Source organism: Bufo gargarizans, chromosome 3 (genome assembly GCF_014858855.1).
Source record: "Bufo gargarizans isolate SCDJY-AF-19 chromosome 3, ASM1485885v1, whole genome shotgun sequence".
Taxonomy (NCBI): Eukaryota; Metazoa; Chordata; class Amphibia; order Anura; family Bufonidae; genus Bufo; species Bufo gargarizans.
Genome location: NC_058082.1, coordinates 28805538 through 28938458, shown reverse-complemented (window position 1 = coordinate 28938458; position 132921 = coordinate 28805538). Strand labels below are relative to the sequence as shown.

The 132921-nt window shown below is 45.0% G+C and overlaps 1 protein-coding gene across 1 annotated transcript; it reads left to right on the top strand.

Annotated features, from left to right (window-relative positions):
* Nucleotides 1–60672: 60672 nt before the first annotated feature.
* HEPHL1 (hephaestin like 1) lies at nucleotides 60673–131299 on the top strand. Its single transcript, XM_044285248.1, has 20 exons — nucleotides 60673–60872; nucleotides 88144–88388; nucleotides 89780–89992; nucleotides 91462–91638; nucleotides 93345–93599; nucleotides 99882–100047; nucleotides 100408–100547; nucleotides 102556–102687; nucleotides 103836–104050; nucleotides 107345–107495; nucleotides 109037–109249; nucleotides 110883–111099; nucleotides 112183–112322; nucleotides 113666–113806; nucleotides 115019–115125; nucleotides 120713–120935; nucleotides 123692–123831; nucleotides 127999–128161; nucleotides 130087–130113; nucleotides 130203–131299. The coding sequence occupies exons 1-20, from the start codon at nucleotides 60703–60705 to the stop codon at nucleotides 130403–130405; spliced, it is 3438 nt and encodes a 1145-aa protein (XP_044141183.1). The 5' UTR covers nucleotides 60673–60702; the 3' UTR covers nucleotides 130406–131299.
* Nucleotides 131300–132921: the final 1622 nt, after the last annotated feature.

The window sequence follows — 132921 nt, the reverse complement described above, 5'->3', positions numbered from 1 at the left end:
ACGGTATTCCCCTGAGGGGTTAGGTCATGTGATATTTTTATAGAGCAGGTTATTACGGACGCGACGATACCTAATATGTATACTTTTTTTATTTATGTAAGTTTTACACAATTATTTCATTTTTGAAACAAAAAAAATCTAGTTTTAGTGTCTCCATATTCTGAGAGCCATAGTTTTTTCAGTTTTTGGGTGATTATCTTAGGTAGGGTCTCATTTTTTGTGGGATGAGGTGATGGTTTGATTGGTACTATTTTGGCGTACATACAATTTTTTGGATCACTTTTATTACCTTTTTTGGGAAGTAAGGTGGGCAAAATTTCAATTTCATCATAGTTTTTTATTTTTTATTTTTATGGCATTCACCGTTCGGGTAAAGTTATGTTCTTAATCATAATCAAATGTGTCTGCCTCGCCATAGATTTAAATAGGTTCTACCTCTCTCCAACCCTGGGGGAAGAGGAAGGCGGACCCAATCATTGGCGTGATAAACACCTGTTCAGACACGTATACACCCGTGATACATAAAAACAATAATAAATTGAAAACATACAGTACAGACCAAAAGTTTGGACACACCTTCTCATTCAAAGAGTTTTCTTTATTTTCATGACTATGAAGCTCATCAAGAGAATGCCAAGAGTGTGCAAAGCAGTAATCAAAGCAAAAGGTGGCTACTTTGAAGAACCTAGAATCAGTGGCGTCTCTAGCTTTCAAATTTTGGGGGGGCACACTGGGGGCCAGGACAAAAGTAGGGGGGGCAGCTATAACAACGATACATTTACACAAGTACGCTTAGAAATGCTGCGATACTTTACCCAATACCTAAAACCGCAACAGGGAAGAAAAGTCCAGCTGTCTGTGGATGACACTTTTATAGAGAGGGGGATCTGTGGATGACACTGCTATGGGGGGGGGGGGGATCTGTGGATGCCACATACCGTATATAGCATCTTATGCTATATGTGTCATCCACAGATCCACCCCATGACAATGTCATCCCCATTTCCCCCTCCATAACAGTGTCATCCACAGATCCCCCTCCCTATAACAGTGTCATCCACAGATCCCCCTCCATAACAGTGTCATCCACAGATCTCCCTCCCCGCCGCTCACAGGAGTGTACATTTGACATTTCTAAACTGTAATCCATATCCTGCAGTAACTTTAACTTTAAATCAGGATTAAGCGGCCGCTCATCTCTACTAGTACCTTAACCTTACACCACTCGGCTAGCTTCGGTAACAGGGCCAGGCTACAGCCTACAGGTACAACCTGTTAGTTGTTACCAAGAGAGTGCTGATTTCTGCAGGTCAGAGGATACGGATTACAGTTTAGAAGAAATTTACACTCCTGTGAGCGGTCCAGACCAGTGGCGGATCCAGAGCCTGGTCTCGGGAGGGGCACTTCCAGATTATTTTCTGTCCGCAGCCACAGAACAAGGGTGCTTATAGAACAGACTACACAGTGTAGAGATATACTGTATACTGTGTGGCACAGTGTAGAGGTATACTGTGTGGCACAGTGTAGAGGTATACTGTGTGACACAGTGTAGAGGTATACTGTGTGGCACAGTGTAGAGGTATACTGTGTGGCACAGTGTAGAGGTATACTGTGTGGCACAGTGTAGAGGTATACTGTGTGGCACAGTGTAGAGGTATACTGTGTGGCACAGTGTAGAGGTATACTGTATATTGTGGGGCACAGTGTAGCGGTATACTGTATATTGTGGGGCACAGTGTAGCGGTATACTGTATATTGTGGGGCACAGTGTAGGCTATATGTCTTTAACATAAACATATTTCACATGAACACTTACAGTTACTTGGCTTGGCCCTTGGGGGTCTTGGACGCCACTTCCACACTTTGGCCGGGGGCTCGGTAGAGCTGATGTTGTGTTTTATCCTAATGAGAAAGATTTCATAATAAGGATTTGGAGAAGGGGCAGAGGGATAGCAGAGCAGGGAGAGGCTGGTGCTGCTACTAGGGGGTCATACCATGGGGGAGTAATAAAGCCCACCATTATGCCCCCCAGTAGAAATAATTCTCCTTATAATGTGACAATGCAAAAAATACCCCCTTATGCCCCCAGTTGAGCTAATGTCCCCCATAATGTGCCAGTATAAAATACCCCTATATAGTGCCCCCAGTAAATGCCCCCATAGTGCTCCTCTCCCCCTTCCTCCTAGTGCCCCCCATAATGTACCAGTATAAAATGCCCCAGTAGATGCCCTCAGTGTCCCCCATAATTTGCAAGTATAAATTACCCCTTCTTAGTGCCCCGAAGATGACTCCATAGTACTCCTCTCCCCCTTCCCCATAGTACCCACCATAATGTGTCCCAGTATAAAATGCTACTGTACAGAGCCCCCCATATAAAACACCACTTCTTTGTGTTGCCTCAGTAGATGCCCCTATAGTGCCCACCAATAATGTGCCAGTAATAAGCCCCCATTACGTGCCAGTAATAAGACCCCCATTACGTGCCAGTAATAAGCCCCCCATTACGTGCCAGTAATAAGCCCCCCATTACGTGCCAGTAATAAGCCCCCCATTACGTGCCAGTAATAAGCCCCCATCATGTGCCAGTATTAAGCTCCCCCATCATGTGCCAGTATTAAGCCCCCCCATCATGTGCCAGTATTAAGCCCCCCATTATGTGCCAGTATTAAGCCGCCCCCATCATGTGCCAGTATTAGGTCCCCCCCATCATGTGCCAGTATTAAGCCCCCCATCATGTGCCAGTATTAAGCCCCCATCATGTGCCAGTATTAAGGCCCCCCATCATGTGCCAGTATTAAGGCCCCCCCATCATGTGCCAGTATTAAGGCCCCCCATCATGTGCCAGTATTAAGGCCCCCCCATCATGTGCCAGTATTAAGGCCCCCCATCATGTGCCAGTATTAAGGCCCCCCATCATGTGCCAGTATTAAGGCCCCCCCATCATGTGCCAGCATTAATGCCCCCCCATCATGTGCCAGTATTAAGGCCCCCCCATCATGTGCCAGTATTAAGGCCCCCCCATCATGTGCCAGTATTAAGTCCCCCCATCATGTGCCAGTATTAAGGCCCCCCCATCATGTGCCAGTATTAAGGCCCCCCATCATGTGCCAGTATGAAGCCCCCCATCATGTGCCAGTATTAAGGCCCCCCCATCATGTGCCAGTATTAAGGCCCCATCATGTGCCAGTATTAAGTAAGTCCCCCCATCATGTGCCAGTATTAAAGCCCCCCACCATGTGCCAGTATTAAGGCCCCCCCATCATGTGCCAGTATTAAGTAAGTCCCCCCCATTACGTGCCAGTAATAAGCCCCCCATTACGTGCCAGTAATAAGCCCCCCATCATGTGCCAGTATTAAGACCCCCCATTATGTGCCAGTATTAAGCTGCCCCCATCATGTGCCAGTATTAGGTCCCCCCCATTATGTGCCAGTATTAGGGACCCCCATCATGTGCCAGTATAAAGCCCCCCCATCATGTGCCAGTATTAGGTCCCCCCATCATGTGTCAGTATTAGGTCCCCCCCATCATGTGCCAGTATTAGGTCCCCCCAACATGTGCCAGTATTAAGCCACCCCATCATGTGCCAGTTTTAAGGCCCCCCCATCATGTGCCAGTATTAAGACCCCCCATCATGTGCCAGTATTAAGGCCCCCCATCATGTGCCAGTATTAAGGCCCCCCCATCATGTGCCAGTATGAAGCCCCCCCATCATGTGCCAGTATTAAGGCCCCCCCATCATGTGCCAGTATTAACCACCTCTGGACCGCCTAACGCACATGTGCGTTCCGGAGGTGGCAGGCTGGCGCACAGTCACGCATATATGCGTCATCTCGCGAGACGCGAGATTTCCTGTGAACGCGCGCACACAGGCGCGCGCGCTCACAGGAACGGAAGGTAAGCGAGTGGATCTCCAGCATGCCAGCGGCGATCGTTCGCTGGCAGGCTGGAGATCCGAATTTTTTAACCCCTAACAGGTATATTAGACGCTGTTTTCATAACAGCGTCTAATATACCTCCTACCTGGTCCTCTGGTGGTCCCTTTTGTTAGGATCGACCACCAGAGGACTCAGGTAGGTCAGTACAGTCGCACCAAACACCACACTACACTACACCCCCCCCCCGTCACTTATTAACCCCTTATAAACCCCTGATCACCCATGATCACCCCATATAAACTCCCTGATCACCCCCCTGTCATTGATCACCGCCCTGTCATTGATCACCCCCCTGTCAGGCTCCGTTCAGACGTCCGTATGATTTTTACGGATCCACGGATACATGGATCGGATCCGCAAAACGCATACGGACGTCTAAATGGAGCCTTACAGGGGGGTGATCAATGACAGGCGGGTGATCACCCATATACACTCCCTGATCACCCCCTGTCATTGATCACCCCCCTGTCATTGATCACCCCCCTGTAAGGCTCCATTCAGACGTCCGCATGATTTTTACGGATCCATGGATACATGGATCGGATCCGCAAAACGCATACGGACGTCTAAATGGAGCCTTACAGGGGGGTGATCAACGACAGGCGGGTGATCACCCATATACACTCCCTGATCACCCCCTGTCATTGATCACCCCCCTGTAAGGCTCCATTCAGACGTCCGCATGATTTTTACGGATGCATGGATACATGGATCGGATCCGCAAAACACATGCGGACGTCTGAATGGAGCCTTACAGGGGGTGATCAATGACAGGCGGGTGATCACCCATATACACTCCCTGATCACCCCCCTGTAAGGCTCCATTCAGACGTCCGCATGTGTTTTGTGGATCCGATCCATGTATCCATGGATCCGTAAAAAATCATGCGGATGTCTGAATGGAGCCTTACAGGGGGGGTGATCAGTGACAGGGGGGTGATCACCCTGATCACCCCCTGTCATTGATAACCCCCCTGTAAGGCTCCATTCAGACGTCCGCATGTCTTTTGTGGATCCGATCCATGTATCCATGGATCCGTAAAAAATCATGCAGATGTCTGAATGGAGCCTTACAGGGGGGGTGATCAGTGACAGGGGGGTGATCACCCTGATCACCCCCTGTCATTGATAACCCCCCTGTAAGGCTCCATTCAGACGTCCGCATGTCTTTTGTGGATCCGATCCATGTATCCATGGATCCGTAAAAAATCATGCGGATGTCTGAATGGAGCCTTACAGGGGGGGTGATCAGTGACAGGGGGGTGATCACCCTGATCACCCCCTGTCATTGATAACCCCCCTGTAAGGCTCCATTCAGACGTCCGCATGTCTTTTGTGGATCCGATCCATGTATCCATGGATCCGTAAAAAATCATGCGGATGTCTGAATGGAGCCTTACAGGGGGGTTATCAATGACAGGGGGTGATCAGGGTGATCACCCCCCTGTCACTGATCACCCCCCCTGTAAGGCTCCATTCAGACATCCGCATGATTTTTTACGGATCCATGGATACATGGATCGGATCCACAAAAGACATGCGGATGTCTGAATGGAGCCTTACAGGGGGGTTATCAATGACAGGGGGTGATCAGGGTGATCACCCCCCTGTCACTGATCACCCCCCCTGTAAGGCTCCATTCAGACATCCGCATGATTTTTTACGGATCCATGGATACATGGATCGGATCCACAAAAGACATGCGGATGTCTGAATGGAGCCTTACAGGGGGGTTATCAATGACAGGGGGTGATCAGGGTGATCACCCCCCTGTCACTGATCACCCCCCCTGTAAGGCTCCATTCAGACATCCGCATGATTTTTTACGGATCCATGGATACATGGATCGGATCCACAAAAGACATGCGGACGTCTGAATGGAGCCTTACAGGGGGGTTATCAATGACAGGGGGTGATCAGGGTGATCACCCCCTGTCATTGATAACCCCCCTGTAAGGCTCCATTCAGACATCCGCATGTCTTTTGTGGATCCGATCCATGTATCCATGGATCCGTAAAAATTATACGGACGTCTGAATGGAGCCTTACCAGGGGCGTGATCAATGACAGGGGGGTGATCCGGGAGTCTATATGGGTGATTACCCCCCTGTCATTGATCACCCCCCTGTCATTGATCACCCCCCCTGTCATTGATCACCCCCCCCCCTGTAAGGCTCCATTCAGACATTTTTTTGGGCACAAGTTAGCGGAAATTTTTTGTTTGTTTTTGTTTTTTTTACTAAGTCTCATATTCCACTAACTTGTGTCAAAAAATAAAATCTCCCATGAACTCACCATACCCCTCACGGAATCCAAATGCGTAACATTTTTAGACATTTATATTCCAGACTTCTTCTCACGCTTTAGGGCCCCTAAAAAGCCAGGGCAGTATAAATACCCCACATGTGACCCCATTTCGGAAAGAAGACACCCCAAGGTATTCCGTGAGGGGCATATTGAGTCCATGAAAGATTTAAATTTTTGTCCTAAGTTAGCGGAAAGTGAGACTTTGTGAGAAAAAAACCAAAAAAATCAATTTCCGCTAACTTATGCAAAAAATAAAAAATTCTAGGAACTCGCCAGGCCCCTCATTGAATACCTTGGGGTGTCTTCTTTCCAAAGTGGGGTCACATGTGGGGTATTTATACTGTCCTGGCTTTTTAGGGGCCCGAAAGTGTGAGAAGAAGTCTGGGATCCAAATGTCTAAAAATGCCCTCCTAAAAGGAATTTGGGCCCCTTTGCGCATCTAGGCTGCAAAAAAGTGTCACACATGTGGTATCGCCGTACTCAGGAGAAGTTGGGGAATGTGTTTTGGGGTGTCATTTTACATATACCCATGCTGGGTGAGATAAATATCTTGGTCAAATGCCAACTTTTTATAAAAAAATGGGAAAAGTTGTCTTTTGCCAAGATATTTCTCTCACCCAGCATGGGTATATGTAAAATGACACCCCAAAACACATTCCCCAACTTCTCCTGAGTACGGCGATACCACATGTGTGACACTTTTTTGCAGCCTAGGTGGGCAAAGGGGCACATATTCCAAAGTGCACCTTTCGGATTTCACCGGCCATTTTTTACACATTTTGATTGCAAAGTTCTTCTCACACATTTGGGCCCCTAAATTGCCAGGGCAGTATAACTACGCCACAAGTGACCCCATTTTGGAAAGAAGACACCCCAAGGTATTCGGTGAGGGGCACGGCGAGTTCCTAGAATTTTTTATTTTTTGTCACAAGTTAGCGGAAAATGATGATTTTTTATTTTTTTCCTTACAAAGTCTCATATTCCACTAACTTGCGACAAAAAAAAAAAAATTCTAGGAACTCGCCATGCCCCTCACAGAATACCTTGGGGTGTCTTCTTTCCAAAATGGGGTCACTTGTGGGGTAGTTATACTGCCCTGGCAATTTAGGGGCCCAAATGTGTGAGAAGAACTTTGCAATCAAAATGTGTAAAAAATGACCGGTGAAATCCAAAAGGTGCACTTTGGAATATGTGCCCCTTTGCCCACCTTGGCAGCAAAAAAGTGTCACACATCTGGTATCGCCGTACTCAGGAGAAGTTGGGGAATGTGTTTTGGGGTGTCATTTTACATATACCCATGCTGGGTGAGAAAAATATCTTGGTCAAATGCCAACTTTGTATAAAAAAATGGGAAAAGTTGTCTTTTGCCAAGATATTTCTCTCATCCAGCATGGGTATATGTAAAATGACACCCCAAAACACATTCCCCAACTTCTCCTGAGTACGGCGATACCAGATGTGTCACACTTTTTTGCTGCCAAGGTGGGCAAAGGGGCACATATTCCAAAGTGCACCTTTTGGATTTCACCGGTCATTTTTTACACATTTTGATTGCAAAGTTCTTCTCACACATTTGGGCCCCTAAATTGCCAGGGCAGTATAACTACGCCACAAGTGACCCCATTTTGGAAAGAAGACACCCCAAGGTATTCCGTGAGGGGCATGGCGAGTTCCTAGAATTTTTTATTTTTTGTCGCAAGTTAGTGGAATATGAGACTTTGTAAGGAAAAAAGAGAAAAAAAAATAAATCATCATTTTCCGCTAACTTGTGACAAAAAATAAAAAATTCTAGGAACTCGCCATGCCCCTCACGGAATACCTTGGGGTGTCTTCTTTCCAAAATGGGGTCACTTGTGGCGTAGTTATACTGCCCTGGCAATTTAGGGGCCCAAATGTGTGAGAAGTACCTTGCAATCAAAATGTGTAAAAAATGGCCTGCAAAATCTGAAAGGTGCACTTTGGAATATGTGCCCCTTTGCCCACCTTGGCAGCAAAAAAGTGTGACACATCTGGTATCGCCGTACTCAGGAGAAGTTGGGGAATGTGTTTTGGGGTGTCATTTTACATATACCCATGCTGGATGAGAGAAATATCTTGGCAAAAGACAACTTTTCCCATTTTTTTATACAAAGTTGGCATTTGACCAAGATATTTTTCTCACCCAGCATGGGTATATGTAAAATGACACCCCAAAACACATTCCCCAACTTCTCCTGAGTACGGCGATACAAGTTGTGTGACACTTTTTTGCTGCCAAGGTGGGCAAAGGGGCACATATTCCAAAGTGCACCTTTTGGATTTCACCGATCATTTTTTACACATTTTGATTGCAAAGTTCTTCTCACACATTTGGGCCCCTAAATTGCCAGGGCAGTATAACTACGCCACAAGTGACCCCATTTTGGAAAGAAGACACCCCAAGGTATTCCGTGAGGGGCATGGCGAGTTCCTAGAATTTTTTATTTTTTGTCGCAAGTTAGTGGAATATGAGACTTTGTAAGGAAAAAAGAGAAAAAAAAATAAATCATCATTTTCCGCTAACTTGTGACAAAAAATAAAAAATTCTAGGAACTCGCCATGCCCCTCACGGAATACCTTGGGGTGTCTTCTTTCCAAAATGGGGTCACTTGTGGCGTAGTTATACTGCCCTGGCAATTTAGGGGCCCAAATGTGTGAGAAGTACCTTGCAATCAAAATGTGTAAAAAATGGCCTGCAAAATCTGAAAGGTGCACTTTGGAATATGTGCCCCTTTGCCCACCTTGGCAGCAAAAAAGTGTGACACATCTGGTATCGCCGTACTCAGGAGAAGTTGGGGAATGTGTTTTGGGGTGTCATTTTACATATACCCATGCTGGATGAGAGAAATATCTTGGCAAAAGACAACTTTTCCCATTTTTTTATACAAAGTTGGCATTTGACCAAGATATTTTTCTCACCCAGCATGGGTATATGTAAAATGACACCCCAAAACACATTCCCCAACTTCTCCTGAGTACGGCGATACAAGTTGTGTGACACTTTTTTGCTGCCAAGGTGGGCAAAGGGGCACATATTCCAAAGTGCACCTTTTGGATTTCACCGGTCATTTTTTACACATTTTGATTGCAAAGTTCTTCTCACACATTTGGGCCCCTAAATTGCCAGGGCAGTATAACTACGCCACAAGTGACCCCATTTTGGAAAGAAGACACCCCAAGGTATTCCGTGAGGGGCATGGCGAGTTCCTAGAATTTTTTATTTTTTGTCGCAAGTTAGTGGAATATGAGACTTTGTAAGAAAAAATAAAAAATAAAAAATCATCATCATTTTCCGCTAATTTTTGACAAAAAATAAAAAGTTCTATGAACTCACTATGCCCTTCAGCGAATACCTTAGGGTGTCTACTTTCCGAAATGGGGTCATTTGTGGGGGGTTTCTACTGTCTGGGCATTGTAGAACCTCAGGAATCATGACAGGTGCTCAGAAAGTCAGAGCTGTTTCAAAAAGCGGAAATTCACATTTTTGTACCATAGTTTGTAAATGCTATAACTTTTACCCAAACCATTTTTTTTTTGCCCAAACATTTTTTTTTTATCAAAGACATGTAGAACAATAAATTTGGTGAAAAATTTATATATGGATGTCGTTTTTTTTGCAAAATTTTACAGCTGAAAGTGAAAAATTTCATTTTTTTGCAAAAAAATCGTTACATTTTGATTAATAACAAAAAAAGTAAAAATGTCAGCAGCAACGAAATACCACCAAATGAAAGCTCCATTAGTGAGAAGAAAAGGAGGTAAAATTCATTTGGGTGGTAAGTTGCATGACCGAGCGATAAACGGTGAAAGGAGTGTAGTGCCGAAGTGTAAAAAGTGCTCTGGTCATGAAGGGGGTTTCACCTAGCGGGGCTGAAGTGGGTAAGTAGGCCCCCCCATCATGTGCCAGTATTAAGTAAGCCCCCCCCCATCATGTGCCAGTATTAAGGCCCCCCCTCATGCGCCAGTATTAAGGCCCCCCCATCATGTGCCAGTATTAAGTAAGTCCCCCCCATCATGTGCCAGTATTAAGTAAGTCCCCCCCATCATGTGCCAGTATTAAGTAAGTCCCCCCCATCATGTGCCATTATTAAGTAAGTCTCCCCCCCCCCAGTATCACTATTGTAAAAAAAAACAAAAAACACTTATACTTACCTCAGTGTCAGCGACGCGATGCAGGCCTCTTCTGGCCTGTGTCCCACGCTGTATGGCTCAGGCGGCGCGATGATGTCATCGCGCCGCCTTCGCCGGCCTTTGATAGGCTGCCGGCCTAGTGCCTGCAGCCTATCAGAGCAAGGGGAAGGGACACGCCTCTCCCTCCCCTGCACCGCCGCTGGCACAGGCAGATTACTAAGGAGATGAGCGCAATGAGCGCTCATCTCCCTGTGCCCGGCGGCGGCTCACTTGGGGGGGGAGGGGCGCATTTTAGTTGGGGGGGCACATGGGGGGGCACAGCATGATGTAGGGGGGCCGTGGCCCCCTCTGCCCCCCCCCTGGCGACGCCACTGCCTAGAATATGACATATTTTCAGTTGTTTCACACTTTTTTGTTATGTACAGTACAGACCAAAAGTTTGGACACACCTTCTCATTCAGAGAGTTTTCTTTATTTTCATGACTATGAAAATTGTAGATTCACACTGAAGGCATCAAAACTATGAATTAACACATGTGGAATTATATACATAACAAAAAAGTGTGAAACAACTGAAAATATGTCATATTCTAGGTTCTTCAAAGTAGCCACCTTTTGCTTTGATTACTGCTTTGCACACTCTTGGCATTCTCTTGATGAGCTTCAAGAGGTAGTCACCTGAAATGGTCTTCCAACAGTCTTGAAGGAGTTCCCAGAGATGCTTAGCACTTGTTGGCCCTTTTGCCTTCACTCTGCGGTCCAGCTCACCCCAAACCATCTCGATTGGGTTCAGGTCCGGTGACTGTGGAGGCCAGGTCATCTGGCGCAGCACCCCATCACTCTCCTTCATGGTCAAATAGCCCTTACACAGCCTGGAGGTGTGTTTGGGGTCATTGTCCTGTTGAAAAATAAATGATGGTCCAACTAAACGCAAACCGAATGGAATAGCATGCCGCTGCAAGATGCTGTGGTAGCCATGCTGGTTCAGTTTTCCTTCAATTTTGAATAAATCCCCAACAGTGTCACCAGCAAAGCACCCCCACACCATCACACCTCCTCCTCCATGCTACACGGTGGGAACCAGGCATGTAGAGTCCATCCGTTCACCTTTTCTGTGTCGCACAAAGACACAGTGGTTGGAACCAAAGATCTCAAATTTGGACTCATCAGACCAAAGCACAGATTTCCACTGGTCTAATGTCCATTCCTTGTGTTCTTTAGCCCAAACAAGTCTCTTCTGCTTGTTGCCTGTCCTTAGCAGTGGTTTCCTAGCAGATATTCTACCATGAAGGCTTGATTCACACAGTCTCCTCTTAACAGTTGTTCTACAGATGTGTCTGCTGCTAGAACTCTGTGTGGCATTGACCTGGGGTCTAATCTGAGCTGCTGTTAACCTGCGATTTCTGAGGCTGGTGACCTGAAAGAACTTATCCTCCGCAGCAGAGGTGACTCTTGGTCTTCCTTTCCTGGGGCGGTCCGCATGTGAGCCAGTTTCTTTGTAGCGTTTGATGGTTTTTGTGACTGCACTTGGGGACACTTTCAAAGTTTTCCCAATTTTTTGGACTGACTGACCTTCATTTCTTAAAGTAATGATGGCCACTAGTTTTTCTTTACTTAGCTGCTTTTTTCTTGCCATAATACAAATTCTAACAGTCTATTCAGTAGGACTATCAGCTGTGTATCCACCTGACTTCTCCACAACGCAACTGATGGTCCCAACCCCATTATCCCACTTATTAAACCTGACAGTGCACACCAATGAACTGAATACCATTTCAGGTGACTACCTCTTGAAGCTCATCAAGAGAACGCCAAGAGTGTGCAAAGCAGTAATCAAAGCAAAAAGTGGCTACTTTGAAGAACCTAGAATATGTCATATTTTCAGTTGTTTGACACTTTTTTGTTATGTATATAATTCCACATGTGTTAATTCATAGTTTTGATGCCTTCAGTGTGAATCTACAATTTTCATAGTCATGAAAATAAAGAAAACTCTTTGAATGAGAAGGTGTGTCCAAACTTTTGGTCTGTACTGTACATAAATGGGTATCCGTACTTGTATGACACTAGTCATGTGTGGTATGCGTCTGCAAATTAGCACATTCATGGTTGAACTCGAGTCCGGATATCACTGCGGTCATATTTGCAGGCCAACCACACATCATCCATAAACGCAAGGTATGAACAAGGTCCCAGAAATATATTGAAGTCCAAATTCTTTCCAAAACATTTATTTAGTCTTGAGAAAAGACATCTAAGGGGGGACATGATTAACCTATACAAATATATACAGGGAGTGCAGAATTATTAGGCAAGTTGTATTTTTGAGGATTAATTTTATTATTGAACAACAACCATGTTCTCAAAAAACTCATTAATATCAAAGCTGAATATTTTTGGAAGTAGTTTTTAGTTTGTTTTTAGTTTTAGCTATTTTAGGGGGATATCTGTGTGTGCAGGTGACTATTACTGTGCATAATTATTAGGCAACTTAACAAAAAACAAATATATACCCATTTCAATTATTTATTTTTACCAGTGAAACCAATATAACATCTCAACATTCACAAATATACATTTCTGACATTCAAAAACAAAACAAAAACAAATCAGTGACCAATATAGCCACCTTTCTTTGCAAGGACACTCAAAAGCCTGCCATCCATGGATTCTGTCAGTGTTTTGATCTGTTCACCATAAACATTGCGTGCAGCAGCAACCACAGCCTCCCAGACACTGTTCAGAGAGGTGTACTGTTTTCCCTCCTTGTAAATCTCACATTTGATGATGGACCACAGGTTCTCAATGGGGTTCAGATCAGGTGAACAAGGAGGCCATGTCATTAGATTTTCTTCTTTTATACCCTTTCTTGCCAGCCACGCTGTGGAGTACTTGGACGCGTGTGATGGAGCATTGTCCTGCATGAAAATCATGTTTTTCTTACCTTGCAGACTTCTTCCTGTACCACTGCTTGAAGAAGGTGTCTTCCAGAAACTGGCAGTAGGACTGGGAGTTGAGCTTGACTCCATCCTCAACCCGAAAAGGCCCCACAAGCTCATCTTTGATGATACCAGCCCAAACCAGTACTCCACCTCCACCTTGCTGGCGTCTGAGTCGGACTGGAGCTCTCTGCCCTTTACCAATCCAGCCACGGGCCCATCCATCTGGCCCATCAAGACTCACTCTCATTTCATCAGTCCATAAAACCTTAGAAAAATCAGTCTTGAGATATTTCTTGGCCCAGTCTTGACGTTTCAGCTTGTGTGTCTTGTTCAGTGGTGGTCGTCTTTCAGCCTTTCTTACCTTGGCCATGTCTCTGAGTATTGCACACCTTGTGCTTTTGGGCACTCCAGTGATGTTGCAGCTCTGAAATATGGCCAAACTGGTGGCAAGTGGCATCTTGGCAGCTGCACGCTTGACTTTTCTCAGTTCATGGGCAGTTATTTTGCGCCTTGGTTTTTCCACACGCTTCTTGCGACCCTGTTGACTATTTCGAATGAAACGCTTGATTGTTCGATGATCACGCTTCAGAAGCTTTGCAATTTTAAGAGTGCTGCATCCCTCTGCAAGATATCTCACTATTTTTGACTTTTCTGAGCCTGTCAAGTCCTTCTTTTGACTCATTTTGCCAAAGGAAAGGAAGTTGCCTAATAATTATGCACACCTGATATAGGGTGTTGATGTCATTAGACCACACCCCTTCTCATTACAAAGATGCACATCACCTAATATGCTTAATTGGTAGTAGGCTTTCGAGCCTATACAGCTTGGAGTAAGACAACATGCAGAAAGAGGATGATGTGGTCAAAATACTCATTTGCCTAATAATTCTGCACTCCCTGTAAATGGGCCATACACAAAATACGGTGAAAAACTGTTCCATGTAAAATGCCCTCAAAAGACAAGGGGGCACTGCCTCCGACTGGAGAAGAAAAAGTTCAGTCTCCGGAAGTGTCAAATTTCTTTACTGTAAGATCTGTAAATCGGTGGAATAGACTTCCTCAGGACGTGGTCACAGCAGGGACAGTGGACAGTTTTAAAAAGGGTTTAGATGAATTCTTAAAAGAAAACAATATTAATGCTTATGAAAATGTGTAGAAATCTGAGTCTCACTTCCTTCTGGGATTCGCGTCCCCACCTATCCCTTGGTTGAACTTGATGGACGTACGTCTTTTTTCAACCGTATCAACTATGTAACTATGTAACAGTGACCTCTACCGCAACCAGCCCTTTATTTGTGACCTACCCCGTCTCGTTAACAGTGATTTCCATAATAACTCGCCCCCTTATACGACTTTTCTCTTAGCATCTGATGACAATCGCCCAATCGAATTCCTTTTCTTACGGGGCATTATTGTCTTTAATTGACAGTATATAAAACCCCACAGAATTAGTATACACTTCAGGTCAGTTACATCAGCCTCTACAACAACGTTGGTTAAGCGTCGCAATTGAAATCATATTACCTCACACATAAGCCGTCTTATACTAAGAATGTCCTTCTTTGCCTACAGCAACCAATCAGAGTTCCTATTAATGACCTGTAGCAAAATCGAAGCTGAGCTGTGGTTGGTTGCTATATGCAACCTGATGAATATCCAGGCTAATTGCCACAACAGCCAACAGACAATGGTTCCTGGAGTTTGGCGGTTAGGTTACTAAGCGTATTTTTGGCAAATAACTGGAAAGTGAAAATTTCCACTCAAAACATAGTCTATGACGTTCCCCGAGTCACAGGAGGCCGCTGTGCAAAAGTCAGGCAGGAGTGGTCAAGTTATGCACAACAGTTCAAGCAAATCAGCTATCTGTCACTTGAAGGTGGTAGGGCCCTGCCCATTGGGACTGGCTGAGAGACTAGATGTCGCTGACGTTTCCGCGACAGGTGGCAGATTGGTGAGACTAGCAACACGTGGTTTGATCTGACAGGTTTTCCTAGTGGATCAATAGGTGTCTGTGTTGTTTCTGATAATGGCCGCACCCCTTGCCTCCAGGTGTTGCTAATGTAGTAATTTAACCTTCCTTATTTATAGTTGCTTCTCCCACAATGCAGTGCGGTTTATAGCTTCAGTTGCGGAGTTCCTGGTGCTTCCATAGCCTCTTTGAAGTTAAGTCTTTCCTTTCCCTTTTTGTATTTTGTTTGGGTTCTGTGTGTTGCATTTCCCTATTGTTTGTATTAGGCCTGATGGAGACTCCTGTTCGTCCTTCCTTTTGGAGGAATAGGTGGTCTTGTCCCTGCCATTAGTACCAGGGTCCTATAGAGCTAGATAGGACTCTAGGTATTCCTGCGTATGAACTTACCTACCTCTAGGGTCTGTTCATACTGGTAGTCAATCAGGATTTTGGTTAGGGTTTTACTAGGAGGTGCCCATCTTCCTTCCCTAGTTTTCAGGCCTGATTCCCTGTCCCCCCCTTCCCTCTTATGCTCGTTGTAGTATTTCCTTCCCACATCGAAGCGTGACACTAGAGAGGGACCGGAGGAACTTATCACCTCTGAAGTAATGCGGAGACCAACAGGACTGAGAGAACATTCTGGATAGATTTCGTAGCTGGAGAACTATAAACTAAAAGTAAGTGGTTGACATAATCGTCATGTGGTGGGACATTGTGCAAGTAACCACCACCTCCACAGATACCTGTTCTGCAACGTTAAAAGACTGTTGTGCCTCTCTGCCAAGCAGAGAAGAACATCTACAATATATACAATATATACTATATTACAGTCTCAAATTAATGGAAAATTTACTTCCTGCCTTGAAAAATGTTGATAATATAATAAATCTCAGGATCAATGAGTCATCTCCAGTAATCTAGTAACGTGCAATAGTTTGTATTTCTAGAAGGACAGGCCCCTCTTAAATTCTTTTTAATGCATGAACCATCACCACCTCCATAATCTCACTGCTCTTACAGTAAAGAATCAACAATTCTTTGTTGTTGTACAAAATGTGACCACGGCATCAAATTGCAGAAAAAAATGGAAGAACGCAGGAACAGCTCTACTGAGCGGCGATAGGTGGAGACGTTCCTTTGCTCTAATGACTGGGTCTCTCTGAAGAGACCCAGCATATTAGAGCTGTAGTTTCTATGGAGTCCTGCAGGTGGCAGAGCTTCATAGTATAACAGCAAATGAAGCTTAGATTGTAGTTCTATTGAACTACAGAGTAAAGCCTCGTTCACATTTCCGTTTTTCACTGACGTATGCTGTACGCATTTTCCACGGACAGCACACGTACTCATTGATTTAAATGTGTCTGTTCACATTTCAGTATTTTTTTGCTGACCATGGGTCAGTAAATAAATCACAGGGACATGCACTACTTTGATCCGTGATGCGGACTTAGCACGCCCATTGAAATCTATGGGTCCATGAAAATTACGAACACAACATGGATGGCATCCATGTTGTGCCCGTTTTTCACTGAAGACTGATAGGAGATTCTTTGGAAATTAATTTGCAGCTGAGCAACGTCAGTGAATTACGGATGACACAAGGATGATAAAAACGGACACACGGACCAACCACAGATCCTTCACAGACATCTTTTGTTTTCACATTGTCTCACTAACCCAATAAAATTGAATCAAAAAGTCACACTCCAAAATGGTATCAATATAAACTACAGATTGTCTCCCAAAAAATGAACCCCCACACAGCTCCCCCGAATTAGCTATACAAATGTTATGGGAGGGTCAGAAAAGAAAAACAATTTTTTTTCAAAGTTTTTATTTTTTTCACTACTAAAACACAAGAAAAACTATATAAACTTGGTATTGTTGTAATCGTACTGACCCAGATAATGAAGTGCACAAGTCAGTTATACTGCATAGGGAGTGGCATAGAGACAAAACCCATAAAACTGGAGGAATTGCTATTTTATTTCCAATTCCACCCCATTTGGAATTTTTTTCCCGCTTACCACTACATCATATGCAACATTAGGTGGTGCCATTGGAAAGTACAACTTGACCTGCAAAAAACCACCCCCCATACGGCTATGTGAATGGAAAAATAAAAAGGTTATGGCTTCGGGAAGGCAGGGAGGAAAAATGAAAACGCAAGAAAGAAAAGTCCTCTGGGACTCTAGGGGTTAAACATCTCTAAAAATCAAATGTAGTTCACACAACATAGAAAAATGAGGAGTAAAAAATGAACATTATCAAAACAATAAAATTAAAAAGACAATATAAACCCAACCTCCATTTGAAAGAATCCACACAAGAAACAAATAGAACAAGGGGGGCACCTGGTGGACAAAGATGGGCATAGCAGCGTCCACATCTGCAGCTATATACCCAGTTCAATATCAGCGGACACTAAGACCTGACGATGCACGCAGTCAGGTGCAGGGAGGGCCAGAGGAGCCCAGCAAGCGGGGACTGCAGGAGAGGACACCGGGCATGAGAGCAGCAGCGGAGCGGGAGAGGTCTGATGGGGATCTGAACATCTGATATGGGGCCCTGAGCATCTGATATGGGGGTCTGGGCATCCATATGGGGGCCTGAGCATCTGATATGGGGGTCTGAGCATCTGATATGGGGCCCTGAGCATCTGATATGTGGTCTGAACATCTGATATGGGGGTCTGAGCATCTGATATGGGGGTCTGAGTATCTGATATGGGGGTCTGAGCATCGATATGGGGGCCTGAGCATCTGATATGGGGGACAGAACATCTAATATAGGGGTCTGACCGTCTTAGCATCTCATATGGGGCCCTGAGCATCTGATATGGGGGTCTGAACATCTGATATGGGAGTCTGAACATCTGATATAGGGGTCTGGGGAATTGACATGAGGGTCTGAGGATCTGATAAGGGGGTCTGAGAATCTGATATGAGGTCTGTGGATCTGATATGAGGATCTGATATGGGGGTATGAGAATCTGATATGGGGGTCTAAGGATTTGATATGGGGTTTGAGAATCTGATATGGGGGTCTGAGCTGAGGATCTGATATGAGCTCTGATATGGGGGTCTGATCTGAAAGGAAGGGGCGTATTTTTTGTATTGTCACACATTATAAGGGGGCATTTTTCTACTGGCACACATCGTAAGGAGAATTGTTGCTACTGGGGGACTATGAGTAACATGATTACTGGTATAGGCACTATGGAGGCCTTATTACTTTTGGGGCACAATAGGGACATTATTACTAGAGATGAGCAAATCGAAGCTGAAGAAGTTGAAAAAATTCACACTGAATCTGAATTTCCTCACGCTTTGTGGTAACGAATCGCATTTTTGATGGCTGCTTCACGTGTTAGGACATGGAGCAAAGAACTCTGGGAACGAGGGATCACCCATAATGCCATGCATGCAGCCAGTCATCCCCTGTGTTGTCACAGCCCTATAAATAACTTCAGCCATCTTAGATTCAGACATTTTCCAGTGTGCTTAGTGCAGGGAGAGACATGACAGGTGCTAGGGACAGTGCTTTTTTTGGGGCTAAATGCAAGTTCAGGGAAATATCATTAAAAGTGTAAGGAAACGATAGGGAGGAATTATTCCACACTATAAAAGGAGAACAGGGTCCAATAGGGGAGGTTACAGCCTGGGTAATAGAAGTAATCCTATTACACCTTGCTGCACTGACTGGGGATCCAAATTGCTATTATACAGCTGCTTTTAGGTTTACAATAGAAGATACCTCTGTAATTCCAGGAAACCTTGCTTGTTATTGGGGTGCAAGTGCTGTGTGATACAGCCATTAACAGGGTGTATTACTAGGAAATATTTATACGTCTTATTAGCCATTGTGCGGTGCAGTTATATGTTGTAAAGCCTTTTTTGTGGTGTATTAGTGGGGAAAAAGGGGGTTATTTGCCGTTGTGCGGTGAAGTGATAAAATTACAGCCTTATTTAGGGTGTATTAGTGAAAAAAAAAAAAGTATTATTAGCCGTTCAGTGGTGCAGTTATATGTTCTGAAGCCTTTTTTGTGGTATATTAGTTGGGGGGGGGGGGGAGACCGTTGTGTGGTGAAGTGACAAAATTACAGCTTTTTTTGGGGTGTATTAATTTCCTTTTTATTTATTTATTTGATCTAACAGTATGTCAGACAGAAAAGTGCCAGGCCCTGCATAGGGGAGGGACAGAGTCCTAAATGTTTCTGGCGCAGGCACTTGTCGCAGCAGAGTAAGGGGCCGTGGCAGCAGTGGTCACTTCGAGAGGCCTGAGCTCCCAGTGTCATCTAGCGGTCGTATCTTGACCAGCAACCCAGCGGTGCTTGAATGGTTGACTCGGTCATCCACTTCATCCCAAGTGACATCAGACACCCCCAGCCAAGAGTCGGTGGGTTCGTCAGACACAACCCTTAGTTGGCATGGCCCGGGAGCCTCTGTCCTTTTCTGTTCCCTCAGCCAGACAAGTATTATATGCTGTGGGCTCATCTCCACTATACAGCGAGGACGAGCTACTAGAGGACAGTCAGCAGCTACTGCCCAGCCATGATATGTAGGAGACATCCGCCGCTTCCTCCGGTAGGCTGGCAAGTAGTGATGAGGAAAGTGGCGTGGGAGCTGGTGTTGCGAGAAGTCTGGCTCCTGGCTCAGAGACAGTTGAGGAGGACATCAGTGATGTGCAGACAGTACTCGATGATGATATAGCTGATCACAATTGGGAGCCGGGTGACGAAGGGGCTTCATCATCATCGGGAGAAGAGGGTTGCAGCTTGTGCGTGAGGCAGCGGCGGAGCCAGCAAGTCGGTAGCATGGCCGGGAGTCAGCAGGGTGGCAGCAGTGGGAGGTCAGGAGCCAAACGTGTCCGGGGTAGACCACCCGCTTCGCAGGAGCCTACCTGCCCAGAAAGTAGTGGTGCAGGGGTTCACAGAGGCAGCGGTCATAGCAGTCAATCAGTGCAGAGTGTTGGGGGTAAAATCACCTACCCAGCAGTGTGGCAGTTTTTTGTTAAGCCGCCGGAGGAGGTTAACATGGTCATTTGCCGAATCTGTCGGCAGAAGGTGAAGCGTGGCAACACGGCCCTTCGTCAACATATGCAGCATCAGCATAAAGTGGCCTGGGAGAACTGTGGCTCCGATGTGGTGGTCCATTCTATTGCAGCAACCGCTGCATCACCCAGTGGCACGCACCCGATTTCAGGCAGTCAAGGCTCCACCACCTTAGCCGAAGGGAGCTGTCTGTCCTTCCCATCATCTACCGGTCCTGATGCTCCTGCTCCTCATCCACCTACTTCTCATCACTCATTTCGTCAGCAGTCGATCACCGAAGCGATTGCCAAAAGACAGCAATACGCGTGTGGTCATCCTATGGCGCAGAAGCTGAACGTGCTCCTGGCCCAAGTTGCTGGTGCTGCAGTCACTCTTTTTCCAAGTGGTGCAACTTTCAGAGAAATGATGGCTTGTGCCGACACAAGCCACTATGTCACTGGGCCACTCTGTGGTCTCCTCATGCTGCTGTCACCTCAAGACTATGTCACTGGACCACTCTTTGGTCTCCTCATGCTGCTTACACCTCACCACTATGTCATTGGGCTACTCTTTGGACTCTTTATGCTGCTGCTGCCACCTCCACACTATGTTACCTTGCCAGTATGTGGCCTCCCCATGCTGCTGCCAACTCACAACTCTGTCTCTGAGCCACTCTGTGGTCTTGTCATGCTGCTGCCACCTCCACACTATGTCATTGTGCCACTCTGTGATCTCTTCATACTGCTGCTGCTGTCACCTCCACACTCTGTCACCTTGCACTCTGTGGCCTCCTCATGCTGCTGCTGCCACCTCCACACTATGTCATTGTGCCACTCTGTCGTCTCCTCATACTGCTGCCACTTCACCACTCTGTGGTCTCCTCATGCTGATTCCAAATCACCACTCTGTGGTCTCCTCATGCTGCTGCAACATCACTACTCTGTGGTCTCCTCATGCTGCTCCTACCTCAACACTATGTCACTGGGTCACTCTGTGGTCTCCTCATGCTGCTGCTACCTCAACACTATGTCACTGGGCCACTCTGTGGTCTTCTCATGCTGCTGCCACCTCAACACTATGTCACTGGGCCACTCTGTGGTCTCCTCATGCTGCTTCAACCACACCACTATGTCATTGGGCTACTCTGTGGACTTTTCATGCTGTTACCACCCTCCTTATTCCATGACTGGGCCACTATTTTGCCTTTTTTGCCTGGTTGACATCATCATGTATTTGACCCTTCTTCTGACCTGTCAGAAGGAAAGAAAAATGAGATGCAAAATGGATCCTATATATGTAGCAGCTGTAAGGCCTGTATGGCATGGTCCCTATTTTGCATCGGAATTGGCTTATAATTCGGTAGCCAAAAGCAGGAGTGGGTGCAAAACACAGAAGACATGCAAATAGTCCATTCACAAGTCATCTCTGTTTTGGATCCACTCCTGTTTTCTTTTTGGCTTTAGCAATACTGATGGATTACTGACCAAATGCTGACCGAGTGAAGGCGGATGCTCAACAGACAGGATCTGTTTTTTCGGGGTGATTGTTCTGAATGATCAGAGGAAGGGCAAAATAATCAGTGACGTCAACACAAACTTACTGCTGACACCCTCTCCACTCTGTTGGGGGGGCTCTAAATTGTATAAGCATTTAATAGAAGAGGTTCTGTAGACATCTATGTGGAATCAGCTGACGACGGTGTAAAGGGAGTGCGGGTCTTCTTGGCGCTAATATCGACCTGTAAGGCTGAGTTCATACTTGAGTTATTTGGTCAGTTTTGGCCCCGTGACTGCCCAAATAACTGAAGTGTGCAGTGATTCTAAGAGCGACGCCTGTCATCTGCGTGCCATACTGACTCACAGTATTATTTCACTACCACAGCAGACTCCCTATGTGTGTTACTGCAAGGCACAATGTTCTACACCACTATACAGGCTCTCTGCAGCCAGGAAATAGCTGTTTTTAATGCGATTCGCCACAAACAAATTCGGATCTAATCTTTTCCGAAAATTCGCCGAACCAGCCGAATCGAATTTTTGAGAAATTCGCTCATCTCTAATTATTACTATTGGGGGCAATGTTAACACTGAGTGCATTCTGGCAGATAATTATTTCTATTGCTGGGACTTTGGGGAGCACTAATACTGTGGGGGGCACCCTGGCACATTAGCAGCTTAGCGCAATTATTTTTATTAGTGTCAGAAATACTATTTCCTGGGTGCAATTATTTTTTTTTGTTGTTTATTGTTATTTTATTTATTTATCATCGTTTTGTTGAACTCTGCACAGAGAAGAGATGGCTGAAAGAAGTCATCATGGTGGTCTGGTCTGAATGGAGAAGATGAGGAGAGAGAAAATCTACATCATAGAGGAGATGTCATGGATATAAGAGGTACATATATGGGGCTGTCTTACCCTGTATGTTTTGTAGCGCTGTATGTAATGGTTTCCAAGTATGTCTTTAACAGTAGGGCTGCCGCTAGAGAGAAGGAGTTAGGTTGAGAATTTGGAATGGGGGGGGGCGCTATTTAAATTTTTTGCCTCAAGCAGCAGAAAGGCTAGGTGCACCCCTGCCCTTTGCTACAAAGCACTGAGAGAAGGGAGGGACCAGGCACATTATTTGCACATTGGTCCTCTGCTGTCTGTGTCCGCCCCTGACTATCATACTTACAGCTCTGTGCATGATCTCTACCTGTCAAAGACGGGATTGGATCATGTCCTAGCAGAACCTGATCCAGACCTATTCTAGTCTACAAATATGCAGCTCATGCACTGAGCCTAGGACTGTATTCACATTTTGTGGTAGTGGCAAAACAATTCTGGAAATACTCTTCATATAGCTTCTATGGAAAACACTTCGGGGGTCGTTTACTATCAGATATACACCAGTTTTCTGGCGTATATCTGGTGCAGATTGTGTCGCAAAGGTTATTTGCTCCGTAATCTGCAACTTTTCTAAATAAGTGGGCATGGTGGGGAAGGGCCGGGAGGCCCATCTAATTCATCATTTTCTATGCCTGTTTTAGGTGTAGAAAATGGTCTAAATGTAAGACAGCAAGGAAGATGTCTTACATCTAGACCGACAATGGATGCACAGAAAGGCCGGCGCCTCTTCATAACTTCGGCTTATCCACCACCATCGCACGTGGTTATTAAGACCGGTGTCTAAAACACCAGTCTTAATAAATGACCCTTATTGTGATTATTATATGTAGGTTTATGGACTGGACTTTTATGGGGGACATTTATCAAAAAAGATTCCACCTTTCATTTTGCAATGAAGCTTTGAAAACATGAAAGGTGGAATCTGATTGGCTGCTATGGGGAACTAAGCCAGTATTCCTTCACACCAGTTTAGATAAATCTCCCCCATTGTCTTTCTGCCGCTAGATTGCAACCTACTTGGCATGCTGAGCTTTAAAAGTGGTAATTATATGATCTTGGAAGCACACACACTAAGGATTTACACAACTGAACAGATTAAGATATTAGTTTACACTGGGTTCTCTGGAAAACATCTCAAGTACAAGGAATTTCACACTGACCTGTGGGCCTGAAATTCTAGAATGACTGCAGTACTGCCAGTGGCCAGCAGGTGGCACACAACTTCTGCATTCATTGAAATTTCTGGTCATTTTCTCTCTCATGCAGTGTCCGACTGCGGTTTCTAGGGCCACCAATAAAAATCATTCTAGGGGCCCACTGTAAAACGACATGCATATACTACCTGCCCACACTACCCAGTTTTTTATATGGACATAGGAAATGTACTGTATAGCATCTTAGTCAGTCAATCTATATGTCAGTCTACTGTGCTATGTGTTAAGCAAGGGGTAGGGCACTAGGGGCCCATCTTGCTCAGGGGCCCACCAGAGGATTAACCTGTTCCCTTGTGGACCACTCCAAGCCTGCTCTCATGTCAAATGCAAGGAGATCTCTCCTAAGGGCTCATGCATGCGGCCGTTGCGCAGCCGTGGCCGTATTGCGGCCCGCATACAGCAGGTTCGTAATATACGGGCACCGGCCATATGCACCCCGTGTGCACCCCGCATTATTACGGATGCGGACCCATTCACTCAGCTATATGCTATATGGGGCCCTAAGAAGTAAGAAGAAAAGAAGTAGACAATGACCCTCCACCTTGTACCCAATAAGAAATTTTTTCCATGGGTGGACATTCTTTTATTTATGGAAGATTATAAAAATTTATGTAAGGACATAGGGAAGTGGCAGAACATGTACTCTTGGTGCCTAAGGGTACCAGGAACCGACTCTGAGCCCCAGTGTGCCAATATACCACTGGCTCCCACTTAGCATGTGCCATTAATTATAATACTGAAGTCTACGTGTGTGGCACAAGAAGCTTTGGACACCGTCAGGCACCAGGGCCCAGGTGCAACCTCTAGCACTGCACCAAGGGCTGCCATCAGGAATTTCAGAGCCCCATACAGCCAAGTTTTGTGGGCTCCCCACAAGCACACACCTAATGGTCCACCCTGCACATGCCCAAACCCTAACTTCCCTGCACATACCTACCTTAAGCATGCTGCATGGTCACACAGGGTAATATAGCACCACATACTTCTTAAATCCAGTGATGTCTCCTCTGATGTAGACGTTCTGTTTTCTCACCTTCTCCACTTGGCCCAGACCACCATGAAGACTTCTTACAGCCATGTCTTATCTCTTATCAGAGATTGCCATCCACATCTTAGATTCCTCGCTTTTCTATGATCCTCCCCACTTTGTCAACACAAACTCCCTATCCTGATGCCCCGACAGTGTCATCCTGGTGTCTCCCCAACACTGTGGTCCCCATTGCCCCCAAATACTATACTGCATAAAAAATAGTGCCACCAGTAGTAATAATACCCACTATAGTGACCCCTAAAATTACCCCAGTTATAAAAATGCCTATGTAGTGCACTCCACCGATACTACTGCCCCCTGTTGTGCCCCCAGTTATAATAGTGCACCCAGTATTTCCCTACAATGCTCCCATTATTAGACAAGTACCCACAGTGCACACAGTAATGTCCTATAGTGTCCCAGTAATGGACATGTATCCATAGTGTTCCCTATGGTCCCCAAGAGGCCAGGTAAAAAAAAAAAATACTAATTATAATGTAATACTCACCTGGGTCTTGCTCCCTATGGCCTGAGAGGCCTGTGTCCCGGCGCAGTTGACGTCATTGTGGCCCCTGTGTCTTAGCAGAGGGGTTGGCTATGATGTCATCTCACTTCCTGAGACCCAACATATGTAGCTGGTCCCTACTTCTGGCTGGGGCCTGGCAATGACTGATCCCCCCCAAGCTTAGGTTTCCCATCAAGCCCCTTCATGAGAGTACCCCCAGTACTGCCCTGATGGAAGCCCTGTCTGCACCCCTTTAAGCTACGTCCCTGCCATCGCCAGTGTATATAGAAGCAAGACTAGGGCAGCAGGCTGAACCTTTCCCCCGGGGGAAGGGAATCCGAGCTATGACAGCCACTTGGACTACTTCCTCCTTCATCGTCCTTGTACTCTCTCCAAGCTCTGGACACTCAGCTGCTTGTGAATGAAAGATGAGGTCACTCCACTAATGTATCCAGAGTCATCCCGTCTGGAAATTCCCACATGTTCCCCAGATTTGCACAGACAGAGCTACAAGGGTCTACAAGAGCCAAGGAAAACCTTGCCGGGGGTACACATGGCTACACGTCCGGTAATCCTGCATGGAAAGCTGGGGCTCCACAGTGCAGGGGCTTTCCTGTTGGGTATTAAAGCTGTAATCAACAGTTCTGCAACTTTCTGATATACTTTGCCCTTCAGTTTCTCACCATTTTCAATATATCTGCTTGCCTTCAGGGATTGTGAACATTCATGTTTACATGCAGAGGCTGAAAACCTGTACAGAGCTAATACTACTCACAGCTGAGGGTTTGCTACAGTTATATCCAAGGCCGGGAAGAGGTAATCTGTGACATTACTTTCTAATAAAGAGATTAAAACACATTTAAAAGAAGCACTGAAGGCCATATCCAGTGATTTACAGGTGACGTCTCTACGGATTTCAGTGTTCAGCCCCCTCTGCCACAAGAAGAGTAAGAAGGCAAAAGCATTACTATAGGGCACATGGGGAACTGTTACCGATTCTGCAAATAAGCCGCCAAAGTTTATTTTTTATTTTTTCATCATTCTCTTTTTATTTTATTTATCAACACAAAAAGCATATAAGTGCATATACACAAGATCTTCAGAAAAGTCAGGACCAGTGCAACTGGTCAAATAAATCAATACATCGTGATTCACAAATATGACCTATAGCAACATCTGGGATCTGGGTCAGCCGACCTAACTTATCACGCATTGTGAATCTTACGATTACTGATACAGTCTTGATTCCAAGATCTAAGCATATCAAACAGCAACAAAAAGGAAAAAGAGTCGGACATGTTCACGTCTTGATCTAACCTGACATAAGCATAAATCAAGATACTACTGAATGTTACATCTAACTTCGCACATTAAACTCCTGTTCTGATACCAGCAGAATGTTGTGATAGGAAAAGGCAGTTTGTCCTATCACTTGCCGGTTCCCAAGATTCTAGCAAACCATTAAACCATAGTTTCTAGTCAGATCTCTCTGTTTATCAGAGTGAGTGCCTTTCCCCTGTTGTTCTCCGATATGTGTCAACCATGGCTACCAAGTGTTTAGGAATCCTTGTCTTTTATGAGTCTCCCAACTCGCCAACTCCTCCATTCTACACAGGTGATTCATTTTCTCGTACCACATGGATGCGCTTGGCGGGTCAGAAGATCTCCACAGCACTGGAATGAGTAGCTTGGCTGCCTGTGGAGGAAGAACCGAACCACATAGTAGGGAATTACACAGCTTAGTGAAGTATGGGATCAATGTGTCTGCAAATTTTTTATAATATACTATAGGGAGACCATCCGGTCCTGGGCTTTTCCCAGATGGAATACTATGGAGAACTTTAGAAACTTCATCTTCTGTAAACGGTTTTAGTAGATCTGTTTTATCCTCGGCAGATAAGGTAGGTATAGTAATGGATTTTAAAAAATCATTAATACGGGATTGCAGGTGAAGATTCTCATGTGTTCCAGTCTCACCCTCCTCCTCCAGGTTATATAGGGAGGTGTAGAACCTACAGAATTCCCTTGCAATTGCTGGGGTAGCGGTTAATCCAAGCCCTTCCTTAGATTTAATTACCGGGATAAAGGATTTATTTCTCTAAGACTTCAACAGGTTCGACATTAATTTGGAACCTTTGTCCCCATGTGAATAATACTTAAAACGCAATGTCTGAAGTATTTTAGCCGATTTAACATTCAGTTTATCCTTTAGCTGAGCTCTAAGGGATTTTAACTGATTCAGTACCTCGGCAGTCTGGGCTGCTTTATGTATTTTTTCTAAGGTGGAAATTTGCAAGAGCAGGGAATCTATAATCTGGGTCCTTTGTCGTTTGACTTTGGTTCCTAAGCTGATAAATTCTCCTCTTACTACCGCCTTGTGGGCTTCCCACAAAATCGGGCTCGTAATCTGGGGGGACTCATTCAGACTAAAGTAATCTAAAAGCACCTTGTTAACATGCTCCCTATGTGCAGTCTCCTCTAACAGAGTGGTGTTCAGCCTCCAAGTGTCACGGCTGGAGGTGGGGGAAACCCCCAGCCGTGCGGTGCCAGGAGATGGTAGGGTTACCACTTGGCCAAACAACACAGAATTAGGGAGCAGGTCACCTCCTGTTGCGTCCCTAACTCTGACCCTGTCTCCTACCTGCAAGGGCCGACCTTGATGGTAGGAGGGCCCATACTCAGGAACCTCGGATCCCTGCTGACCCTCCGCAGATCCCTGACCTAGGAGCTGGGTGAGACGACCTACTCCTCCTTGGCACGGAGGAGCAGGAGTCTCAATGGCCAAGCAACAAGGGGAAACAGAAAACACCTTATGGCAGTGACAGGCAAATGCAATCAACACAACACTCACCTGCCACAGAACAACACAACCAGGAACCCATGTGCAGGTGCTGTTTGTTCAGGACACCAACAATGACAGCACACACAGACATCACACAGGGACCCGGACCATAAGCTGCAATGATACAGAAACCCCACACACACCTAGATAACACCGTGTAACAAAGATTTATGACCAGAAGGGAGGCCCCCACTGGTAGATGGTAATATACAGGCGGCTGCTCCAGCTATGCCTGGCTGAGAGCAACCTACTGAGCCAAGCCAGAGACAGAGGCTTTTAGGCCTGAGTGGCCACACCCACCGGTCAGAACACACCCAGTGACATCACACACACTGGGAAGGGAGTTAACCCTTCCTACACCACAGAAGAGAAGGGAAAACACCAACTTAAAGGGAAATAGCACACACACTCACTCACCTGTTACCGCTGGCAACGGCATGCGTGGCAGCCGTGTCCTGAAGAACAACCAGCAGGCCGAGACCCTGCCACCACATGCACACAACACCAGACGTTGCCGCGGACAACCGCAGGTGAAGGGAGGTGTCCAAGTGCATACAACCAACACAACCTCGTGCACAACAAACACACAAAGGGAGTGCACATAAAACACGTTGCCAAGGGCAACCGCACGCATGCCTGTTATCCGCGGCAACCGCACCTGAGGCAAACCACTAAGTGCCCTCAGCTGCGGTTGACACAACACCAAAACCGCGGGTAACTGCATGCGGCTCCCAAGGAGTCACGACCATGACCAAGGGTCGTGACACCAAGACCAGGACTTCCCAGGGATATCTCTGATTTGTAACTTCATGCTCACAGGGGCATGATCCGAAATTGTGATAGACCCTATGGAAGTATTCAAAACCGCAGATATAGCGCTGTTAGAACGGAACACATAATCTAGGTCGCTGGTAGGTGCCATGGACTTTGGAGAAAAAGGTAAAGTTCTTAACCTCCGGGTGACATAATCTCCATACATCAGATAGTCCCACGTCTGCCAGAGCCACTTGAAGTCTACGTTTTTGTTTCTCTGATAGATGGGGTGTGATCCAATGCGCATGATCCAATGCGAGATTAAAATCACCTCCTAATGTTAAGATTCCTTCAGCAAAAAGTTTCAAGGAATCAAGCATCTGAAGGAGCCATTTAATCTGTCCCTTATTCGGGGGCGTAAATAGCGGCTAAGGTGAGCAGTGAATTTTGGATTTTCCCTTTAATAAACAAAAACCTTCCATTGGGGTCTATCAATTTCGCTTTTACCTGAAGTGGGAGGTTTTTACTCAGGCCAATGGAGACACCTCTTGATGCTGAGGAGTGGGTGGCGTGGTGCCATTCTGGGAAATGCTTACTAGTCATACTGGGAACATGGTTATGTCTGTAATGTGTCTCTTGTAAATACACTATATCTGGATTTTCTTTCCTAAGCGTATGATAAACCTGACTACGTTTCTGTGGTATATTCATTCCATTCACATTAAGCGAGAAAAGTGTGATGTGCGCCATGTCATTGTATCATAGTGAATGTCTGGGGTTGTTCACATGTGAACACCGGCAACCCTGAAATCTAAACAGTATAAGGCACTCTTATAGTAAGGAGGAGATAACATATCTCACTGGAACTAGAGACAGCATTGAGGAAAGCTGAACCTGAACACAGTAACCTCAGGGTTCAATAACTCAGTCCCCTGCCAGCGGCTTCTTCTTTGGTTGCTTCTGCTTGGACATAGCTTGCCATGGTGTCGAAGCGGTAAGCTTGGGTAGCCTCTCTATGTTGGCAGAAGGAAGCCATGATGGGATATCCAGCGGGGAGGTCTCAAGTGCCTCCCAAATCTTGGGAAGTTCATCTGGATGGCGGATGACTATCTGTCGGCCGTTGATTGTGGTATTAAGACCAAATGGGAAAAGCCACTTCATGGGGAGCCTCCTCTCCCTCAATTCAGCTGTAAGGGGCTTCAGCGCTTTGCGTTTAGCTACAGTGCTAGCAGCCAAGTCCTGAAACAATAGCATTTTGTTCCCTTCAAAGAGGACTTCTTCCCGTTCTCTTGCCGCTTTGAGTACCGCAGCTGTGTCGAGGTAATTTAAGAGGGCGCATATTGTATCCATAGGCGGGTCACTTACAGCAGGCTTCGGCCTGAGCGCTCTGTGCGCTCTTTCAATGGTGATGTTATCGGCTCGCTCTGCTTCCACAAGTATTGCGAACATCTGCCTTACACTGTCTGTCAGTGCCTCCGCTGCTACAGATTCGGGGATGCCACATTTTTCCTTCTTCCTCTATTCTCCTGGTCTTCCAGGTGAAGATAAACGCTGTCTACTTGGGAACTGAGAGATCTTATTTGGGTTTGAAGTCCCTTACTGTGCTGTACCACCACTGTCTGAAAGTCCTCCAGCGCCTCCACCCTTTGCCCCACGTGCGTTACCTCAATTTTAATGGCTGCCAATTCCGTCAGCACCGGAGACAAGGCTTGTTCCAGAGACTGGTTTAGGGAATGTTGCAGAAATGCTCTGGTAATCGGTGCAGGATCGGCATCATCAGGCAGGTCTGAAGGAGCGCAGGAGCTGGCATCATCCGACTCGATATCCAGGGCAGGAGGTTGCAGGGCTGTCATTGCGACCTCTTGCGCCGCTCTACTCCCTCAGAGACTTTAGGCCTAGGAACCTTAAAGGGGTATTCCCATCTTAGACAATGGGGGCATATGGCTAGGATATGCCCCCATTGTCTGATAGGTGCAGGTCCGACCGCTGGGACCCGCACCTATATCGAGAACGGAGCGGGGAGCACTGTGGTTGGAGGACCCCAGATTTACCGGGGTCCGTCCACCACCAAGCGCTAATCCCCACTTCTCCCATAGAAGTAAATAGGAGTGTGCCGGCATGACCGGCCGACGCTCCCATTCATTTCTATGGGGCAGACAGCAATAGCCGAGTCAGCACTCGGCTATTTTCGGCGGCCCTATAGAAATAAATGGAGGGCGGCTGCGCATGCGCAGTGCGCCCTACTTCACTTTCTGGCCTCCGTACTCAATATAGGTGCGGGTCCCGGCGGCGGGACCCACACCTATAAGACAATGGGGGCATATCCTAGCGATATGCCCCCATTATCTGAGGTGAGAAAACCCCTTTAAGCCTGTGAGGTTGAACGGCCGCAAATGCAGCCATGATTGTGCCCCCTCTTATTAGTATTGAGGTGACACCCAAGACGCCTACCCTCTCCTACCTGTCATTCTGGCCCTGGTTGTATCTAGTCTAGATACAGTTGCAAGAAAAAGTATGTGAACCCTTTGGAATGATATGGATTTCTGCACAAATTGGTTAAAAAATGTGATCTGATCTTCATCTAAAGCTACTTTCACACCTGCGTTTAGGTGCGGATCCGTCTTGTATCTGCACAGATGGATCAGCACCGATAATGCAAACGCTTGTATCTGTTCAGAACGGATCCGTTTGCATTACCATGAACAAAAAAAAAAATATATATATATTTTTTAAATTTTTTTGTTTTTTGTTCATGATAATGCAAACTGATCCGTTTTGACTTATACTGAGCATTTGGAGCGGATCCTTATCCATTCAGAATGCATTGGGGCTAAACTGATCAGTTTTGGGCTGCTTATGAGAGCCCTGAACTTGGGAATTCATTTTTCCTTTGATAGCAATCCGTCCAGGCCCTGACGCAGCAAAGCAGCCCCAAACCATGATGCCCCTACCACCATACTTCACAGTTGGGATGAGGTTTTGATGTTGGTGTGCTGGGCCTCTTTTTCTCCACACATAGTGTTTTGTGTTTCTTCCAAACAACTCAACTTTGGTTTCATCTGTCCACAGAATATTTTGCCAGTAATGCTGTGGAACATCCAGGTGCTCTTGTGCAAACTGTAAACGTGCAGCAATGTTTTTTTTTAGACAGCAGTGGCTTCCTCTGTGGTATCCTCCAATGAAATCCATTCTTGTTTAGTGTTTTACGTATCATAGATTCGCTAACAGGATGTTAGCATATGCCAGAGACTTTTGTAAGTCTTTAGCTGACACTCTAGGATTCTTCTTCACCTCATTGAGCAGTCTGCGCTGTGCTCTTGCAGTCATCTTTACAGGACGGCCACTCCTAGGGAGAGTAGCAGCAGTGCTGAACTTTCTCCATTTATAGACAATTTGTCTTACCGTGGACTTTTGGAGATACTTTTATAACCATTTCCAGCTTTATGCAAGTCAACAATTCTTAATCGTAGGTCTTCTGAGAGCTCTTTTGTGCGAGGCATCATTCACATCAGGCAATGCTTCTTGTGAAAAGCAAACCCAGAACTGGTGTGTGTTTCTTATAGGGCAGGGCAGCTGTAACCAACACCTCCAATCTCATCTCATTGATTGGACTCCAGTTGCCTGACTCCTCACTCCAATGAGCTCTTGGAGATGTAATTAGTCTAGGGGTTCACATACTTTTCCCACCTGCACTGTGAATGTTTACATGGTGTGTTCAATAAAAACATGGTAACATTAAATTATTTGTGTGTTATTAGTTTAAGCAGACTGTGATTGTCTATTGTTGTGACTTAGATGAAGATCAGATCACATTTTATGACCAATTTGTGCAGAAATCCATATCATTCCAAAGGGTTCACATACTTTTTCTTGCAACTGTATGTAAAGAAATTAGAGATGTAAAGAAATCAGAAGAAAACCTTTCTCATGTCCTGGTAGCTACAATGTATCATTACTGGGGACGTTGGGTTCACACCACTATAACATCAGTAATATGCCCATAGATTTTAAAGGGGTTTTCCGGTAATAATTACATTTTATCTAATGACTGCAGCCTGCTTCCCCAAACAGAATATTCATACTTATCTGGCCCCTGGTGCTCCAGTTCTCCCCACTGCCTCCACTGTTGGACAGCACGGAGGACCAGATTGGCGGGTAGCAGGAAAGTAGGAATTTTCTATTTGGGGAAGCAGGCTCCGGGCATTAGATAAAATTTCATTATTACTGGAAAACCCCTTTAAGGGTATGACCACACGGTGCAGTTGTGAGCCGTTCATGGCCCGGGTGTGCGGCAGTAAGGTACCGCACGGCCAATTAGGTCACAGCTGCCTCTTAATTAACAAATGAAGTCCGCACTGTATAATCAGTCTGCGTTGTTAATGGTCAGCACCATCAATACTGTCCGGCCATTAACAATGCAGACCGGCCATACAGTGGGATCTAATTAGTGAAATAAGAGACAGCTGTGGCCTAATTGGCCGTGTGGGAGGATCATGCAGACAAGAATTAAGAAAGGTAGTGGCCAGGTAAGAAAAGCTTAAGGGCTCTTCTACATGAGCAGGTATGTCCCTTGCGGGAATCAGGCTCCATGTGAGAGAGGGATCGTGCTTTCTGGACTTAGGAAGCACATGGCAGTATCAGGACTGATAATGCAATGTGCCTCTGCTTGACCTTTCTGTAACGGAATCATACTGACATAAAGCGGTCAGTATGATTCCGTTACAGAAAGGTCAAGCAAAGGCACATTGCATTATCAGTCATGTGTGCACGACCCCTCTCTCACACGGAGCGCGATTCCTGCAAGGGACATGCTCATGTGAAAGAGCCCTAAGATGTGCAGAATGTGCAGAATGGAACCCGCTGGTTTACCAATCAGAACATACACTACATGTTGGTGTATACAATATGGCCTTTTTTTTATTGCAATCAATGGCAAACATGGGCAACTGTACAGACACTGGATCCAGCCTAGACAACATGGACTCCTGACTGATACATTGCAGCAAACTACCAGGGAGATTTCTATAGCTGCTGCTGATGGGTTTAGCTTTATGCAAAATTACAATATGCCATAAAAAGAGAAACTCTCTTCCTAGACAGGGGTGGACTGGCCATAGTGGGCTGATGCTCAAGGGGGGGAACTGCCTGAGTCCTCCTTGCGGGTACGTGACGATCTCATGCCCTCATCATTGGGCCCTCCCAATTTCAACTGTATGGCCGTCTTCAGGACAATGACACAGTTGAATACTGCAGTGGGAGCGACAGTATTTTGTGCCACACTGTAGCACTTGGTTCTGCTGGGGCAGTATTTTGCACTGCACTACAGTATTGAACACCCCGCCTACTTGTGTTGCTCCGCCTTCTGTCCATTTGGACACACCTACAACATTAGGCCATTTTTAGTTGTTTTTTTTCCCAGTTCGCCTTTGGACAGTTTATTTAGAACATTTAAAGAGTAACTAAACTTTTGTATGATTTTTTTGTGAACATGTCCCTAATGCCCTAATAATAGTTTTTGTGATATTATTTATTAATGTATTTTGTATTTTTATTCAACCTTTTCCTGCCTAAAGCGCACCTTTCACCGTGCGCTTAAAATTCACTTTTCTGTACGCCTCTGACACCTCAGCGGTGTACGGAGTACGGACTGTACATTTTATCAATGGGGCCGCAGCGCAGGGAGTACGGGGAGGAGCGCACATTGCTGCTCCTGCCCATGCCCCCATGAGGATTACCAACTCCTGGCATAGCACATGGGTACCTTGTAACCATGTGCTATGCCAGGATTAGCTGAGCAGAGCAGCTCCTGCTTCTGCCTGCTCCGCTAAGCTAAGAGCTGACATGCAGGCCTCATAGCTTAGCGGAGCAGGCAGAGGCAGGAGCCCGCTCCGCCTCAGGGTCCCCATGTGCTATGCCAGGAGTTAGTAATCGTCCAGGGAGCGCGGGCAGGAGCAGCAATATGAGAAGTCAGAGGTGTACAGAGAAGTGAATTTTAAGTGCACAGGGAAAGGTGCGCTTTATGGTGGAAAAAGTGGAATAAAAATACAAAATACAATAATAAACTATATTACAAAAACTGTTATTAGGGCATTAGGGACACGTTCACAAAAAATCATACAAAAGTTTAGTTACTCTTTAAAGGCGAGCCCAATCCAAAAAAGGTCAGTAACCTATAAGTCCTTAACGTGTCGTCTTCTGTCAAATTGTTAAAAATTCAAACCAGCCTTCAGTGAAAAATCTCTTAGGGCTCATTCACACGACCGTGGTTTTGGTCCGCATCCGAGCCCTATTTTTAACTTAAATGGGGCCGCAAAAGATGCAGACAGCACTCCGTGTGCTGTCCGCATCCGTTGCTCCGTTCCGTGGCCCTGCAAAAAAAAATATAGCATGTCCTATTCTTGTCCGTTTTGCGGACAAGAATAGGCATTTCAATAATGGGCCTCCTGTTCAGTTCCGCAAATTGCGGAAGGCACACTGGCGGGATCCACAATTTGTGGACTGCAAAACACGGCACAGTCGTGTGAACAAGCCCTTAACTGGTGACAACCAATATCTCACTGCGTCCACATCCTGCTTTCCTAGGCTTCTGCCTAGATATGTAGGGCATATGCAGAGTCCTAGTGTACCTGTCCTGGACCCCCAGTAGCTCCACCTAGACCCTCTACCACATGTCACAGTGTGGACGGCTCTGTGGGCAGCTTCCCTATCTTTGAACTATAATATAGAAATATCTGATGTTTTGAACCCGACTCCTTTATGCTCTTTGTTTCTATTGCTGGAGGGGGAGGTGTGAAGGTACATGACCCTTGTATTGTGTGATTCATGCCGTGCTAACGTGGATTGTACAGCATCGATTCCATCTGCAGAAGAAATATCAGAAACTGCAGATAGAAGCAGAACATGAACACCTACCCCTCTTAGTTTTGTGGTATTTATGCAGCTTCCCCGCTCATCCCCAACCCCCACCCCCTGGGTGTACATACTGTAGAGGTGATGGGATTCCATAGTAATGTTACATCCAGGTGCCACATCCTCCCTAAATACTAACCCCTCTTTATTCCTACAGTTCTGTTCACTCCTAGGAGTCAGCACCGACAATATCGTGATACCAGACCCGGTGTCAGTTCTTGGGTCTTGTATAAGTTTGGTGGTTCTAGCATACATACCATTATTTAAATATCGGTACTCAAAAACAGGTACATTCAGAACGCTTTCGCGCTTGGCAGATTTTATTGCAGAAGTTTTCTGCAACTGAAAATCATCTCCATTCACTTAATGGGGTTTATAGAAATCCATGTGCTTGCTGCGAGATAACCGCATTCAGCCGAATGGAACAGATTTTCAGGTGCAGAAATGTTTGCAAAAAAATCTGCCACATGTGAAGGAAGCTTTAAGCTCTGTCCTCCGAATGCCCCAAAAAACAAGCACTTTAGGGAGTAAATTTTAATAAACTTTGCCTCTTTCCAGACAAATTTGCAAGATTGTCCCAACAAAATCAGGTTTATGAGATGAATGGTCTGGTAAAATGTCTAAACAGCCCATATATGGCACTCGGACTGCAGAGGTGCAGGTGGAGATGGACAATTCCCTATGAGCAGTCAAACAAAATCCCAGCACCTGCTTTCTTCTTTCAGTTACATGGAGATGGCTGCAGCAGAAAGTACACCCCCCCCCCCCCCCCCCCGCCGCCGCCCCCCCCCCCCCCTCCCAAGCTGCCAGGCTGAAGATACACAACAACTAAAGTAAGGGATATTTGGCTTGTGGGTGAAATTTCAGGATGGACCTAAAATGCACTCTTACCTTTACAGGTGAACTCAATGTGACCTTCTCTAAACTTTTGATTGCACATTTCCAACTGTCCAATGGTTCAGTACTTTTTGCACAACTTGCTGTTCTCTAACAAGGAGCTTAACAGCAAAATTCACAACAGGTGTTTGATCCATGAATTGCCCTAAAAACTGGTTCAATTAGAATTGGTATCTAAGCAGTCCTCCTCATCATGCTGTTCACATTTTGACATCATGAGACCAAGATGACACCTAACAATTGATCAACAGTACTTCGCCATTGCAAGGCTTCAAGCAAGATGTTCTCAGACAGAAGTGGCCACTGAGCTTAGAGTGTCACAGAGTGTCGTCAGCAGGTTGTGACAGAGATACAAAGAGACTGGGAGAGTCACATAAAGGCATAGAAGTGGACAGGGCCGGACTGGCCCACCGGGATACCGGGAAATTTCCCGGTAGGCCGCCGGCCCTGGGGCCGCTTTAAGATGTGTCTGCACCTTTTCGGCGGCCGGCAGGCCGAATCTGAAAGCTCTGTAGTGGTGGCCGGTGGGTGGAGCTGAGCAGGCCGGCAGCCGGCCTCCGTGGGAGCGGCACTGCTCCCTCCGACCACCTGGTGTCACTGTGAGCAGCAGCCCGTGATCCTCCTGGCTGGCTGTCCTGTGTGTGGCTGCCCCTCTCTGACTTCCTGCAAGTGGCCTCACCTCCAGATTCAATATGCCGGGCCCAGGCCGCAGACCGGAAGCAGAGCCCGAGCCCTGTGCCGTCATGACCGATGCAAACAGCCCTGAGAGGACTTGAGGAGCCGCAAATACTGGGGGTAAGAAGGGGCCAGGCTGTGCCTACATGTGACTGTGCAGGCTGTCAGGGTTATGTAGTGTATATGCAGTGTCCCAGGGGGTCAGTAGTGTATGCTGGGCTTTGTAGTGCAGATTTACCCACTAACCTGGGATCCACTGTCGTCTTCAATTCTGGTCAGATACCGGAACAGGCGGGTATTTAATGTTCATGACGCCAGTGTCAATTAAACGGTGACACGCCGTGTATGATATTGTAGAAGAATGAAGCAAGCACAGGATAGCCAACAAAAACTGGAACTTTACTGAATATCAGTTATAATCAAACATGGACGCAGTTGGAAGCGCAGTTCCATGAAAGACAGTTGGTTTCAATTTGAATACAGGTGGTTCTTGGAATTACAGAATGGCCGGTCTTAGCAATGTTTTTTACAGAGTGTTAATTACAGGAGATGCAGTACAGGCGGCTTGCACACTATTCCTGACTGGTCCTGAAACATGTGACTTATCCTCCAAGGTCCAATGCCCTATAGCTGGCGTACCCTTGAAGCTGTCTTTATCTAGTACCTCCTCTGTTATCTTGAGTACCTCTTGCTTTATCTGATCGGCCTCTGTAGTATTCTGTGTCCCGGCTGGCTGCTTGCTTATGATGTTTCAGCTAAACGGATGATGACTCAGGAGGGGAACCTTTTCCTTGGATCCGGAACCCGGTTACAGGGCCTTTACCACCCTCTCCTAGTCGGCAGGCTTCAGGCCTGCGCTCCTCTCACAGGCCCATAGCCTGGCCTTGACTCAGACACAGGATCATCTCTGACCTCTGCTCCCACTGTCTGTCCCTACTACTACTTCCTGACTGGGCCTTATATAACCTAGGGTTCCCTAGCTCCCTCTAGTGACTCAGAGCTGGAATGACACCCTAGCCGGCCTGCACATGCACATTTCACAGTAACAGGAAGTACATAGCATTACAGTTAACAAGATGTTTCATACCAACCTCCCCATAAATACAGGGGGAACGACAGTACCCAAGTGACCCTTCTGTAGTGACGGGGTATTACTCTCCCGTACACTACATATATTATTTACATACAGTCCTATAAATTTTAAGACTGTATGTACACTAATATACACTACATAACCCTGACAGCCTGCACAGTCACATGTGGGCACATCCCTGGCATCCAATATACCGTATTTTTCACCGTATAAGACGCACTTTTATCCCCCCAAAAGTGGGGGGAAAATAGCAGTGCGTCTTATACGGCGAATGCAGCTTATTTTGCGATTTGCGAATTTTCGTGCGGATTTCCGCGCAAATTTTTGCGCGATTTTTTGCGCAAATTTTCTGTGCGAATTTTTTGCGCAATTTTTTTGCGGAGTACTTACAACTACAAACGCTCGCCGAGAGGAGGGAGGAGGCAGGCTGGGAGGACGGGCGCTGGCAGTGTGTGAGTCATACGTCACGCGCCTGCGCCGCCCACTTTATGAATGAAGCAGGCGGCGTGGGCGCATGACGTATGACTCACGCTGCCAGCACCTGTCCTCCCGGCCTGCCTCCTGCCTCCTCCCTCCTCTCGGCGAGCGCTTGTAGTTGTAAGTACTCCGCTCATTATGCGATTATGCACATAACTATTTACTATTAGACATACGATTATACAGTGAGCGGGGCCCGTGTAGTAGAATAGTCACTGCACGGGCCCCGCTGTCATTATAAAGCCAGATGCCGGCCCCCAGCCCTGTATTGAGGGTCATTCACTGCAGGGACACTTATGGAGGGGATCTGTGGATGACACATAGCATAAGATGCTATATATGTGTCATCCACAGATCCCCCCCATAACTGTCATACACAGAGACCCCAATAAGAGCCACCCACAGATCCCCCATAAGTGTCACCCACAGATCCCCCATAAGTGTCACCCACAGATCCCCCATAAGTGTCACCCACAGATCCCCCATAAGTGTCACCCACAGATCCCCCATAACAGTGCGTCACCCACAGATCCCCCATGTGCGTCACCCACAGATCCCCCATCACAGTGCGTCACCCACAGATCCCCCATGTGCGTCACCCACAGATCCCCCATAACAGTGCGTCACCCACAGATCCCCCCATAACAGTGCGTCAGCCACAGATCCCCAGTAATAGTGCCATCCACAGACCACAATTAGTTCAAAACCCACCAAAAGCACACCTTTTGGTTCAAAATATTTTTTTTCTTATTTTCCTCCTCAAAAACCTAGGTGCGTCTTATACGGCGAAAAATATGGTATATCACAGAGAGCTATACTGTGCAGTATAGCTTATAATGCACAGTATAGCTCTCTGTGATATGTATTGGATGCCAGGGCTGTGCCCACATGTGACTGTGCAGGCTGCCAGGGTTATGTAGTGTATACTATTAGTTTACATACAGTCTCCAGTTTACAGTAATCTCCAGGAGTGGCATCGGCTGGGCAGATCCGCTTCTAGGATGTGGGCTCCATGGGCACTCTGTACCCTCACATGCTTCTTTATGCATCACAGCAAGGAGATTGGGGCAGTTGACTGTAGGGCTCTGGCTGGAGGTAGCACTTTGTGAAAGGTTGTCACACAGGTTGTCAGGGGCTGGGAGTGGAGAACATCTTGGTGTGTAACCTGGTGTCACTGTGCTGTACAAAGGACCTGCTGGGCATGGTGCCTCCACAGAGGGCAGGGAATCAGATTGACTGAGGAGGGCTTGTACTTTGGAGAAGAATATGTGGCTTCATGTGACAGAGCAGAGGAATCGCACAGAAGAGTGTGTGGATGAGGATACGTCGTGTCTCCAGGAGATCTGCCCCTGACATCTCCAAGTGACAGACACTGCTGGACCCCCTGGCACCCTGCACACATTATAAATGCACAGTATAGCTTTCCCTGATATGTATTGGATGCCAGGGCCATGCCCACATGTGGCGAGTGGCGGTGCATTATACACAGCAGCACGGTGTCCGGTACTCACAAAGACGTGGTAGACAAATGCCCAGCCCCGGGGTCTCTCCAGCACGTTGCACAGGTAGTTATGCAGCCTCCGATACTTCACGTTCCTCCGGCAGCTCTGGCTGCTGTTGTACGACAGCGGCTTCCCCAATAAGCTCATGCGAGCTCCCTGCTTCCCCCGGCGGCTCTCCTGCAAGCCCCCTCCTGGTCCCACACCGCTGCCTCTGCCAGTGTCACCGGTGCCCAGGAGAAGCAGCCCATCCCCTCTACTGGAGTTCAACAGCACCCTGTTGCCCCGACTCCACATCTTTCGTGCCGTAGTAACGGTCCCTACCCCTGCCTTTACCTCCAGAGCTGCTTTTTATCCAGAGCCCAGAGCCTCCCACATCACCTCCACTATGGTTGCGGGACATGGCATCACCGGCGTGGGCACAGAGGGCTCTGGGTGCATGCACAGAGCAGACCTGGGGACAGGGTGGCAGCGCTTCCTGGCTTCAGACTGTCAGATCTGATCACAAGTTGGCACCAGCCATACATACAGGAAGGCTCTGTGTGCAGGGTGCCAGGGGGGTCCAGCAGTGTCTGTCACTTGGAGATGTCAGGGGCAGAGCTCCTGGAGACACGACGTATCCTCATCCACACACTCTTCTGTGCGATTCCTCTGCTCTGTCACATGAAGCCACATATTCTTCTCCAAAGTACAAGCCCTCCTCAGTCAATCTGATTCCCTGCCCTCTGTGGAGGCACCATGCCCAGCAGATCCTTTGTACAGCACAGTGACACCAGGTTACACACCAAGATGTTCTCCACTCCCAGCCCCTGACAACCTGTGTGACAACCTTTCACAAAGTGCTACCTCCAGCCAGAGCCCTGCTGTCAACTGCCCCAATCTCCTTGCTGTGATGCATAAAGAAGCATGTGAGGGTACAGAGTGCCCATGGAGCCCACATCCTAGAAGCGGATCTGCCCAGCCGATGCCACTCCTGGAGAGTCCCTTGCTGCTCTCTGTACAGGAGGGGACAGTGATCACACAGCTCTCTGCATCCAGCAGGCTGCTCAGCCTCCACACAGGCAGCTCCCAGCAGTCTACTGTGCCTTCCTACATAGAAGCCTGGAGGTCACTTCCAGGCAGCTGAAACTCCATGCATGATGGTCAGAGTGGCTGTGAGAAGCTTGGAGCCCACCACCTCCAGGCAGCTGCACTTCAACAACTTTTCCAGGAGAATCCAGCAACTCTGTGACAGCAGGAAGGGGGTGCCAGTCACTCACTTGTCCCTGTGCAGCCTGCAGCTCCAGTCCTTCTCCTGGTGCTGCTGCTGACATACATTCAAGGGGGACAGAAGAGGAAGGGGGTGAAGAAGAGGAGGACAGAGGGGGAAGGCCAGGTACTTACAGGAGGACTATATCTGAGTATAAATTAAAGGGGTTGTTCGGGTTCAGAGCTGAACCCGGACATCCCTCCATTTTCACCCAGGCAGGCCTTCTGACTTGAGCATCGGAGCAGTTCATGCTCCGATGCTCTCCTTTGCCCTGCGCTAAATCGCGCAGGGCAAAGGCATTTTTTGAAGATCTGGTGACGTGCCGGGGCTCTCCATGGGGCTGCCAGGAACCCCGGTGACGTCAACGGCACTGATGGCTGGGATTTAGCGCTGCCCTAGCCAGTAAAACGGTAATATGAACAATGGGGTTCTACAAAAGAGCTATTGTGGGGCAAAGTTCATATTCGTGTTTACACACTTGTTTTAAAATGAATGCTTTCCCCTTTTATAAACAAGTAAATAATGACGCAACGCTGTGGGGCTGGTGTGCAACTTTTTCCAGGGCTGGTTTTTATCCCCAGTCCGGCCCTGGAAGTGGACGTCCTTTGGACACATCCCACACTTCATTGTGAAAAATGCCTTGCGGAACCGGATAATGAATGCCAAACAACTCCAGGCACATTTAAGGGAGGTGAGAGGCATCTAAGTGTCAGACCATTCGAAATCGTTTACATCAGCGTGGTCTGTGTGCTAGATAACCTGCAAGGGTACCTTCATCCTTCTTTATGGATGACAATGCGCTAGCTCATCGAGGTGGCATCATTAGGGAACGGCTGCTGGAGACTGGGGGACCCCAAATGGAGTGGCCTGCACTTTCTCAAGACCTGAATGCCATTGAAAACCTTTGGGATCAGCTGAGTCGCTCGTAACTCTGTACTTCAGAACCTCAATGACCTGAGGGCCGTCCTTCAAGAAGAGTGAAATACCATACCTCAGCAGACAATAAGTCGACTTGTGAACAGCAAGAGACGTTGTTGTCAAGCTGTAATTGATGCTCAAGGCCACATGACAAGCTATTGAGACAGTGACATTTTGTGGTGGTATATCCAGCACTGGTGTTGGCTTTTGTTTCAATAAATTGTTTGAGTTAAGGAAATTACCATTGCTGCTTCTACTTAAATGCCCTACTTTTATAATATAGCACTGGAGCGGGAAGATTTAGCGTTTTTCATAAATTTCCCTCGAAAGTCAAATATCCCAAACTTTTTGTTTGAGTAGTGTAAATCTAGCAGAGTAATCGGACCAATGGATGGGAAGATCTCTGGATCCATATGAGGTACAGGGCTGGTTCTAGCTTTACTAGAAAGGTATTGTCATGCTCTGTATGATGTCTGATTTTCATTTTCTACATAAATCATGGCATAACCCCTTCAGATCCAGTTTCAGATCCATAGAGGCCAGTATGGGGCGGCCAGAGGTGGGGGTGGAGGGTATCTCAGATTTCTTGTGGACCTTTGGTAGTGTACAAAATACAGGTGTTGTTTTGATTCATTGACCAGGAATTTACAAATTTCTGGTCTAGCGCCTGCAGCCTCTCATATCCGGATACCACGCCATACGTTCTGGATGCATACCCTCCAGACCCTAGAGCGAAAAAGAGCTAGGATACATTCAAATGTCCAATAAAATGGATGCACTGTCAGTGTTCTCATTGCCATTTTGCATCCGTGTGTGCATCCATTTTCTGTCCGTCTATCTGTTTTTAAGGTCCGGGTGCACTTCCGGCTAAGCCCACTTGAATGAGAGCTAAGCAGCAGTACCCGGGCACATCTATAAACAGTGCGTCCATCTCCGTACACTGTATGGTTTCTGGCACCACAGCAGCCAAGACACCGCTTCGATGGAGGTGTCAGGTGTCAGACCTTCACTAATCTGATATTGATGACAAATCCAGAGGAGACGTCATTAGTATCTGTAGCCCAGAGAAAAACCCCATTAGTGTATGTTATTTACCATGGCTGATCTCATCAGAAACCGCGACAGGACTGTGTCACTTAAAATGTTCCCTCGTACTGTGATGTGAGGACGGGCCGAAACGCATCCTAAGGGTGCATTCACACGACCGTATAAATGGATCCGCATCCGTTCGGCAAATTTTCGGAACAGGTGCGGACCCATTCATTTCAATGGGGCCGCAAAAGATGCCGACAGAACACTGTGTGCTGTCCGCATCCGTTGTTCCATTCCGTGGCTCCGCAAAAAAGATGGCGCGTGTCCTATTCTTGTCCGCAAGCTTAGGCATTCTCTATATAGAGCTGGCCATGTGCGGCCCGCAAATTGCGGAACGCACACGGCCGGTATCCGTGTTTTGCGGATCCTGTGAACTAGGCCTAACACTGTTTGTTAAGTAATGCACGGTCTGGTCTGGGGTCTGCATTTATTTAAGGTGTCCGAGGTGGGTCTTTCTATTTAGGGGGTCCAGTCTGGCTCTGTGTTTAGGGGATCTGATTTGATGCTGATTTATTAAAAATTTGTTGTTCTGCATTTGTTCAGTGGGTCTGGTCTAGGGTCTGGAGTTCTCTTGGGGGTCTGGGTCCAGGGGTTTGGCAGTCTGATCTGGGGTCTGTATGTATTTAGGAGTCTTGGCTCTGCATTTAGAGAGTTTGCTGGTCTATTTATTTAGGGGTCCGGGTGTCTGTATTTGTTTAGGGGGTCTCGTCTTGATTGTGTTCTTGTTAAGAAATCTGCTATGGACTCTGTATTTTTTTAGGAGTCTGGTCTGGGGTGTATTAATTTGGGGGCATGATGAAGAGGGTCATATACAATACTCATAGTTGGAAGAGGTTGAGGGGCATGGCCTGTATAAATGGTCAGGGCATATCAAAATATGTTTATCGCCACTTCTGAGACCCTCTCCCTGATACATTACATGTATGTTACCCAAATTATTTTATATCGAGCACTTTTCTGGTTATAATTGGCTACATTGGTTTTATTTTTTTTATTTTTTTGGGGGAAAGATCAATCTGGTAAAACTCTGCTCGGTCATGTCCTTCTGAAAACCACATCCATAATCACACATCCTCCCCATAGAAGTGTATGCCCCCCCCCCCCCCCTCTACACACACACACACAGATTCCTCTAGTGTTTGTCCAGTTGACAAATAGTTTTCATTGAAAATATTTTATTATTTGGGGTGTAAAGCCCCTTAAACCTGTGTCTCCAGACTGCAAACAAACGGTGCAATCTGATCCTGAGGTCACAAGTGTTTGCTGCCTGCCCTGTAACAATGCAAACACACGTATCTGCATAAGGGCTCATGCACACGTCCGTGTTTTGGGTCCGCATCCGATCCGCATTTTTTGTGGATCGGATGTGGACCCATTCACTTCAATGCAGTTGAAAAAATAGAACATATCCTATTCTTGTCCATTTTACGAACAAGCATAGGACAGTTCTATAAAGGGCAGGACGTTCCCCTTCCGTAAAAATGTGGAACACACACAGCCGGTATCCGTGTTTTGTGGATCCGCAATTTGCAGACTACAAAACAGGCTGTGGTCGTGTGCATGACCCCCATAGCTACTTTCACATCTGCGGTGTGTATTCCGGCAGAGAACGGCCGGAATTCTCCCGATCCAACACTACCTGATGCAAACAGAATGGCCGGGAATGCTATGGTTTGTATCCGGCCGATTCCCCGTTTTCTCTGCCGGATCAGGCGGCCAGATCGTAGTGCGGCAGATGTGAAAGTAACCTTAGGCTAGTTTCAAGCTAGTTCCGTAAAACAGATCCGCAATATAAATGTGTTACATGTTATTATTAGGGCACATGACCACGTTTTTTGTCGCACATCGGATCCGCATTTTTTACCGGTTGAATGCAGACCCATTCACTTCAATGGGGCCGCAAAAGATGTGGACAGTACTCCTTGTGCTGTTCATATCCGCACGTCTGTTCCTTGCCGCCAGCAACATTGTAGAACATGTGCTATTATTGTCCGCATTACGGACAGGGATAGGACTGTTCTGTTAGCGGCCGGCTGTTAAATTCCGCAAAATGCACAGGGCCAGTATTCGAGACAGCCAATGGTCATGTGCATGAGCTCTCATCAGATAAATAGAAAAAAAAACAAAAAACGGATCCTTTGTTTTGAGCGTCCGTTGTTCTCATTTTGCATCCGTTTTTGTCAGTTCCATCTGAGAGCCATTATTTTTGATGGGGAAAAGTACTTCGTGGAGGACCTTTTCTCCCTTCTCAAATAACGAAGACGGGGCTGACAAAAACGGATACAAAATGAGGACAATAAATCCTCAAAATAAAGGATCCATTTTTTTTTTCTCTTCTTCTGATGGATCAGAAAACTAAACGGTGATGTGAACCCGACCTAATACTGATCAGGAATATTGATGGCTTGTCTTCTCGGTATGCTACATTTTTAAAGGGGTTTTCCGGGATTTTGATACTGATGACCTATGCTCTGAATAGTTCATCAGTATCTGATGGGTGGCGGTCCGACACCCCGGATCCCCACCGATCAGCTGTTTGAGAAGGCACCAGCACATTGCATAGTGGCAGTGCTTGGTATCGCAGTCTGCCCCTTTGAAGTGAATGGGGCTGAATGCAATACCAGGCACAGCCACTATACAATGTACAGCGCTGTGCTTGGTAAGCTGCGAGAAGACCGCGGCACTCACAGCTCATTGGCAGGGGTCCCCAATGTTGGACCCCCACCTATCAGATACTGATGACCTATCCTGAGGACCTGAAACATAACCACTGCTTCTTTTGTGAGCATTCAGTCCACTAATATTGTAAAATGCTCCTTTATATGTTTATGAAAATACGTTTTTTGTTGCGCTATGGACGTAGATGCTGTGCTTGATGCGCGGTCGCTCCGCCAATAACGCCAATAATTCTGATCATGAATCTAGTCATGAGCACAACACTGACATATATTATTGGATAAATGGTTTATCATCAAATTAGCCTTTATTACACAAAAAATTCTAGCGTGTAAACCCAAGCATAAAAAGTCTACTAAATGATCCTTGTTTGTGGACAGCCTGGAAGGAAACCCATACAAGCTGCCCCTCCCCCCCACAGTAGATAAACGGTGGATGAATTGTGGTCCATCTAATATTTATGGGGTGTCCCAAATCTCTCCCGATGGCAGATGGAAAGATGTCCTCATGGTAGAGAGTAGGGATGAGCGAACTCGAACTGTATAGTTCGGGTTCGTACCGAATTTTGGGGTGTCCGTGACACGGACCCGAACCCGGACATTTTCGTAAAAGTCCGGGTTCGGGTTCGGTGTTCGTCGCTTTCTTCGCGCTTTTGTGACGCTTTCTTGGCGCTTTTTGAAAGGCTGCAAAGCAGCCAATCAACAAGCGTCATACTACTTGCCCCAAGAGGCCATCACAGCCATGCCTACTATTGGCATGGCTGTGATTGGCCAGAGCACCATGTGACCCAGCCTCTATTTAAGCTGGAGTCACATAGCGCCGCCCGTCACTCTGCTCTGATTAGCGTAGGGAGAGGTTGCGGCTGCGACAGTAGGGCGAGATTAGGCAGATTAACTCCTCCAAAGGACTTGATTAACTGATCGATCTGCAGCTGTGGATCATTGAGCTGCTGATCCTCAATTGCTCACTGTTTTTAGGCTGCACAGACCGTTTGTCAGTCTCATTTTTCTGGGGTGATCGGCGGCCATTTTGTGTCTTGTGGTGCGCCAGCACAAGCTGCGACCAAGTGCATTTAACCCTCAATGGTGTGGTTGTTTTTTGGCTAAAGCCTACATCAGGGTGAAGCTGTCACACCAAGTGCATTTAACCAGCAATAGTCTGTTCATTTTTTGGCCATATACAAAATCAGGGGCAAGCTGCGCCAGTCACCAAGTGCATTTAACCCTCAATGGTGTGGTTGTTTTTTGGCTAAAGCCTACATCAGGGTGAAGCTGTCACACCAAGTGCATTTAACCAGCAATAGTCTGTTCATTTTTTGGCCATATACAAAATCAGGGGCAAGCTGCGCCTGTCACCAAGTGCATTTAACCCTCAATGGTGTGGTTGTTTTTTGGCTAAAGCCTACATCAGGGTGAAGCTGTCACACCAAGTGCATTTAACCAGCAATAGTCTGTTCATTTTTTGGCCATATACAAAATCAGGGGCAAGCTGCGCCTGTCACCAAGTGCATTTAACCCTCAATGGTGTGGTTGTTTTTTGGCTAAAGCCTACATCAGGGTGAAGCTGTCACACCAAGTGCATTTAACCAGCAATAGTCTGTTCATTTTTTGGCCATATCCCAGTCTAATTCTGTCACTAAATCCATACCGGTCACCCAGCGCCTAAATACTAGGCCTCAAATTTATATCCAGCTAAATCTGTCCCTAGTGCTGTAGCTGGGCGAGTTATTTAGTGTCCGTTCAAGCACATTTCTTGTTCTGGGTTGAAATACAATTCCCAATTTAGCAATTTCATAATTTAGTGGTTCCTGCTATATCAGAGCTCTTTGAAATCTATCCCAAAAAGGGTATATAATATTGAAGGTGCACATAGGGTCATTCAGAGTAACTTCACACACACCCGCTACTGTGTATTTCCAAGTCTAATTCTGTCACTAAATCCATACCGGTGACCCAGCGCCTAAATACTAGGCCTCAAATTTAATTCCCTCTAAATCTCTCGTTACCCACCGCTGTACTGTTGTTGCTGGGCAAGATATTTAGTGTCCGTCAAAGCACATTTTTTGTTCTGGGTTGAAGTACAATTCCCAATTTAGCAATTTCATAATTTAGTGGTTTCTGCTATATCAGAGCTATTTGAAATCTATCCCAAAAAGGGTATATAATATTGAAGGTGCACATAGGGTCATTCAGAATAACTTCACACACACCCGCTACTGTGTATTTCCAAGTCTAATTCTGTCACTAAACCCATACCTGTCACCCAGCGCCTAAATACTAGGCCTCAAATTTAAATCCCTCTAAATCTCTCGTTACCGTTGTCCTGTTGTAGCTGGGAAAGTTATTTAGTGCCCGTCAAAGCACATTTTTTGTTCTGGGTTGAAGTACAATTCCCAATTTAGCAATTTCATAATTTAGTGGTTCCTGCTATATCAGAGCTATTTGAAATCTATCCCAAAAAGGGTATATAATATTGAAGGTGCACATAGGGTCATTCAGAATAACTTCACACACACCCGCTACTGTGTATTTCCAAGTCTAATTCTGTCACTAAATCCATACCGGTGACCCAGCGCCTAAATACTAGGCCTCAAATTTAATTCCCTCTAAATCTCTCGTTACCCACCGGTGTACTGTTGTTGCTGGGCAAGATATTTAGTGTCCGTCAAAGCACATTTTTTGTTCTGGGTTGAAGTACAATTCCCAATTTAGCAATTTCATAATTTAGTGGTTTCTGCTATATCAGAGCTATTTGAAATCTATCCCAAAAAGGGTATATAATATTGAAGGTGCACATAGGGTCATTCAGAATAACTTCACACACACCCGCTACTGTGTATTTCCAAGTCTAATTCTGTCACTAAACCCATACCTGTCACCCAGCGCCTAAATACTAGGCCTCAAATTTAAATCCCTCTAAATCTCTCGTTACCGTTGTCCTGTTGTAGCTGGGAAAGTTATTTAGTGCCCGTCAAAGCACATTTTTTGTTCTGGGTTGAAGTACAATTCCCAATTTAGCAATTTCATAATTTAGTGGTTCCTGCTATATCAGAGCTATTTGAAATCTATCCCAAAAAGGGTATATAATATTGAAGGTGCACATAGGGTCATTCAGAATAACTTCACACACACCCGCTACTGTGTATTTCCAAGTCTAATTCTGTCACTAAATCCATACCGGTGACCCAGCGCCTAAATACTAGGCCTCAAATTTAATTCCCTCTAAATCTCTCGTTACCCACCGCTGTACTGTTGTTGCTGGGCAAGATATTTAGTGTCCGTCAAAGCACATTTTTTGTTCTGGGTTGAAGTACAATTCCCAATTTAGCAATTTCATAATTTAGTGGTTTCTGCTATATCAGAGCTATTTGAAATCTATCCCTAAAAGGGTATATAATATTGAAGGTGCACATAGGGTCATTCAGAATAACTTCACACACACCCGCTACTGTGTATTTCCAAGTCTAATTCTGTCACTAAACCCATACCTGTCACCCAGCGCCTAAATACTAGGCCTCAAATTTATATCCAGCTAAATCTGTCCCTAGTGCTGTAGCTGGGCGAGTTATTTAGTGTCCGTTCAAGCACATTTCTTGTTCTGGGTTGAAATACAATTCCCAATTTAGCAATTTCATAATTTAGTGGTTCCTGCTATATCAGAGCTCTTTGAAATCTATCCCAAAAAGGGTATATAATATTGAAGGTGCACATAGGGTCATTCAGAGTAACTTCACACACACCCGCTACTGTGTATTTCCAAGTCTAATTCTGTCACTAAATCCATACCGGTGACCCAGCGCCTAAATACTAGGCCTCAAATTTAATTCCCTCTAAATCTCTCGTTACCCACCGCTGTACTGTTGTTGCTGGGCAAGATATTTAGTGTCCGTCAAAGCACATTTTTTGTTCTGGGTTGAAGTACAATTCCCAATTTAGCAATTTCATAATTTAGTGGTTTCTGCTATATCAGAGCTATTTGAAATCTATCCCAAAAGGGTATATAATATTGAAGGTGCACATAGGGTCATTCAGAATAACTTCACACACACCCGCTACTGTGTATTTCCAAGTCTAATTCTGTCACTAAACCCATACCTGTCACCCAGCGCCTAAATACTAGGCCTCAAATTTAAATCCCTCTAAATCTCTCGTTACCGTTGTCCTGTTGTAGCTGGGAAAGTTATTTAGTGCCCGTCAAAGCACATTTTTTGTTCTGGGTTGAAGTACAATTCCCAATTTAGCAATTTCATAATTTAGTGGTTCCTGCTATATCAGAGCTATTTGAAATCTATCCCAAAAAGGGTATATAATATTGAAGGTGCACATAGGGTCATTCAGAATAACTTCACACACACCCGCTACTGTGTATTTCCAAGTCTAATTCTGTCACTAAATCCATACCGGTGACCCAGCGCCTAAATACTAGGCCTCAAATTTAATTCCCTCTAAATCTCTCGTTACCCACCGGTGTACTGTTGTTGCTGGGCAAGATATTTAGTGTCCGTCAAAGCACATTTTTTGTTCTGGGTTGAAGTACAATTCCCAATTTAGCAATTTCATAATTTAGTGGTTTCTGCTATATCAGAGCTATTTGAAATCTATCCCTAAAAGGGTATATAATATTGAAGGTGCACATAGGGTCATTCAGAATAACTTCACACACACCCGCTACTGTGTATTTCCAAGTCTAATTCTGTCACTAAACCCATACCTGTCACCCAGCGCCTAAATACTAGGCCTCAAATTTAAATCCCTCTAAATCTCTCGTTACCGTTGTCCTGTTGTAGCTGGGAAAGTTATTTAGTGCCCGTCAAAGCACATTTTTTGTTCTGGGTTGAAGTACAATTCCCAATTTAGCAATTTCATAATTTAGTGGTTCCTGCTATATCAGAGCTATTTGAAATCTATCCCAAAAAGGGTATATAATATTGAAGGTGCACATTGGGTCATTCAGAATAACTTCACACACACGCTTCTGTGCATTTCCAAGTCTAATTCTGTCACTAAATCCATACCGGTGACCCAGCGCCTAAATACTAGGCCTCAAATTTAATTCCCTCTAAATCTCTCGTTACCCACCGCTGTACTGTTGTTGCTGGGCAAGATATTTAGTGTCCGTCAAAGCACATTTTTTGTTCTGGGTTGAAGTACAATTCCCAATTTAGCAATTTCATAATTTAGTGGTTCCTGCTATATCAGAGCTATTTGAAATCTATCCCAAAAAGGGTATATAATATTGAAGGTGCACATTGGGTCATTCAGAATAACTTCACACACACGCTTCTGTGCATTTCCAAGTCTAATTCTGTCACTAAATCCATACCGGTGACCCAGCGCCTAAATACTAGGCCTCAAATTTAATTCCCTCTAAATCTCTCGTTACCCACCGCTGTACTGTTGTTGCTGGGCAAGATATTTAGTGTCCGTCAAAGCACATTTTTTGTTCTGGGTTGAAGTACAATTCCCAATTTAGCAATTTCATAATTTAGTGGTTTCTGCTATATCAGAGCTATTTGAAATCTATCCCTAAAAGGGTATATAATATTGAAGGTGCACATAGGGTCATTCAGAATAACTTCACACACACCCGCTACTGTGTATTTCCAAGTCTAATTCTGTCACTAAATCCATACCGGTGACCCAGCGCCTAAATACTAGGCCTCAAATTTAATTCCCTCTAAATCTCTCGTTACCCACCGTTGTACTGTTGTTGCTGGGCAAGATATTTAGTGTCCGTCAAAGCACATTTTTTGTTCTGGGTTGAAGTACAATTCCCAATTTAGCAATTTCATAATTTAGTGGTTTCTGCTATATCAGAGCTATTTGAAATCTATCCCTAAAAGGGTATATAATATTCAAGGTGCACATTGGGTCATTCAGAATAACTTCACACACACGCTTCTGTGCATTTCCAAGTCTAATTCTGTCACTAAATCCATACCGGTCACCCAGCGCCTAAATACTAGGCCTCAAATTTATATCCCGCTGAATTTGAATACAATACATTGGGCCAAATAATATATTTGTTGTTGTGGTGAACCATAACAATGAGAAAAACATCTAGTAAGGGACGCGGACGTGGACATGGTCGTGGTGGTGTTAGTGGACCCTCTGGTGCTGGGAGAGGACGTGGCCGTTCTGCCACATCCACACGTCCTAGTGTACCAACTACCTCAGGTCCCAGTAGCCGCCAGAATTTACAGCGATATATGGTGGGGCCCAATGCCGTTCTAAGGATGGTAAGGCCTGAGCAGGTACAGGCATTAGTCAATTGGGTGGCCGACAGTGGATCCAGCACGTTCACATTATCTCCCACCCAGTCTTCTGCAGAAAGCGCACAGATGGCGCCTGAAAACCAACCCCATCAGTCTGTCACATCACCCCCATGCATACCAGGGAAACTGTCTCAGCCTCAAGTTATGCAGCAGTCTCTTATGCTGTTTGAAGACTCCGCTGGCAGGGTTTCCCAAGGGCATCCACCTAGCCCTTCCCCAGCGGTGAAAGACATAGAATGCACTGACGCACAACCACTTATGTTTCCTGATGATGAGGACATGGGAATACCACCTCAGCATGTCTCTGATGATGACGAAACACAGGTGCCAACTGCTGCGTCTTTCTGCAGTGTGCAGACTGAACAGGAGGTCAGGGATCAAGACTGGGTGGAAGACGATGCAGGGGACGATGAGGTCCTAGACCCCACATGGAATGAAGGTCGTGCCACTGACTTTCACAGTTCGGAGGAAGAGGCAGTGGTGAGACCGAGCCAACAGCGTAGCAAAAGAGGGAGCAGTGGGCAAAAGCAGAACACCCGCCGCCAAGAGACTCCGCCTGCTACTGACCGCCGCCATCTGGGACCGAGCACCCCAAAGGCAGCTTCAAGGAGTTCCCTGGCATGGCACTTCTTCAAACAATGTGCTGACGACAAGACCCGAGTGGTTTGCACGCTGTGCCATCAGAGCCTGAAGCGAGGCATTAACGTTCTGAACCTGAGCACAACCTGCATGACCAGGCACCTGCATGCAAAGCATGAACTGCAGTGGAGTAAACACCTTAAAACCAAGGAAGTCACTCAGGCTCCCCCTGCTACCTCTTCTGCTGCTGCCGCCTCGGCCTATTCTGCTGCTGCCGCCTCGGCCTCTTCCTCCGCCTCTGGAGGAACGTTGGCACCTGCCGCCCAGCAAACAGGGGATGTACCACCAACACCACCACCACCACCTCCGTCACCAAGCGTCTCAACCATGTCACACGCCAGCGTTCAGCTCTCCATCTCACAAACATTTGATAGAAAGCGTAAATTCCCACCTAGCCACCCTCGATCCCTGGCCCTGAATGCCAGCATTTCTAAACTACTGGCCTATGAAATGCTGTCATTTAGGCTGGTGGACACAGACAGCTTCAAACAGCTCATGTCGCTTGCTGTCCCACAGTATGTTGTTCCCAGCCGGCACTACTTCTCCAAGAGAGCCGTGCCTTCCCTGCACAACCAAGTATCCGATAAAATCAAGTGTGCACTGCGCAACGCCATCTGTAGCAAGGTCCACCTAACCACAGATACGTGGACCAGTAAGCACGGCCAGGGACGCTATATCTCCCTAACTGCACACTGGGTAAATGTAGTGGCAGCTGGGCCCCAGGCGGAGAGCTGTTTGGCGCACGTCCTTCCGCCGCCAAGGATCGCAGGGCAACATTCTTTGCCTCCTGTTGCCACCTCCTCCTTCTCGGCTTCCTCCTCCTCTTCTTCCACCTGCTCATCCAGTCAGCCACACACCTTCACCACCAACTTCAGCACAGCCCGGGGTAAACGTCAGCAGGCCATTCTGAAACTCATATGTTTGGGGGACAGGCCCCACACCGCACAGGAGTTGTGGCGGGGTATAGAACAACAGACCGACGAGTGGTTGCTGCCGGTGAGCCTCAAGCCCGGCCTGGTGGTGTGTGATAATGGGCGAAATCTCGTTGCAGCTCTGGGACTAGCCAATTTGACGCACATCCCTTGCTTGGCGCATGTGCTGAATTTGGTGGTGCAGAAGTTCATTCACAACTACCCCGACATGTCAGAGCTGCTGCATAAAGTGCGGGCCGTCTGTTCGCGCTTCCGGCGTTCACATCCTGCTGCTGCTCGCCTGTCTGCGCTACAGCGTAACTTCGGCCTTCCCGCTCACCGCCTCATATGCGACGTGCCCACCAGGTGGAACTCCACCTTGCACATGCTGGACAGACTGTGCGAGCAGCAGCAGGCCATAGTGGAGTTTCAGCTGCAGCACGCACGGGTCAGTCGCACTACAGAACAGCACCACTTCACCACCAATGACTGGGCCTCCATGCGAGACCTGTGTGCCCTGTTGCGCTGTTTCGAGTACTCCACCAACATGGCCAGTGGCGATGACACCGTTATCAGCGTTACAATACCACTTCTATGTCTCCTTGAGAAAACACTTAGGGCGATGATGGAACAGGAGGTGGCCCAGGAGGAGGAGGAGGAGGATGAGGAAGAGGGGTCATTTTTAGCACTTTCAGGCCAGTCTCTTCGAAGTGACTCAGAGGGAGGTTTTTTGCAACAGCAGAGGCCAGGTACAAATGTGGCCAGCCAGGGCCCACTACTGGAGGACGAGGAGGACGAGGATGAGGAGGAGGTGGAGGAGGATGAGGATGAAGCATGGTCACAGCGGGGTGGCACCCAACGCAGCTCGGGTCCATCACTGGTGCGTGGCTGGGGGGAAAGGCAGGACGATGACGATACGCCTCCCACAGAGGACAGCTTGTCCTTACCCCTGGGCAGCCTGGCACACATGAGCGACTACATGCTGCAGTGCCTGCGCAACGACAGCAGAGTTGCCCACATTTTAACCTGTGCGGACTACTGGGTTGCCACCCTGCTGGATCCACGCTACAAAGACAATGTGCCCACCTTACTTCCTGCACTGGAGCGTGATAGGAAGATGCGCGAGTACAAGCGCACGTTGGTAGACGCGCTACTGAGAGCATTCCCAAATGTCACAGGGGAACAAGTGGAAGCCCAAGGCCAAGGCAGAGGAGGAGCAAGAGGTCGCCAAGGCAGCTGTGTCACGGCCAGCTCCTCTGAGGGCAGGGTTAGCATGGCAGAGATGTGGAAAACTTTTGTCAACACGCCACAGCTAACTGCACCACCACCTGATACGCAACGTGTTAGCAGGAGGCAACATTTTACTAACATGGTGGAACAGTACGTGTGCACACCCCTCCACGTACTGACTGATGGTTCGGCCCCATTCAACTTCTGGGTCTCTAAATTGTCCACGTGGCCAGAGCTAGCCTTTTATGCCTTGGAGGTGCTGGCCTGCCCGGCAGCCAGCGTTTTGTCTGAACGTGTATTCAGCACGGCAGGGGGCGTCATTACAGACAAACGCAGCCGCCTGTCTACAGCCAATGTGGACAAGCTGACGTTCATAAAAATGAACCAGGCATGGATCCCACAGGACCTGTCCGTCCCTTGTCCAGATTAGACATTAACTACCTCCCCATAACCATATATTATTGGACTCCAGGGCACTTCCTCATTCAATCCTATTTTTATTTTCATTTTACCATTATATTGCGATGCTACCCAAAGTTGAATGAACCTCTCCTCTGCCTGTGTGCTAGGCCTAAATATATGCCAATGGACTGTTGCAGTGGTGGCTGACATGAAGCCTGATTCTCTGCTATGACATGCAGACTAATTCTCTGCTGACATGAAGCCAGATTGTCTGTTACGGGACCTCTCTCCTCTGCCTGGGTGCTGGGCCTAAATTTATGACAATGGACTGTTGCAGTGGTGGCTGACGTGAAGCCTGATTCTCTGCTATGACATGCAGACTGATTCTCTGCTGTCATGAAGCCAGATTGTCTGTTACGGGACCTTTCTCCTCTACCTGGGTTCTGGGCCTAAATTTATGAAAATTGACTCTTACAGTGGTGGGTGACGTGAAGCCTGATTCTCTGCTATGATATGAAGACTGATTCTCTGCTGACATGAAGCCAGATTGTCTGTTACGGGACCTCTCTCCTCTGCCTGGGTGCTGGGCCTAAATATATGCCAATGGACTGTTGCAGTGGTGGCTGACGTGAAGCCTCATTCTCTGCTATGACATGCAGACTAATTCTCTGCTGACATGAAGACAGATTCTCTGTTACGGGACCTCTCTCCTCTGCCTGGGTGCCGGGGCCTAAATATCTGAGAATGGACTGTTCCAGTGGTGGCTGACGTGAAGCCTCATTCTCTGCTATGACATGCAGACTAATTCTCTGCTGACATGAAGACAGATTCTCTGTTACGGGACCTCCCTCCTCTGCCTGGGTGCTGGGCCTAAATATATGCCAATGGACTGTTGCAGTGGTGGCTGACGTGAAGCCTCATTCTCTGCTATGACATGCAGACTAATTCTCTGCTGACATGAAGACAGATTCTCTGTTACGGGACCTCCCTCCTCTGCCTGGGTGCTGGGCCTAAATATATGCCAATGGACTGTTGCAGTGGTGGCTGACGTGAAGCCTCATTCTCTGCTATGACATGCAGACTGATTCTCTGCTGACATGAAGCCAGATTCTCTGTTACGGGACCTCTCTCCTCTGCCTGTGTGTGTGCTGGGCCTAAATATATGCCAATGGACTGTTGCAGTGGTGGCTGACGTGAAGCCTCATTCTCTGCTATGACATGCAGACTGATTCTCTGCTGACATGAAGCCAGATTCTCTGTTACGGGACCTCTCTCCTCTGCCTGTGTGTGTGCTGGGCCTAAATATATGCCAATGGACTGTTGCAGTGGTGGCTGACGTGAAGCCTCATTCTCTGCTATGACATGCAGACTAATTCTCTGCTGACATGAAGACAGATTCTCTGTTACGGGACCTCCCTCCTCTGCCTGGGTGCTGGGCCTAAATATATGCCAATGGACTGTTGCAGTGGTGGCTGACGTGAAGCCTCATTCTCTGCTATGACATGCAGACTGATTCTCTGCTGACATGAAGCCAGATTCTCTGTTACGGGACCTCTCTCCTCTGCCTGTGTGTGTGCTGGGCCTAAATATATGCCAATGGACTGTTGCAGTGGTGGCTGACGTGAAGCCTCATTCTCTGCTATGACATGCAGACTGATTCTCTGCTGACATGAAGCCAGATTCTCTGTTACGGGACCTCTCTCCTCTGCCTGTGTGTGTGCTGGGCCTAAATATATGCCAATGGACTGTTGCAGTGGTGGCTGACGTGAAGCCTCATTCTCTGCTATGACATGCAGACTAATTCTCTGCTGACATGAAGACAGATTCTCTGTTACGGGACCTCCCTCCTCTGCCTGGGTGCTGGGCCTAAATATATGCCAATGGACTGTTGCAGTGGTGGCTGACGTGAAGCCTCATTCTCTGCTATGACATGCAGACTAATTCTCTGCTGACATGAAGACAGATTCTCTGTTACGGGACCTCTCTCCTCTGCCTGGGTGCCGGGGCCTAAATATCTGAGAATGGACTGTTCCAGTGGTGGGTGACGGGAAGCCAGATTCTCTGCTATGGAACCTCTCTCCAATTGATTTTGGTTAATTTTTATTTATTTAATTTTTATTTTAATTCATTTCCCTATCCACATTTGTTTGCAGGGGATTTACCTACATGTTGCTGCCTTTTGCAGCCCTCTAGCTCTTTCCTGGGCTGTTTTACAGCCTTTTTAGTGCCGAAAAGTTCGGGTCCCCATTGACTTCAATGGGGTTCGGGTTCGGGACGAAGTTCGGATCGGGTTCGGATCCCGAACCCGAACATTTCCGGGATGTTCGGCCGAACTTCTCGAACCCGAACATCCAGGTGTTCGCTCAACTCTAGTAGAGAGCACCAGACGTGTCTGCCAGCAGCTTAGTCCCCTCTCACGAGCTTAGTGTGCGGGTATGCGGGGGTCCGGAGGGATAGCGGATGGGGTAGCTCACTGTCTAGGATGAATGACCTTTGTATAATACAACATATTATAAAAATATAATCAAATGCTATAAATCTGTAGCTATATAGTAAATCACATACTAACAATATAAAATACAGGTGAGAAAACTATCTTAGGTTGCTTTAAAGGGGTTATCCAAAGTCTAAACCATGACCCCCAGTGCCCGGACCCCACTCCCCGACACCCGTGTCGCTCTTGATCCCCACACGGCTCCCACTGCATCTCCCAGTCAATAGCAGGCCACGACGGGGACGAGCCTCCCTAGCAGATGCAACGGATCCAGAGGGATCCACAGGAACGCGGGTGCTGGGGAGCGGGTAAGAGTAACCTATATGAGGGACCCAGGCATTGGGGGGGGGCATGTTTTAGATTTTGGACAGCCCCTTTAACATCTGCATTGGAAGCTCCACTCGGGGCTTCCATCACAGAAATTGTTAAAATAATGGTTTAATGCAGGAGTTAAAATGTTCTATAGAACGGAAACCGAATGGATCCCATTTCCGTCAGTTATGTGCAGAATCGGGCACTTCCGTTATTTTCATTCTTCTGCTCCTATAACGGAGGAGAAGAACCTAAATACCGAACGCTGATGTGAAAGCAGCCTAACATACCTCTCTATTTTCAAGATCTCTGCTGGTTGTCAGTGAATGTTGCCATATCAAACACTATCCACCACACCCCATGCACTCAGAAGCGCTGCAGATATCGGCTGGTCACGGCTCCTGCAGCTTTATATCTGCTCCTCTATTGTGTTAAGACGGCCGGACCGTTGTACAAAACAAGCGCTTTTACCTTTTGTGTCACCCCCGTCTCCTCCTCCTAGATTGTAAGCTCTTGTGAGCAGGGCCCTCACTCCTCTTGTTTTAATATTTGACTTGCCGTGTAACGTATGATTTTGTTTGTACATGAACCTCCCGATTGTAAAGCGCTGCGGTATCTGTAATATATATATATATAAAGATTATTATTATTATTATTAATACTATTATCATTATTTATTTCTATCTCCAGAGACTGAAACTTTCTTACAGCCTAGTCCTGCTTACGGCAAGGACCACCGCTATAGGGAGAGCTTTGGAAGCAGTTGCACCTGGATCCCTTTGCCACTTCTGAAGACCCCAGTGGTATAAATAGCACATGATGACCACGTGGGGGGAGGGGGAGGCACAGTTACAGATTTTGCATTGGAGCCCAGGAGCATCCACCTATTCTTACAGCTGAGAGATTGCTACCATTGTATCCAGTGCATTTTGCCTATACCGATACATTGTTGCAGAGGATTGTTCTCAGCTATGAGATGTGTTAGGTTTGCAGCCTCTGGAGGATGAGCACGAGGATAACCCCCTTCACTAACAGCAAGCAGAGATCTTGAAACTTGCAGAGCTTGATTGCAATGCTCTTACAGATTTTGCATTGGGGCCAGGAGCTTCGAGTTACATCTATTCTTACGGCTGAGAGATTGCCACCATTGTATCCAGTCTAGGTAGGCTACTTTCACACCAGCGTCTTTGCGGGATCCGTCATGGATCAGCGAAAAACGCTTCCGTTACTGATAATACAACCGTCTGCATCCGTTATGAACGGATCCGGCATTGCGGTATTTTTAATGCTGGATCCGGCTCTAATACATTTCAATCTAAATTAATGCCGGCATTCCGGCAACTGATCCGGAATTTCCTCCGTCCAAAACGCCGTTCAGTGACTGAACTGAAGACATCCTGATGCATCCTGAACGGATTTCTCTCCATTCAGAATGCATGGGGATAAAACTGATCAGTTCTTTTCCGGTATTGAGCCCCTAGGACGGAAAAGAAAAACGCTAGTGTGAAAGTACCCTTAGGTTTGCATCCTGTGGATGACAACAAGAATAACCCTCTTTGCTAACAGCAAGCAGAGATCTTGAAGCATAAAGTATATTAGAAAGTCGCAGAACTCGAATATACGATGAATGATAAAATCTTCATCTCTATGGAGATTCCGTAAAGGAGGCGCAGCCCCCTCAGGAGTCTCCATAACGCCATCCGCGCTGCTGGCATGGCGGAGAGGTGTTTGCAGCTGGTGCTGCATTGTGTCTGCGGCTGGTCTTTCTCTAGGCGAGCTATGGCTGGCACGTCTGCACAGTGTGTCCTGCGTCCAGAGCCGGCCTCTGCCTGCCAGGGGAGTGTCCTATGATATTCACAGCCAGCAGGAGCTGGAAGCCTTTCATTCTGGCTGTCCGCTGACAGAGACACAAATGCCTTCTCTGTGCCGCGCGACCATTGAAACTCTGCTGCTCCTCAGCTTATTGTCTGGACTGGGACAATCGCTCACGAGAACCTATTATATCGGCATTGTGGAGGAACCATGGGACTATGCACCGAGCGGCCAAAATCTCATCTCCGGGCTCAATATATCTGATGACCAGTAAGTGGGCTGAGCCATTTTCTTGTGTTTTTGTGTAAATCTGCGTCTTTTCACCCAATACGCATATAATGCAGTCACGCCATGCAGTTCCAAATTCATTCGGGTCACGCAAACTCCCTTTTCTCCACCGCGTCTCCATGGAAATTGCGAGCTACGGCCATCACTTCCATTGTCTTGTAAGGAAGCCACTTGCAAATGAATGGGACTCCATGGGGGAAATGTATCAAAATTGGCTTAGTTGCCCATAGCAACCGATCTGTCATTTGTCACAGCTCCTTTGGATTCATTCTGATTTCCTTTGCACCAGTTTTGATAACTCTCCCCCATTATGTCCGCAGTGCCGGGGGTCGCACCGTACTCCAACTTTTGCTGCGACTTGCCATTTGCCCAGTGACGCAGCCCCCGGCAGGTGATGTACGGCGAGCCCCTCTTCTGCTGATTTCTGCAGGATGAATTATGCAATGTCTGCAGTCACAGGGCCAAGTGGAAATCCCTACTTGCTAACAGCGTTTTCAGCATATTTTATTAGGTCACGGTCTCCGGCAATGTATTAGCAATGAGTTTATTATGATGCTTGAGTTATAGTAGTAGATGAGATTTACTAAGTCATTGACGGCATAATATAAGGGATTTACAACAATTTGTGGTTTTATGCATGACAGACAGGGGGCAATATAGAGCTATTTGAGGTATTGGACCACTGGTTGGGCCCCTTTGGGTGTAGGTATGCAGTTATAGGCTAAACGTCTTAAAGGAACTGTCTGGTTTAAAGGGGTTGTCCACAATTTTTAAAACCAGCATCAGTCTCTGAATACTTTTGTAATGGCATGTCATTAAAAGTTTAGTATAGCCACTGAGTTATTCAATAAAATGTATCTGTATGGCGCCACCTGCTGCCTGTTCATTTTATTCTTTCTCTGTCCACCTTGCTGAGGTGGTGGCACATGCTCAGTGCCATCTTTCCATCTGACCCTCGCCGATCAGCTCAGTGAGCACCATTGACTCTTACCCAGACCAGTGGCGTCATCGTACATCAGTCACGTGGCCTATATGCAGCTCTGCCTCATTCAAGTCAATGGGGCTGAGCTGCAATACCAAGCATAGCCGCTATGCAGTAAGCCGCCAGGAGGCCGCATCACTCACCAGAGCTCCGACGAGCACAGCGGCTCCCTGAAACAACTGATCGGTGGAGGTACCAGGACTCGGATAGGTCATTATTATCATTTCCTGAATAACCTCTTTAAAGGGGTTCTGCAGTTTGTTTAAACTGATGATCTATCCTCTGGATAGATCATCAGCATCTGATCGGCAGGGGTCCGACACCCGGGACCCCCGCCGATCAGCTGTTTGAGAAGGTAGTGGCGCTGGCAGTAGTGCTGCGGCCTTATCACTGTTTACCGCCGGCGCCCAGTGACTTCACGACTAGTATCAACTGGCCTGGGCACAGCTAAGCTCCAACTGGCCTGGGCGCGGCTAAGCTTCGCCCAGGCCAATTGATCCAATTCATGGCGTCACTGGGCGCCGGCGGTAAACAGTGAGAAGGCCGCGGTGCTGCTGGAGCGCCGCTGCTTTCTCAAACAGCTGATCGGCGGGGGTCCCGGGTATCGGACTCCCGCCAATCAGATGCTGATGATCTATCCAGAGGATAGTTTAAACAAACTGCAGAACCCCTTTAAAGGGGTTATCCAACCCCTATAATGCCCCCCAAAATGCCCGGGCACCACATACATTTTATACTTTATACTCCCCAACACCCACACTGCTCCTGATGCCCGCACAGCAGCCACTGCATCTTCCTAAACATCGGCGATGGAGGTAAGTATAACCTGTATTTGGTGCCTGGGCCTTTTGGGGGGCGATATAAGGGTTGGATTACCCCTTTAAGTTTAAATGCTCTATTAGTAAATTTTAAAGTAATGGGGGCGGTGGGTTTCTGTCTTCAGGACCCTTATCTATTAGCTGGAGCAAAGCAGCAACAATGAGCATGTCTCTCTGGAGAACCCAGCATGCTCGCATTATACATAAAGCCCGTTGTCATCAATGGGTACTGGTTAATGCCTCATTTCGCCAATGGTGGCGCTGCAGGGAAACTGAATGCTTGCTGCTGGGCTCCCCTACAGACTACAGCTGATTGGCAGTGCAATACATATGATAAGCTTATCAATGGACGACAAGGGATCGACAATAAAAATGAATTGTTTGGACTAACCCCACCATCAAGCACCTGCATCTCCCAGTCAGCTCTTTGGTATGTAATGCCCCCCCCCCCCCACACACACACAATTTTCTTTATGGTCTAGAGCAGGGATCAGCAACCTTTGGCACTCCAGCTGTGGTGAAACTACAACTCCCAGCATGCAAACGTGCTCGGCTGTTCTAACAATTCCCATAGAAGTGAACAGAGCATTCTGGGGCGTTGTAGTTTCAGAACATCTGGAGTGCCGGAGGTTGTTGGTCCCTGGTCAAGAGAGATATCAAGTTGTAGAGTTCTATGAATTTAGAAGTAGGGATCAATGAATGAAAGTTGCCTGGACCACTTCACCTACTTCTTGATGAGATCACTACACTGACGCTGAGAGAAGAAATAGAGCAGGGAAAATGGATGGAGGAGAAGGTGGACCAGAAGGAGAAACAGCAGGGGGCGCTACCGGGGAGAAAAATTGTATGTACATAAAAAACAAACAATATTATTATTACATGTATATTGCCATAGTACTTCATTTGAAATGCACCCCCCTGAAAAAAAAACAACCTTGATATAAAAAATGCCGGATGGAATACTGCCTGTCCTACTTGCACGTTAGGTTAGACAAAGGCCCAAGTTTTCTGGGGCAGACTGATTGCTAGGGATACATTGCTTGATGACCTCATATAAAATGGCCCAGTTTTTGGAACTACTTAACCTACCAAGGTCCACCAGACAATGTTTCTTTAAAGGCGGTATCCAGGATTGTTGATTGCATAACCACAGGACAGGCTGTAAATATTCCGTTAGTGGGAGTTCAACCTCCTGACTCCCTGCTGATCACCACAAATCCCTTTCATGGTTTACACGGGCATAATCCCATAATATGGTTGCGGCAATGCCTAGTACTGCATCTCAGTACCATTAACTTGACTAGGACTTAGCTGCAGTACCAGGCACAGTCTCTGTTTAGATAAATCACTGCACCTGTGTAATCAATGAAAGGGACTTGAAGCTTGTTGAAACATCTAAACCTCTTCACTGATCAGTGGTGGCCCTGAAGACAAGTCAGGATATGCAGTCAAAAGTTCTGGAGATCCCTTCTAATGGCAGTATTAGACCCTCTTGGGAAATGTATGGAGTAAGGAGGCTGGAACATCATGAATAATGGTTCTGGAAGGATGGTTTGTCTTCTGGTAAAGAATCCTGGTCCTGAAGGCCTTTGGTGTGTTTGTACTTTTTTTTTTCTTGATTGCATCAATGTAAAGTGTAATTTCACTTCAAAGGGCTTAGCCCATGATAAATGTAAAAAATTAGAATCAGGCAACATACATTACATGACAATCTCTGTCTAACAAAGCTAGAACCAGCCCTGTACCTGACATGGATCCAGAGATCTCCACATTCATTGCTCTGCTAGATTTATATCAAGCTGACAGCTCAGGGGGAGTGTCCTTTCTACTACAGCTCTCTCCCTATCACAGCTCAGGGGGAGTGTCCTTTCTACTACAGCTCTCTCCCTATCACAGCTCAGGGGGAGTGTCCTTTCTACTACAGCTCTCTCCCTATCACAGCTCAGGGGGAGTGTCCTTTCTACTACAGCTCTCTCCCTATCACAGCTCAGGTGGAGTGTCCTTTCTACTACAGCTCTCTCCCTATCACAGCTCAGGGGGAGTGTCCTTTCTACTACAGCTCTCTCCCTATCACAGCACAGGGGGAGTGTACTTTCTACTACAGCTCTCTCCCTATCACAGCTCAAGGGACTTGTCCTTTCTTCCCTAGCTCTCTCCTTAAAGGGGTTTGTCCACCTCACACATTGGTGGCATATCTCTAGGATCTCTATCTCTAGAATGGGGCCCTCAAAGTAAACGAGGGCCCTCCATTCAATTCTATGCGAGTGCTGAAAATATCCACAGCTCGGCTATTTCCAGAACTCTCATAGAGGTGAATAGAGAGGTGGCCGTGCTTGCGTGGTTCGCACACCATGCACTAGCTTGGATCTTGTCGGAACTCCCTTAGAAGTGAGTGGAGAGCAGAGCACGCATGCACGTGGCTGTCTTTTCCTTTGGGCTTCCATTCTAGAAATAGGTATGGGTCCCAGAGGTGGGACACACATCTATCTGACATTGGTTTGCATATCCTAGTGATTAACCCCTTTAACTTTCACAGTTCATAACACATCTAGTGGCAGTTGATAGATGAAACTGAGCATGTACAACCCCCTCAGCAAGGTGGACAGAGAAATAAGGAAAAGAACAAATAGCAGGTGGCACTATGCAGATAGAATTTGTTAAATAATTCAATGTATATATTACATTTTTTATTGCATTAAGTTAAAAAGTATTTAGATCCAAAGTAGAATATTTTTCATGGGACAACCCCGTTAAGCTTTTACTTTATATTTATTGAGAATTCCAGGAAATGGTTCTGGTTGTTTACTGTTTAACTTGGTGAGAGTGGCATTCCAGTTATGACAGAAAAGCTGGCACTGAGCACCTATGAGCTAGGACAAAAAATAATTCTCACCCCGGTCATGTTGACTGTACAAAAAGTCCATTTCCTTATTGGCTCCTATATTTGGATGAATGAAGAGTCAGATTACTTAGTCATTAGTGGATTACAATTATCTATTAGGATTAAGAGAGTGTTATTCCCTAGTAGAGTATGGTGAAATCCAGCTGAGCATAATGCCAGAGTAGGCGGCTTATAGACCATAATTCCAAATGATTCCAATGTCGCTTCATATGTGGTTAATGTCACTCATAAAAAGTATTTCTTACTGATATCCAGACCCCAGTATTTTTCATACTGTAAGATGCACCAGACTATAGGACGTACCCAGAAGAAAAAAAATATTTCATACTAACTAGAACTTCACTAGTTTTGGTGGTCTAGGGTAGAAGAAGAAGTTGACATTTTATTCCCTGGTGGTCTAGGGTAAAAGTCATCTATGATATATGAGGGGCGTAAATATAATATTTCCTTGTGGTCTAATGTAAAAAGAGGATTAATATCTGGCGGTCTACTGTATATGAAGGGGTAATATTTAGTTCCCTGGTGGCCTACGGTAAAAGAGGGAATTAAAACCTGATGATCTACTGTTTATGAGTTGGTTAATGTTTTGGTCCCTGGTGGCTTAGGATAAAATAGGAGGTTGATACCTGGTGGTCTTGTTTATATAAAGATCTTAGTTTTTTGTTTCCTAGTGGTCTAGAGTAAAATAGATATCAACCACTTCATGAATCTCACCCTGCTCTCCAGGGAATAGTCTTGTGGTTATACTGTAGTTCCCTGCATCTCAATGAATTCTATCCACAATCCCGTCCTGCAGTCCAATCACACCTGAGGTCCTCACTCTCCCTCACTCAAGGCAAAGCATCCTCCGCACAGTACCTAGTCTGTCTCAGGACCCCTGTAATACTAACCCTTCCACTGCCAAGTCCTTTCAGTCCAACCAATCTCAGGACTCTACCACCAGGCCACATCTTAGACCTGCAGGGCAGCAAGTAGTCTCACCAGTCTGCCACAAGGATCCTCTCTAATTCTATCCATTCTATCTATTCTTCTTCAGGTCTAAGCAAAGCATTGCACACCCCCCAACACTGGTTCCCAAACAGAGGGTCTGTTCCTCTAGCCCCAGTGGACTCCCCAGAGGTAACTATATGGAGTTCTGTTTCACCACCACCAGATGCCATATGAGGCACACTTCACATAGGGCACTTCCCACAACTCTCAGACCATAAATGGTCATCTGTCTGCTCATGATCTACTCCAACCACTGACCTCCACTTAACAATGCAGTTGTATCACTTTCTTCTTCAGGTTTCCCTCTCCCTGCATGGACAACCACAGCACAGTACAGGCTTTCTGTCATACCTCCTGACCTTCAGTTCACCACCTTTTTATTCAAACCTCAGTTCCCCCTTCCCTACCCCAGGGTGAAAAGCCTGTTTTATGGTGAACTGCCCTCTGAAGAAAGGGCCAAAACCCTTTCTTAACGGGTTCTCCTTAGCCCCCTTTTACACTACATGCAAGAACAAGAAGACATGTAGAGGGAGAGAAGTTAGAACCTACTCGGGAAAGTTAAAGTCCTCGTCAGAGAGGATGAACAGTAGTTCTGTGTTGAGGAGGAAGGTCCTGGCATGGTAGAACCTAGATATCTTATTACAACCTGGAGCAAACACTCTGAAAACAGTTTACATACCGGATTTTTATTAACCATATAAAACCATTTCTTATATACTCTATAACACATAAACTGTTTTATGGTCTTATCACTGGAAGTACACATTAAAGCTACAGCCCCCCCCCCCCCCATTACCTAATATATGGTATGTAATGTATGTGAAACAATCCTGTGGCATCTGCTTTGTGTTAACATTCACTTCTCACCGGCTATACATACTACATGTTTCTCGTGAAAGCATCTGGAGCTTTTTCCATGAATGTGAGGTTAATTGACCAGTTTTAGGCTGTGCAAGGCCCCAGGGGGTGAGACTTCAGAAGACTTAACCCTTTAATGAACATTGCAGAGCCTCTTTCCTTTCCTGATTTTGACTGTTCTTGTCCAGCAGTTTTCTTATATGTGTCTGGAAAAGCTGGTTAACAACCAATATGGCCACCATTACTTCCTGTACATAGACTTACGTTGGGAAGCGCTTCTTTCCCCCAGCCTCTTGCAGCACTAAGGTCAAGATAGACCGAAACATCCAATTGTCAAGTCGCCATCTCATATTTTATATCCATCTATCTTGGATTTAATGTCATGTATGCACTATTTGTTTTAATAAATATCATCTTTTTCTGCTATATGACTCCCTCTTATAACTAGGCCTAGAGTGCGTCCCATTTACTATTCAAGTATTATGTCCTGTCGGGTCTGCTCGGCTTTTCGTCAGTGACCAGCGGCATAGTTATAGGGGGTGCAGAGGTAGCAGTTGCTTCCAGGCCCAGGAGCCTGAGGGGCCCAAAGACCCTTGTAAGATCCTGGTATTATAGAAACTGCTTGCTGGTCAAGTTACACCTCTGGCTGGAGGGAAGGGGTTAGGTGAAGAATTTGGCATGGGGGAGCGGGGGGCGCATGGGCGTAACTAGCATATTGGCAGACCATGCGACTGCTATGGGGCCAGGGGCAAGAGGGGGCCCAGTTGGGATCATCCCCTCTTCTACTGGGAGTAAAAACTTGGTCAGGACTCTAATATCTAAAGAAACAACTTTTAGCAAATGAAGCAGTGGAAAAAATGGCCCAAGGGTCATTGAAAGGGGTTTAGGCGGAAACCCTCCTGTCCTGTGTGGGGGGCCTGGTTTTTATGCTTGCTATGGGACCCTTACGTTTATATGTACGCCACTGGTAATTTTTGCCTCAGGCAGCACAAAGGCTATGTGCTTCCCTGAATCCCTGCCCCTGGCCACAAAGCATTGAGGGAAGGGGGGTCCAAGCTGAACTCTTGCACCGGGGCTCATAACCCTTTAGCTACGCCCCTGTCAGTGACTATAATAAGCGTGCATCTTCTGGAAAATCCTGAGCAGTGCCGACAGGAGATGCTGTAGCACAGCACTTTCCTTGCAAACCGCGGCACTCATGCTGGTCAGGTCACGTCCAGCTGGTTCTCAGAGACACGCAACCAATATCAATCCTTAGACAACCCCATTATAGTCATGTCTGATTTTTTTTAGTTTATGTAGCTAAAGGTAATCATTGCACGGCTCGAAATATCTAATGTGTGGAAGATTTACCAGATTTATCAAAATACGGCATTTGTTCCAAGAACCTGGCGCCATAAAATTAGATCTATGCCAGCTATGAGCTGGTGTGGATTTCTGCTATATTTATGGCAGTTTTTGGCGTAAGTTATGGTAAATCTGTCAGGCCCCTCCCAATAAGCCACTTCCCTCTTTTTTAAAGTGATAAGAGCAGCAGAAAACAGTCAAAAGTCCTAATTTTTTGTTTCGCACCAAAATTTGCACCTTTTGTATGCCAGTTTTCTGGTTTATAGTCATTGATAAATTTTCCCGATATGGTATAAATATTAGACAGGATTAGTAAATCTGCCCCTCTGTGTTTCCAGTTTGCTGCTGTGCTTGCTGTCTGATACTGGTCATGTTGAACCGACACAAGTGCAAAGCTTATTACGAGAGCGCTCTGATCTCTACAGCATGTACTGAAATAGATTTAGTACATTCTGAGGATTTCAGGACATAGACAGTTGCAGACTTTTTATTACACAATAATTGTTACACAATAATTTTATCTTATCAGTGCCCCCTTACCGTGGCATCAGCCCCAGCCTTCTGCACAGCCGTTGGCAGTGTCTGTTTACTATGCTAAAAAACTGTTTACAGAATCTGTCACTGATCAGTCCAGACTGCAGAGAGAGCGGCCTTTGTTATCCCCTTGGCTCATGCAACTTATTTCCAGACTGCTGGACGCTCACATCTACGGGGAAGGGAAGTTCTGTTCATGAGAGCTCAGGGAATTTCCCCATTGAAGAAAGTGTGTGACGGTTTCTGCAAAACTTGTCTTCACAATTTCCAATAATCCAAGGGCCTGGTCATGGTCTGCGGAGGCTCGTAGATAAAACAAATGCAGACGAGGAGAAGTGTTACACACAGTCAAAATTATTTACTATACAGGTATTTCTAAAAAAATTGCATATTGTGATAAAGTTCATTATTTTCTGTAATGTACTGATAAACATTAGACTTTCATATATTTTAGATTCATTACACACAACTGAAGTAGTTCAAGCCTTTTATTGTTTTAATATTGATGATTTGGGCATACAGCTCATGAAAACCCAAATTTCCTATCTCTAAAAATTAGCATATTTCATCCGACCAATAAAAGAAAAGTGTTTTTAATACAAAAAAAGTCAACCTTCAAATAATTATGTTCAGTTCTGCACTCAATACTTGGTCGGGAATCCTTTTGCAGAAATGACTGCTTCCATGCGGCGTGGCATGGAGGCAATCAGCCTGTGGCACTGCTGAGGTGTTATGGAGGCCCAGGATGCTTCGATAGCGGCCTTAAGCTCATCCAGAGTGTTGGGTCTTGCGTCTCTCAACTTTCTCTTCCCAATATCCCACAGATTCTCTATGGGGTTCAGGTCAGGAGAGTTGGCAGGCCAATTGAGCACAGTAATACCATGGTCAGTAAACCATTTACCAGTGGTGTTGGCACTGTGAGCAGGTGCCAGGTCGTGCTGAAAAATGACATCTTCATCTCCATAAAGCTTTTCAGCAGATGGAAGCATGAAGTGCTCCAAAATCTCCTGATAGCTAGCTGCATTGACCCTGCCCTTGATAAAACACAGTGGACCAACACCAGCAGCTGACATGGCACCCCAGACCATCACTGACTGTGGGGACTTGACACTGGACTTCAGGCATTTTGGCATTTCCCTCTCCCCAGTCTTCCTCCAGACTCTGGCACCTTGATTTCCGAATGACATGCAACAGTCCAGTGCTGCTTCTCTGTAGCCCAGGTCAGGCGCTTCTGCCGCTGTTTCTGGGGAATGCGGCACCTGTAGCCCATTTCCTGCACACGCCTGTACACGGTGGCTCTGGATGTTTCTACTCCAGACTCAGTCCACTGCTTCCGCAGGTCCCCCAAGGTCTGGAATCGGTCCTTCTCCACAATCTTCCTCAGGGTCCGGTCACCTCTTCTCGTTGTGCAGCGTTTTCTGCCACACTTTTTCCTTCCCACAGACTTCCCACTGAGGTGCCTTGATACAGCACTCTGGGAACAGCCTATTCGTTCAGAAATGTCTTTCTGTGTTTTACCCCCTTGCTTGAGGGTGTCAATGATGGCCTTCTGGACAGCAGTCAGGTCGGCAGTCTTACCCATGATTGCGGTTTGGAGTAATGAACCAGGCTGGGAGTTTTTAAAAGCCTCAGGAATCTTTTGCAGGTGTTTAGAGTTAATTAGTTGATTCAGATGATTAGGTTAATAGCTCGTTTAGAGAACCTTTTCATGATATGCTAATTTTTTTAGATAGGAATTTTGGGCTTTCATGAGCTGTATGCCAAAATCATCAATATTAAAACAATAAAAGGCTTGAACTACTTCCGTTGTGTGTAATGAATCTAAAATATATGAAAGTCTAATGTTTATCAGTACATTACAGAAAATAATGAACTTTATCACAATATGCAAATTTTTTTAGAAGGACCTGTATGTTCCTACCATTTATGTAGGGCAGGGCCCTAATGTAAGACATTTGAATCACACAAGTATTGTATTTGACCCCCTGAATACAGAGATAGGGCCAGACCCCTAAAAAAAATACAGAAAAACACCAGACCCCCAAAACAAATACATATGTAGTTTCCCACTAGGTAGGAGTGGGCACTACACAAGGGTCAATTGGGTAACGTGTTACTTCTGCTCACAAGGGACAGTGATATTGTATTTATCCATGCAATGTAATTTAGGCTCCTTTCACACTAGCGTTCGCTGGTCCGCTCGTGAGCTCCGTTTGAAGGAGCTCACGAGCGGACCCGAACGCTTCCGTCCAGCCCTGATGCAGTCTGAATGGAGCGGATCCGCTCAGACTGCATCAGTCTGGCGGCGTTCAGCCTCCGCTCCGCTCGCCTCCGCACGGACAGGCGGACAGCTGAACGCTGCTTGCAGCGTTCGGGTGTCCGCCTGGCCGTGCGGAGGCGTGCGGATCCGTGCGGATCCGTCCAGACTTACAATGTAAGTCAATGGGGACGGATCCGTTTGAAGATGCCACAATGTGGCTCAATCTTCAAGCGGATCCGTCCCCCATTGACTTTACATTGAAAGTCTGGACGGATCCGTCCGAGGCTACTTTCACACTTAGCTTTTTTTTTGCCATTTTAATGCAGACGGATCCGTTCTGAACGGAGCCTCCGTCTGCATTATTATGAGCGGATCCGTTCAGAACGGATCCGCCCGAACGCTAGTGTGAAAGTAGCCTTACTGTGTGTTTTACATATGTTGGTTCCCCCTGTTAATGCTTATCAGGCCTAGTTGGGTGTAATTAAACATTCCAGACACTAGAGGGAGATAGGGAGCCCCTAGTATAAATGTCCAGGCCCAGACAGGGAGGGGTTAGGTCATAGTCAGGAGTCTGTGGAGACAGAAGTGAGAAGGCACCAGCCCAGGATATGCTGAGGGCCTCCTCCTGACATGCAGCTAGATAGTCCTGGTTTCTATCTGCAGCAGGAGGCTAGAAGGAGTACAGCCTGCCTGGAGACCGAGTGTATTCCAGGGGACTAGAGGAGTCACCTCGTCAGCCTGAAGCTCCTGAGGCTAAGCTTAGCTCAGTTGAGACACCCCAGTAGTAGGAGAGCACCTTCTGGGAGCAACCTGCAGCCACCTTTCCAATTCAGCAGTGAAGACAGCTAGGAAACAAAGGTATTGTAACCTCAAGCAAGTGCCAATACTGGAGGAAGGAATTTATACACCAAGGATTTAAGCCAGCAATTAGGCATCCGGGCCTTGGGATCCAGTCAGCTAGAATAGCTGTGGGGATAGAGCAGCATTGCACTGCAAAGCATTAACTGTTTGCCCTCCAAGTATCTTGCAAGATTGAAACCTGCTGTGAAGTAAACCTGCTGTGCATATGTACTGTAAAGGACTGCATTATACACCACTGCAACTGATTGTAAAAAGTTGGACTGTTGTCGAAAGTAAAGCAACGTTTGGTTTACCAACTGTGTACTCCATTAATCCTCCTGCAAACCGGTGTGCCACCGTTACAGGCACTGGCGTCACGATTCTTAAAGGGACCTTGCCTCAGGCATTCAAAACACCTACAACATCCAGGGCACCTCACATACCATCAGGCCTGGTCCCTATTTACAGAGTGTGCCCCAGAGGAACTAGTGTCTACCTCTCCTTCACTGTTGCATGCCTGCCCAGGGTTCTCCTCAGAAAAGTGAGTAACCCTCGATTGCCCATAACCGTGACCTCACTATCGCTATACCCTGCAGGTCTGGCGTGCTGCACATACACCATAACAAAACCCTAAACAAACATAGACCAAACCATGGAAAATAATATAGAGACAGACCAGACCCCCCAAACAAATGAAGACCCCATAGGAGACACCTAAACAAACAAAGACCAAACCATGGAAACTAATATAGAGACAGACCAGACCCCCAAAACAAATGCAGACCCCATAGGAGACCCCTAAACAAACAAAGACCAAACCTTGGAAAATAATATAGAGACAGACCAGACCCCCAAAACTAATACAGGCATCAAAACAAACCCCTAAACAAACACAGACCAAACCATATCAACTAACAGAGACAAACCAGACCCCCAAAACAAATACAGAACCCATAAAAACCCCTAAACAAACACAGACCAAATCATGTAAATTACAAACCGGATTCCAAAAAAGTTGGGACACTATACAAATCGTGAATAAAAACTGATTGCAATGATGTGGAGGTGCCAACTTCTAATATTTTATTCAGAATAGAACATAAATCACGGAACAAAAGTTTAAACTGAGAAAATGTACCATTTTAAGGGAAAAATATGTTGAATCAGAATTTCATGGTGTCAACAAATCCCCAAAAAGTTGGGACAAGGCCATTTTGACCACTGTGTGGCATCTCCCCTTCTTCTTACAACACTCAACAGACGTCTGGGGACCGAGGAGACCAGTTTCTCAAGTTTAGAAATAGGAATGCTCTCCCATTCTTGTCTAATACAGGCCTCTAACTGTTCAATCGTCTTGGGCCTTCTTTGTTGCACCTTCCTCTTTATGATGCGCCAAATGTTCTCTATAGGTGAAAGATCTGGACTGCAGACTGGCCATTTCAGTACCCGGATCCTTCTCCTACGCAGCCATGATGTTGTGATTGATGCAGAATGTGGTCTGGCATTATCTTGTTGAAAAATGCAGGGTCTTCCCTGAAAGAGATGACGTCTGGATGGGAGCATATGTTGTTCTAGAACCTGAATATATTTTTCTGCATTGATGGTGCCTTTCCAGACATGCAAGCTGCCCATGCCACACGCACTCATGCAACCCCATAACATCAGAGATGCAGGCTTCTGAACTGAGCGTTGATAACAACTTGGGTTGTCCTTGTCCTCTTTGGTCCGGATGACATGGTGTCCCAGATTTCCAAAAAGAACTTTGAATCGTGACTCGTCTGACCACAGAACAGTCTTCCATTTTGCCACACTCCATTTTAAATGATCCCTGGCCCAGTGAAAACGCCTGAGCTTGTGGATCTTGCTTAGAAATGGCTTCTTCTTTGCACTGTAGAGATTCAGCTGGTAACGGCGGATGGCACGGTGGATTGTGTTCACTGACAATGGTTTCTGGAAGTATTCCTGAGCCCATTCTGTGATTTCCTTTACAGTAGCATTCCTGTTTGTGGTGCAGTGTCGTTTAAGGGCCCGGAGATCACGGGCATCCAGTATGGTTTTACGGCCTTGACCCTTACGCACAGAGATTGTTCCAGATTCTCTGAATCTTCGGATGATGTTATGCACAGTTGATGATGATAGATGCAAAGTCTTTGCAATTTTTCGCTGGGTAACACCTTTCTGATATTGCTCCACTATCTTTCTGCGCAACATTGTGGGAATTGGTGATCCTCTACCCATCTTGGCTTCTGAGAGACACTGCCACTCTGAGAAGCTCTTTTTATACCCAATCATGTTGCCAATTGACCTAATTAGTGTTAATTGGTCTTCCAGCTCTTCGTTATGCTCAAATTTACTTTTTCCAGACTCTTATTGCTACTTGTCCCAACTTTTTGGGGATTTGTTGACACCGTGAAAATTTGAATCAACGTATTTTTCCTTTAAAATGATACATTTACTCGGATTAAACGCTTGATCTGTCATCTACGTTCTATTACAAATAAAATATTGACATTTGCCATCTCCACATCATTGCATTCAGTTTTTATTCACAATTTGTTTAGTGTCCCAACTTTTTTGGAATCCGGTTTGTAATATAGAGACAGACCAGACCCCCCCCAAACAAATGCAGACCCCATAGGATACCCCTAAACAAACAAATGCCAAACCATGGAAACTAATATAGAGACAGACCAGACCCCCAAAACTAATACAGACACCAAAACAAACCCCTATGCAAACACAGACCAAACCATGTCAACTAACAAAGACAAACCAGACGCCTAAAACAAAAACAGAACCCATAACAAACCCCTAAACAAACACAGACCAAATCATGTAAACTAATATAGAGACAGACACCAAACTCCCAAATCAAATACAGACACCATACGAGACGCCTAAACAAACACATTCAAAACCATCTAAGCTAACATAGAAAAACCATGTAAACTAATAGAGACAGACCAGACTCTCTAAAAAAATACAGACCCCATAAAAGACCCCTAAACAAATAGAAACCCAATAACAGACATTAAAGGGGTTATCCAAGAATTAAGAAAATGAAAATACTTGAATATTACTTTTTTATAAATATATTCTCAAGCACCTTTCATTAGTTATAATGGCTCATTTTGTCTAGGGAGCAATGATTAGGAGAAATAAAATGGCCGCCATCCTATTAGTACACACAAAACCTGTCCTAATCACACAGCAGGACAAGTTACTTCACAACACTGAGCCAAAGAGCTCCCTCATCCTCCTCTCTGCTTGTCAGGGATTATGATCCTGAATACAGTTGATAAGATCTTCAGCTGAATCTCTGTAGAAATGGAGTTCATCAGAGGAGGTTGGGTGTAATGAGCTGTAGCACTTGTATGCAGTCACCATTACAACAGCCTGTCCTGTCCATCCTCTCTGTACTTCATGTCTTCTCATGAACTCCATTTCTGCAGAGATTCAGCTGAAGATCTTATCAGCTGTATTCAGGATCATAATGTCTGACAAGCAAAGCAGAGAGGAGGATGAGGCAGCTCTTTGGCTCAGTGTTGTAAAGTAACTTGTCCTGCTGCGATTAGGACAGGTTTTGTGTGTACTAATAGGAAGGCGGACATTTTATTTCTCCTGATGATTGCTCTCTAGACAAAACAAGCCATTATAGATAATGAAAGGCATTTGGGAATATATTTCTAATAGTAATATTTAAGTATTTTCAATGTCTTAATTCCCGGAGAACCCCTTTAAACTTAGACCAAACCATGTAAACTAGTCCAGAGACAGACCAGACCCAAAAAATAAATACAGACCCCATAAGAGACCCTTAAACAAATACAGACCGAACCATGTAAACTAACATAAAGACAGACCAGACCCCCTAACCAAATACAGATTTCATAAGAGACCCCTAAACAAATGCAAACCAAACCATGTGAATATAGAGACATACCCTTAATAGGGTTGTGTCACTTCAGAAAATAGCATTTATTATATAGAGAAAGTTAATACAAGGCACTTACTAATGTATTGTGATTGTCCATATTGCATCCTTTGCTGGCTGGATTCATTTCCCATAATATTATACACTGCTTGTTTCCATGGTTACGGCCACCCTGCAATCCAGCAGCGGTGGTTGTCATTGCAAACTATAGGAAAAGGCACTGGACTCTCTGGTGGCCGGGACTGTGGGAGCGCACATAGGCCAGCGTTTGTTCCTATAGTGTGCAAGAACGACCTCCATGGATGGAGATGGTGGTCGTAACCATGGAAATAAGCAGAATATAATGTGAAAAAAGATGAATCCAGCCAGCAAAGGAGGCAATATGGACATTCACAATATATTAGTAAGTGCCTTGTATTAAATTTCTCTACAATTGTGTCTAAACAAATACAGACACAGACTAGAACAAACCCTGAACACAAAAGACACACCATATAATTTGAGCCCCTACCAGTGCCAGACTGGCCATCTGGCAATGCTGGCAAATTCCAGATAGGCCAGTGCCAGTGTGCGCTGCCCACTCCTTGGACATCGCTAGGCCAAAACATCAGGGGCTTGGGCATATGCAACTGTATGCCTGCCCTCAGAACATCAAGGCAGCTGAAAAGTGATGACTCCTGGCCCCGGTGTTCACTCTCATAGGCCACAAACCGCTAGGCCTGAAGCCTAAAAGGCAGAACAGGAGCCTGCAGCTTAGGCCTCTGGCTGGAAGATACTTGTCACCTGCTTCCAAGACTACAATACAGGAGGCAGTATAACTACTGGGGACATTATAACTACTGGGACCTCTACACTTGGAATGGCCTTATTACTACTGGGAGCACTTTAGGGAGCCTTATTACTATTGGGGGCTTTGTAAGATCTGAGAAATTAGAAAATTGTGGAAGATCTGCCTGTCCATGCTAAGTCTGAGCTGTAACTGATGTGTTTAAATTTCCATTGCAGATAAAAACACTGTTCTACTATTAAATCTGCCTTATCGTTGCTTTCACGCTTCAGGGGACCCTTTCTTGCCCCTGACAATCCATCTCCACCAAGGGCCCCCCACTTAACATCAGGCAGAAGAAACCCAGAACCAAGGTTGCCCCAAAGGGAAGGAAAAGTGAACTATTCCCATAGCTGCATGGCACAGGGGGGTGCCAGAGTGTGTAACTACTACCTCTATTATTGCTACAACCACTCCTCTCCCCTCCTCTGGGCTTGCTGTAATAGTGGGCGCCATTATTATTATTGGGCACAATATAGTGGGTACTACTAACAGGGGCAATCTCAGGGATCATTGTCACGGTAGGAGGCACTATGAGTAAGGAGGGCACTCTGGGAGAGAATTATAATTGGTGGAGCTTTTGGGAGCCATAGTAGTATGTGGGGAGCTATCTGTATGGTACTGTTATTTCTTCAGTATAATATTTGGGGGCTTTAGGGAGCTCAGCTGGCACAGTACTGGGGGTAGCAGCACGATAACACTGTTTGGGCCCCTGGAGAATGGGATGATGCAAAAGTGAGGAATCTAAGGTGTCTGTGTGGCAAACCCGGCAGACATGAAACATGGCTGAAAGATGTCATCATGGCGGTCTGCTCCCAATGGAGAAGGTGAGGAAAGAGAACAACTAAATTAGAAGGGACGTCACTGGATACAATTGGCATATATTGTTGTATTCTCCTGTATGTTTGGAAGTGCTCAATGTAATGTGCATCCAGAATTGCCAGTAGCACAGGGACAGGGGAATGCAAATCCCAGATCAGGCACTAAATAATTACAGATCCCAGACCAGACACTAAATAATACAGATCCCAGACCAGATACTAAATAATACAGATCCCAGACCAGACACTAAATAATACAGATCCCAGACCAGACACTAAATAATACAGATCCCAGACCAGATACTAAATAATACAGATCCCAGACCAGACACTAAATAATACAGATCCCAGACCAGACACTAAATAATACAGATCCCAGACCAGACACTACATAATACAGATCCCAGACACTAAATAATACAGATCCCAGACCAGATACTAAATAATACAGATCCCAGACCAGACACTAAATAATACAGATCCCAGACCAGACACTAAATAATACAGATCCTAGACCAGATACTAAATCATACAAATCCCAGATCAGGCACTAAATAATACAGATCCCAGACCAGACACTAAATAATACAGATCCCAGACCAGACACTAAATAATACAGATCCCAGACCAGATACTAAATAATACAGATCCCAGACCAGACACTAAATAATACAGATCCCAGACCAGACACTAAATAATACAGATCCCAGACCAGATACTAAATAATACAGATCCCAGACCAGACACTAAATAATACAGATCCCAGACCAGACACTAAATAATACAGATCCCAGACCAGACACTAAATAATACAGATCCCAGACCAGACACTAAATAATACAGATCCCAGACCAGACACTAAATAATACAGATCCCAGACCAGACACTAAATAATACAGATCCCAGACCAGACACTAAATAATACAGATCCCAGACCAGACACTAAATAATACAGATCCCAGACCAGACACTAAATAATACAGATCCCAGACCAGACACTAAGTAATACAGATCCCAGACCAGACACTAAATAATACAGATCCCAGACCAGATACTAAATAATACAGATCCCAGACCAGATACTAAATAATACAGATCCCAGAGCAGACACTAAATAATACAGATCCCAGAGCAGACACTAAATAATACAGATCCCAGACCAGACACTAAATAATACAGATCCCAGACCAGATACTAAATAATGCAGATCCTAGACCAGATACTAAATCATACAAATCCCAGATCAGGCACTAAATAATACAGATCCCAGACCAGACACTAAATAATACAGATCCCAGACCAGACACTAAATAATACAGATCCCAGACCAGATACTAAATAATGCAGATCCTAGACCAGATACTAAATCATACAAATCCCAGATCAGGCACTAAATAATACAGATCCCAGACCAGACACTAAATAATACAGATCCCAGACCAGACACTAAATAATACAGATCCCAGACCAGATACTAAATAATACAGATCCCAGACCAGACACTAAATAATACAGATCCCAGACCAGACACTAAATAATACAGATCCCAGACCAGATACTAAATAATACAGATCCCAGACCAGACACTAAATAATACAGATCCTAGACCAGACACTAAATAATACAGATCCTAGACCAGATACTAAATAATACAGATCCCAGACCAAACACTAAATAATACAGATCCCAGACCAGACACTAAATAATACAGATCCCAGACCAGATACTAAATAATGCAGATCCCAGACCAGACACTAAATAATACAGATCCCAGACCAGACACTAAATAATACAGATCCCAGACCAGATACTAAATAATACAGATCCCAGACCAGACACTAAATAATACAGATCCCAGACCAGACACTAAATAATACAGATCCCAGACCAGACACTAAATAATACAGATCCCAGACCAGACACTAAATAATACAGATCCCAGACCAGACACTAAATAATACAGATCCTAGACCAGACACTAAATAATACAGATCCCAGACCAGATACTAATTAATACAGATCCCAGACCAGATACTAAATAATACAGATCCCAGACCAGATACTAAATAATACAGATCCCAGACCAGACACTAAATAATACAGATCCCAGACCAGATACTAAATAATACAGATCCCAGACCAGATACTAAATAATACAGATCCCAGACCAGACACTAAATAATACAGATCCCAGACCAGACACTAAATAATACAGATCCTAGACCAGATACTAAATAATACAGATCCCAGACCAGACACTAAATAATACAGATCCCAGACCAGACACTAAATAATACAGATCCCAGACCAGACACTAAATAATACAGATCCCAGACCAGACACTAAATAATACAGATCCCAGACCAGACACTAAATAATACAGATCCCAGACCAGATACTAAATAATACAGATCCCAGACCAGACACTAAATAATACAGATCCCAGACCAGACACTAAATAATACAGATCCCAGACCAGACACTAAATAATACAGATCCCAGACCAGACACTAAATAATACAGATCCCAGACCAGACACTAAATAATACAGATCCCAGACCAGACACTAAATAATACAGATCCCAAACCAGATACTAATTAATACAGATCCTAGACCAGATACTAAATAATACAGATCCCAGACCAGATACTAAATAATACAGATCCCAGACCAGACACTAAATAATACAGATCCCAGACCAGATACTAAATAATACAGATCCCAGACCAGATACTAAATAATACAGATCCCAGACCAGACACTAAATAATACAGATCCCAGACCAGACACTAAATAATACAGATCCTAGACCAGATACTAAATAATACAGATCCCAGACCAGACACTAAATAATACAGATCCCAGACCAGACACTAAATAATACAGATCCCAGACCAGACACTAAATAATACAGATCCCAGACCAGATACTAAATATATTGAAAAAAATGATGAACTCAAACTCTCCAAGTCTCCAAATCTTTATTTAGTCCTTTAAAAATGTACAGAACATGATGAACTAACACGTTTTGGATGAATCTCATGGTTACACTGTATCTCCAGGACATTGTCCACATGTATGTCATGGAGTCCCATGAAGGGGATACGCTCTGTAATGTGCATATGGTCTATTACCATTTATATAATACAATCCTATAAATGCCTAATTTAATGGGGTCTGTCCTGAGGACAGATTTGCTTTGAACAATTCGCTCAGAGCCACAATGAATGTGATCATTTCATATCTTTATGTTTTTAATGGGAAGATATTATGGACATTTCAAGGTGATCTTTAATGTACTTAGCATGAGTGGTGTCAGCTCAGCACAAGCGTGGAGTACTGTGTTACCTTTGATTGCCGTTATTATTATTGATTGTACAGTGTCATCAAGATGCTTGGGAATGTCATGGATCAGAGGTCACCAGAAAATGTTAAGGGAATAAGTGTAGTAAAAGGTGACATTGCCTTTCTTAAAAAAGTTGTCCCGTGAAACATATTCTACATTTTTCAAACAAGCACCTGGATCTGATTACTTTTGTAATTGGGTGTAATTAAAAATTGAGTATAGCCACTGAGTTATTCACTGAAATCTGTATAGCGCCACCTGCTGTTTGCTCTTCCTTCAATTTCTTTGTCCTGCTGACAGAGATGGAAGCACATGCTTAGTTCCATCTTTCAGCTTTCACTAGCGCCAGCAGAAAGGACATGCCCTGCCCTGAGAAAGTGTAAGCCCCCTAAGCTGCCAGCTTGAAATAAATCTGGTAAAACAATTGGAGCAATGAATGGGGAGATCTCTGGATTCATGTGAGGTGCAGGGCTGAATGAGAGTGTCATGTACTATATGATTTTTATTTTTTTACAAGAATCATGGGGTAACCCCTTTAAGAAAGTCTTCAAACATTAGAGGGACCAGGGCTGCACTTGGGGTTGGGGAAGGGGGGTTGTTAACACTTGTAAAGATCTATTTTAAGCCTGCAGCCACTAGGGGGAGCTTGCTGCACTGAGATGAATAAGAGCTGTAGAAATGCCTATGCAGTGAGCTCCCTCTATTGGTGGCTGCACATAGACATATTTTTATTATGTAACTAGCAGAAGGACCCGGCTTCGCGCCGGTATATTTAATCTATTTCATTTAATGTTTGTGTGTCGTTAAAAGATATGGACAGTATCCTCCATAACAGTGACCTCTACAGTACCCCAGCCCTTTGACAGTGAACTCCACAGTCCCCCACCCCTTAACACTGACCCCCCCCCCCCCACAGTGTCCCACCACTTTAAAATAAGACCTCTACAGAAGCCCATCCTCTTAACTTTGACCTTCACAGCAGCCCGGCACTTTAACAGTGAATTTCACAGCACCCCACTCCCTTGACAGTGACCTCCTCAGTGTCTGCCCCTCTAACAGTGACCTACACAGTACCCTGTTGCCTTAACAGTCACCTACACAGCACCCTGCTGCCTTAACAGTGACCACACAGTACCCTGCTGCTTTAACAGTGATTTCCACAACACCCTGCTGCCTTAAAGGGGTTGTCCAAGTTGTAATTATTGATGATCTATCCTCAGGATAGGTCATCAATATCAGATCGGAGGGGTCCGACATCCGGCACGGCCGCCGATCAGCTGTTTGAAGAGAAGGCGTGCGCGGTGTCAGCGCTGCCTCCTCTTCACTGTTTACCTTCTAGCCGTTGCATCTGCAGTGGTGAGCAGGTGTAATTACACTCAAGCCGTCCCATTCATTTCAATAGGAAGGCTTGGGTGTAATTACACCTGCTCACCACTGCAGATGCAACGGCTAGAAGGTAAACAGTGAAGAGGAGGCAGCGCTGACACCGTGCACGCCTTCTCTTCAAACAGCTGATCAGAGGGGGTGCCGGGTGTCGGACCCCCGCCGATCTGATATTGATGACCTATCCTGAGGATAGGTCATCAATAAATATAACTTGGACAACCCCTTTAACAGTGACCTCCACAGCAGTTGCCCCTTTAATAGTGGCCCCTGCCCCCTTAACAGTGACCTCCACAGTGTCTGCCCCCTTAACAGTAACATCCACAGTGAACGCCTCTTTAACAGTGACCTCCACAGTGCCCGCCCCTTTAACAGTGACCTCCACAGCCTCCTGCCCCTTTAATGCTAGAGCTACATGACGACATGTATCACGCAACATTTTGTCTCAACAATTTTTATAATGATAGGCTATGGTGTTGCACTGCGACATGTGACATGCTGCGACTGCGACACCACAGTTGCAAAAAATACATCCAAGATGGATTTTTCTGTGACTGTCGCAGTCGCAGCATGTCACATGTCGCAGTGCAACACCATAGCCTATCATTATAAAAATTGTTGCGCGACATTGGTGCGACATCTATGTGGCGCGACACATGTAGCAGTGTAGTTGTGCCCTATGTGTCGTGTGACACATGTCGTCGTGTAGCCCTAGCCTAAAGCTGACCTACAGCAGTGAATAAAAATGGCTGGGTTGTTATGGAAACCTGGAGTAAAACTGTGTGTATGTGGAGACTAAGGGCCTGCGAGCTTCTATTGGCTGATAAGGGACATGTGACCGTATGTATGGCAGTTGGGATATGAAGAGAAAGACTTGCAGGCTTGTATTGGCTAATGCAGGTCATTTTTGGGAATATCTCAGGAACGTTACGTCCTAGAGAGCGGAGACCCCCACAAGATATATTTCCAGGTAGCAAGGGATGTGTATACCAAGTTTCGTTGAAATCTATGGTTTTTGAGTGATCACAGAACATATATACCGTTGCAATAAAAAGTATGTGGACCCTTTGGAATGATATGGATTTCTGCACAAATTGGTCATAAAATGTGATCTGATCTTCATCTAAGTCACAACAATAGACAATCACAGTCTGCTTAAACTAATAACACACAAAGAATTAAACGTTACCATGTTTTTATTGAACACACCATGTAAACATTCACAGTGCAGGTGGAAAAAGTATGTGAACCCCTAGACTAATGACATCTCCAAGAGCTAATTGGAGTGAGGTGTCACCCAACTGGAATCCAGTCAATGAGATGAGATTGGAGGTGTTGGTTACAGCTGCCCTGCCCTATAAAAAAACACACACCAGTTCTGGGTTTGCTTTTCACAAGAAGCATTGCCTGATGTGAATGATGCCTCGCACAAAAGAGCTCTCAGAAGACCTACGATTAAGAATTGTTGACTTGCATAAAGCTGGAAAGGGTTATAAAAGTATCTCCAAAAGCCTTGCTGTTCATCAGTCCACGGTAAGACAAATTGTCTATAAATGGAGACAGTTCGGCACTGCTGCTACTCTCCCTAGGAGTGGCCGTCCTGTAAAGATGACTGCAAGAGCACAGCGCAGACTGCTCAATGAGGTGAAGAAGAATCCTAGAGTGTCAGCTAAAGACTTACAAAAGTCTCTGGCATATGCTAACATCCCTGTTAGCGAATCTACGATACGTAAAACACTAAGCAAGAATGGATTTCATGGGAGGATACCGCAGAGGAAGCCACTGCTGTCCCAAAAAAAAACATTGCTCCACGTTTGCAGTTTGCACAAGAGCAGCTGGATGTTCCACAGCAGTACTGGCAAAATATTCTGTGGACAGATGAAACCAAAGTTGTGTTGTTTGGAAGAAACACACAACACTGTGTGGAGAAAAAGAGGCACAGCACACCAACATCAAAGCCTCATCCCAACTGTGAAGTATGGTGGTGGGGGCATCATGGTTTGGGGCTGCTTTGCTGCGTCAGGGCCTGGACGGATTGCTATCATCGAAGGAAAAATGAATTCCCAAGTTTATCAAGACATTTTGTAGGAGAACTTAAGGCCATCTGTCCTGATCTCCAGTGAGTCCACGGATATAATCAGGACTATTACTATTTAGAGGGCAGACGCAGCTGATAAATTTTAAAAGTGTGTAGTTTATATTGGTGTATTATTTTAAGGATAAACAAATAAATGTTAAATTTTAAACACCTTTACAACATGTGTCAACCCAGAGACAATTAATGGTCCCAGTGACCAACTGTAAATATTATTCTGTCCTGACCTCAACCCGATTGAGATGCTGTGGCATGACCTCAAGAAAGCGATTCACACCAGACATCCCAAGAACATTGCTGAACTGAAACAGTTCTGTAAAGAGGAATGGTCAAGAATTACTCCTGACCGTTGTGCGCGTCTGATCTGCACCTACAGGAAACGTTTGGTTGAAGTTATTGCTGCCAAAGGAGGTTCAACCAGTTATTAAATCCAAGGGTTCACATACTTTTTCCACCTGCACTGTGAATGTTTACAGGGTGTGTTCAATAAAAACATGGTGACATTTAATTCTTTGTGTGCTATTAGGTTAAGCAGACTGTGATTGTCTATTGTTGTGACTTAGATGAAGATCAGATCACATTTTATGACCAATTTGTGCAGAAATCCATATCATTCCAAAGGGTTCACATACTTTTTCTTGCAACTGTATATACGTCCTTCTTTTAATATATATATATATATATATATATATATATATATATATAGATAGATAGATAGATCAGAAAATAACTGACTTCTATACAGAATTTTGGACCTATTTACTTTGTACATGAGAGCAGTTTTCTGAAGCAAGGCCACCATAAACCCCTTCACCAGCCCAAAAATTATAAGAAGAATCATTTGCTTTAGTTATATTTTTTATAACTTAAAGGGGTTTTCCCATCTGAGACAATGGGGGCATATCACTAGGATATGCCCCTATTGTCTGATAGGTGCTGGTCCCACCTCTGGGACCCGCACCTACACTAGAAACGGAGCAGGGAAAGAGGTGGCCAGAGGACCGGCCACCGCCAAGCACTCTCCCCATAGTGGTGAATGGGAGCACACCGTGCTTGCACGGCCACCATTCCCATTCATTTCTATGGGGCCGACTGAAATAGCCGAGCCAGTGCTTGGCTATTTTCGGCAACCCCATAGAAATGAGGCGGCACAAAACCGTATTCTCATGATCGGTTGCGATCCCGGTGATCTGAACACCCCCAATCAGACACTTATCACCTATCCTGTAGTAGTGTTCATTAAATCCTAAATAGCACCTTATGAAAATGTGATATGTCATATACATAACAAGTCAGGAAATTCCGTATAATTGGGAAATAATTTAAGTTCTGGACAACAATCCACTTGGAAATTCTACTCTCTATAAAAAAGGAGAAAATAAAAGAAATTATTTATTTTCCAGTCAATACTGAAGGAATTATTCTTGGTATGGAATTCGTCTGATTGCTTCCGCCTTGAGCTTCGTTAGGCAAATGCTGAGTCACTATAGAGATACAATTGTACTGTCCCTTTAAAACCTCCCTCTCTATCTTTTTTTCCCACTGTTCAAGGCCTCAGAATAAATTGCTGTCAAACACTAGAGTATTGTACACAGCGCTATTCCTGGAACAGGGTAATCAATGCAGAACAAGAAACAAAAAAAATAGGAAAAACATGACTTTATTTAGCCACACGCCTTCGAGCAGAATTAATGAATTCAACTGAAACAATGGTATTCGCAGGCACAATGAATAGACAGAAGCCTTCGGGATAAAGATTATGGAGATCTGAAGATCTAGGACATTTTAACAACTGTGTACATTTTTGCAACCTTTCTTTTATTTTTTTAATGTATGAAAAATGAAAACCAAAACAATTTAGCAAATATTCTTAATTAAAAAATATCCAGATGTTTTGTGTAGATCTATGTGTCTCCATGGTTACAGACTACACACAAACCCTGTGTTGTCTGATCATGCAGTCATACAGTACTTCTTGACAGCAAACCCCCTTTGCACGCTAAACTACTAAGTATACATAAGGGTAACGTAGAGGACTGGTGGAAGGGAGTAACACAGGACTATAGGATCAGTCCCTGCTCCCATAGTCATATTTTTGAAAATGTCATCTATTTCATTGGCACTGAATGGAAGGTTCAAGAGTCTAAAACATTTGACTTTTGCTAGGAGTTGTAGCCCTTGTAGCTCTTCATTCTAGGAATGAGTAGGGATAGTCCTAGCTCTCTAACATCCCCATCAATGTTATCTTTTGACACAACTTTGTGATATGTTAGTAGGTAAAGGGTCTGGTTTAAGAATCCAGTGCACAAGAAGAAGAAAATTATGGCACTAACCTTCGGATGTAAAAAACTTTCTTTATTCTTCCATTGTTAAAAAATGGGTCAGTGGGACAGACAACATAAAATGCACATGTAAAAGATCGTCAACAGCCGTTTCGCGCTTGTATGCGCTTCCTCTGGCCTCCTAAAGGGTCTGGTTTATTTTTATTTATGTTATTAGGGTATTCTACCGTGGCCCAGCTTTTATTGGTCCATCCCCAGGTCTACGTTAAAGGGGTTGTCCAGCTTTTATTAAGTGTTGGCCCATCCCCAGGAAGGATCATCAACCAGCTGATCACAAGCTCTGATGCTGGACTGTGTAGTGGATCTACAATGACTTCTCATTTTCAAATCCTCAATGGGGCAGATGCTAAATATAGTTATGACGAGGCATACGCCTTGTGATAAATTAGGTTAAGCATCCACAAGTCCGTGGCTGGCATAGATTTCAGCGTTCTTCTACACCAGAAAACTGGCATAAAAGATGATAAATGTGCTGGGGCCGCTGGTGCACCCCCTACCTGCCCTCGTCATCTCCCCGCGGAGAAATGGCACAAGCGCTGTTAAAACAAGTAGCAACTGCGAAAAAAAGTGGCGTATTCTATTGATAAATATGGCACAATATGTTCATTATAATAGGTACAGTGTAATGTGTAATTTTCCCTGTGGTGGCAATGTAGGAAGATGGATTGCTAGTTTCTTCCACAGATTCCAGCCACAGGACACCCTGTTATCTTATCGGCTTATTTTGATCCAACAAAAATGAGATTGCGCAAAGTGGACAACCCCTTTAAACAAAGGAGAACTACCCCATTAACTAGTTATCTGGCCAGTAACTTACTATGTAGTTAGCGCATGCATCATGATCACTACATTTTCTAGTAAATTATTTCAATCATATTCTAAATTATGTGTTTTTTTTAAATTTTATTATGTGTTACAATTTGCCATTTTAAGCTTATTATATTTGTATATATATATGTAATTTTTTTTACCAGACATGCATCAGTATTTCTGGAAACGGGAAAAAACAGAATAGGACGTGTCTACAAGAAGGCCATCTACAAACAGTTTACTGGTGCCCAGTACACTCAGGAGGTCAGTAAACCTGCCTGGCTAGGATTTCTCGGCCCAGTTATCAAGGCAGAGGTTGAAGACACCATCATTGTACACCTGAAGAATTTTGCTTCACGATCATATACTCTACATCCACATGGGGTTTTCTACAAAAAAGATTCAGAAGGTAAATATGTTTGTTTCCCATTGTGCCATTTTAGATTGTTCCACTGTTCCAGTGAAGGTCCTGAGAAATATACAATGATTAAACAAGGACTGGGCCATGTACTGGGGATATTATTGGAAGCACTTGATAATATACATATTTTCCAAAATGTGGTCTGCCGCATTTCTGACCTCTGTACTGTACGTTGATGGCTCCAGAGGTAGAGCAGCCATCCACTGATGGTTCATCTTCTTAAAGTGTAACTGTCATTTTTTATTTTATTTGCTAGTTTATTAGAGCTGGGCATGTATACCTGAGTTAGTCTGTCAATGATTGTCAAAAGATCTGTAATTACCTTATAATAACAGCTTTCATTAATGTCCTCTGTCCCTTTCCACTGCTCCCTTAAAAGACCGTTGCTATGGCTCATCTGTCTCCGGCTAGGAAGACGGAGGGGCGGTCCTTCACACTGCATGCCTGCATTAGGCTTCAGAGTGAGGAGGCGTGTCTCTCAGTAATCCAATCTGATTGGCTGGCAGGGAGCTGCTGGCTACAGCAAGTATGTATGGGAAGTGAGGGAAAGCAGTTTTGGCCTCAGAGAACTGGCAGAGGAGCCATCTTGAGAAGGTCCTCATATCGTAAATGTTTAAACAGCCGTAACTAAGGGAAAAAACTTAAGGAAAACAGTGGTATGTGAAGAAACTAAAGATTGCTTTATGCATAATGCTGCTGCAGCAGTAACATATGCTAAAATGGATTTTTTGATGAAAACATGACGGTTACACTTTAAGACATCTACCTTTGTGTGCTGGTCTGAAAGGCACTCTCCTCTCTCCTGTCCATTCCATTAGCATCTTCCTAAATTGTGAACTTGTGTATGATGCAGGAAATAGAAGAGGATAGCCATGGGGTATACATATGTCCCACCGTGGTATAAATCTCATGCCCAGCAGCCAAATACAGGGGCATGCTTAGCGTTCTAACAAAGCAGAGGGGCTGAGTACTAGGCTGATGGCAAGATGAATGGCAACTATTGAGAATTTGATTTTGGGGTATATATTTCCCCCATGGCGGTTCCCCTCTATTTTCAGAATCATCAAAGAAAGTGATTCCACTATTGCAGTAATAGGAGTATATTTGTATATAACTGCAATAAACTGATATATCAGGAAGCTTTACCTAAAGAAAGTTCCTACTGCCCCAACTTCATATAAATGATCAACATGTGGGGATAGCAATGATGTTTTCTCTTTATGGTAAATTGGTTCATATTATGTACGGTTTGTTGCCTTCTGGATCAGCAAGGATAAACCCATCACTGCTTGCTGATGATTGTATGACTTGTTGGACAGATGTCTTTTAGACCATACTGTGTAATTTTGAATAAATTGGTTATGTATTCCATATTATAGGAGCTCTTTACCCAGATGGAACCAGCAAATCTGACAAACGGGATGACGCAGTTCCTCCTGGTGGACATCACACCTATACTTGGATTGTCAAACAGGAATATGCACCAACCCCTGAAGACCCCAACTGTCTGACCTGGATCTATCACTCCCATATTGATGCTCCTAGAGATATAGCAAGTGGATTGATAGGGGCCCTGCTGACTTGTAAGAAAGGTACATATTATGGAGCCTATACTGTATATGGTGGGAAATGTGTTCTGTCATTACAAGTGAGGCGTTTACTTTCACCGAATGCATAATAGCAGCGCCTCACAGTTTTTACGTCACTCACTGAATGACAGTGGAAGGACCATCTTTGCTTCATCATTGGATATCTTAAGGTGCCCATACACATTAGTCTAAAGTTAAACAAAATGGAAGATTTCTACCGAAACAATTGTTCTAGGTGACCAGTGACAGTTCCTCATCGTCTGTAAAGAAGTTAGTTGTGTTTGAAATTTTTGTCGGGCAAAAGATCTTTCATTAAAATTTTTTCCCGGAAAGGTCTTTCATCTATCGCCCAGTTCCAAGGTGAAGGCCAATCCGGATTATAATGTTTATGTCTCTGTCTCCCGATGATCGTTTGTTCAACTGCAGTCCAATCTTCAACCACTTCTGTCTAATGTACATGGCCACCTTTAAGCCATACACTTCAGATATCAAATGAATACGTATTCTGCAAACAGCTTCTTTATGTCTCCAAAAAACCCCTTACACATGATTACACAGATGTCAGCTGATTGCTGGGGGTTCTAGCAGTGGGAAACTCTCTGATCAGCTTAAAGGGGATGTCCCACAAAAAATATTCTCCAGTTTTTAAACCAGCACCTGGATCTGTAATACTTTTGTAATTCAATGTAATTAAAAATGTAGCATAGCCGCCGAGGTATTCAATAATATGTATCTGTACAGCGCCACCTGCTGTTTGTTTTTTTCTTATTTATTTGTCCGGCTCATAGAGATGGCCGCACATGCTCAGTTTCCTCCTTCAACTGCCTTCTGAGCTGTGATAGGGAGAGAGCTATAGCAGAATGAACACACCTGTTAGCCCAGCGGTCCATGCCGGCGCTGCTGCCCCTACCCGCGGGCGCCGGGCTCTCTTATTCCCTCCTGCTGCCAAGCGCGGGCAACAGGTAGCTTAACTGTTGTGGGCGGGGCGGAGGTCCGGCTGCAGCACGGCAAACATGCTTAGAGGCGGCCGGAATAAAACTACGTTTCGTAGGCAGAGAGAAGGCTGCCGCTAGTGTGAAGGCAGACACCTAAATCATCATTTCTGGGCAGCAGATCATGCGGTGCAAACAGCGATCTGCTGCCCAGAAATAATGAATCTGTAAGAGGACGAGCGATGGCTGTAGCCATCACTCATCCCCATACAGCGGAGGTGATCACTGTATGCATATGCAGCTCTTCACCTCATTATCTGTAAGGAACAGTGATGGCTTGCTTAGTCGGATTGTGTATGTGTTCGCTTATGTGTATAGCGGTGAGCTAAGTGGCTTAGATACGTCAAATGATGGTTATTAAGCTATTGGAGATATCTAACAACTAATATTTATCATCAAATTTTCTGCACATGTTGAGGGATCTGGCTTCATTCAAGAATCCATGAACCTCATTATTATTGCCGTGTCACCATACTCCAGGAACGTTGGACAGTTCGCTGAACCGGGTGGACATTGATAAAGACTTTGTGCTGATGTTCTACGTGGTTGATGAAAATATCAGCTGGTACTTGGAGGAGAATATTCAGCTATACTGCTCCGAGCCCGACACGGTAGATGTGGACAACGAAGACTTTCAGGAGAGCAACCAGATGCACGGTAAGTGTCCCCAAGATGTTACAAAATGTATCAGTGTTTTGTGGCTTTGGGGTTTCATGCATAACAATTAGAAACAACCTTGGGCTGAAGGACCAAGACAAAATTTATATTATTTTTTTTCAGTTTCAAGAACTCATTTTTCATATACAGTACCTTACTACTGGGGCTCATTCAGACGACCGTAGTGTTTTGAAGCCCTCAAATTGCGGATCTGCAAAACACGGATATTGGCTGTGTGCGTTCTGCATTTTGCGGACCGCACATGGCCGGCCCTATGATAGAAAATGCCTATTCTTGTCCGCAATTGCAGACAAGAATAGGACTGGCTCTATCTTTTTTGGGGGGCCGCGGAACAGAACTACGGATGCGGACAGCACACGGTGTGCTGTCCGCATCTTTTGCAGCCCCATTGAAATTAATGGTTCAGCTCCCGTTCCGCAAAAATGCGGCTTGGATGCGGACCCATTCACTTCAATGGGGCAGCAAAAGTGCATCCGTTGTGCCATTCCGTTGCCCTACAAAAAGAAATTGAACATGTCCTATTCTTGTCTGTTTTGTGGACAAGAATAAGTATTTCTAATATGGGCGGCAAAAGTGTTTTGCAGATCCTCAATCTGTGACCGCAAAAGACGGCGTAGTTGTGTGCATGAGGCCTTAGAAGATAATCCTCTGCTCAGGGGAGTGGGTACTCATAGAGCTTCTCTATATTCCCTAATGTTAGATGCTGCTAGAGTGCTTTTGCCTACTTTTTGGCTCTCTCCTGAAGTACCATCCATAGAGCATTGGACCAATAATGTAGACCAGATTTACAGGATAGAAGAGATCTCCCATTGGGAGCAACGTACTAGATCCACCTTTCTCTCGATATGGGCCCCTTGGAAGAGGTTTAGACAGTTCCCCTGACCACCACTATTCTCTCTCTTCAGGTTCTGATTAGTGCCTTATTTACTGCTTTATTGTAAGTTATGTTTATTGATGTTAAGTATGCCTCATTATGTTCTTCATTTGTAACTACCTTTAATACTACATCTTGTGTAATATGTATATGCAACGATGAAGTTTATTCGCATATAAAACGATAGAAATTGTTAAAATAAAAAAAAAGAAGATAATCATCTGGACAAGATCCTCCCATCTTGGCCACAGTGGAGCCTCTTGCTTTGGAGGACCTCTGATCGCTTAAGGGTGCAGTCACATCACCGTTTAGCTTTCCGTTCTTCTGATCTGTCAGAAGAAGACCGAGAAAAAAACCAGGATCCTATAAAAAAAAAAAAAAAAAAAAAAAGGATCCTGTTGCATCAGTTGTCATCCATTTCCGTATTTTAGACAGGAAAAAAAAGTCCTGCATGCAGTACTTTTGTTTCCGTCTAAAAAAAACGAATCTCGGGCTACTTTCACACTAGCGTTTTTGCTGGATCCAGCAGTGTTCAGCAAAAACACTTCCGTTACTGATAATTCAACCATCTGCATCCGTTATGAACAGATCCGGTTGTATTATCTCTAACATCGCCAAGACAGATCCGTCATGAACTCCACTGAAATTCAATGGGGGACGGATCAGTTTTCTATTGTGTAAGATAAAATGGATCCGTCCCCATTGACTTCCATTGTGGGTCATGATGGATCCGTTTTGCTCCGCATCCCAGGAAGGCCAGCAAACCGCAGCGTGCGTAGGGTTTTCATGATGTATGTCTATTTATTTCCAGCTCTTAACGGCTTTCTCTACGGGAACCTTCCGGCTGTGGACATGTGCCTCGGAGAGTCGGTGTCCTGGCACTTGTTTGGAATGGGTAATGAAGTGGATATCCACTCTGCGTTCTTCTATGGTCACACAGTCACCAACCAGGGACACAGAACCGATGTCATCAACCTGTTCCCTGCCACGTTTGTTACAGTGGAAATGACGCCATCAACGCCCGGATCGTGGATGTTGAGCTGTCAAGTGAACGACCACATTCAAGGTAAGCACAAGGCTAACAGGTTCTGCAGGCAAAGTAGTCAGGTGCCTACGGCACCTCTGAAAGTGGTACATGGAAGGAGTAGGAAACGTGCAAGAATCATTTAAGTCGTCGAGTACAAGCGCTAGGCCATGGAGCTGAATGGACATGGGGTGTGCACGTATGAACGCTATGCTACTCCATGTAAATGGGGGAGAATGGGCTCCCGTTCTCATAATCGGCGGGGGCCCCAGCCGTCAGACCCCCAGTGATCGGACACTTATCCCCTATCCTGTGGATAGGTGACAAGTTGTCTTCATGGGACAACCCCTTTAACCTGTCCACATGTTATATGGAGCATTGACTTCAATGAGCCTGAGCTGCAATACCAGACACAACCCAAAGACAGGCGTGGCGCTGTTTCTGGAAGATTTTTTTTTCTATATTGGATAAACCTTTTCTTAATATTGAATTTGCCACATATTTATACAGCCTAGGTGATTTGTCTGAGTTACAAATCGGTAGCCAAAATCTCTGCTGTCCTGATAATTTGCTACAATGTATCAGTGCAGATGAAATACATCAGTCTGAATCCAGAATGTATCACAGGTAGGATTGTTTAGTCCGGATACAACTGTGTCCCCTTCACAGCTGTTAGAAGTACTAGGGCTCATGCACACGGCTGTATGTATTTTGGGGTCCACAAAAACGCATATCTGCAAAAGAAAGTATGACATCTGTGTGACTTTTTTTTGCGGATCCATTGTAACAATGCCTGTCCTTGTCCGCAAAACGGACAATAATAGGACATGTTCTATTTTTTTGCAGAACGGACATACGGATACGGAATGCACATGGAGTAATTTCCGTTTTGTTGCAGACCCATTGAATTGAAGGGTTCCACATATGGGCGGCAAAAATAAACGGAACGGAAATGGACACAAAATACGCCCTTATGGTGCCGATTTTGTTGTAGATTTCCAGTATGAGAATACAGTATCTCTATTCATTTCAATAGAAAACTGATTCTGCGGCGGAAAACGCTGCAGAAAAATTCGCAACAAAATTTGCATGTTTTACACTGCAGAATCAATTTTCCATTGAAAAATCTGCAACACAACATTATTTTTGCTGCAGAATATACATTTCTCAGCAGAACAGAAGGCAGGGATAGATAACTTTCAGACCCATAGGATAACATGCGGTGGCGAGGAATATGCAGTTATACTGACCTGAAAATGTACTTTCTATACTCATAAAGGAATAAATCCTCCTGCTGATAGCGGTGGAGACAGAATGTACTGCAGGTTATTGGCCGATGTACAGCTCTCTTATATAAAATTCAGCATTAATAATGATATTAGCACAAAGTATGAAAGTATGCAGCAAGGACAGCGACTACAGTGTGGATCCAGGGATGAATGAGGCCCAGAGATCTGGGGGTACACAGGGCAGGGCCAGCGACTCCCCAATTCTTAGAACTGTAATAGAAACCAAGAGTCCATCTGTGAGAATGTGTATAATAGGTAATAATTTCATTAGTAGTAGTAATAGTAGTAGTAATCATGGTAATAATAGTAATGGTGGTAGAAGTAGTAATAGTAGTAATGGTGGTAGTAGTAATAACAGTAGTAATGGTAATAATGGTAGTAGTAATAGAAATAGTAACATTGGTAGTAGTAGTAATAGTAGCAGTGGTAGCAACAGTAGTAGTAGAAGTAAAAATAGTAGCAGTAGTAGTAATGGTGGTGGTAGTAGTAATAGTAGTATTAGTGGTAGCAGTAGTATTAGAAATAGTAGTAGTGGTAGTAGTAGTAATGGTAGTAGTAGTATTAGTAAGTAGTAGAAGTAAAAATAGTAGCAATCAATAATAGTAGTATTAGTAGTAGTAGTAGTAATAGTGGTAGTAGTAGTAATGGTAGTAGTAATAGTAATAGTAGTAGAACTAGTAGTAGTAATAGTTGCAATAATAGTATTAGTAATGATAGTAGTAATAATAGTAGTAAAGGCATTATTAATAGTAGTATGAGTAATATTTAGTAGTAGTAGTTAGTGGTAATTTACTGAAGGATTACGTTGAAGCACATCATTTATAGTTCTCAGCATGGAATGGACTGGAAGGTGTCACACTCACAGTTCTTACAGGTGATGCGGCTGCACAGGTAGAGGCCAAGATGTTCCTTATACTGCACTTCTCCAGATGACTTCGACATAAGCATCCAGGCAAGGGGTACAACACTTTCTCTGCAGTGCAACCTCAGGGCAGACCTTAAATGTCAGACTATGCTCTGCACATTTTTTCAACAGCTTCCTTAACTTTACTCTGTGGGATGTGGATATTCTTTTACACAGATGTTCAATCTGTTCCCGTGCATGTTCAGGCCCTGGAAGAAAACTCCTTAAGAAATATGCTGTATAGCCGATAGGTAATCTTTAGACACCTTGGGAAGGGATTTATCAAACTGGTGTAAAATGAAACTGGCTTAGTTCCCCATAGCAACTAATCAGATTCCACCTTTAAATTTTTCACAGCTCTTTTGGAAAATGAAATGTGGAATCTAGTTAGTTGCTATGGGCAACCATGCCAATTCTACTTTACACCAGTTTGATAAATCTCCCCTCCTTATGCCTACAGAGCTTCTACACTGCACCTCTCTCTCTCTCTTCTGGCATGCTTCTCCAGGTAAAGTTCATCCTGGCCTTGCCTTGGCTGGTATGTAGGTCCAGGGGTGGCTTTTGTGTCAGCACTACATTTTGGATCTGCTCTCTCTGCTGTCCGGACGCTAACTTACTATAGGGAAGATAAAAAGCTCCACCTAGTGGTTGATGGGTGCAAATATGGCCTATTAATACATTGTGCATTCATATATACAAGAATGCATTTACTACACAAAACAATACATTTAACGCCTGTTTTGCAGTGTACCAATGTTTTGCTGTGGGACGCTGCATGTCATTCAAACTGGGGATACAGGATTCCCAGTCTTGTTACTGGTGGTGTTATTCCCAACTCACAGGGATGAGTTTAAGTCTTGAGACAACTCCTTTAATGGTGCTGGTCTCCCCATATGGGGCAGAGGGAACGTTTGGGCTCAGACCTTCTGAGACTACAACCTCTGAGCCCCCTATAGTGACGTCCCTCCTGACAGTCTAATGCTTGTAATCAGAGGCAGTGTATGTGTGCCTGGCCCGAGGGTGCAAAGACTGACACGGGGATCCCACCCTCAGGATCTAAATTCTACATAGAGCATTAAAGGAGTGTTCCTCTGAATGTGTCAGTCGGTGCTACTGCATTTCTGTCCTGGCAGGGTGGCACCACGCGGGTGGCTGTATAATGGCGGTGTGTCAGGAGAACATTCCTGCTGCTGACCTTTATATCTGCAGAGTAATCCATAACAGAAATAATAAACTCTTTAGACGTTAACACCATTGATACCATAACCCTCATCATGCTCCATGACACAGCACAAGAGGAACAATGGTCACAGCCCGGAGTCATAAACCAGAGCCAGGCCGGAAAAGTGCTGAATCATCAAAATTGACAGCTGTCTACTTCTCCTTTATCTGCACTAATTGGGTGTAGTAGATGAGGAGGTTAACAGAGACTCATTACTGTAAGCCCGGGATGGTGAATACCTTTGTGTTAATAAATCCAAGTATTATGGCAGTGATACCTTTATAGGCTAACCAGAAAATAACATATTGCAAGTTTTCCGAGCACAAAGGCTCCTTCTTCAGGCAAGATTACCTTGTAACCCCGACAAGCACCTCCAAAATATATAAAAAAGGGATACAGGTTCAAGCTACCTTAGCTGCAACACAATGCGTAGAACTTCAAGTATCAGCACTCTACTTAATGCACAAAGACATAGGTGAAATATACATGAAAATGTAAAATACATTGCTGCTATACTTACTATACAGGTAAAACTCGAAAAATTTGAATATGGTGCAAAAGTCCAATTATTTCAGTAAGGCATCATACACACGACCGTTAATGTGTTCAGTGTCCGTTGTTCCGTTTTCCGTGATTTTCTGCGGACCCATTGACTTTCAATGGGTCAGTTGAAAACTCGGATAATGCACCGTTTGTCATCCGTGTCCGTGATCCGTGTTTCCAGTCCGTCAAAAAAATATGACCTGTCCTATTTTTTTCACGGACATCGGTTCGCGGACCCATTCAAGTCAATGGGTCCGTGAAAAAACACGGAGGCACACAAGATTGTCATCCGCGTCCGCGCATCCGCATCCGTTTTTTTCCTATCATTTGCCAGGCAAACTTGACTTAGATTTTTTTTCACTTTACTTCATGTCTGATGATCCTCCAAAAATCAAGGAAGACACACGGAAACAAAAACGGAAACGGATAACGGAACAACGGAACCCTGTTTTGCGGACCGTGAAAAAATACTGTCGTGTGCATGAGGCCTAATGCAAATTAAAAGGAATTGCAGTAATGCAGCTTAAAATTAGAATTTTGTGAAAAGGTTCAATATTCTAGGCTCAAAGTGTCGCACTCTAGTCAGCTATCTAATCCGTACCCCCTGAGCAAAGGGGACCTCAAAATTGTGACTTTGGGGTTTCATTAGCTGTAAGCCATAATCATCCAAATTATAACAAATAAAGGCTTGAAATATCTCGCTTTGCCTGTAATGAGTCTCATATGTCAGTTTCACCTTTTAAGTTGCATTACTGAAATAAATGAACTTTGCACGCTATTCTAATTTTTCAAGTTTCACCTGTATGAAGAGCAAAAACTCTTTGAGCATATTTTTGATTAAGAACATGTCCTGCCCATCTACCAGCGACAAGGTGGCTTCTAACAGATGGGACCTACTCTATATATATCTAATTATCTATATATTTATTTATGTAATATCTAGTTATCATCTATCTATCTAAGGGTACTTTCACATTTGCTTTGTGAAGATCCGGCAGGAACTGCCTGCCGGATTCGGAAATCTGTGTGCAAACGGATAGCATTTGTAGATAGATCCGCATCCGCAAATGCATTGAAACACCGGATCCGTCTCTCTGGTGTCATCCGGAAAAACGGATCCGGTATTTATTTTATTTAGCATTTTTAAAGGTCTGCGCATGCCGGAACACTTGGTGCTGGATCCGGCATGAATGCATTTCAATGGAAAATAATGCCGCATCCGGCATTCCAGCAAGTGTTCCTAAATTTTGGATGGAGAAAATACCGCAGCATGCTGCAGTATTTTCTCCGGCCAAATACCATAACAGTGACTGAACTGAAGACATCCTGATGCATCCTGAACAGATAAGTCTCCGTTCAAATGCATGGGAATAAAACTGATCAGTTCTTTTCCGGTATTCATCCCCTAGGACAGAACTCAATACCGGAAAAGAATAACGCTAGTGTGAAAGTACCTTAATCTATCTATCTATTTTGTTCAATTAATCCAATATTACACTATTTTCTCATGTCAGATTGTTTTTAGACCACAATGTACCTGTATAGAAGCTCATCTATTTGCAGAGAGCAGCTACAAAGATCGACCCTCATCTTGGAGGACCCTTCGTGCCTGTAAATGACACAGACAGCCCACTGATTTAATGCCCAAATGTGCAATGCTTCATTATCCCTGTGGGGGCGCTGGAGAGGAAAGGAATTCTTGCTGCCCAGCATCTAGGGGTTTAAGCGGGTGGGGGGAGGGGGCAACCTTTAATCTTTTGCTTGTTAACGGACCCTTCTAACATTAAGAGAGTGTCTCACGTTTCTTTAAGAAATAATTCAGACTCATTGTGAAATGGAGATTGAGCAATTGCATATCATTCCTGGAATTTAAGGAGGGGAAGTCTCCCGGGGTGAGCTCGATCACATGCTTAAAATAAAACATACAGCTTTTCTACCAAAATCTTAAATTATGATGTAACATGGAAAGATACAGCCCCTGATACAACTAATCACGGAATTATATGGGCACTATATATTCAGAGAGGGAATGAGGCTTTAGCCTTAAGCATTTTCACGTATCTTATACTGGTTGGAGCTCTGTTTTTTTTCCCGATACAGAGCTCCAAACCTGCATAGACATAAAGTTAAATGATAAACTGCCTGCAGTCACCACTAGAGGGAGCTTAGGAGCTAACTGTATACTGTGTATGCATAGAGCTCAGTCATGAAAAAGTATTCAGCAACTCAGTATTTTGGAATTTAACACTTTATGGGAAGGAGATTTAGATATAATCAGTGGCCGGTAATGTGATTTGACTTGAATGTCTGCCATTTAAAAAAAAAAAAAATGTCTATGCTTAATCAATCCTTATATATTTCTATAGCTGGAATGATGGGGCTTTACAATGTTGGATCCTGCGGACGCCATCCTGCAGTTTTGACATCCGGTTACGTGCGAAAATACTTTATTGCTGCTGAGAAAGTTCTGTGGAATTATGCACCAAGTAATTTTGACACGTTTACACACAAGACTTTAGATGATCCGGACAGGTAAGACTTAAGACTATTTATTTATTTTGAACATTTCAGATTATATCACTTTGCATTGTTAATGTATCATAACGACCATGATAATATTTTGCCTTGAAACAATGCATTTTACTTGTAGTACCTCACTTGACCACATGGTGTGCTGTTCACATTAAACAAAGCACTTGTGTTTATGGACAAAGCGCCATCTGCTGGTAGAAAGAAAATGTGATTTGAGGTCTAATTTCGGTCGTGTATGTTTTTTGCACCTTGCAAGATGACAAAATTATCTTTCATTTTAGCCAATACGACCAGAATACTTGCGTGAAACGATATATCGCACTTCCATGCACATTTATTATACACGTTTGTGTTTTACAGCCATTCTGCAACTTTTTTTGCAAAGGGCGATGATAGGATTGGAGGCTCCTATTGGAAGGTGCATTATACAGAATATACAGATGAATCGTTTAGTAATAAGAAGACGCAGTCTAAAGCAGATGAACATCTTGGAATACTGGGTATGCATTTCTAGATCCTTTAAGATAAACTATCCTACACCATCATTTTTTTTAATTTTTATTAAAAAGGGTCCAAAATTTTCCGAATTCCCTGCATAGGCAGAGAATCAAATAATAAAATTCTGGTTTCTTGCAACACCACTAGGGGGAGCTTATTGCATAGTATTTGTACATAGCCAGTGCGTAATAATAAAACTGCAAGCAGTAGGCTCCTTGGCTCCGTCTAGTGGTGACTGCAGGCAACGCTTCAAACCCTATAAAGATTTGTTATACAATTAAAAGGGTTCTTCAGTTTACGGATACTGATGATGACCTATCCTTGGAATAGGTAATCAATATCAGATCGGTGGGAATCCGACACCCAGCAGCCCACCGATCAGCTATTTTGGGTAGCCACAGAGTGTATGGAACCGATGCAGAAAGTTTCCAGCGTCAATGTACTGTAGCTCAGTTCCCACTCACTTTAGGAGCTGAGCTGCAGTACCCTGGCACGGCCACTAAGCGGTGCACAGAGCTGTCTGTTTCCAGCTCCATATTCTGTACAGTCTCTTAGCAGACCCTGATCAGCTTGACTTGTGTACAATGCCCCCAGTTACAGTGGAAATAATGCAAAATACAAAAAAAAGAAAGTGTCTGTGTCCGCCAGAGGTCTTTCAATGACTTCTTGGGGGACATATTATGGAGCAATAATATACAAAAAAATAAAAATAAAAAAGGATAAAAAAATTTTTAAAAAATAAAATACAAATAAAAGAAAATGTAAAAAGGAAAAAATGCACAATAATAAAAAAAAGGGTCAGTGTCTGCCAGAGGTCTTTCAGTGAACTCTTGGGGGACATATTATCTAGCAATAATATATGAAAAAATAAAAATAAAAAAAGGATAAAGATTAAATAAAAATATAATAAAATACAAATAAAATAAAACATAAAAAGGAAAAAATGCACAATAAAAAAAGTTTGTCTCCCAGTGGTCTTTTAATGAACTGGCAAAAATATATAAAAAATTATGTAAAAATAAGACTACATCTGGAAATCCAGCAGGATGTATCTAGCATAGCCGAATGATGCAGCGCACCACCGAGTCCCCATTGACTATAATAGGACCATGTTTCTGTCATTGTCACGGCTGTAAGTGAGCAACACACAGTGAATAGCGACTGACCGGACCCAAACTAGGGAGGATAAAGGGTGACCCCTGTCAGACCCTAAAAGCTCTCCCTAAGCTGCTATGCACATGTGGTCGATCCACCATATGGTGGATCGAGACATGCCCGCGTACCTTAGGCTGATGACCACTGAAACCCCTACAATACTGGAAGGGGCACGGCCACCGGTGCCCTGCTCAGTATATGGACGGAACCGGGGTCGCCTCGGATCCAGTCAGCAAAGAAACAGAAACACACAATGTCTGGACACTTAACTGAAGGAGTTGCGGCTGCAGTGAAAACAGATCCGAAGTCAGCAGACAATATCCGAAGTACTTGCTTCAGCAGAACACAGATCCAGTGAAAAGATATCACACAGGTGAAGATACTCAAGCGAGAGATACAGCTCAAATGAAAAGTATAATCCGCACCTCTACAAAGGAGGAGGGGTGATTTAAAGGCAGCGAAATCAAACACAGGAGAGACAGCTGGGAGCAAGGAAACAGAAAATAAAGACCTCATCACAGGGGCGGAGAAACAGGGCAGAGGGAACTCCTCCAAGCTCTAGTAGTGACATCATCACAGGGGTGGAGAAACAGAGCTGTGAGAACGTCTCAAAGCTCTGGTAGTGACAGTCATGCTTTGTGGGAGTCATTCCTATGGCTGATTTCCTGTACAGCGCCTTCCCTCGCATATTCCGTATTTGATGGATTTGGGTTCCAAAAACCAGTTGAGAAATGAAGGCTCCAGCTGAAGGTTTGCAGAGGACCACTCGGCATATTCCCTGCTGATTGTAGTTAAAAAATATAACCCGATGACCAACTAGTTTATGTTTTTTTGTAATTTTTTTTTATTTTTTAGGTCCAGTCATCAAAGCGGAAGTGGGTGATACCGTTGTGGTTGTTTTTGCCAATCGGGCGGACAGGAACTATAGCGTGATGCCTCACGGTCTGTCCTTCAGCAAAGATTCGGAGGGAGCACCTTATGTAGATGGTATGTTATCTCAATTGTGTAAAATGTAATATGACATTCACCACCATGAGACCCTATAGAATAATATCTAAAGTACATTTGATGGACATGACCAGAACCCACCGATTTTGGCAGGATCGGCACACCATCTAAGGTGTGTGAAGGTGTCCCAACTGTCCCCAACCTGCAAATTTTTGGAGAAAGAAAAAAATGGATGTGTTAGTTTCCAACATACCTTAGAGGGGTCTGGAAGCAGATTCTACCCCTGTTCCCATGGAGAACACCTACATGCTTGGCCGAGCATGCATGTGTATAGGGGTTGGGAGTGAAAGCTGTTGGCTTTTCCTTTAGTAGTATGCATTTCTACAGATCTCTTGTAGATATTTCCTAGTGGACCCCCTAGTGGACCCCCCTAGTGGTGAGTTATTGTGTCCACTGCAGAACGTAGAGCTTTATGTACGGCACAGGATAGTGGTCACTTGGAAACAAAACTAAATGGTTCCTAAGAAATGACGGGCTGACTCCCTATGAGTATGCTGAGCTTCCTGGGCAGCCCCTAGATCTTTGGGGGAGCTTATGGGATAAGAAAGCGGTGTAACTAGCGTTTCTCTACTGGGAGTTTTTCTTCATAGTGGTTTTTTGGCTGTTACAATGTTCTACAACTTTGTTATCTACTCCGTATTTTATTTACAAACCATTTTTAATACCTCTGTTTGCTGACGGTGAATCGGAACATTCCTGTTTCTGTCCAGAGTCTGAAAACCTGTACAGACCTAATACAGTCTATCAGCTGAATTTACTGCATATGTATCCAGTATAGACAATGCTCTGTGAGCTGAACAGGCTGGACTCCATCTTGATACATCTTTACCTGCACTGATACATTGTAGCAAATTATCAGGACATAGAGAGAGAGGGGTTTGTATTGAGTACACAGAGGACTATATGAACTCCATACAACAGTTTAGACGGGAATAAAAATCTGAAAAAGCAAGCATGTTTCTATTCACTGACAGCCAGCAGAAATATTTAAATTCTTAAGAATTAAAACAAAAAGAAGGTTACACTACAATGACTGGTCTTTATCTACATAAAACCAGATACCCCTACAACAATGAAGTCCTATGATGGTCAACCTATAATTGACCTATTATGTGTTTTTGTGGAAGGGGGCGCTGTGAAAGCCGGAGCTCACGTGGTCCCTGGAGAGACATTCACATACACCTGGAATGTCTTGGAGAAGGATGGACCTACAGATAGTGATCCACACTGCTTGACCTACCTGTACTACTCAGCAGCTGACCCAGTGAAGGACACGAATTCTGGACTGGTGGGTCCACTGGTGGTCTGCAAAAAAGGGTCACTGACGCCTAACAGCACGCAGGTATGGTAACGTTCAGTGCAGTCATAGCAGATGAGTCTTTAGGGAACTTCATGTATGATCCATCTTATTGTCCCAGACTCCCAAGCTTCTTCTCCTGACATATACTGGGACCTGTCACCACAATATAGGTCCTCTAGACCAGTGTTTCCCAAGCAGTGTGCCTCCAGTTGTTGCAAAACTACAACTCCCAGCATGCCCGGACAGCATTTGGCTGTGCGGGCATGCTGGGAGTTGTAGTTTTGTAACAGCTGGAGGCACACTGCTTGGGAAACACTGCTCTAGACCTTAGGTTCCCAACCAGACCAGTGGTAAGAGTACCAGGCCAGTGGATCCATGCCATGTGCTATATCTAGAGGGTCCTCATGCGGTACATTTAGGCCTCTTGCACGCAACCGTATGTCATTTTCTGTATTTTGCGGTCCGCAAAAAATACGGATGACATCCATGTGCATTCTGTTTTTTGCAGAACGGAACATCTGGCCTCTAATGGACAGTACAATCCTTATCCGTTATGCGGACAATAATAGGACATGTTCTATCTTTTAGCAGAACGGAAATACGGAAACGGAATGCACACGGAGTACCTACCTTTTTTTTTTTTTGCGGAACCATTGAAATGAATGGTTCCGCAAACGGAAACCGCAAAAACAGAACGGAAATGGAAATAAAATACGTTTGTGTGCAAGAGGCCTTAACAAGATGCACAGTGTAGGACGGTAGCCTTGAGGAAACCTTTGAGTAGAGGGTTCTTGGCTTAGGACATTGAGAAACACTTCTCTAGTCTTTGCCAGAGGTCACTTATTTTTATTTTATAAATTGCTCTATGGGGCAAGATCTGAGACCCCAAATCATTCCTGCTGTTGATGCAAATGACACTTGAGGAGTCCTCCTCTACTGGCCACATTAAAGGAAACATCGGGTTGTACCCTGTTAGGGAATTCTGAGTTAATTGAGAGGCCCTCTCCATTCAGGACCCTCATTTATTTTCCAGAACAGCTACAGAGAACATCTCTCCAGACACATTACATGGGCAGTCTATTGATATCAGTGGGAAATGTGTAATACCTCATGACCCCTGTGGAGGTGCTGCAGGGAAACTGAACACTTTCTACTGGGGTTTCCCCACAGCTTTCAGCTGATTGCTGAAGGTCCAAGAAGTAGGACACCTTGTGATTAGCTTAACGTTGGTGGACCCTTCTAATAAAAAAGGAAATGTCAAAAGCAGGGAGCCCCATTCAATCTTGAACAAAATATATTACCTAGTGTTGGTTTCATTGAGTTTTTTTGTTTTGTTAGTTCAATATTGATGACCTGTCACCAACATCAGATCAGTGGAGGTCCGACTAACGACGCCCCAGCCGATCAGAGGTGAAGAGGCTCTGTGGTCTCTTTCTAGGCCAGTGACATCCATTGGTCACATGGCCTAGACACAACTCGGTCCCATGCAAGTGAATGGAATTGGGCTGCAATACCAATCATGGCCACTATACAATGTATGGTGCTGTGCTTGATATGTTGTGAGGAGGCTGCAACACTCACTGAAACGCTGCGGCCTCTTCAGCTGATCAGTGAGGGTCCTGGAGTTCGGACCTCCACCGATTGGATATTGATAACCTATCCTGAGTATTGGTCATCAGTACTCCACTCCCGAAAAATCCCTTTAACCTGTTGCAGGTTATTAGAAGGAGGATTTTCTCTCTACAAATTTTCCATTGGGGCATTTGGGCTCTAAGAGATGCCCCCTATACATTAGTAGAAGACTCGTATACTCCCCTTGTTTGTTACTTTGCTCCTAGTTTGACCCAACAGCACAAACCTCCTTCCTGCCCTGACAGTTTGTTACAATGCACCAGGAAAAGTAGATCAGACTGTGTAGCTCACAGACTGGATACAACTGCAGCAAACACTCAGCTGTGAGAAATACCAGGTCTCTGTACAGTTTTCATCCTCTGGATTTAAATGGGAATGTTCTCATTCACTGACATCAAGCAGAGATCTTGAGAACAGGGATACATTGAAACACAAAGGTGGACATTTATCAAAGTAAAAATGTTGCCAAGCGATGTCGCAAATTTTTTGGGAGACTTTTGGTGAAATTTTGCCACTTTTGATGAGCATCGCCACCAGGTGTGCACCTAGCCTTTTTGCTTCCTAAGGCGAAAACTGAAACGGTGACCCCCCCATGCCAATTTTTTAACCTAACCCCTTTGCCACAATTAAATCACTCATTGCCTATGGCCCTTCCGGTGCCCCCCTCTTGTCCCTATCTGGTGCTGCCTCATCGGTGGCGCAGCCCTGTTCGCCACTTTCAAAAGTGGAGTGAAAACTTGGTCGGGATTGCAGGACACTTTTATGACATGGAACTTTTTTGAAAAGTTGCGAAAAAGTCACATCTCCATACCAGGCGACCCCCCAGCATACTTTCACTGGTGAAACCACATCACAATTGCGCCAAGTTTAATAAAACCAAGCTCCATCTTCATGTTTGGTGCCGCTGCGCAAAGCAACGCAAGTCTAAAAGGTAGCCTCAAACATGTCTACAATGATGAATTCACCCATAAGTAGACTAGAAAGATTCAGGACTAGAGATGAGCGAATCGATCCGTCTCCTCAGCAGGAGGCTGTCTCCGCGGTGAAGAAGCGCCCACCACAACAGATTGACAGGGCTGGACAATTTTCTGCGCAGGCGCCGATCCAAAGCCGAGCCTGTGCCCTGGCTCTGATAATCGGAGCAGCGGCGCAGTCAGGAAATAATCAGGACTAGACTAAATGTCCAGCCCTGAGAATATGGCGGCAGGTGGGCGCTTCTTCACCCATGTGGACAGCCCGCCACAGGTGAAGAAGCCCTGCCGATGAGTCACGCATGCGGTGGATGTGTTACTGTATGACTAGTAAGGGCTCAGGCACACGAATGTATTCTCTTTCCGTGTCCAATCAGTTTTTTTTTTTGCGGACCGTATGCGGAACCATTCATTTTCAAAGGGTCCGCAAAATAAACGGAAGTTACTCCGTGTGCATTCCGTTTCCATATGTCCGTTCCGCAAAAAAACAGAACATGTCCTATTATTGTCCGCATTACGGACAAGGATAGTACTGTTCTATTAGGGGCCAGCTGTTCCGTTCTGCAAAATACGTAATGCACACGGACGTCATGCGTATTTTTTGCGGACCGCAAAACATATACGGTCGTGTGAATGAGCCCTAAGCCTGTCATTGGACTGTCACCCAGCTTTCCTACAAGCAGATCATACTCGCACCACGTTGCGTCCTGATCCTGATGTTACGATTTTTCAGGTGGGGACGGAAGAAGATTTCTACCTGCTGTTTACTGTCTTCGATGAAAACTTAAGCTGGTATCTGGAGGAGAACGTTGGTGCGTTTTCTGCGGATCCTTCTGCCATCGATATGGAAGATGAAGATTTTCAGGAATCAAACAAAATGCACGGTAAGGTATACAGTATTATACAATGAGATTATATACCGTTTTTTGCCTTTGCCATCACAACGTGTGACTACCTGACAGAGAATGACAATGAATCCACATCTTTGCACAGATTTGGCCTTTTAAAGGCATGTGGTCCTAAACTTTTGATCAGCTGAAAAACAGCCTGTTTCAGTTTATTCATTGTTTTCATTAAATTGAATGCTCCAAAAATGTTTTGTCTCACTCCCATTTCTTCTTGTTGCATGTTGAAGCTCTACTTGGAACCTTGTTAAGATCCAGCCATGCTAAATAGGATTTTTTTGCCATTTTTCAAGTGGTCCTAAACTTTTGATCAGGACTGTATATAAGATTCATTTTTCCTAAAAATGAACTTTACTGCCACCTGCTGTAAATATTATGTATTGCAACTCGCTTTGCTTTTTCCTTCAACACTGCGGTTATGTATGTGTCTATTTCATGTAATTTATATGGTGTCACAGCACGGTACAGACATCACTCTCGCATTAGTCCCTACCCCAGTGAGTCTCACATTTTATTTAATTTCTCCACATACCAGCGTTCATAAGCAGCCAATTAAAATAGCACTCCCACAAAAATCTTGAATCTCTGACCTGTTATGAAGGTATATAATGTTATTTGTAGTGAAGGTAAAAGGGTTATCCAATCCCCCACCCCCCCAATGCCCGGGCACCTCATATAGATTATATTTACACCGCTCCCTGGCTCCCACATCGCTCCTGATCCCCGCACGGCCGCTGCTGCATCTCTGCGTCACTCGCGATGCTAGGGAGGCTTGTCTACGTTGTGCCCCCCTTCCGCCGTCGCTGGATGTTTTCATCCGTGAGACAGGGAGAAGCAGCGGCAGCTGTGAGGGGATCAGGAGCTATGCGGGTGCCAGGGGAGCGGGGTAAGTATAATCTATATTAGGGGCCTGTGCACTGGGGGAGGGGGGGGGGTCATTATAGGGTTTGGATAACTGCTTTAAATTGTAGTCAAGGTAATGTTCTTACCAGTAACTGTATTTGTGAGTTATAACCTCCCTTCCGATCCTCAGCTGTGTCATGTGACCAACACTCTGATCTCCAACTGACACAGGGCAGGAAGTCAGTTACTTATCTATTCATTCCTATGAGACTGACATTGAGACTCCCATAGGAATACATAGAATCTGACTCCCTGTCCACACATAAGAGGCTGTGTTACTTGGAAAGTCAGAGTTTCGGTCACATGACACAGCTGAGGATCAGAAGGGAGGTTATAATTCAGAAGAAGATTACCTTCACTACAGTTTACATCATGTACCTTTCTAACAGGTAAGAGAATAAAATGTTTGTGGGAGTGCTTCTTTAACGTCCTGAGATTCGTTTTCAATCTCAGGACGTAAGCAATAATGTTTTTTATTCACCGGCAGCAAACAGAGATCTTTAAATGGTACCAAATTATAAAACATCAAGTACAAAAATGTGGTAAACCTTTTTAGATGAGCTCAGAGAAGAGAATCCAGAGGTGTCCATGACCATGCATTTCCTTCTCCTCCACAGCTGTCAATGGCTTCATGTTTGGGAACTTACCAGGTCTCGAAATGTGTCGGGCAGACAACATATCGTGGCATCTTCTAGGCCTGGGCACAGAGATTGACATACATGGGATTTACTTTCAAGGAAATACTCTTAACCTGGGAGGAATGACAAGAGACACCATCAGTCTTTTCCCACACACAACAGTCACTGCGTCCATGCAGCCAGACCGGGCAGGTAAGTGACGTCGTCAGGACAGGAAATATAAAGCAGAGGATAAGCGCTTACATCCTCAGTGAAGGCTCGTCCCTGGAACATGCTGTCAGTGTATGATTGGCGGGGGTCGCAAACGGCCAAGCTGAATTCTGCAGTGGATTTTCCAGGGAATCCAAGCCAAATGTGACAATGCAGTCCGTAACATTGCAGATCTACAGCCTACCCTGAAATCTGCACTGGAAAAATATGACGCATGTGAATGGGATTCATTAAAACGCCTTTGTCTAAAACAAATATCTTTCAGAGAAAATAGGTGACATTAAAATGATGATGTTTCTCTTTTGACCTACAGTAATAGGGAACAAACAAAATATTTACTTTCTCCATGTATGTGATTATTGATAGCCTAAGTCTACACAAAACTGAATATTCCTGTGTGACTGCATTTAAAAGGCTATCTTTCAGATCATCTATCTTGAATGCTGAGCTTATGGATATGCTGTTTTCTATGATTTGATACATATTTTTATGTAAGACTTTTGCCTGAAATTCACAAGAAAATCCTGTGAGTCCTTCTTCTCCCACCCACTAATAAAGCCTGTGAGTCCTGCTTCCCCCACCTTCTTATAGAGAAAGCCTGTGAGTCCTGCTTCTCCCAACCACTTATAGAGAAAGCCTGTGAGTCCTGCTTCTCCCAACCACTTATAGAGAAAGCCTGTGAGTCCTGCTTCTCCCAACCACTTATAGAGAAAGCCTGTGAGTCCTGCTTCCATTGTCTACTTATAGAGAGAGCCTGTGAGTCCTGCTTCTCCCACCTTCTTATAGAGAGAGGCCGTGAGTCCTGCTTCTCCCAACCACTTATAGAGAAAGCCTGTGAGTCCTGCTTCTCCCAACCACTTATAGAGAAAGCCTGTGAGTCCTGCTTCCATTGTCTACTTATAGAGAGAGCCTGTGAGTCCTGCTTCTCCCACCTTCTTATAGAGAGAGGCCGTGAGTCCTGCTTCTCCCAACCACTTATAGAGAAAGCCTGTGAGTCCTACTTCCATTGTCTACTTATAGAGAGAGCTTGTGAGTCCTGACTCTTCCACCTGCTTATAGAGAAAGCCTGTGAGTCCTGCTTCCATTTTCTACTAATAGAGAAAGCCTGTGAGTCCTGCTTCTCCCACCCAATTATATACAGAGAACCTGTGAGACGTGCTCCCCACCTACTTGTAGAGAAAACAGGTTAGTCTTGCTTCTCCCATTCATACATAGAGAAAGCCTGTTAGTCCTTCTTCTCCCACCCACTAATAGGGAAAGCCTGTGAGTCCTGCTTCCCCCACCTTCTTATAAAGAGAGCCTGTGAGTCCTGCTTCCCCCACCTTCTTATAAGAGAGAGCCTGTGAGTCTTGCTTCTTCCACCCTTTTATAGAGAAAGCCTGTGAGACCTGCTCCCCACCTACTTGTAGAGGAAACCGATTAGTCTTGCTTCTCCCATTAATACATAGAGAAAGCCTGTGAGTCCTGCTTCCACTGTCAACTTATAGAGAAAGCCTGTGAGTCCATTTAATTGTTTCCATTTAAGAGTTTCTGGGTAACTTCAAGTGAGAAATTCGCTCTGTAGTAATCAAAATGTTTTAGACATATCCTAAAGGTCCTTGCCCTTATTCTTCAGGAATATTTGAAGTTGGATGTCAGACAATGGATCACTATATTAGTGGAATGAAACACACATATACAGTTCAGGCATGCAACAACTCTATTGCTGATGAGCACCAGTATGGCACTATGAGAACTTACTTTATTGCTGCGGAGGAAGTGGAGTGGGATTATTCCCCAGACAGATCCTGGGAACTTGAGAAACACAACATCACAGAACATGAACATCAGAGGTATGTTATGTATAGAGTACAACCTGGCGCTATCAAGTCAACATCTACTCCTGATAATAGTGGACAGTGTTTCTTCAGAAGGTTTGGCCTTCTACTGGGATCTTTAGGCTTCTCATTTACATGTTCTTGTAATTCTCCATTCATATTGTAGTTGGTCATCCTTTCCTCCATCTTCTTGTTCTTCTGTCCTCTTTGCACCAACTACATTGCTGTCGTCCTTTTTCTCCTTCCATTGTGTCATTTTTGCCCTTTTGTAACTATCTTATTGTTGGTCATCCTCTTCTTAACATCTATGTTGTCACTGGTTGCCCTCTTTTCTCCATCAGTCCATCGATTGTCTTAGGTCTCCCTCTTTTTGCCATCCATCTTGTCAGTGTTTGTTCTTTTCTCTACATCCATCTCGTCATTGGTTTCCTTCTTCTCACCATCCATCATCATTGGTTATCCTCTTATCTCCATCCATATTTTTGTTATTCTCCTCTCTCCCTCCATCTTGTTTTTGATTGTCCTCTTGTCTCTATCCATCTTGTTGCTCGTCATCTTCTTCTCTCCATCCATCTTGTCACTGGTCGCCCCCTCTTCTCACCATCCATCTTGTCACTGATCGCCCTCTTCTCACCATCCATCTTGTCATTGTTTGTTCTCTTCTACTCATCCATCTTGTCGTAGGTCACCATCTTCTCAAAAACGGTCTTGTTGGTTGTCCTTTTCTCTTTTTCCATCTTGTTGTTGGTCTGCTTCTTCTTACCATCCATCATCAGTAGTCATCCTTTCCTCTCCATCCATCTGTTGTTGGTCATCTTCATCCATCTTGTCATTGGTTGCCCTCTTCTCTTCGTCCTTCTTTTTGTTGGTCATCCTCTCTATGCATCCTGTCATTGGTCACCCTCTTCTGATCCACCTTCTCAGTGCTTGTCATCTCTCTATCCATCTTGTTGTTCATTGTCCTCTTCTCATCATACATCTATGTGCTGGAAGAAGTCATGATTGTGTGGTTCAAAAAAAGTTTTATTTTTGGAATTGTTCTATATCTGTATTAATTTAGCAGATGTTGATATTATATCATGTCTTCCTTACTTTCAGCCCAGGACACATATTTGTAAGTTCTGCTGATGATCGCATAGGATCTAAATACAAGAAAGTGGTTTACAGGGAATACACAGATGGATACTTCACTACACCGAAGGAAAGATCAGCAGTAGAGGAGCATCTAGAAATCCTGGGTAAAACCAAACAATATTGTGAAAGCCATGTCTGTTGAAAAGTCCTTAAAGAGGATTTCCTTTAGGGGGCAATATTTAGAATTAGTCATCAGTGGGTCCCAACCTAGGAATAACAACCAATACAATGATCTGGTAATAATAATAATCTACCTCTTATAGACCCCTGAATGTCACATCTGTTTGGTTAGAGACTAACTGTAGAGGATAGTTCACTAAAAAGCTGTTATGTCAGCGGTCTGTGCCCGCTGCTGCCATGCTACTCACCATGCTGCCTGGCATCCTCTGCAAGCTGCTGCCTCCATTGCTCACCTGTGGCCTCTTAAAGGGCCAGTGCATAAGTCTACAAATCCTCCCCCAACCAATAGCAGAGGGTCCTCAGGTATATAAAGCACCTTCTCCGGGCAGAGGGTGTCTGGGCTTAAAATTCCCTATGACCAGCAAGTGTGTTTGGAACACTCTCCGCATTCCCAGAATCATAACTTTTTTATTTTTCCGTTCACGTAGCCTTATGAGGGCTTATTTGTTGTGGGACAAGTTGTACTTTCTAATGGCACCATTTCCGGTTGCATGCAGCGTAGTGGGAAGGGGAAACAATTCCAAATGGGGTGGAATTGGAAAAAGAAAACGCAATTCTGCCATAGTTCTTGACCCACGGCACATGTATGCAATCAACCATGTGAGGGGTGAAATGTATGGGACCAGCCTCATGGCTGATTGCATACATGTGACACAGCAGAAACCCGGCGGCTAATGTATTCACTGCACATGTCAGCCGGCGCCATGTTCAGAGTCCCAGCCAGCGCCAGAAGGGGTTAAAGTGTAACTGGGACTGGGATAGTAAACATTTTTCTAATATACTTTATTTAGGGAAACCATTAATTTATAGTAGAAAACTAGGGCTGAAATGAGAGTTTCTAAGGCACATCCGTCTTCCTAACAGCGCAGGGCTGCACTGACTAGGAAGATAGGGAGACGGGCTGGGAGCTGTCTCTATATATACAGTAAAATGCAGCATATCGCTCTTTTAAGTATAACTGGAGAGCTGCATACAGAGTATTATCTATGTCTGCATAGCGTCTAGCGTTACTACCCGGACTTAGCTAGGCTGGCAGAAGTAAAGCAGAGCTGTCATTAAATCCCCTGCCCTCTTAAGAAAACGAGATGACTCTGCTCATTGTGTCCCAGCCTATACAGCAAAGCTGACAAGTGAGCTACAGGAAATAGGTGATGTCAGCTTACAGTGTGTGTTCAAGTGTGAAAACTGGAATTTTTTTAAGACTACTTTATGTGGATAGTTCTGATAATGATACATTTCTTTTATGAATACTGTTTTGTTGTTATAGGCCCATTCATAAGAGCTGAGGTTGGGGAAAGTATACTTATTGTATTTAAAAACAAAGCCTCGCGGCCGTACTCCATCTATGCGCATGGCGTCCAAGTGGCGAATCTTGATGGTGGAAGCGTGATCCAAAATACTCTACCAGGTGAGTTAAAGGAGAACGTTCAGTCCCCTTCAATTATGTAATAAAAATCAATTGCTTGTACTGCTATGGTACAACCAGTGTAGGAGCATAGTGTCAGACTGTGGTTCCTAGGGGCCACCAGAGGAGATGATTCTGAGGACCCACCTCCCTATACAGTATATACAGAACATGCACACATCCACTTATCATTAGGCCACATGCACACGACAGTGGGGAAAAAACAGCCCTTAAAAATGGACACACTGTCAGTTTTTCATGGCCATTTTTCAACCATGTGTGCATTTATTTTCTGGCCGTCTGTCCGTTTTTAAAGGGAGTCTGTCACCTACCTGACCGGTTTCAAACAGGTGACATTGTTCAGTGGGGCACAAAGACATGACACCGATGTTACCCGTGTTTAGTTTTTCAGATGCTTTAAATCGCCCTAAATTTATCATATGCTAATGAGCTGTCGCAAGTGCCCAGGGGCGGAGAGTTTTCTTAAAGTGCCCAAGTTCCCCCGCCTCACTCGCACCTAACTCCGCCCCTCAGTAAGCTCAGGCCAGCCCTGTGGCTCTGTGACATCATATTTCCCTATAGGCTGTTCGCTCTTCACTGCCGGGCCCGGGCATGTGCACTGTTCTGCCCACTGTGGGCAGAGGGACAGGGATATGGAGTGCGCATGAACCAGTCACTGGTGTGAAATTGGCGCATGCGCACTGTATATCTCTGCGCCTCTGACTATGGCTTTCCACAAATATCTGCTTTTGAGTGGCATCTGCCATGAAAAGGATGCTGATAGTTGGCAGAAAATGGTCTAAATCGGCCTTTTCGGTCATCCAAAAATATAGGGGAAGATTTATGAAACTGGTGTAAAGTAGAACTGGCTTAGTTGCCCATAGCAACCAATCAGATTCCTCCTTTCATTTTTCATGGCTCCTTTGGAAAATGAAAGGTGGAATCTGATTGGCTGCACTGGGCAACTAAGTCATTTCTACTTTACACCAGTTTAATAAATATCCCCCATAGTTTTTTATTTTTTATTCTGGAAACCAAAGGTGGCCTGAAATCACAGACATCAGCAGTGTCCTCTTCTCATATGTAACCATGACACATTCAAAGATCATTGGACTGAATTTCCCCTTTAAGCAATGTATAAGGGCTCCCACTTAGCAAAAATCAGGGCCAAAAAATGACCAATTAGGTTTTAATAATAATTGCATTTTTTTTCAGGAGGGACAAGCACTTATCGGTGGAACGTTCCAGAACGATCGGGACCAGGGAGCAATGATCCGGACTGCCTAACATGGGCTTACTATTCCAAAGAAGACTTTATGAAGGTGACTAGACATTGTGTATATTTTCATATGGCTTTTGATGCTGCTCATTGACGTTTTTATAACCAGGTCCACGTAGGAGACCATTGATGGCTGCTCTCCTGTACTAAAGGCTGGGACTGAAGTAAACTCTGACCCTGGGCATTTTAACCACTTCAACCCCGGTAGCTGAAACCCCCTTAATGACCAGGCCACTTTTTACACTTCTGCACTACACTACTTTCACCGTTTATCGCTCGGTCATGCAACTTACCACCCAAATGAATTTTACCTCCTTTTCTTCTCACTAATAGAGCTATCATTTGGTGGTATTTCATTGCTGCTGACATTTTTACTTTTTTTGTTATTAATCGAAATTTAACGTTTTTTTTGCAAAAAAATGAAATTTTTCACTTTCAGCTGTAAAATTTTGCAAAAAAAACGACATCCATATATACATTTTTCGCTAAATTTATTGTTCTACATGTCTTTGATAAAAAAAAAATGTTTGGGCAAAAAAATAATGGTTTGGGTAAAAGTTATAGCGTTTACAAACTATGGTACAAAAATGTGAATTTCCGCTTTTTGAAGCAGCTCTGACTTTCTGAGCACCTGTCATGTTTCCTGAGGTTCTACAATGCCCAAACAGTAGAAAAACCCCACAAATGACCCCATTTCGGAAAGTAGACACCCTAAGGTATTCGCTGATGGGCATAGTGAGTTCATAGAACTTTTTATTTTTTGTCACAAGTTAGCGGAAAATTATGATATTTTTTTTTTTTTTTTTCTTACAAAGTCTCATATTCCACTAACTTGCGACAAAAAATAAAAAATTCTAGGAACTCGCCATGCCCCTCACGGAATACCTTGGGGTGTCTTCTTTCCAAAATGGGGTCACTTGTGGGGTAGTTATACTGCCCTGGCAATTTAGGGGCCCAAATGTGTGAGAAGTACTTTGCAATCAAAATGTGTAAAAAATGGCCTGCGAAATCCGAAAGATGCACTTTGGAATATGTGCCCCTTTGCCCACCTTGGCTGCAAAAAAGTGTGACACATCTGGTATCGCCGTACTCAGAAGAAGTTGGGGAATGTGTTTTGGGGTGTCATTTTACATATACCCATGCTGGGTGAGAGAAATATCTTGGCAAAAGACAACTTTTCCAATTTTTTTATACAAAGTTGGCATTTGACCAAGATATTTCTCTCACCCAGCATGGGTATATGTAAAATGACACCCCAAAACACATTCCCCAACTTCTCCTGAGTACGGCGATACCAGATGTGTGACACTTTTTTTGCAGCCAAGGTGGGCAAAGGGGCACATATTCCAAAGTGCACCTTTCGGATTTCGCAGGCCATTTTTTACACATTTTGATTGCAAAGTACTTCTCACACATTTGGGCCCCTAAATTGCCAGGGCAGTATAACTACGCCACAAGTGACCCCATTTTGGAAAGAAGACACCCCAAGGTATTCTGTGAGGGGCACGGCGAGTTCCTAGAATTTTTTATTTTTTGTCGCAAGTTAGTGGAATATGAGACTTTGTAAGGAAAAAATAAAAAAAATAAAAAATCATCATTTTCCGCTAACTTGTGACAAAAAATAAAAAATTCTAGGAACTCGCCGTGCCCCTCACGGAATACCTTGGGGTGTCTTCTTTCCAAAATGGGGTCACTTGTGGGGTAGTTATACTGCCCTGGCAATTTAGGGGCCCAAATGTGTGAGAAGTACTTTGCAATCAAAATGTGTAAAAAATGGCCTGCGAAATCCGAAAGGTGCACTTTGGAATGTGGGTCCCTTTGCCCACCTAGGCTGCAAAAAAGTGTCACACATCTGGTATCGCCGTACTCAGGAGAAGTTGGGGAATGTGTTTTGGGGTGTCATTTTACATATACCCATGCTGGGTGAGAGAAATATCTTGGCAAAAGACAACTTTTCCCATTTTTTTATACAAAGTTGGCATTTGACCAAGATATTTTTCTCACCCAGCATGGGTATATGTAAAATGACACCCCAAAACACATTCCCCAACTTCTCCTGAGTACGGCGATACCAGATGTGTGACACTTTTTTGCAGCCTAGATGCGCAAAGGGGCACATATTCCTTTTAGGAGGGCATTTTTTGACATTTGGATCCCAGACTTCTTCTCACGCTTTAGGGCCCCTAACATGCCAGAGCAGTATAAATACCCCACATGTGACCCCACTTTGGAAAGAAGACACCCCAAGGTATTCAATGAGGGGCATGGCGAGTTCATAGAATTTTTTTTTTTTTGCATAAGTTTGCGGAAATTGATTTTTTTTTTGTTTTTTTCTCACAAAGTCTCACTTTCCGCTAACTTAGGACAAAAATTTCAATCTTTCATGGACTCAATATGCCCCTCAGCGAATACCTTGGGGTGTCTTCTTTCCGAAATGGGGTCACATGTGGGGTATTTATACTGCCCTGGCTTTTTAGGGGCCCTAAAGCGTGAGAAGAAGTCTGGAATATAAATGTCTAAAAATGTTTACGCATTTGGATTCCGTGAGGGGTATGGCGAGTTCATGTGAGATTTTATTTTTTGACACAAGTTAGTGGAATATGAGACTTTGTAAGAAAAAACAAACAAAAAAATATATATATATTTCCGCTAACTTGGGCCAAAAAAATGTCTGAATGGAGCCTTACAGGGGGGTGATCAATGACAGGGGGTGATCACCCATATAGACTCCCTGATCACCCCCCTGTCATTGATCACCCCCCTGGTAAGGCTCCATTCAGACGTCCGTATGATTTTTACGGATACATGGATCGGATCCGCAAAACACATGCGGACGTCTGAATGGAGCCTTACAGGGGGGTGATCAATGACAGGGGGTGATCAGGGAGTGTATATGGGTGATCACCCCTCTGTTATTGATCACCCCCCTGTAAGGCTCCATTCAGACGTCCGTATGATTTTTACGGATCCATGGATACATGGATCGGATCCGCAAAACACATGCGGACGTCTGAATGGAGCCTTACAGGGGGGTGATCAATGACAGGGGGGTGATCAATGACAGGGGGTGATCAGGGAGTGTATATGGGTGATCACCCCTCTGTCATTGATCACCCCCCTGTAAGGCTCCATTTAGACGTCCGCATGTGTTTTGCGGATCCGATCCATGTATCCATGGATCCATAAAAATCATGCGGACGTCTGAATGGAGCCTTACAGGGGGTGATCAATGACAGGGGGTGATCAGGGAGTGTATATGGGTGATCACCCCTCTGTCATTGATCACCCCCCTGTAAGGCTCCATTCAGACGTCCGCATGTGTTTTGCGGATCCGATCCATGTATCCGTAAAAATCATGCGGACGTCTGAATGGAGCCTTACAGGGGGTGATCAATGACAGGGGGTGATCAGGGAGTGTATATGGGTGATCACTCCCTGTCATTGATAACCCCCCTGTAAGGCTCCATTCAGACGTCCGCATGTGTTTTGCGGATCCGATCCATGTATCCATGTATCCGTAAAAATCATGCGGACGTCTGAATGGAGCCTTACAGGGGGTGATCAATGACAGGGGGTGATCAGGGAGTGTATATGGGTGATCACCCCTCTGTCATTGATCACCCCCCTGTAAGGCTCCATTCAGACGTCCGCATGTGTTTTGCGGATCCGATCCATGTATCCATGGATCCGTAAAAATCATGCGGACGTCTGAATGGAGCCTTACAGGGGGTGATCAATGACAGGGGGTGATCAGGGAGTGTATATGGGTGATCACCCCTCTGTCATTGATCACCCCCCTGTAAGGCTCCATTCAGACATCCGCATGTGTTTTGCGGATCCGATCCATGTATCCATGGATCCGTAAAAATCATGCGGACGTCTGAATGGAGCCTTACAGGGGGTGATCAATGACAGGGGGTGATCAGGGAGTGTATATGGGTGATCACCCCTCTGTCATTGATCACCCCCCTGTAAGGCTCCATTCAGACGTCCGCATGTGTTTTGCGGATCCGATCCATGTATCCATGGATCCGTAAAAATCATGCGGACGTCTGAATGGAGCCTTACGGGGGGTGATCAATGACAGGGGGGTGATCAATGACAGGGAAGTGATCAGGAAGTCTATATGGGTGATCACGCCCTTGTCATTGATCACCCCCCTGTAAGGCTCCATTCAGACGTCCGTATGCGTTTTGCGGATCCGATCCATGTATCCGTGGATCCGTAAAAATCATACGGACGTCTGAATGGAGCCTTACAGGGGGGTGATCAATGACAGGGGGGTGATCAGAGAGTCTATATGGGGTGATCAGTGGTTCATAAAGGGTTAATAAGTGACAGGGGGGGGGGTAGTGTAGTGTAGTGGTGTTTGGTGCTACTTTACAGAGCTGCCTGTGTCCTCTGGTGGTCGATCCAAACAAAAGAGACCACCAGAGGACCAGGTAGCAGGTATATTAGACGCTGTTATCAAAACAGCGTCTAATATACCTGTTAGGGGTTAAAAAAATCAGATCTCCAGCCTGCCAGCGAGAGATCGCCGCTGGCAGGCTGGAGATCCACTCGCTTACCTTCCGTTCCTGTGAGCGCGCGCGCCTGTGAGCGCGCGCGCCTGTGTGCGCGGGTTCACAGGAAATCTCGGCTCTCGCGGGAGGACGCGTATATGCGTCCACCCAGAAGAGCAGGGCCGCCGGCAGGACGCAATCCTGCGTACGGCGGTCCTGGAGTGGTTAAGAGGACCTCTCACCTCCCCTGACATGTCTGTCTTAGTAACTACTTGCATTCCCTTGTAATAGCAATTCTGGAGCATCTATTCTTATGACTTTATGATGTGCCTTCCCTGTATTATTCCTCCTAGAAGTTGTGAATGAATTTCTAGCAGTTTGCAGTTATGGTCCAGATGGGTGCTACCATTTGGGAAGGGAGTTCCCTGCACCGCGCTGATTGGATAATATCTGACTGTGCAGGGACACACCCCCAACTGGTAGCACCCAGATGGACCTTTACTGCAGACTGCTGGCAATTCATTCATAACTTTTAGCAGGAATAATAGAGGAATGGCACAACATACAGTCATAAGACTAGATGCTCCAGAATTGTTATTACATGGCTAATGCAAGTAGCTGCTAAAAGAGACATTACAGGAGAGGGGACAGACAAGCATTCTGATTGATGTGGCCCCAAAGGCTAGGGTGCCAACCTATGGCTTACCACAGCTGGATATGGTCATGGTTGCTGCCAAATACTTCAATACTTGATGGAGGAGTGGGTTTATGAGACCGTCTCTCAGTGCCTGCAGATTTGTGAGGTGGTGGGTGAGGGCACAAGATGAACTTCATGTACGCTCATGGCATACATACACGTGCCCGCTACAAACATGCCTACACACGCTACATGCACCCGTATTAACAGCCCAGAGGCATGACCTGAGGCACCATGTAAATGGGTGAGGGGGATGGGTAACACTGACACCCACCTCCAGGGTGCCGCAGTCACCTCATGGCAGGAGTGGCCCAGGGCACACAGATCTTCAGCTATAACCTCCATGCTGCTCAGTGACTGTTTTAGAGACTCTTGTTAGTTATTATACAGCCATTGTCTTCATTTATGGTGTTTTGTGCCCCGTTGTGCAGGATCTGTACAGTGGTCTGGTGGGACCACTACTGACTTGTAGGAAGGGTGTACTGAACAGCCAGGGCCTGAGGGAGGACGTGGCTCGAGAATTTGCACTGCTGTTCTTGGTATTTGATGAAAACCTCTCATGGTATTTGGATGAAAATATTGAGAACTATATTCATAAAGAGCCCGCTGCTATCAATAAGACTGAGGAATTTGAAGAAAGCAACAAAATCCATGGTAGGTAGTTCTGGTAGTTCTCCACCTTTAATTAATCATATTACACTTTTCATAATCAAAGGATCTACATAAAACGTGGAGTGAATCTTTACATACATTATGTTACTTATCTTGTGGTGATCCTGAGTCACATCCTGTGTTGTACTGTACTCCAGAGCTGCACTCACTATTCTGCTGGTGGAGTCACCGTGTATATACATTACATTACTTATCCTGTACTGATCCTGAGTTACATCCTGTATTATACTCCAGAGCTGCACTCACTATTCTGCTGGTGGAGTCACTGTGTACATACATTACTTATCCTGTACTGATCCTGAGTTACATCCTGTATTATACTCCAGAGCTGCACTCACTATTCTGCTGGTGGAGTCACTGTGTACATACATTACTTATCCTGTACTGATCCTGAGTTACATCCTGTATTATACTCCAGAGCTGCACTCACTATTCTGCTGGTGCAGTCACTGTGTACATACATTACATTACCTCTCCTTTACTGATCCTGAGTTACATTCTGTATTATACTCCAGAGCTGCACTCATTATTCTGCTGGTGGAGTCACCGTGTATATACTGTACATTACATTACTTATCCTGTACTGATCCTGAGTTACATCCTGTATTATACTCCAGAGCTGCACTCACTATTCTGCTGGTGCAGTCACTGTGTACATACATTACATTACTTATCCTGTACTGATCCTGAGTTACCTCCTGTATTATACTCCAGAGCTGCACTCACTATTCTGCTGGTTCAGTCACCGTGTATATACATTACATTACTTATCCTGTACTGATCCTGAGTTACATCCTGTATTATACTCCAGAGCTGCACTCACTATTCTGCTGGTGCAGTCACTGTGTACATACATTACATTACTTATCCTATACTGATCCTGAGTTACATCCTGTATTATACTCCAGAGCTGCACTCACTATTCTGCTGGTGGAGTCACTGTGTACATACATTACATTACTTATCCTATACTGATCCTGAGTTACATCCTGTATTATACTCCAGAGCTGCACTCACTATTCTGCTGGTGGAGTCACTGTGTACATACATTACATTACTTATCCTGTACTGATCCTGAGTTACATCCTGTATTATACTCCAGAGCTGCACTCACTATTCTGCTGGTGCAGTCACTGTGTACATACATTACATTACTTATCCTGTACTGATCCTGAGTTACATCCTGTATTATACTCCAGAGCTGCACTCACTATTCTGCTGGTGCAGTCACTGTGTACATACATTACATTACTTATCCTGTACTGATCCTGAGTTACATCCTGTATTATACTCCAGAGCTGCACTCACTATTCTGCTGGTGCAGTCACTGTGTACATACATTACATTACTTATCCTATACTGATCCTGAGTTACATCCTGTATTATACTCCAGAGCTGCACTCACTATTCTGCTGGTGCAGTCACTGTGTACATACATTACATTACTTATCCTGTACTGATCCTGAGTTACATCCTGTATTATACTCCAGAGCTGCACTCACTATTCTGCTGGTGCAGTCACTGTGTACATACATTACATTACTTATCCTGTACTGATCCTGAGTTACATCCTGTATTATACTCCAGAGCTGCACTCACTATTCTGCTGGTGGAGTCACTGTGTACATACATTACATATCCTGTACTGATCCTGAGTTACATCCTGTATTATACTCCAGAGCTGCTCTCACTATTCTGCTGGTGCAGTCACTGTGTACATACATTACTTATCCTGTACTGATCCTGAGTTATATCCTGTATTATACTCCAGAGCTGCACTCACTATTCTGCTGGTGGAGTCACTGTGTACATACATTACATATCCTGTACTGATCCTGAGTTACATCCTGTATTATACTCCAGAGCTGCACTCACTATTCTGCTGGTGCAGTCACTGTGTACATACATTACATTACTTATCCTATACTGATCCTGAGTTACATCCTGTATTATACTCCAGAGCTGCACTCACTATTCTGATGGTGGTGTCACTGTGTACTGTGGGGATTTGCTCTGGTAGTTAGGATAAGCGGGTGCAGTACAGAGGCAAAATACAAGTTCGTAATTCAAACTTCAGTGTTTATTCACACTTGATGCCAAAAACTAAACGTCACTTTTGCAGTGTTGATGTTACTTCACACCCAATGGCAAGTTAACATAACAAAAGTCACCTTGGTGGCAGTTCTGCCTCAGAAAGTTCAAACACAGGCTTTAGACGTCCTGTTCCCCTGACACATGGGTCTTCGCTCTCCAGCCCAGCACAGGCCTCAGATCCCAGCACACAGACCTCCTGAGCTCCACTGTCAGACGGAGGTAATTCTCTCCACCTGGCAGTGCTGGCTGGTTTTATGTCGGGCAAAACTCGGCCTGGAACGTGAGGAGTAGTCACCCACCCAGCACTTTGACTACTCCCAGTAAGAGCCATCCCAGATCAGCTATTACAGCCATGCTAAGTACCAAGGTGTCAAACAGCAACTGCTGCTGACACATAAAAACCAACTCTTACTCCACCGAGGCCAGGAACCTCGGTGACACTTACCTATCATCCACGATGATTCCTTGTACCTTCTTACAGTACATACATTACTTATCCTGTACTGATCCTGAGTTACATTCTGTATTATACTCCAGAGCTGCATTCACAATTGTTTAAGCTTTAGTGCTTACATCTCCTGCTGGTTCAGTGTCTGCACAGGGTATGTATTGTTTTTTTACACTTTGCGTTTGTGGTATTCCAGCTATAAATGGAAAGATCTACGGAAATCTCCATGGCCTGACCATGACAGAAGGTGAGAAGACCAATTGGTACCTTCTGGGAATGGGGAATGAAGTTGACATGCACACAGTGCACTTCCACGCTCAGAGCTTCCTTTATAAGGTGAGTGCATTTCAATCAACTCTCACACAGTGATAAGGGGCACGTAAGCCTAGTGAGCACCATGTACACACTTCTAGAACCTCCAAGACGTAGTCGCTAAGGGAGGGTTATCATCACGTTGTATGCCTCCGTCTGATATGCAAAAATGCAGCACACCACATTCTTGTATTTTTGACTCTGGTAAAAAAAAAATCCTTTTTTTTTTTTTTTTTTTTTACAATGGAACCCTATGGTCAACGGTTGCCACTGTATGTATACGTTAAACGGATGGGAAAAACATGATGTGAACCCAGGTGTGAATAAGAATATTTTTTATCAGACCTCAGCTCAGAGCCCAAAAGTTAATTAGACCTCAGCTTAGACCCCGATGTTATTTAGACCCCCAATGTTAATTAGACCCCAGCTCAGACGCCCAATCAGACCTCAGATCAGACCCCCATTGTTCATCAGACTCAATGTTATTTAGACCCCCAATGCTAATTAAACCTCAGTTTAGACCCCGATGTTATTTAGTCCCCCAATGCTAATTAGATATCAGCTTAGACCCCGATGTTATTTAGGCCCCCAATGCTAATTAGACCTCAGCTTAGACCCCCAATGTTAATTAGACCCCAGCTCAGACGCCCAATCAGACCCCCATTGTTCATCAGACCCAATGTTATTTAGACCCCCCCAATGCTAATTAGACCTCAGCTTAGACCCCAATGTTATTTAGACCCCCAATGCTAATTAGACCTCAGCTTAGACCCCGATATTATTTAGACCCCCAATGTTAATTAGACCCCAGCTCAGACGCCCAATCAGACCTCAGATCAGACCCCCATTGTTCATCAGACCCAATGTTATTTAGACCCCCCCCCAATGCTAATTAGACCTCAGCTTAGACCCCAATGTTATTTAGACCCCCAATGCTAATTAGACCTCAGCTTAGACCCCCAATGTTAATTAGACCCCAGCTCAGTCGCCCAATCAGACCTCAGATCAGACCCCCATTGTTCATCAGACCTAACTCGCATCTCCTGCTCCTGATGCCGCTCCTGAGATCCAGCACTCTTCCTGCTGCACTGTGCTGTAACCCCATGTCGCAACGCTGACGTCCTCACACTGTGTGCAGGTCCCAGTACAGATTTTAGCGCTGGCAGAGGACCAGGGAGTGGTGAGTACAGAGCCCGCAGATGGAAGCGCTCTTTAGTATTTGCCCCATAAGATGCACTGACATTTCCCCCCCACTTTTTAGGGGGAAAAATTGCGTCTTATAGTGCGAAAAATACAGAACTTGATTACTGTCTTAAGGAGTTATCCCACAAATTTAAAAAGTAAAACTATCTAGACTGATGCACAGCATTATTTTAGCTGTCACTGCTCTCCAGTGTCATTTTCAGCTTTTTTACTCCTATTATCTGGATGGCTTTTCTCTTTCTTTTCTGTGGGAGGGCAGCAGCTCATCACGCACAGGAGTACATCGGAATGGGCTCTTGTTAACCTCTTCCTCCCTGCATAGAAAAGAGTCCCTCTCACACACACACAGACACCACCAGAGATTCCAGTAATAAATAGCACTATAGTAGGTAATGCAGTTTCCTTCTCCACTGTCCAGAGCTATACATGTCTATACATTCACATGCAGTGTAGCTTCACCATGAGGTCATTATGCTGGTATGAGAGGAGGAAGGGAGCGTGTCAGTCCACCACTGAATGTAGGAGAAGGTGGACCAGAAGAATAAACAGCAGGGGGCGCTACCAGAGAGGAAAATGTGATGTGCATAAAAAACCTAATAATATTTTTATTGTATGTATATTGCAATAATGTTTCACTTTACATGTCCTACTCATTGCATAGCAATCATTTTCGTGGGATAACCCCTTTAATGTTCAAACTCTCTTGCAGTGCATATAGTTATCTGTGATGGTACATGAAGGAACAAAGGTCACCGTCTCTCGTATCGCTCCCTTTAACCTGTTTTTCCAGTTTGCGCATAGTTTACACTGAATGGACATGCCTGGTATTTGGGAAATGACATATTGTAGCCGCAGGCAGTGGGTTGCAGTAAAGGAGATCCGACACCCGGCTCTCGAGGTTATATGATTGTGTGCCTCTTACAGAGGACCCCTCATACTGTATTTAAGATGGGAACTGGAGGCGATCCTAAATGTAGTCACACTAGGATATTACTGATTAGCAGTGTCATTAATCGCTGCCATCTTCAATTTATATTTAATGGGGTTGTCCAGCTGAATGAATTAAAAGAAAACTGTCAGAATGGTCTAAAAAAAAAGAAAAAAGTCACACCTTGTTGAGTCCCTGATTGCCTGCAGCAGTTGCATGTTCATGTCTAGAGGGATCCAGAAGTTCAGTAATTGGCGGTGAGCCTAAAAAATCCCAAACAGGAGCGGTAAGGTGAATGTTACTACTTTTATTATTTGACATCATTCTGAGCAGTATTTTTTTATTTAAAGGGGTTATCCAACACTTATAATGACTCCCCTAATGCCCGGGTCCCTCATATAGGTTATACTTACCCCACTCCCCGGCATCCGCGCCGCTTCTGATCCCCGCACAGCCGTCGCTGCATCTCAATGTTTTGGTCCGAGCGCCAAGGGGAGGCGGCCAATAGCAGGCCGTGACGGCGACGAGCCTCCCTAGGGTCACCCGCGATGCTAGGGAGGCTCGTCCCCATCGCAGCCTGCTTTTGGCTGCTCCCCCCGTCGCCGGATGTTTTGAGATGCAGCAGCGTCCGTGCAGGAATAAGAAGCGACGTGGGTGCCGGGGAGCGGGGTAAGTATAACCTATAAGATAACCCCTTTTAAGTGCTCAGACAACCCCTTTAATCACTTTTTCCATTTGTGTGCACTGAGATTTAAGGTGTGGACATGCACTAGCGAGCCAGCCCTTACTCAAAGCTGGAAACAAGCAACCTCACCCATAAACCAAACATTTTATGGCCAATGAGTAGAGCAAAATCGGATTATACTCCAGAGCTGCACTCACTATTCTGCTGCTTGCTGTAAAAAAAAACTGTCAAAAAACCTGTTGTGAGATGTACCCTAAACAGCTGAACGCTGGGAGGCATCAGCTCTGACACTGACAGAACTGTGAATGAAGCTCTAGGGCACTTAAAGTGGTTCTCTGGGAATGATCTAAAATGGCCACCAGCAATCCGTCCTAGCAGGGCTGGCCTTAGGTGTTCAGGCGCCCTGTGCGAGCTAATCTTGTGGCGCCCCCTCGGTTCACCTAAACATACACAAAGAGGAAAACAATCTTTGTAACAAATAGTTTTTTTTAATTACAGATAATTTAAGTGCAAGTGCAAACAAGTACAATCATACCCAGTGTCACCCATAGCCAGTCCCCTGCCCCCCTTAATCATACCCAGTGTCACCCATAGCCAGTCCCCTGCCCTTCTTAATCATACCCAGTGTCACCCTTACCCAGTCCCCTGCCCCCTCAATTAGACCCTGCCCCCCTTAAATTAAGGGTGACAGACACTGGATATGATTAAGGGGCAGGGGACTGGGTAAAGGTGACAGGGTATGATTAAGGGGGGCAGGGGATTGGCAATGGGTGACACTGGGTATGATTAAGGGCGCTGCATGTCGTTACAGTGTGTGGTGTTTGTGGCAGTTGCTACACTGGCTAAGGAGCCTCCTCGCTGTCAGCACAGCCTGTCTGGCCCTGGCCGCCGGGCGCCCCTGTTGCCATGGCGCCCTGTGCGGCCGCAGAGCTCTCACACCCCAATGGCCGGCCCTGCGTCCTAGAATGTGAGCAGGACTGGCTGCCTACACTGGCAGAGCTGACCAGGGGGGTGAGAGGGCGAGGCCTCATTACACTGCTCTACAGTAGCTGGTGATGATGTGATCCTGCCTACAATAGGCCATTATGGCTGAGCAGCCTGACAGGAACGCTTATCAATGTATAGTGTATGCAAGTGCCAGAACATAGGCAGCTCTGCAAGTGGAGGCCACCAGTCCATCTCACATTCTAGGACAGGTTGCTGGAACCCCTTTATGATCAGCTCAGCCTAGGTCTTAAAGGGGCTTGTACACTGAAATTGGCCCAAGATAGGGATCTCTCAGCCCCACACAGGAACTGTTGTGAAGCAGTAAGTTATATGTACAGTAATATAGAATGTGTGGGGAATAAATCACATGTCTGACTTTGCATTTTAGAAAGACAAGACCCATCGGGCGGATGTGTTTGACCTTTTTCCTGGGACATTTCAGACAATAGAACTGGTTGCTGGTAACCCTGGGACCTGGTTGCTTCATTGCCATGTCACAGATCACATTCATGCTGGTATGGAAACAACTTTTACTGTGAAGAAGAAACGGGGTAAGCATTCTGAGTATTGCAGACATTACGTGTACTCGTTTTAATGATCCACTCAAGTGGTTTACCTGCAATGGAGGCGGACCAGATGACTGCTACTGGGCCAGGGGGAGGGGGACGAGGCCCAGCACTCAACTCATCTTCCCTATGTTCCCCATTCAGTTAATTGTAACTACATAAATTCCTTTGCACTGAGCTCCCTCTAGTGGTGGCTGCAGGCAGGCAGCTTTGGAATAGAAAGGAAGCAGGAGATCAGTGTAGTTATGATAGTGGTCATAGGCGTCAATACATTGAGAAATATAGGGGGTCGTTTATTAAGACCGGCATTTAAGATGCCAGTCTTAATAACCCCTATACCTGGTGGATCCGCCAGTTATGAAGAGGCACCGACCTCTACATAACTTTGGCGCATCTAGTGCCAGTCTAAATGTAGAAAATGATGAAGGAGACGGGTCCGCCGGCCCGTTCCCTTCCCCGCCCATGCAACACCCACTTTTTTAGATCTGATGTGAGCGGGGAAAAGTCGCAGATTGTGGCGCAAATAACCTCTGTGCTGCCATCTGCACCAGAAATGTCTAATATGGGGGTATTTCTGGATAAGAAATGACTGACCCCCCTAGAGTCAGAATGAGTGCCATATTTATAAAGCAGCTGTTGTACTTTTCCTAACACAGAATTCGTATAAAGTGGGTAACTTTTTTTTTGTTACAATTTTTATTAAAATTTCTTCCACTTAGAATGAGATCTGTCTACACCCCTGGTCCACTCAGTGCTAATTCATAATACTGCTGGTCCATTTTATGGCAGTGGAGAAGGGGCGCAATGGGAACTTAAAATGGCCCTGGATAAAAAAAACTAACTTGGCCCCAAGTTGTAGGCAAGTACAGATTGAGAGAAGGCAGGGACAACACAAGTAGCCGGGGCCAGCAATATCATAGTGCCGCACAAAATACCGCCCCAGCAGAACCAAATACCACAGTGCAGCATAAAATACTGCCCTAACACCATACTGAGGACGGTGATGCAGTTGAATTCAGGAGGGCACCTGCGGGTCAGAGGCATAAGCAACCTATGCTCTTAGCATGAATCTATTCTGAGAGCATCAGATCGTTATGTACTTGGCCAGAAGCCGTGAGGAGGGCTTGGGTGCCCCCTGGGCAACGGCCCACCAGGAAATTCTCTGTAGGGTATATGGCCAGTCAACCACTGCCGAGGAGCCTTTGGACCCTCTGAGGTCTGGGTCTCATTACAACAGCCACTGTAGCCCTTACATCTACCACACTAATGGGCAGACTCAGATTCATAGGGAGACAGGGGAACTTTGGTAGTTTACTGGTAGGCTGTGCAAGAACGCCCAACAGGGGCAGCAGATATATGGAATTGTCCTCTTTGCAAGCTAATCATAGGATATCTTGCTGCTGGGACCCCAATCGATTGGCTGTCATCCAAGAGGAAACCTGACAGCACACATCCAGTTCTCCTGCAGCACCATCACATGAGAAATGAGGTATTATACTGTTGACATTGGAATTAATGAACTGTCTTTGTATTAATTGAAAACAGGCCTGGGTCCTCCAGAATGAGAGACACTCTTTGTGGTTGTTCTTCACTCTGGTTGATAGACGAGGATCCTGAAGTGTGATCCCCCTACTAAATTCAGAATTTCCTAACGGGGCATCTGAAAATTGGTTTTCTCAACCAGAATGCCCCATTAGTAATAGCTACTTATGAGGAAGAGAAATAAGTACCCCACAACAAAAACAAAATAAGACAGCTCCTCTGCTGGGCAACATACCCCTCCCTCATAAACTGTTAGGAGGGCCCATATCTTATCTACCTTTACCTCTTCTAAGGTCCAAAGAGCTATAAACGCATACGGTCCCCATAGCAATTATAGCACTGTTATATGTATTGCTTGTCATTTTCAGGTCAAGGAGAAGATCCAGTTCCACCAGGTAAGAGTTCTTCAAGCCAAAGAGTATTATACTTTTTTTTATTTTTTCCTGTTGTCCATATTTTCATTGACGACTTCTTTTCATGGTAGATTCCGATGGGCAGGACGGAGTGCCGTTCCTGGGAAGACTGCTGACAGTCGGCCAGGCACGTGTCGCGCTTCTCTCTCTCTTGGGCATCGGTGTGGTTCTTCTAATAGTTCTGGTGTTGGTCCTGTCCATTCTCAGCTGTCGAAGGAATAAGATGCGTTATAGCACAATCAACAATGGTTCCATCCCAATGAACAGTATATGAGAAGGTCACCGGGGTGGTGGCATCTCTGGAAGTGCCTTGGGACAGAGTGTGCATTTGCACTTTACCGCCATATGTTTACAAGCCCAATTCTCTATTACTGGAGAGGTTCGGAGCCTCTGGATCAAGGACATTGCAAAGGATGTGAATGCCGGATCATCGAAGGAGAAGGCCAGAAGGTCTTGATGAGGTGACTCAGCGAGAAATACAACAGGAACAAAGACATTTTATGTATTTTGCCATTAGTCTCTTAGCTTATTATTGATTTAAAGGAATGTATATACAAAAGGGACATTGTGACATCTCGAATGTAATGCACTTGTTTGTAATGATGATGTATTTTTGTATGGTACCTACAGGTTGCACTGTTGCTTTACCTCATTGTGAAGAACCTAATCTGAAGCTAGAACCAGTGCCTGTAGTTGGCGCTGTTGAGTTCATTCTAAATAACTTCATCTCACCACTTGCTACCCTAAGGCCCCTTTAACACGAGCGAGTCTTGTCCAAAACAGACAACTTCTACCCATACCCCCTTGGCAATGACATGGCTGTTTTCTTTAAGAAACTGCACCCTCCCGCCCTCTCCCCCGTCCGTGTGGTTGCGTTTAGCTGCAGTACAGCACACAACATGTGGATAATCAAGAAAGCAGCCATTTTCTCTAATCCTGTTCATCTCCTCCTATCTGGGTAATGGGGGTGCGTGGAGCTAAATGGGTACTGCACTCTATTACATCCGTAATCATTAGTAGGGCATATAGAAAGGGGCAGTGTAAGCAGAAAGCCCTCTTATCATTCCAATATGTCGCATAACACCTGTTCTACTCTATGAAGCAATTGTGTTTTCATTTCCCTGCAGCGCCACCACAGGTAAAATAAAGTATTACACAGTGTCCAAAACAATGCTTTTTTTTGTGTAATGCAGGACAGATCCTCCAGAGCAGAAGAAGCTCCTTGTAACCGCTCTCCACTCTGACCAAGAGAATGGCCCCGAGGACTGAAGCCCCTTGAGCAAAGTAAAACCACCCTTAGGGAGGGTTCGCATTAACGTTATGGAATTCCATTAAATAGTTTTGTTATAATGAAATATAACGGAATTTTAGAACGGAATGCAAAACGGAACCCTTCAAAAGGCATTACGTTTTGTTCTGTCCTAATATATTTCTACGAGCACATGTAACGATTCCGTTTTTTTTCCGTTATACATGACGGAAAAAATAAATCCTGCTGACTAAACCGTTTATATGTGCCCATAGACATGTGTTAGGACGGAGCAAAACATAATGCCTCTTAAGGGTACATGCACACGTTCAGGATTCATGTGCGGAGAATCTGCACTGAAATCCGCAGGTGTTCGCAGGCAAATCCGTGCGGTCAATCCGCATCAATTGGTGAGGATTTGCATGCGGATTTTACTAAGTGAAAGAAGAAAATCCGGTCAGGAAAAATAAAAATAAATTGAGGTCAAAATCCACGTGGGAAAAAAATCTGCATTGTGTGCATTGAGAATTTAAAATTCTCAAAGAATACAATGTACATGACCTACGGTACGGATTTCCCGCACGCAAATCCGAGTGGAAAATCCGCACGCAATCCTGATCGTGTGCATTTAGCCTAAAGGTTCCATTTTACATTCCGTCCTAAAATTCTGTTATATTCCGTTATAACTCTGTTTTATAACAGAGAACCCACCCTTACTATTTTGCAGCTTGGTGGTGGCATTATTTGAGAAATTTTTAGTATGATGTAGGAACTATATGGCATAATTATGGTGGATCTTTAACGGAGGAGTACACTGCTTATTTGGGTGCTATATAAGGTTTTTTTTTGGGCACTGTCAGGCTAATATTTGGGCACGATATCAGGCTATCATTTGGGTACTGTCGGGCTATTATTTGGGCACGTTAGGCTATTTGGGCACTATGTCAGGCTACTATTTGGGAACTTTATCAGGCTATGGTATGGGCACTGTGTCAGGCTACTATTTGGGAACTTTATCAGGCTATGGTATGGGCACTGTGTCAGGCTACTTTTTGGGAACTTTATCAGGCTATGGTATGGGCACTGTGTCAGGCTACTATTTGGGAACGTTATCAGGCTAAGGTATGGGCACTGTGTCAGGCTACTATTTGGGAACGTTATCAGGCTAAGGTATGGGCACTGTGTCAGGCTACTATTTGGGAACGTTATCAGGCTAAGGTATGGGCACTATCAGGCTATTATTTGAGCACTATATCAGGCTACTATTTGAGCAATATAACATGTTATAATTTGGGTGCTATATCAGTATATTATTTGGCCACTATCTCTTGTTATTATTTGGGCGCTATATGTTATTCTATGGGAACTATATGTGGGCAGTATTTGGCAGTACTATCTTTCTACTGTACGGTAGTATTACATGAGCTGAAATTACAACAAAACTGTCGACAGATGAAAAGTTTAGCGCCCCTCCCCACTGCACTCACCTACTGCTCCACCCCGCACATGCCAAATTCCTCACTGCACACCCCTACCTCCAG

Coding starts and splice junctions, on each gene's coding strand:
- HEPHL1 (XM_044285248.1), top strand. CDS start 60,703: ATGCCTTCTCTGTGCCGCGCGACCATTGAAACTCTGCTGCTCCTCAGC. Junction 93,600..99,881: donor AGTGAACGACCACATTCAAG/GTAAGCACAAGG, acceptor ATATTTCTATAG/CTGGAATGATGGGGCTTTAC. Junction 112,323..113,665: donor GGAGCATCTAGAAATCCTGG/GTAAAACCAAAC, acceptor TTGTTGTTATAG/GCCCATTCATAAGAGCTGAG.